At 39.3% G+C, this 144,179-nt stretch overlaps 1 protein-coding gene across 2 annotated transcripts; it reads left to right on the top strand.

Moving 5' to 3' along the window:
- Positions 1 to 56,914: 56,914 nt before the first annotated feature.
- On the top strand, positions 56,915 to 127,054 carry LOC149779151 (uncharacterized). 2 transcript variants are annotated; one of them, XR_016415579.1, is made up of 7 exons: positions 56,915 to 57,116; positions 58,146 to 58,213; positions 96,375 to 96,501; positions 97,461 to 97,516; positions 98,613 to 98,655; positions 121,513 to 123,930; positions 125,842 to 127,054. XR_016415579.1 is itself a non-coding variant. In XM_089939711.1 (6 exons), the coding sequence occupies exons 1-6, from the start codon at positions 57,092 to 57,094 to the stop codon at positions 121,641 to 121,643; spliced, it is 450 nt and encodes a 149-aa protein (XP_089795837.1). In that variant the 5' UTR covers positions 56,915 to 57,091; the 3' UTR covers positions 121,644 to 125,239. The 2 variants fall into 2 exon arrangements, 1 of the variants encoding a protein (XP_089795837.1); XM_089939711.1 differs by lacking the exon at positions 125,842 to 127,054 and having other exon boundaries at positions 121,513 to 125,239.
- Positions 127,055 to 144,179: the final 17,125 nt, after the last annotated feature.

Below are 144,179 nucleotides of genomic sequence, written 5' to 3'. Positions count from 1 at the left end.
ATCTTTAATGGAATTTAATGCATGAATTAATTTCACATGTGCAATATGTATATTGTGCAAATTATTGGTTTTATACGCAACACAATGAATATGACACGCTTTATCAATTTTATTTATCGGATATTCTCCAGGTTCGGTTGATCTTGGTTATCAAGTCCGATATCAAGTCGGGTACCATAACCACAATAATTATATCCAGGATGGTGTTTTTATCCTGGCTATTTCATGGAAAGTTTGACATTAATTTAGCAATATCACCAATATCCTTACGTTAAATTTTAGGTAAAAACGGAGAAAACAAAATATGTTGCATATTGCACATTTTCCACCATATACTTTTTTTCATTTTTTTAAAAATGTGGCTAAATCAGTAGTTGGAGTTTTAACTTTACAACGTAAGCAATATATATTTATGTATATTTATAATATAGATCTAATTGATTTCTCAGCGACACGAAAGCATAAGCCAGTAAAACATCATCCAGAGCTATCGAATTATATCAAAATGATTATAATAGGCCCGTCTGGAAGTGGAAAGACACAATTATTATTTAATTTGATAATTAGATGTCTAAAGTGGGAAAAGTATATCACCATCAGTTTATGATCAGAAATGCTACGATGTACTTAAAGAATTTAATGAGAACCAAGATTGTTGAATGAAAATGGTGACGACCTTTTTAATTTTATAACCGATTTTGGTGAAGCACCGTTCGTAGATAAATTAGATGCATATATTAATAATCTCGTAGTATACAACGACGTAATAATGGACAAACAAACAAATCCAGCAAGAATATTTTATCGAAGTAGGCATAAAATACTGATGTGATGTATGTTACTCAATGATATACACAAATACCTGAAATGATCAGAGATAACTAGAATATTTTAGTTGTGTTTAATGGAGTTGATACACATGCTTTGCGAAATATTAACCAGACTTGGTGTAGTGGGGATATGGACATGATTAAGTTCAAAATCTACTTTTCAAAAACACAATCTGCTCCGCACGGATTATAACAATAAATTTACACGATCCCAGAACAAGATATCGTGTTGATCATGATACAATATTTGGTTGATCAAATTATAGCAGTAGAGGAGGCGCGACCATAATGAGACGTCCGGTGGGTGAGCAAAAAACGCATACAAATTTCGACAAAATTAAAGTAACGCAATTAATGAAACTCTCGGTAAAGTTAGAGGCTTTGGTTTAGAGTCCGTGACCTTATATTGTTCATTTTTTTCGTACGAGTTTTAGTTTCAAAATTACGTTTCAGCAAAAGGTATGTTCGCCTCCTCTGCTGCTAAAAGAGATTCAAAAAAGAATAATCCGTAAATGTCTCAGTCATGGCCAACATTATTTTCAATTTCTGGTTCCGTTTCCCAATTAATGTGCTGAAGAACATAGCCTTCTAGATGATCACTGGTTACATATGCTTCATAACCTACAGAATTACGCATTATGGTCACCGGGTTTGGCTTTTCAATCCTTCACTTTTTTGTTAAACTTCCCTTGTTCAGACTTTTGTTTCGCACATCCAATACAGAAAAAAAGAAAGGGCGAAGAGACTCTAATTGGTTCACTCTCCGTTTCGCAATATAAGCCTTCCTGGAAATCGCAAAAATATCGCGATAGTCTCAGTACCTGGTATGAGACAACCCTGTTAACGAACTTCATAAACTCTTACTGACTTACCTAGCCTATCGCTGATAAGTTTTCCTGATCGCGAAAAATCGCAGCGATTGCGTCGGTGCCAAGTTTAAGGCAGCGCCCTCTCTGCTGCTATTAATTAAATCATTATTGTATCAATAACGGCAAACATCGGAGAACCATATTCCTCTAGATTAGCACGAGAGCGACTAGATGCAATCAAAATATTTATTCCTGTGCGTGATTCTATAAGACAAAAACTTCAAGAACGTCAAGAAGCACAAGTTGAATTTTTAGCGGATACAGAACAATTATTTTTATACCCATTACAAAGGTTACTGAAAAAGCTATATGGGGAGATATTAAAGATGAGTTGGTGAGGAAGAAGGGTGTTATTCCGTTATTAAAACAAACCGCTGCGCAGACTGAAAAAAATAGCAGAAAGAATTAAAACGAACAAAAATGATTTTACGAGAACTTCCAACTGATATAGCTGCAGCTCAACCTCCGCCCGTCGGTGAAGAAATACTTGAAGGTATTGGCAAAATTCGTGCTGCAGTCGCCGACGTAACAAAGGAACTTGAATCTAAACCAGTAAGAGAAAATATTGAACTGATTGCATGATTTAAGGAAGGTATTGTCGAAGTTATTAGAAATATTAAAAGAGAAAAATTACCTGAAAAAAATATTAATTAGTATGTTTAATAAATCCAGTATTTTAAAACCCGTTTCTGAAAAAGTAAATGATGATAATCTTATTAAATGGATATATCGCATATATAGAAACAAAAAACAAGCCAGAGATGATGATTTAGAATACAGAAGTCTTATTGAAGAAATATAGAGACTTTATAAAGAGAGTATGAAACAAATAGAACAACAGCAGAAACAGACAGACTAATAAGAATCTTCTCCACCGCAGCAAAAGTTGATGTCAGAACTTTAAAAAATCAAAGGAAGAAAGATCACCCGTAAGAATATTTAAGAAAAGCGCGGAAACAGAAGAAGGAGCAGCCGGAAGTGGTTTGGGGAGTGGTCTTGTTTGTTCTAACAATATCCTCGATGACGTGCAACGGTTAAAAGTTTTCATTGGAGGAAAACGAGCTGGAAATATCTCACCAGAAATAATTAATGAAGCAGCTGACATATGTCGACGATTATTTCAAGGCAGTTTCATGGATACCGTTATTTGCCGAGAACTTATTGATGGGCTCATTGATGATCATCATAGTGACTAATGAATAAATAATTAAATAAAATTATTGTACACAATTCTCATCGTAGACCAATCATGGTCAGGGTGGTAAATTCACGAATACCAGTATATAGGATGACTTACGGAAATGGACTGGGTGATGTTGTTCAGTGTTTATTCACAAGAATAGCCCCCAAAGCAATGCAAATTGCAAAACAATCATCGATAAAAGATATTGATGTTATTCGTGATAAAGCTCCTGGTGCCATTGGTAACGTTGCCAGTAAAGCGTTCTTGGCAATCAAGGACAGACTAGCACGATTAATACGCAGACCAAAAGCGGTCCAACCACCACCTGTAAAATTACTCATTACTGAAGTGATGCCCGCAAATGTCAGTAAAATCAAATCAAAAACTAGCAACCTTGTTGAATCAAGGGACTGAACAAATAAACACACGTCTGATATCAGAAAGTGGTCTTTTCGTTTTAGACGATAACAAATTTTAATAGAATGTTTAAACGTTAATCCGACACAGCGTTTGACATAGACGAACCGGTTCTTAAAAAATGAATCAGTGAGTGATTTTCAGTATTATTCTTATGACGCACTAAATCCAAACCAGCAAGGACGAATTGAAGTACAGGTTCAAGATACAAGCAGATAGTTCTTACCCGCTGAAGCATTTATTGAAGTAGAAGGTGAAATAATAAATACAGATGATACAGAATACGGAGGTGATTTTTAAGTCGGTTTTGTTAATAATGTAATTATGGCCCTGTTTGAAAGTGCTACGTATATAATTGACGGAAACAAATTGAATCAGTTGAAAACAATGTTGATGTAGCTACAACAATAATAGGTTTGGCAAGATATTCTGATGATTATACAAGATCAGGTGGTCTATCAATGATGTTTGCTAAGGACACTTATAATTTTCCTAACAATAATCAGTACTATATAAGACGACCAAGAAACAATGCCAACAACGCTGACGCTGATGTATGGCCGCTGGTTCATGGCGCTAATACAGAATTTAATTTAAGATTTACAACGCGTAAATTAATGATGAGTGGTGATCGTAGAAGATTTTCATGTGCAATTCCGTTGTCACATATATTTAGACTTTGTAGAGATTTTAGAAATGTAATGTTTGGAGCAAGACATACCGTTGTGCTTTTTAGAAAAGCTACTGATGATGATAGTATGACAAAATGTCTAGGACGTGATCTAAATATAAATGCTGGCTTACAAATACCACAATTAGATTTTACAACATATTATTCAATCTATTACTTTTCACTGGAACATCTTGATTTAGTTAGACAATATGTCTTTCGAGCTAATGTAACATCCCCTCCTATTGATGCAGCTGGTCCACCGGTTGTTAATAGAGATTACAGAGCAATCACAATTATCCTCAGCCATAAAGCAATGTTACTTGAAGGTGTTGGTGGGCGAATGAGAGTTATTGATGCCCCAGTGGAAAATATGTAAACAATTAGACAAACCGCGTTAATTATAAAAATGTCATATAGTCATGTTAATGTCACTCTGACTTCCGGTCAGGTAAACAAATTGCAATCAAAAAACGCGAGCGCATGCAGAACAAAAATAACATTGAAGCAAGATCAAATTGCTAGTAGTGGTCCAAACAAGTTATCATTGACTAAAACTCAACTAAAACATTTCAATAAGGCGCAAAAAGCAAAAACCGGAGTTCAACTTGATTTCGCTCCAAGTGCCATCAAAGACATGATCAAAACCGGTGACAAAATATTTTTGCTCCATTTATAGGTATAATTATTTGTCTAAATTATAACATATCTTCAAATCTTGCTGTATAGTCTTCAGGAGTTCTTATAACCTTATCAACGACCTTGACAAAGTCAAAGGTGCTATTTTTTGGTCATAATAACGTTTTAACTCTATATATCGTTTACCATCATCACGCACTCACAGCTGTGTTTTTCTTCTAACTCCGACACCACATCGCAGAATTGGTATTGGTCCTAGACTCCCATTACGAAGGCTTTGCAAATGTTGTCCGCCGAATTCCTTCACGTAGAATTTATTACAAGTGGTCAATGAACCTATCATAAGCCATTTGTATTGATTTCGAATTTGAGCCATCGTATATATAATATTTTTTATTTAAATACTTGTCTGAAATATGGCATGGATGAGTTTGATAAACTATCCACAATATAGCCTTTAAAAGCTCCAAGATTTGATTGACTAACCCCTGACTTGCGGAGGCGAGCTCTGACTGATCTGAATAATATTATCAGGAATGCTGAACAAAGAATTTCGTGATGATGAAGCATCTCACGTATGGTCGACATTAAAAATTATATGCAATGACGTAATTGATGCTACAATGAACGATACGCGGGCGAAAACGATTATCGATTATCTCAACGATCAAAAATATTTTTTCAGAATAAAGTTTATTGTGCTAGCAGATGATGAGTGGATTATCCGTGACAAACGTGACCCTGTCCTTGCTAATGACACAACTGTTGTGGTAAGTTAAAATTCCAAGACAGGAACGCTGAGTGGTATTGACAGACCATATTACTCGCGAGCGTATCCTGTGACTGCGGTTGTTTATGGAATTTATCACCTGAATGATAAACGCAACATTAATTATCTTGCACCAATTAGATTTTCAAGACTGAATTGTGTAGCCGAACGAGTAATGGAACATTTTACAAATGCGATACGTGGAAACGGTCTGACGGATCTACGACGTAAAAAAATAAATAAATGGGCTGGTTGAGTCAATGATACCGGAGCTACAATAAATTATGTTTCCGAGTTAGAAAAAATATTAAAATTCACAATAACCGTAAAAACAATAACAGGGGAAGTATTGTACGAATCGAAATGTAAATCGAAAGGAGCTCCGATAAATATCGTTGATCATAATCCGCATGCCTGGACCAACGCAGTAACAATATTTCCCCGGAATCGTACTGTAAGATTTTACCCCTCAGAAAATATGTTTAATTTTATTTACGCGTTAAGTAAATACGATCCTCTGTCAGTGTGGTTATTTAAAAGATCTGATGAAGAATAGGATCAATTTGTAAGACCTAACGGTGATTTATATCGTCGAGAATCTCTTCATGAAACAATGAGAAAACTGGCGGCAAATTTTCATCAGAAAACGTTAATCTCTTTCTGAGTAATTGTTTTACAGTTCCGTCAGTAGCGGCTCATTTTGCCAGGGAGTAAAATTAGTGGAAACCAATACAAACGCGATTTCTCGAGGATGTTCAAGATAGTGTGTCGAATATGGACATGGCGGTTTGTGGAATACTAGGTATGATCGTGACGGTATAATATCCGTTGACATGATCGCGTGTTATCCGGGGAGTTTTCTTGGTTACGGAGAATGCCATAAATATTTTGCGCGGTTTGGACATCCCATGAACGAGATAACAAGAGTTGCCATAAACGGATCGTTACCCGATTTTGATATAACTGGATTTGCTCATGTGTAGTCTTTCGAATTTGCTAGGGATCTTCATTCGGTTTGTTATATTTGGTTTGGCAGACATTTTTCAGAAGAAAAAAAACAAGCCATCCAATTGTATTATTACGATGAATGCTTGACAGTAAACTGATATCTTTGATGGTCAACGAGGCAATTATATGTTATCGGAAGCAGACCGAAGTTTGGTTAACTACACCTGAACTACTCCTGCTGACGCTGCAAAGTCTGATGCGCGATTAGACATTTTTGCGAAAAATACCACCGAAGAAAGCATTTCAAAAGATCTTGGTAGAAAAATAATCAGTAAATTTACTCAGGGTGGTGCATATGATTATCAGCGGCATTGTGCAAGATTGATTATGGATCCCGCCGAATATGAATTCGTGGTCACTGATGCAGCAGCGAAAAATATATTTTGTATTTTGGGAAGACGTTTACTTATCTGACGGGAGAAATTTGGGTACTGTTGTTAGTTTTATCAGTGGAGAATCTCCTCAGTATACTCATTTAAAATCTTCAATGCTGGCTTATACGTCTATAAACCTGTTATCGATGATAAACAAATTTCCTCACACCGCAGTCAGAGCTGCCATGGACTCATTTTATATGGATAAAAAATATTTATAATTACTGGCTCGGTTTACGAGTACTGATGCATTATGGGGTTCTTGGAGAATAAAAGAAGAAACGTTGCTTAATTATTGTGAATCCACGGATATTGCGGTTAAAGATAGTTATCGTAGCGATAAAATATCAGAATTGTCGTCTGCGGTATCCGTGTATGATCCAGTATCCAGACACAAAACCGTTTATTTAAGCGGATCGGAGGGTTCTGGTAAGACAACTTGGGTGATCGAATTATTTCAACAGAATTGCAATGACATGAATGTACTAACATCAGCACATATACTCGCCATGGAGATGAAACAGCTAGGAATTAATTCATGTACTTTTCATCGCTTCCTTTGATACAAGGGTGATACATGGACTCCTGACCAAATGGGCGAGAAATATACTCCTGATATCATCATTTGGGATGAGATATGCACAGTGTCTCTAGATACATTAAACATGTTTCTCGATTGGCTGTTATTGAAAAATGTAGCTGCGATAATGTGCGGCGATCACGGTCAACCACCACCGTTTGTCGGACCATCTACACATCATTGGCTAAAGGATTTTGTAGATTACTATGAAGAAATAACCCATGATCATAGATCTCTTGATGCAGAATTAAGAGAATTAAAAAAATTAATCAGACTACAACGGAACAAAATTCAGTGTGAAATAGCGCGTAAAATAATTTCAAAACTTTTATGAACGACTTTTGAGAAACGTGGAGACCAAATGATTTGATAGTGGCAAGTAGAAAAATAGTCAGAGACCACTTCAACGGAAGTTGTTTAAGTTACACGTGGAGAAATTCTCAGCGTTACCAGTACCATTGTGTTATAGACTAACTGATACACGGCGACAGTATATCGACGTTGACATAACGGGACAAACTGAGAAACAAAATCTCGTATTAAATGATTTTGTCGCAGTTGATGTCAATGTTGTTATAGATGCGCTACACGCTGAATAAATCTCCGTGGACGCTTGAATATGCAATGACGATACATTCACCTCAAGGATTAACTATTACTGATACAGTTGTCTGGATTGTTGATGATCGTATCGAATTGTCAAAATTAGTTTATTTGGCAGTATCTAGAGTTAGAAAAATGTATCAGTTGCGGAGAATTGTCACGGACGAGTCAGTGATCAATGATGATATTGACATCCATAAAAAAAAGCTAGTTATAAACAAAGTGACAAAAAAGTAAACGCGATTTTGATCTTGACGTTGAATTTATCAACGTGCTGAAACAACAGCAGAATAATCATTGTACAAGTTGTAATTGTATAATGTTGTGGCAGTACTCGAGTAATACTCCAAGACAATTTACCGTGGATAGAAAAGATAGTAGTCGCGGTCATACACGAGAAAATGTGATGATGACCTGTCTTGAATGTAATCGACGTCGAGGTGCTAGTTAAGTGGTCGCGGTGTTAATTGTTTGTCGTCGGGAATTACTTGTAATTGTTCACGTGTAAATCCACGTTGAGGAGCAGTTGAATCTAATCGGTACATTGCGGGTCTATCCGAGGATCTTACTGTGTTAGATATCTTGTACGTTGTAAAACTCCAAATAGGATCAGTTGCTCTTTTTTTTTACCACCTTCAAGTTCCCCGGGTTCATATAAATATCTTACAGTTACATTGATCAGCACCGGTTGTTTTGAAAAATCGCGTCTTTGTATTGTTATACGCGCGCTTTTGATTGCATTAACGGGTTTCAAAGCAATTGTTCGAGTTATTTCATTATTTAACGTGGTTATCACACTTGGTAATCTTGCAACCCATTCGCGAGATCTCTTGTCTTGAATGAATTCCTTCGCGTATTAATATCCAAATAACCGCTCCGCAAGTGTTCGATTAAATCGTTCAACAATTGCCTGATCACGAAGAATAGCAGTATGTCCTCTTCTAATGACGACGTTATATTTTTTCATTAAATATGATACTGCACTCTGATATTCTTTGCCAGAATCAGCTTGTAACAGCTTTGGCCATCGTAGACCACCTCGATGATAAATTCGTTTAAACGCAGAAGCAACTTCAGCAGCTGTCTTTGTTGACATCGGCTCTGCCTCCTTGTATGTACTTGCAACATCAACGAGAGTTAACGCGTATTTCTACATTTTACGACGCATAGTATCATGTGGTAAAAATAATATATCAGCTTGACGAACTTCATTTGGAACGCCAACATCAAAATGTGCATTGTGAATTAATTTAGGCGGTGGTTGATAATTTGCCATATTGCTTGTCGTGCTAACCAATTTTCAGCAGTGGCACATGTAACATTTGCTGCTTCGGCGAGTTTACTAATCGCTGCTCTACCTTTCCAATATCCTCTTGGGGAATAATAAATCGATTCCATTTATAATTAATTACCAGTACCTAGCGCTAATTTACCTTTCACTGCGGATCTTACTAACCAATTAGCAAATGATTCCTTGAAAGACTTTTTTGTGCGGAATTTAGCGCGTGAATTAATTTCACATCTGCTATGTGTCTGTCTTGCAGATCTTTACTTTTATCACCTACATCATGAGCATGACACGCTTTATCAATAGCGTTTATTGGATATTCACCTGGTTTGGTTGGTCTTGGTTGTCAAGTCTGATATCCAGTCGGGTTCCAGGGCCACAGTAATTATATCCTGGAAGATGTTTTTCTCCTGGGTAATTAGCCCACGGAGTCCCTGGTAACTTTTTTAAGTTTGCGGCAATATCACCTCCTCGTTTTTTTTTTTAAAAATATTATTTGACTTTGGCTTTGGCTTCTGACCTGACTTGTCACTGGAAATAAATTTAAATTGTTTTGTACCACATCGTTCACACTTATCTGTAACCGCTGATCCATTACTTTTTTGTTGTAATAGTTGTTAGATCACTTGTTGGGGTAAGCGCCCTGCACTTCACACAATATAGATCCATATTATTTATTATATTTATATAACATGAATGTAATTGATTTCTCAGCGACAAAAAAACGAGAACCGGTTAAACATCATGCTGCGATACCAAATTCTATTCGAATGATTAGCATAGGTCCGTCTGCATCTGGTAAGACACAACTGTTACTTAATTTGATAATGAGGTGGTTATAATGGGATAAGTTGTATTTGATTGTGCCATCTGGCGATGATCAGCGGTGCTATGATGGACTTTAAGATTTTAATGAAAGTGTAAAATCGTTAAATGGCGATGGTGTTAACGAGTGTATTACTGATATTAGTGAAGCACCATATGTAAATGATACTGATGGATCCATTAACAATTTAGTTGTGTACGATGATGTGATGTCGGACAAACAGGCAAAATCCTGCTTGGATATTTTCTCGAGGAAGACATAAAAACACAGATGTAATTTATGTAACCCAGCGGTATACACAAATACCAAAAGTTATCAGGGATAACTGTAATATTCTTGCTGTGTTTAACGGAGTTGATACTCACACGTTGCAAAATATTCATCGGCCCTGGTGCAGCGGAGATATGGGTATAACAAAATTTTGAAATTTATTTAGTCAGGCTCAGTTAAACCCACATGGATTTATAACAATAAACTTAAATGATCCTCGAACATGTTATCGAATTGGTCTTGATACAATGTTTAATTAATAGCAGCAGAGAGGGCGCTGCCTTAAACTTGGCACGACGCGATCGCTGCGATTTTTCGCGATCAGAGAAACTTATCAGCGATAGGCTAGGTAAGTCAATTATAGTTTATTAAGTTCGTTGACAGGGTTGTCTCATACCAGGTACTGAGACTATCGCGATTTTTTTGGCGATTTCCAGGAAGGCTTATTTTGCGAAACGGAGAGTGAACCAATTAGAGTCTGTTCGCCCTCTCTGCTGCTAATACACATACCCCGTCATTAATAATAGTTTTATTACACTAAGGCCTAGGTAAACCGCGTCCTTCATTTATCCATTTGTTGAGTACTTTTAGGTAATTTCTGACTTTATGGGTCACGTCTTCTGCGACCCGTTTATTTCATTTATCGTGCTACATTCGACACGGATTATTGAAGTTTGTACAACCTGAACTTTGCTAATATCGGTTGGTGCTATATATTTCTTTGGTTGTCAGTACAGAGTGCGTATGCTCTTTCGATGATAAGATCACCGTCAACACTGAGTGTGTCACCAATACAAGTTTACACAATATTTTCACAAAATCCCAGGTCTTTCATTACCCTTTACCGTATACCAAAAACTAGCATGATGTTCCTTCCCTGTATAATACAACGACATTCTGCCCTCTTTTTCGATTTTCACGCACTGAATCTGTCTTATCTTGTATTACCCACTGACGATTGCCATTAGGTCTCACTGGACAGTTTATCTGGTGAATTTTCATCCGACGATGACCAATTACAGAAAAGTGAGAATAATTTTACACTGAAGATACAAATAAAAACAAACTAATGATTTTTGTAGAAAGCATACATGTGAGATTTTGACTGCAGTAATCAGGTTAATTCCTGATGCAACTGGTGGTTTTTATACTGAACCAACACTGCCACCAACCCCTAAATTTTACATTCATTTTTGACAAGAAATAGCTATTTTGAATATTTTTCTGTGACAAGGCAGCTAAAAGAATCAGCATGTTCCTTATGCATGAATAAAGTTCACTAGTACTATAACAAATTAGCATACTTTTCATCACCCCTCAACCATCTAGATTTTTAGATATTTACCTCTGTATCAGACACACATAAATACGTAAGCCAAGTCGACAGCTCATTTGCAGCCCAAGTTACGCATTTGATCTCCAATGCAAATCTAACTGTGACAGGCAGTCACCAACGAGCCAACCTATTTCCAAGCCTAACTCAAAGTAAATCTGAACCACATTATAGATTTAGCTTATGTGTGAATTTGTAAATGCTAGGCTTGTGATAATTAGGTTCATGCCTTCTACCTTAAAAATTGGGGGTGGGGGTGTCAAAATACGAAACTATCCAGTGAGACCTTAATCGTACGTGAAAAATTTGATCCTAAGCGGATAAGTTGTTCCAATAACTACGAGATAATCTCGCGCACGCGTGGTGTTCATGTAATAATGCTATGTCTATGTGTCTTAAGATAGAGAGTAATATCTTTGATCAGATCGTTTTTGTTTATCTAGTTGTTCAACTTGCCACGAAGGAGAAATATTAACGTCGTTGTCGATGATAAATTAAACTCGAACATCTCTTAAACCTTCAAGTCAATAACGTGAAATATATAGTGGAAGAGCTACTCCATGTAGACCTACTCAGTTTAGATTAAACAGTATTGTAACTTCTGTCTCAGCAATTCCTCAAATTTCTTTCCTTTACATGATCCGAAATGTCGAAAAGAAGTTCATTTATCATAAGGGATATATATATATATATATATATATATATATATATATATATATATATATATATAGATAGATAGATAGATACATAGGAGTGATATATCTCTGCTGTCTTCATTGTAAACATCAATATTGTTGATAACATGCAGATAGTATTCATCGAGTCGGTCGATTTTTCCCCGAGTTGAGTTCAGATTGTGGAACATGCGTAAAACCTAAATATGCCTTATGTGAAAAATGTAGTGGCAATAATCTACAACGGAAAAGATGGAATGACGCTAATAAAATGTTAGCAATGAACGTGGAATAAAAAATTATTTGAAATATATTTAACATAAAATAATTTGACCTTACCATTCCGACTTGGTGTCAAGGCCTCGTGATGCAAATTTTATTTTAAAAAACTATTAACAGGAAAAATAATTTCGCGTTACAAAAATGATCAGCTCGCACTAGGTGTTGCTTATGAACGTAAAACACTGTTGGTATATGCAAGACCACTGCGTGCTAAAATCTCGTTTAATGTGAACACTCCAATGAACTTGATCTTCATCTAAAGATTGAATTCGGACCTACTCCAGTATTTAATTAAATTTATCCTAATAAATATATCATATCGATGCATTATTTGTATGCCATCTACATAATTGTGTAACCATTATTATTATTATTATTATTATTATCATGCAGTCTTTGATAACTAAAATGATATGCGACTGAGACTTTCCTTCTCTGTTGAATGTGAAAACAGCATAATGGTATATATACCCTCTGTAAAAGAACTGTTAGCATCATATTCTAACTGCTCTGTCTCTCTGTCTCTCTCCCTCTCCGTAGGATATATATCACGCACGTTCAGAGTATACAACATAACACAATCTCTGCTTGATTTAATAATAATAATAATAATAATAATAATAATAAATATTATAATAATAGACATACATCTATTGCAACTTATAATGGCTAACGCCATTTGCAGTTGTTCACCACAGCCCATAACTTCTCAAACTCTCTCAATGATGTTAATTCAAAGACTTTTATGAAGATGTGAATCCTTTCCCTACCATATTTGGTAATGGAATCACTATCTTAGATGTATAAGATTGAGCGGCGTTGCACGCGCATCTTCGCACTAAAATACATGCACTACGAATGAGCATAGTCATGTAATCTGAGTGATTTCTTTAAAACTAGTAAGGATAATCATCGCTGCTTTTATCAACTTCATCGTTACGTATTTTTTAACACCTATTCAATACGGTTTCAATACAATTCCATAAAATTGACTATTTTCGTGTTTAAGAACATATTCACACGCCAGGGCTCCTCGCTAAGATATAATACATTAAACACTTAAGAAAATGTCTCATTAACAAATTCTATCCGGTAAGACCGTTTCCTGCTGGCGGTTTGTTTTGAGCGTATATTGAATATTGAATCAAATTCATGTATAGCAAAGTCCACATATACCCTTACTAAATGGCTGGCAGTTCTCCAACATTATCAGGGTTTTTCCATGACACAGTATGACGTGTTATGACTAACCTGGATGAATACGTGTTGTCGTTTGGATTCTCGTTTTTCATAATACATTGTGTTTCTACGTTTTGGTATAATTTCTTTGGAAAAATGTAAGTGTTTCCTTTTTGTCATATATCCATAAGAGATTAGTTTGAGACACAAATATGATTTATAACTTTTGTTACTGCCTTTCAATGAAAAATGTGCAAAACTTATTCTTTAATCGTTCTTCGTTTTGCGTAATGGCGGATGTAATTTGATTTTCACAATGGAGAAATATTTCCATATTAGGTGGACAGTTCATTTTGAGGTTTTTTATAACAATTAGTAGAGATTCCAAGCTTAAATTTTAAATCAAAGGCAAAATCCCAACATTGAATGTTGTATCTTTGATCAGAAAATGAACTATATCGTTTAAAGTCTAATACTTTTAAACTGGCTTTACCGGAAGAGCTGGAACCGCCGATAACTCTGTGGATAATTGCATGCTACCAGTGCCCAGAATATTCGAACATCTACAGACAGAGCTAAAATCGTCTTGTAAACAAATCGTCTTTTATAACAAGAAACCATAGTAAACAGTAACTGCAATAACAGCAAAACGACAACCAAATTAACCGATTTTAACCTATTATTCTTGTATAGTTCCCCAATAGACCATTCTTAATGAGAGCTTCATGAATAGTAATGTATCGCGAAAACGAGGCTACGCTAGGTAGATCGAGTTGTCCAAGTAAAGATTGATGGGATAGCATCAGGTTATAAGCAATGCCTGTTGGGTGTCCATCTATAGTCCTCTTGCCTAAAGTGTCTAGAACAGACAACTGTATCTGTGAAAATCTAACAAAAGAAAAAATAAACCATGAGTTATTAATTGCAATAATTAGCTGTAAAAAAAAACAATTATTTCAGCACAGGCCATTGAAATTATATAACTATCAATACAAATGACAGAATATGCAAGAAAACAGGAATATATATATATATCTGTGTGTGTGTGTGCTTCCTTTTTGCGGGGATCCTCTGACATTAACTTACTACACTTAGAATTTCAATGGCCTATGATTTAAGTGATAATTTTCTCTTACGTTTACACACATCAGTATGTTTTATCAACAATTTAATTAATTCGTATGCAGTCACTCACGTTCTCTCTCTCTCTCTCACTTTCTTTCTTTCTTTCTTTTTCTTTCTTTCTTTCTTTCTTTCTTTCGCTCTCTCTCTCTCTCTCTCTCTCTCGTAATTTCATTCAACTTGTTCTCTCATCATTTCATTGTACTTTTGCTATCTCCTCTCTATCGTGGTCGTTTTCATTCTACTGTTTCTATTTATGTTTTTAATAAATAAAGTTCACTTTTTCTGTAATAAATATTCGTACATCAATTCATGATATCTGTTTTAAATGCGCTGCATGGAGATACGCCCAGTTTGCGATACCCCCGTACTGTGGACTAGGACATAGGGTTAAGTTTTTTTAATAAAACAACCATTATAAAATACACATACATACACTCATTGCTTCATCGGCAGAACCTATTTTGCCTTTGGATTTCTCTTTATTCCATCATTCGGTTGCAAGAAAATACGAACACACCAAACATCATCCAGTTTCTTACCTTAAAATTTGGCTCCTCATCACCAGGGTCGTAATTAGTAGTGGGGGCAGGGGGCTTTTGCCCCACCCCAAATTTGCATGTGGTGTAAAATTACTGTAGCATATGTACGAAAATTAACAATCCCGTCAAGTTTTGCCCCCCCCCATCAAGTTTTGCCGCCCCCCCACAACCAAGTTTTGCCTCCCCCCCACCGATAAGTTGAAATGACGTCCCTGCAGTCATCACGACGCATTGCAACACTCTATTTTGTACGAAGCTCCATCTTCTTCACTGATGGAATATGGTGGAAGCTTAAATCTATGTGAATTCTAGCATTACCATTGCCCAACGGAACAGAACAATATTTATACATTTTTTTTGCAATTTTTTTTTTTTTTTTTGGGGGGGGGGCATAAGACAGATGCCCGCACCCACCTAGCCAAAGAGTAAAAGTGCTTTCATGTGTTAATGAATCCCCCCCGATATATTGCTGGGTATATTTTATATAAAAACAATTTTGTTCAAAAACTTTTATGAATTTTTGACGGGGAAGTGTATTCTGTAGGTTTGTTCTTCCGAGTAGGTTTAAATCACCTATCTCGAAATCCCTCTCCTATTAATTTTGTGACCTTGGCTAGAAGTCCCTATATCCCGTGTACGCTATAGGTGATTATGCTATATGTTTGTTCGTGCTATAAATTGTTTTCATGTAGGGATAGCCTTCTACATCACATCAAACACCGTTGTCTTTCGATCCTTATAACTTGATCTTATAAATTCATTTTAAAATAAAATTTAATGGATTTTATATCATTTTGGAATTTTGGCGAAGTGACGGTGTGTTACTTTTATAAGAACAAAATACCATTAGTGTTTTGATGTTTGCTATTTATGTGTGTCGCACTTCGCAAATCTAATTTAATAAGGTCATCCATATTCGAGGGAGCTCAGTAGTGAAGGGGGATACTATACGTACAATGGGAATTAGCATTACAGACCCCCCTTGGGAACATATACGTACAAGGGAAATTTAACATGGCGAAAAATCGTGGGTCAATATACGTACAAGGGAATTTAACATGGGAATAAATCGTGGGTTAATATACGTACAAGGGGAATTTAACATGGGAATAAATCGTGGGTCACTTTACGTACAAGGGAAATTTAACATGGGGAATAGATCGTGGGACTGTCTAGGGACAATGGGAAATTTAACATTACGGAAACCCCTGGGGGATATAGCCTCAAGGGAATTTAACATATGGAAATTGAACATGGTGGATCTGTATAGCGTCAAGGGGAATTGAACATGGTGGGACTATCTAGGGACAATGATGGTAGAGGGTCAAACACAACAGAGACAGAAACATACATACACTAGTACAAGCGTGGGATTTATATATAAAGCATTACCAAGACCTGAAATCTTGCTGGGGTGTTCAAAAATTGGCATAATTGTAATGATGCTATAAATAGCTATAATCAAGGAAATGCTCAACGACAAAATGGATGTGACTAAAAGTAACGTTAAAATGACGAAATTGTCCCAGAATTTAAAGGAAAATAAACATATCCCCGAAAATTAAGTTACAATGGTTTAGACTAAAATGGATAAAATTAGTAACTACTTACAATATCAACTTCTGTGACGATCGTGGATAAATACCTATGTATCTATAATCAGCTGAAATTCCTATGAAATCCCACTATCTATTTATAGCTCCAACTTGTGGGTTTTTCCTTTGGAAAATCCCACTATCTTTTTATAATCTCAGCTTGAGTGACGTTCATGTTTATGAATTCTAGTATATATGTATAGCTACAAAATGTGGAAATCCCCAAGTCGATATTTATAGTCTCAAAATTTCCAGCGTCAGTGACGTCACTGTACTGAACACTAGGGGATAAATGGCAACAGTGTTGCAAGTGGCTGACCTGAATACGCGCTACTGTAGGTAGGTAGGTAGAGTGTATCTGATAGGGATAAAGTGAGTTTTATAGCGACAAACAGAGACCAATACACACACACACACACACACACACACACACAATATACGCGCGCAGACACACTCACACACACACACACACATACTCACACACACACACACAGAGGGAAGAGGAAAAAAACAAACCCCAAATATACTATCCACACTCGGGAGGAAGAAAAAAAACAACCAGATATACGATCTACACAACGTACGAGAACACACACACACACACACACACACACTATAAAATGGATAAAATCAGTAACTACTTACAATATCAACTTCTGTGACGATCGTGGATAAATACCTATGTATCTATAATCAGCTGAAATTCCTATGAAATCCCACTATCTATTTATAGCTCCAACTTGTGGGTTTTTCCTTTGGAAAATCCCACTATCTTTTTATAATCTCAGCTTGAGTGGCGTTCCTGTTTATGAATTCAGGTATATATGTATAGCTACAAAATGTGGAAATCCCCAAGTCGATATTTATAGTCTCAAAATTTCCAGCGTCAGTGACGTCACACTACTGAACACTAGGGGATAAATGGCAACAGTGTTGCAAGTGGCTGACCTGAATACGCGCTACTGTAGGTAGGTAGGTAGAGTGTATCTGATAGGGATAAAGTGAGTTTTATAGGGACAAACAGAGACCAATACACACACATACACACACACACACACACACAACATACGCGCGCAGACACACTCACACACACACACACACTCACACACACACACACAGAGGGAAGAGGAAAAAAACAAACCCCAAATATACTATCCACACTCGGGAGGAAGAAAAAAAAACAACCAAATATACGATCTACACAACGTACGAGAACACACACACACACACACACACACACACACACACACACACACACACACACACAGAGGAAAGAGGAAAAAACAAACCCCAAATATACTATCAACACAGAAGGGAGATAATGCAAACCCCAAATAAGCTATCCACACAAACGTACGCGAACGCATACAAACCCCAAATATACTATCAACACAGAGTGAAGAAGAAAAAGTATTTTGAAAGCACCTTAGCCCTCACCTGCAATGACCAACTCTGCCAAACACCTACACCCCACCCCTCCCCACCCCCACTCCCAACACTACAAAACCCATTTAACCCGTTATTTTATGGCATCAGTGTGATTTAGGAAACATCAAGACACAAAATGATGGATGAATAGACTGACTATTGTTTACCGACTTGCATGCCTAAAGAGCGTGCGTGAAGGAAAACATCCTTCCATTTCAATTCTAACTAAAACATGATCCAGAGGGATAGAGAGAGGTGAAAGAGCACAATTTCATAAAGTGTGAGTAAAAAACAAAACACGCCATCCTTATTATACAATGTCAAGACCAAGAGACACTTACGTTTTCTTTCTGGTCTATTCTCTTTTAGAAGGTAGTAAGAAATTTCACATCAGGGCCAACGCATCGGCTCACATTGTCAATTTTTCCATCTCCATGTCTTTACTGGCACAAGTTCTTCATCATCTTCAATTTCTTCTTCTTCTGAATCCCTCTTCTCTGTTTCGTCTTGTTTTTGTTTCTTCTCTTTTCTCGTAGGGCACTCTGAATTCCAGTGTCCTTTCTCCTGACAACGATATTAGGTATCTTGACTTTTGTCTCTCTTTCATAGACGAAGCAGGTATTCTGGAGACAAATAACCATTTACCTTTGCAGATATAGCAAACTTCATTAGCACTTACACACTTTCGTTTGACTCTCATCAAATCAACGACCAAAAGAGTAAGTTTTGTTGCCACTTTCGCCTGTGAATTATGCTTTCGTATGACTTTTAGCAAATATTTGTCCAGCAGGTCGATCTGTGCTGACTCTTCCATCTTCTTGATCGTTTGAGAGCGGAATGAATACTCTGACGCTAAGACACTCTCCTTATATACAGAGACCTGCCGCGTATGTAACCTAGTCAAATGTAATTTTGCAATAAGATGAAACGATTTCATTGAGGAAGTAAAAGGCAATGATGTACCGTATCGCCTCACACAAAACCTGAAGTGTTAGTTCAAATCCGTGTCAGCGATTTCGAAGACGACATAACTGGGCTTTAATCAATGCTCTCCAATTATGCCACAAAACCACGAGTCCTGATTCACGACAAAAGAAATTTCGTTCGGTCCATAAAAAATAGTATCACATCTGAGAAACGCAAAAATGAACTTCCAGAAAACTGAGAACGACGGCTTACACCTACAACGTAAATGTATGAGTTCAAGTAGTGCGTAAAACTTAGTCAAATTAAATTTTTATAGTCAAGACGAAACGATCTCTTTTCGAAGAAGAAAGCAGACACCAAACGACAATGGCGATCCGTGTCACACAACACTTTTCAAAATGTGTATTATCAGAGGTTTGTTCTAGCGATCTGCACGGTTAAATTAAATGTTGATGTATTTTGCAATAAGACGGACACAATTTCCATGGGATCGCCCATGGTGCGATTGTTCGTGCATTAGTTTAATTTTTAAAAATATTTTTTATATAAATCGCCTATAGGATAGACCCAGTAAAGCATGGCCATTCTCGTCACTGTCTGAATAGCTATCAAGTCAATTCGAAGCGAACGCGGTAAGAAAATAAGTATAGCCAATGAAATGGCTTACAACGGGTGATGCATTGTTTTGTTCTAGGACTGTGTGACATAATAATCCCTATGTTCTTGCGTTATTACCATTACAGTGCAGACACTGAAATGTGAACTTACAAGCCCTCTTTGTGTGTGTGTGTTGTACCATTTCCTCTTACCACATCAAAATACTGAGCGTCACAGTATTGGTTCGCGTTTTCAAGCTGGCCATTTTTTTATATCTCACTTAAACATTTCGACATAAACACTCACACTCACATCGGTAGAGTCAGAACAGACGTGTTACAGTATTGAGGGGCATGTTATCTTTTTTTTTCAAACTAATAAATTTGGGGTTTGTGTGAAGTAAAGAACCGAAAGTACAGTGAAACTCAAGGATGATGACCCAATCTGTCTGTCTATTGATGCGTGTGTTTACTTAAGAAGAAATATGACCTCTAAAACACAAAGAGATACGGCAAGCATGATTAGATTAAACACAACGATGTTTTTTCCTTCACGCCCGTGTAATTTAGAGTTTCAATCGTCTTTGAAGACAAACTTGGTCTCCTTTTGTAGGGCTTGAAATAATAAAAAAAGCTGAAAAATCTTAAGCACTTTGCTATAGATAATTTCATCAACAGACTAAACAACATAAATACCGTTACAACAATAGAAAGCCTTAAATCTTCTATCAAAAAGAAATGCATGAAAAAAATTAAAGATTAACGATAACTAACCAATGAAACCGAATTTAACAAAGGCAATGACATGTGAAGAAATGCCTCTCACTTTGGAAAGGTAGGCGAATGTACTCTGCCATGCACCATCAACTTGAAAAAAATTATAAACAGAGAGAAACCTGAATTCAAAATTCAGTTGGTTTTTTTTCTTCAAAATTATTTCGTTTCTTTTTTTCTTTTTTTTTTGGAACAAATCTAAGCACTGATATAGAGTGGAAAAGGGAAAATGCACATACAAGCTTTGATATTTCTGAAAAAATGAGGGGATATTCCTAACGTTCATAACCACCTATATATGCTTGGACTTGTCTGTGACTTATCCACAAAACAAGATGTACATATTTCTGGTCAAGCTGCAAGTGTGTGCGTGTTTTTGAAAATGGTAAAACTTGGATATACAATTTTCTCGTGACACTTATAAAGTGAAGAGTCTGTGCAAGTGTCAAAAGTCAAAGTCATATAAGTTTTGTATTTTGTACGGCTTGTAAAGATTTCCACTTTAGGAAATGTGAAGTATCACAAGTTATTATCACAAACAGAAGTGGAACATATGGGCTTGCAAGAAAGAAAATAACCCAGACAGTTGGTGTCATCAAGAGTGCTAGAGACGGTACCCGAACTTGCTTGCTTGCTTACTTGAATTAAAGTGATTTTCGCTCTAATGGAGCATGTATCACTGGTTTAATAACGCACGGCGTGATTTTTAATTACTCCTGGGGAAGGAAAGAGAGCCTCATCCCCCAGGCTTTTATGTACTCACAGACTATTTTTAAATTTAGCCACTCAGGTGTAGGACTAACTAGTCCTTAACAACCTGACTGAAAGGCTTTAAACATGAGTGGGAATTGTCTCACCACACACTCATTTTTCTATCCGAGCGTGGTAAAGGAGGAAAAAAGGTGCTCAGCAAGACAACCATGGATGTTAAGTACTCACCAAAACGCTAGCCCGTACTTATTTCAAATCAAGTCATGTCACCAAAAAAAGACGACGTGTACGACATCAAAGGCATTGTCAAACGCAGAATGCCTCAATGCTAACTGGCTAGGTCTGCATTTCTTGCTCCCGCTGCTGTTGCGTATATTTCTTCCCTCCACACCGAGTTCTGGGCCTAATTCTTTTAATTTCGTTGTACCCGAACTTACATTATCCATATTATCACCAAGAAAAAAAAACAAAAACGCACAGACCTAAAAGAAACACTCACTCCCTTTTTGTTACAGAACATTACTATTTGTAAAATTATGATAAACGACGGAAACGAACAACTTAGAGTCACACTTTCTAACCAAGATAAAGAAATCATGTGCTGATAGACTCACTTCTGTATTTTTTCTTCTAACTGACTAACATATCATAGGCAATGGAATGTTATTTCTTTTCGAGAGTATGGGGTAGCCCTGAAATTATTTTTTGGGAACTTGACGCTATGGCGATCGCTTAGGTTATAAGATGGCGGCCTCCTCTGATGACAGGCTTTCTCACAGGATAAGGTCTGCTTCTTCCGAAAAGAGAAGAAGAACTCTTTGGTGTCGATACGACAATCGGCAAAGCCTCTGTCAGGTTCATGCTGCTGCTGTTGCTGCTCTCTCTGCCGTTTATGAAGTCTGTACTTCTCCATCCATTCTTCTTTCTCCTTCTTGAATTCCTCCTTGAAGAGATCTTCTTTCAGGTCTTCAGTGACTTTCAACATTATGATATTGTCTATCTCTTCAGGTCTCGGTATCAGACTTGTCATGACCCTATGCAAATTCACATAGGCTTCGTTCAACTTGGCTAATCTTGAGCACATCTTCGTAGGAAGATAAGTTAACAATGGATGGGCAGACTGGAGACTGACCCGTTTTTATGGTCAAAGCGCGGACGTGAATGAAAACATTACTACACGGTTTTCGAGCCGGAACGTTCAGATAGTGTTATGGGAGGGATAGAGAGAAGTCAAAGAGCATGAATCAAGATTCATATAGCCAAACAAACCACAAAGGCATTTTTTTCTCTTCAAAACACAACATTTTTTTTTTCATACTAACAAACAACTCTAACATTTTTTTAACAATAATCCAACACTATAACATCAAACATTTTTTTCAAATACCAAACATTTTTTTCAATTCACACTCTACTTTAAACAGGGCTGACAACGTTGTGAATGAAATTGTGATTTCCACTGTTGGAAGTCATTAGGCCATTGATGGACACTACGTTTCCTAGTTAGAGACAAAAGATAAGCATACTGGTCACAAAACCATCGATCTACTTTCACATCGTTTCTAGAAAAAGAACGAGGATCAAAATGAGTCACTAAATGTTCTAAGGAATAGCCCAGGCTGCGATGATGCAGAAAATACACACAGTACTGTTCACACACCAAGGAATCTGTGCCTTGTAATTTCACATTATTGAATCGGGTGGTCTAAGCATTTCTTCTCATAAAGTCGATGATATCGTCTTCCAAAGGGGGCAATCCGTACGAATTGAAATATTTCACACATCCTTCTTGAGGAAAGTAAACGGCTACCCAGTGGGTTCCTGTCGTCCGTGTTAATGACATAAGCTTGATGGTTTTGAGGTTTGCGATGAGGGAGTTCATCTTTAGCACAGACGACAGGATTCCAAGAAGCAGTGTACGAACTGTGGTTCAAAAGGTAATAAAGTTCTCAGGTATCCATTTTTTGTTTCTTTTTCTTAAGTCATCAATTCGATCCTGACGTTCTGCTTGAAAATGTCTGACAAGTAACCGTTTTCTTCGCCTTGTCTCCCAACTCTAATCCAACAGAGCTTCGATGCGATGGAACTTCTGAATTTGTTAATGGAGGACAATAATGTTCACGCAAGCTTTTATACCACTGTTGTAACACGTCTTCTTCCGAGATGAGACTCCAAGCTTCGTCCAGATATTCGTCCAATTTTTCTTCTTGACTCAGCATTAGGCATTTATCGTGTTGAATTTGACTGGGATGATCATTATGACATCCATAGCAATCTTTCTTGATCAATTCCTTAATTTTTTTCTGTCAAGACTATAGCATAACAGGAAACTATATGTGATTCTTGTTCTGGCCATCTAGACTTCATCATGATGACTTCTTCGTCTTTGTCTTGGGGATCTCCTTCCTCAGGATCTTCACATTCCATGTCCAAAGAATCCCTACTATATAAACATTGATAAAAGTCTTCCATGACTTCTAATAGTGTAGAATGACTTCTCTCAAACTGTTGGTTTATATCGTATTGTCCAATTCAGCATACAGGAGGACGTTCACCGTATTATCTGCGCGTAGATTTTCTGCAAACTGAAATTCCACACGCATCTGGCCGGATTTTATAGGGTGAAAATGTCACTCGTAGCTGTCTTGACTTACAATTCGTTAGAGAACCGTTTTCGAAAATGGAGTTTCACTGTAACTTTCCCTTTGGAGAATGGAATATTTTGTCCCAGATCTCCTTTTATAGCAATGTTGACAGTGTCTAAATACGACTTACTGACGGGTAAATAGTGAGGATGTACAAATTAACGGTGTACATGATAGGTGTTTGCACCTTCCTGGTCATTGTTTGTGGTACTATCCACTTTGAAAGGAATGACACGCAGTAACGGCACAGAGGTGTGTCCAACCACGTTGTACTCCACCACATCGGAATACACAAAGATCAAATTCAGTCCTTGGTTCAGTTCTACCGGGTTTCCAAAAGCTCTGTAAAAATCCATATTACTTTTGATCTTGGGGCTCATATTGTTTGCGACCATTTCTGCATGTCCACCCAAAATTTCAAACAAACTACCATTGAACCTGAGGGACAATGTGTCCGTATCTTGAAATTTGATCACGAGACGATGAGCCACTTTATGGTACTCAATCTTCACACTTTTTTTGGCTCTGTTCAGTGCTTTGCCAAAGGCTAAGTTGAACCTGTCCGCAATAGTGTCCACCAAATGTTCACCACTAAAATAATAACCTGAAGGAATTTTCAAGGTGTAGATAATGAAGGCTGGATTGCTGGCTGGTCTTGTGTCCCCTAAAAACCCGATTTTATTGATTTCTTCCTCCAATTGGGCATTCAGGATTTCCACCTCGAAAGTGTTTTGCTTTTCGGTGATGTTTTTGATTTGTTTTGGGTGAATGATTTCCACTAAAGCTACTTCCCAATGGGCTAAGTGATCTAACTGGATGGTCTGAGGTAATTTGACCGTGTAACAGCACAACGTGTTGTTGGGAAACACCTCCATGGAATTGTCACTGGGTAAGGTTAAGTAAAATTGGTTGTTATTGCTCATAATTCCAGAGTTTTGTGGCTCTCCGAGGCGATACTGGAAGTCAGAGGAGTGTCTCCGCCCAAAATGGATTTGTTGTTGGAGTGGTGGCTGGCACTGACACTGGACACAAGGTTCCCGTGGTTCTCGTTCGAGGAGAATTTCAGGGAGGGATTAGGAAGCAGGTAACCGATGTAACTGCTCAATACAATGGTCCACAATTGTTTGTCTCCTTGTTGCAAACTCAAATTGGCAATGGATGCCCCGATGACACAATACACCACGAAGATTTGGCAGAAAAAGACGATTTGCGTTTTAGGCACACGTTCTCTATACCTCACCCACAAGGGTTGTTTTTGTAAATCTTGCAGAGAAGAATTGGGTGAAGGAATGATCACAGTATCTGAATCTGTGTGAAAGGGAATGATGGTCACTTCTTTTTATAGTCGATGACGTGCGAAACGTCGATCCAAGAATGATAACTGGTCGGATATCCTTTCCAACGTACTTTGACTTCTTTGACACGTCGTTTGCCCACTTTACGGTTTCTGCCAGTTAGCACTCCACCCACCTCGAGAAGAACAAATAACATCTAGTCAACAGCCGACTATACCTAACAAACAACCCGTGGTGGCAAAACAAAGGGCCAATTATGTTAGACAAACGGTATGGCAAACTCAGATGTAATTATCGGAGGCACTACGTTCTTTTCTCACTCCGATACTACAGGCAATCTCAGCTGAAAGAACAACCACAACAACAATAACAGCGACAGACACCATAGCAGCGGATTTGAAACTATCTACCTCAACTGAAGAATTAGTATCAGAACCAGAAAAGGAAATTGAGGCGGTTGAGGAGGAGGAGGGGGACGCTGACCCTCGTTGAAAAGTACACCGAAATGGGGCTAGATCAAGCATTTTTGACGTCAACAAAGCAGGGCAGTTTATTACAGCCATACAATACGTTGCCTACAAATCTCTAGACACCTTTAAACCAAGACCTTCTCAATGGGGATTAGGGGTCAGAGTTCTTCCCCAATTCTACAGACAAACCTACACTGGATACCCCCTCAGTCAACTGGTAGAAGCCGCTGCTTACATTACCGCCCATCATGGCTACGCATTTCCTGATATCAAGAATCATGAGACTAGGAGTGCGGGAAAGAACGTGAAAGCAAAAGAGAGGCGTGTTACCTTCTAACAGAAAAAACAGACATTTTTTAGGGCTCCAAAAGATTGCTTTTTATTAAATAGGGAACCATATTTGGCTTGGTATCCCTCCTTGACTAAACTATTCTCGAAACAAACTTGACCCATTGGAACACCGCAACAAAATTAACTTTTTAAACCTAACAGTGACCAAACTGGTATATGTCGCTTAGACATAATAATTTAAAAAAGATCAGTATGGCTATTTTTATGTACACTAAGTACTAATATTAGACAGATATGTTAGGAAATTTAAAAGACTCGTTAGATTTGAACTAATTGTACAGGTGGTTAACACATTATTGGTACTTATTATTGTCGATTAGCAAAAAACGGGACTTGATTTGAAATAAGTACGGGCTAGCGTTTTGGTGAGTACTTAACATCCATGGCTGTCTTGCTGAGCACCTTTTTTCCTCCTTTACCACGCTCGGATAGAAAAATGAGTGTGTGGTGAGACAATTCCCACTCATGTTTAAAGCCTTTCAGTCAGGTTGTTAAGGACTAGTTAGTCCTACACCTGAGTGGCTAAATTTAAAAATAGTCTGTGAGTACATAAAAGCCTGGGGGATGAGGCTCTCTTTCCTTCCCCAGGAGTAATTAAAAATCACGCCGTGCGTTATTAAACCAGTGATACATGCTCCATTAGAGCGAAAATCACTTTAATTCAAGTAAGCAAGCAAGCAAGTTCGGGTACCGTCTCTAGCACTCTTGATGACACCAACTGTCTGGGTTATTTTCTTTCTTGCAAGCCCATATGTTCCACTTCTGTTTGTGATAATAATTTGTGATACTTCACATTTCCTAAAGTGGAAATCTTTACAAGCCGTACAAAATACAAAACTTATATGACTTTGACTTTTGACACTTGCACAGACTCTTTCACTTTATAAGTGTCACGAGAAAATTGTATATCCAAGTTTTACCATTTTCAAAAACACGCACACACTTGCAGCTTGACCAGAAATATGTACATCTTGTTTTGTGGATAAGTCACAGACAAGTCCAAGCATATATAGGTGGTTATGAACGTTAGGAATATCCCCTCATTTTTTCAGAAATATCAAAGCTTGTATGTGCATTTTCCCTTTTCCACTCTATATCAATGCTTAGATTTGTTCCAAAAAAAGAAAGAAAAAAAGAAACGAAATAATTTTGAAGAAAAAAAACCAACTGAATTTTGAATTCAGGTTTCTCTCTGTTTATAATTTTTTTCAAATTGATGGTGCATGGCAGAGTACATTCGCCTACCTTTCCAAAGTGAGAGGCATTTCTTCACATGTCATTGCCTTTGTTAAATTCGGTTTCATTGGTTAGTTATCGTTAATCTTTAATTTTTTTCATGCATTTCTTTTTGATAGAAGATTTAAGGCTTTCTATTGTTGTAACGGTATTTATGTTGTTTAGTCTGTTGATGAAATTATCTATAGCAAAGTGCTTAAGATTTTTCAGCTTTTTTTATTATTTCAAGCCCTACAAAAGGAGACCAAGTTTGTCTTCAAAGACGATTGAAACTCTAAATTACACGGGCGTGAAGGAAAAACATCGTTGTGTTTAATCTAATCATGCTTGCCGTATCTCTTTGTGTTTTAGAGGTCATATTTCTTCTTAAGTAAATACACGCATCAATAGACAGACAGATTGGGTCATCATCCTTGAGTTTCACTGTACTTTCGGTTCTTTACTTCACACAAACCCCAAATTTATTAGTTTGAAAAAAAAAGATAACATGCCCCTCAATACTGTAACACGTCTGTTCTGACTCTACCGATGTGAGTGTGAGTGTTTATGTCGAAATGTTTAAGTGAGATATAAAAAAATGGCCAGCTTGAAAACGCGAACCAATACTGTGACGCTCAGTATTTTGATGTGGTAAGAGGAAATGGTACAACACACACACACAAAGAGGGCTTGTAAGTTCACATTTCAGTGTCTGCACTGTAATGGTAATAACGCAAGAACATAGGGATTATTATGTCACACAGTCCTAGAACAAAACAATGCATCACCCGTTGTAAGCCATTTCATTGGCTATACTTATTTTCTTACCGCGTTCGCTTCGAATTGACTTGATAGCTATTCAGACAGTGACGAGAATGGCCATGCTTTACTGGGTCTATCCTATAGGCGATTTATATAAAAAATACTTTTAAAAATTAAACTAATGCACGAACAATCGTACCATGGGCGATCCCATGGAAATTGTGTCCGTCTTATTGCAAAATACATCAACATTTAATTTAACCGTGCAGATCGCTAGAACAAACCTCTGATAATACACATTTTGAAAAGTGTTGTGTGACACGGATCGCCATTGTCGTTTGGTGTCTGCTTTCTTCTTCGAAAAGAGATCGTTTCGTCTTGACTATAAAAATTTAATTTGACTAAGTTTTGCGCACTACTTGAACTCATACATTTACGTTGTAGGTGTAAGCCGTCGTTCTCAGTTTTCTGGAAGTTCGTTTTTGCGTTTCTCAGATGTGATACTATTTTTTATGGACCGAACGAAATTTCTTTTGTCGTGAATCAGGACTCGTGGTTTTGTGGCATAATTGGAGAGCATTGATTAAAGCCCAGTTATGTCGTCTTCGAAATCGCTGACACGGATTTGAACTAACACTTCAGGTTTTGTGTGAGGCGATACGGTACATCATTGCCTTTTACTTCCTCAATGAAATCGTTGCATCCTATTGCAAAATTACATTTGACTAGGTTACATACGCGGCAGGTCTCTGTATATAAGGAGAGTGTCTTAGCGTCAGAGTATTCATTCCGCTCTCAAACGATCAAGAAGATGGAAGAGTCAGCACAGATCGACCTGCTGGTCAAATATTTGCTAAAAGTCATACGAAAGCATAATTCACAGGCGAAAGTGGCAACAAAACTTACTCTTTTGGTCGTTGATTTGATGAGAGTCAAACGAAAGTGTGTAAGTGCTAATGAAGTTTGCTATATCTGCAAAGGTAAATGGTTATTTGTCTCCAGAATACCTGCTTCGTCTAAGAAAGAGAGACAAAAGTCAAGATACCTAATATCGTTGTCAGGAGAAAGGACACTGGAATTCAGAGTGCCCTACGAGAAAAGAGAAGAAACAAAAACAAGACGAAACAGAGAAGAGGGATTCAGAAGAAGAAGAAATTGAAGATGATGAAGAACTTGTGCCAGTAAAGACATGGAAATGGAAAAATTGACAATGTGAGCCGATGCGTTGGCCCTGATGTGAAATTTCATACTACCTTCTAAAAGAGAATAGACCAGAAAGAAAACGTAAGTGTCTCTTGGTCTTGACATTGTATAATAAGGATGGCGTGTTTTGTTTTTTACTCACACTTTATGAAATTGTGCTCTTTCACCTCTCTCTATCCCTCTGGATCATGTTTTAGTTAGAATTGAAATGGAAGGATGTTTTCCTTCACGCACGCTCTTTAGGCATGCAAGTCGGTAAACAATAGTCAGTCTATTCATCCATCATTTTGTGTCTTGATGTTTCCTAAATCACACTGATGCCATAAAATAACGGGTTAAATGGGTTTTGTAGTGTTGGCAGTGGGGGTGGGGAGGGGTGGGGTGTAGGTGTTTGGCAGAGTTGGTCATTGCAGGTGAGGGCTTAGGTGCTTTCAAAAAACTTTTTCTTCTTCACTCTGTGTTGATAGTATATTTGGGGTTTGTATGCGTTCGCGTACGTTTGTGTGGATAGTTTATTTGGGGTTTGCATTATCTCCCTTCTGTGTTGATAGTATATTTGGGGTTTGTTTTTTCCTCTTTCCTCTGTGTGTGTGTGTGTGTGTGTGTGTGTGTTCTCGTACGTTGTGTAGATCGTATATTTGGTTGTTTTTTTTCTTCCTCCCGAGTGTGGATAGTATATTTGGGGTTTGTTTTTTTTCCTCTTCCCTCTGTGTGTGTGTGTGTGAGTGTGTGTGTGTGTGTGTGAGTGTGTCTGCGCGCGTATGTTGTGTGTGCGTGTGTGTGTGTGTGTGTATTGGTCTCTGTTTGTCCCTATAAAACTCACTTTATCCCTATCAGATACACTCTACCTACCTACCTACAGTAGCGCGTATTCAGGTCAGCCACTTGCAACACTGTTGCCATTTATCCCCTAGTGTTCAGTACAGTGACGTCACTGACGCTGGAAATTTTGAGACTATAAATATCGACTTGGGGATTTCCACATTTTGTAGCTATACATATATACTAGAATTCATAAACAGGAACGTCACTCAAGCTGAGACTATAAAAAGATAGTGGGATTTTCCAAAGGAAAAACCCACAAGTTGGAGCTATAAATAGATAGTGGGATTTCATAGGAATTTCAGCTGATTATATATACATAGGTATTTATCCACGATCGTCACAGAAGTTGATATTGTAAGTAGTTACTAATTTTATCCATTTTAGTCTAAACCATTGTAACTTAATTTTCGGGGATATGTTTATTTTCCTTTAAATTCTAGGAGAATTTCGTCATTTTAACGTTACTTTTAGTCACATCCCTTTTGTCGTTGAGCATTTCCTTGATTATAGCTATTTATAGCATCATTACAATTATGCCAATTTTTGAACACCCCAGCAAGATTTCAGGTCTTGGTAATGCTTTATATATAAATCCCACGCTTGTACTAGTGTATGTATGTTTCTGTCTCTGTTGTGTTTGACCCTCTACCATCATTGTCCCTAGATAGTCCCACCATGTTCAATTCCCCTTGACGCTATACAGATCCACCATGTTCAATTTCCATATGTTAAATTCCCTTGAGGCTATATCCCCCAGGGGTTTCCGTAATGTTAAATTTCCCATTGTCCCTAGACAGTCCCACGATCTATTCCCCATGTTAAATTTCCCTTGTACGTAAAGTGACCCACGATTTATTCCCATGTTAAATTCCCCTTGTACGTATATTGACCCACGATTTATTCCCATGTTAAATTCCCCTTGTACGTATATTAACCCACGATTTATTCCCATGTTAAATTCCCTTGTACGTATATTGACCCACGATTTTTCGCCATGTTAAATTTCCCTTGTACGTATATGTTCCCAAGGGGGGGTCTGTAATGCTAATTCCCATTGTACGTATAGTATCCCCCTTCACTACTGAGCTCCATATTTCCTTTATTATTATATACTTCACTCTCTCGAACTGGCTGCCTTTGATAATTTATTTTATTTCCAAAAATTTCCTGAATATTTTTCCTTAATACGGTTTAGTGTCAGTACAGTTGTTAGTATTCATGATGTATATATATGGGGGTACGGGGGCCAAGTCCTTTTAAGGTAACTATCCCTTGTGGGTAGTTCTCATTGTTAAGTCCCATGTTAAGTCCCAATAACTATCACTTGGCCGCATGCCCTTATTGTTCATACAATATAACTGCTAATTTCATATAGTGTATTTGTTGTGAAATTCCCATCTAAATATATTACATTTTGGTTTTTATAGGGATGCGTTTTCCTAATTTCATGTGTGACTTTTAAATAGTCATTATGTGTTTTTGCACATTGCGTCATACATGAAATTTTGAAAATGGTCCTGTTTTGCACAGTCCACATCTCGGCGGTACTCCGACCCTAAGGCGTCTCACTGCAGCCTCTCCTGTCAACCACGCATTATGCATGCATTTGAAGCAGAGGCTTTGAATTTTCAAAGATCCTAGTTTTGTCCAATTTCTCCATGCCCTATCCCAATCAACGTATATATTTTCGTTTTCTACTGTGCTCTTGATATTTTTTGTTACCTCCTCTCTTATCCAATTGTATGTTAAATTTTCCTTCTTTTCGCTCTGTTTTATCCCTATATTTTAAAACTAATTCTTTAACATTTCTAATCTTTCTTGGAATTTCCAGTTGTTTGACTAATTTATTATTTTTGCATATGTCAATATTCGTTGCGATTTTTTCGTTTGCCAGTATCAATTGTAGAGGCCATGGTGGCGAGGTAAAATAAAGCAGGTGCCTAGCTTAGCCTCGTTTTGGATTCGACGACCTAGGGTCATATGAATACATGAATACATTTTGAGAATGGTCTATAGTGGTATCAGTAGTGAATAGGGGCACTATAGCCTCAATGGGAATTAGCATTACAGACCCCCCCCCCCGGTCACTATAGCCTCAATGGAAATTTAACATGGAGAAAAATCGTGGGTCACTATAGCCTCAAGGGGAATTGAACATGGGAAATAGTCTTGGGTCACTTTAGCCTCAAGGGGAATTGAACATGGAGAAAAAGTCTTGGGTCACTCTAGCCTCAGGGGAAATTGAACATGGGGAATAACGTGTGGGTCTATTTAGGGACAAAGGGAATTGAACATGGGATTTATTTATTTATTTTTTTTAAATATTTTTTTAAAAAACGGGGTAGGCAATGGAAAGTCATTCTCTTTTCGAGAAATATGGGTGGCCCTGAAAAGGGCCTTTGGGTTTTTTTCTTCTTCTTCTTCTAACTCCTTAACGTCTTCCACCATCCTCTTATTTTTTCCATCATTCCTTTCTTCTTCTTCTTTTCTGTTTCCGGCATCCAGTCCGGGTGACCCATGGCTCGGAACTTCTCTTGGATTTTCATCCAATTGTTGTTAAGCCGCTCAAACTCTTCCTTTTTCTTTTTGTTTTCCACATCTTTTCTTTCTTCCCTCCATTTCTCTTTAATCTTCTCTACTTCTTCCTCCATTACTTTTCTCATCAGATCTTCCCCTTTCTTCACCTTGTCCAACCCCCATTTTACATTCCTCCACTCTGTCCAGTACAATATTTTTGCTAGGAAGCACCGGACTTTGATGACATGATCCAGTGCTTCCTTCAAACTTCCCACTCTGAAGTAAGGTGGGTTAATGAAGCCTCTTGACTTATTGACTTCTTCTTCAATCATCCCTGCTATGATATCTCTTGCAGCCTTATGGCCTTGAACTTCACTGGTTACAAAGTCTTTCATATCTCCATGCCTCCATTCCTCTTCTGTTCTTCCTACAACATATTCTACATCCATTATCCAAAAATAGATGTCTCTCAATAGATTAAATAGAACTGATACTTGAGTCATTTTGTCTCAGTTATTCCTTAGAATGGTTCCAACATCAAACTTTGTGGGTTCTTATAGTGAAAGCGCAGACGTGATGGAAAACATCCCCCTAAAAACATAAAATTGATCTTACCTAGATCATGACCAAACAACGCGCGGACGTGAAAGAAAACATCCCCTACTTTTCTCATTTCATGTAATATACTATCCACATAAGTGAAGCAACATTTAACAAACCCCAAATCTACTATTTACACACGCAAATCATTAAAACTAAATCCCTAATCTACTATCCACACAATCGTACGTGAGCCGTTACAAAACCCAAACTATACTCTCCACATACGCTAAGAAACAATAAAGAAACCCATAATCTACTATTCACACCAACGTACGTGAGCAGTTACAAACACAAACACAAACACACAAACACATACACTCGCACTATGAAAAAAGAGTTAGTGTTTATATTCACACTACTCTACCTACACACAAGGTCAAATTTATGGTTATTTCTTTTCTAGAGTATTGGGTAGCCCTGAAAAGGGCTGTTGGGTTTTTTTTTAACTCCAGATGCACCTATCTAATGATGGCACCTTCCTGGCCTGGCGCCACACACGCATCTTCTTCCCCAGTCTCCTTTCACTTTTCTTCTTGGGAGTGCAGAGGCGGGATGATTGGTTTCAGCACCCCGATCCTCTGTCTCTGGTATCTTGTAAGTCATCCTCTCTCCTATTTTCTTTCCCTCCTCTTCCCTCTCTCTTCTCTCCTCCTCTTCCTTCTTTATTCTTGCCTCTTCTACTATGGCTTCCGCGGATAGTTCATTTACTATGCGCCTGGCATATTCCAGGTGCATCTGGAGTTCTAGCAGTTTCACAATTCTGGTGTTCATTCTTCTGGTGGTGTTGATCAATCAACAAGGGTAGCTAGACTGCCGAGCGAGTTTCAATTTATACTGAAAGCGCGGACGTGATGGAAAACATCCCCCTAAAAAACATAAAATTGATCTTACCTAGATCATGACCAAAAAACAACGCGCGGACCTAAAAGAAACACTCACTCACTTTTTTATGCTACCCATCACTATTGTAAAAAAATTTTTTCATTAACCACTTCAATAGACTATCCACATACGAAAAGCAATCCAATCTAGCCCCAAATCTACACCTCAAACACCAAGAAAAGACATCATTTTAATCTACTATCCACACCAACTTACGTGAGCACTTACAAACACACAATCTTATACACAAACACATACCCTCACACTATTTAAAAGAAGAGTTAGTGTTTATATTCACACTACTCTGCCTACACACATTGGCAAATTGATCGTTATTTCTTTTCTAGAGTATTGGGGTAGCCCTGAAAAGGGCTGGTTTTTTTGGTTCTTTTTGTTTGCTATGGCAATCTTTTTTTTAGTTTCTAAGAATGCGATGTCCTCTGAGGATAGACTTTCTGGCGATAGGTCTGCTTCTTCGGAAAGAGAAGAAGAACTCTTTGGTGTCGATACGACAATCGACAAAGCCTCTGTCAGGTTCAGATTGTTGCTGCTGTTGTTGTTGTTGTTGTTGTTGCTGTTGCTGCTGCTGTCTTTGAAGTCTGTACTTCTCTGTCCATTCTTCTTTCTCCCTGTTCACTTCTTCTCTGAAGAGCTCTTCTATCAGCTCTTCAGTGACTTTTAACATTCTCACATTCTCTATTTCTTCTGGCTTCGGTATCAGACTGTGTCTGACCCTATGCAAATTCACGTAGGCTTCGTTTAGCTTAGCTAGTTTGGAGCACATCTTCGTAGGAGGATGAGTCGACAATGGATGGTTAGACTGGAAACAACCCCGGTTCTTAAAGTCAAAGCGCGGCGTGAAGGAAAACATCCCCCACACGGATTTCGAGTCGCAACGTTCAATGAGTGTCATGAGAGGGATAGTAAGAAGTCAAAGAGCATCAATCAAACATTCTTATAGCTAAACAAAAGACAAAGGCATTTTTTTCAAAACATAACATTTTTTATTCAAAAATCACTTAACACTAACCAACAACTTCAACATATTTTAAACAATAATCCAACATTATAACATCAAACATTTTTTTCTTCAAAAAAGAAAATGACAAACATTTTTTCTCAATTCACACTCTACTTTAAACAGGGCTGACAACGTTGTGAATGAAATTGTGATTTCCACTGTTGGAAATCATTAGGCCATTGATGGACACTACGTTTCCTAGCTTGAGACAAAAGATAAGCATAATGGTCACAAAACCATCGATCTACTTTCACATCGTTTCTTGAAGAAGAACGAGGATCAAAATGAGTCACTAAATGTTCTAAGGAATAGCCCAGGCTGCGATGATGCAGAAAATACACACAGTACTGTCCACACACCAAGGAATCTGTGCCTTGTAATTTCACATTATTGAATCGGGTGGTTTGAGCATTTCTTCTCATAAAGTCGATGATATCGTCTTCCAAAGGGGGCAATCCGTACAAATCGAAATATTCCACACATCCTTCTTGAGGAAAGTAGACGGCTACCCAGTGGGTTCCTGGGAGATGACTGTCGTCCGTGTTGATCACCTAAGCTAGATGGTCTTTAGGTTTGCGATGAGGGAGTTCATCTTTAGCACAGACGACAGGATTCCAAGAATCCGTATACGAAATGTGGTTCAAGAGGTAATAAAGTTCCCAGGTATCCATTTGTGTGTTGTTTTTTTTCTTCTTCACAGGTAATAATACGTTGTCAATTCGATCCTGACCTTTTGCTTGAAAATGTCTGACGAATAACCGTTTCTTCGTTTCGTCTCCTCACTCTGATTCAGGAGAGCATCGATACGATGGATCTCTTGAGTGGTTAATGGTGGACAAGAATGTTCACGCAAGTCTTTATACCACTGGTGCCACACGTCTTGGTCCGAGATGAGACTCCAAGCTTCGTCCAGATATTCGTCCAATTTTTCTTCTTGACTTAACATCAGGCATTTATCGTGTTGAATTTGACTGGGATGATCGTTTTGACATCCATAGCAATTTTTCTTGATCAATTCCGTCATTTTTTCGGCCAAGTGTTTGGCAAAACAGCAGACTAAATGGGCTTCTTGTTCTGGCCATCTTGACTTCATCATGATCACTTCTTCTTCTTTCACAGTCTCCTCACATTTCATGTCCAAAGTTTCTGCACTAGGTAAAGAGGGATAACAGTCTTCCATGACTTCTAGTAATTTAGAATGACTTCTCTCAAACTGTTGATTTCTATGTTATTATCGAATTCTGCATACAGGATGACGTTCACCGTTACATCAGGGTCTCGTTTTGCAAACTGAATTTCCACACGAATCTGGCCAGATTTTATAGGGTGGAAATGTTCCTCGTCGCTGCCTTGGTTTGGAGTGAAATCAAAAGCCCACAAAGCATAACCTCCTGCGTAATCCTCGTACGTAATGCCATGACTGGTGTTGGTTCCTAACTGTCCGGTAGCTTCGTACAGAGACAAGTACGATCTCAAGTAATTCTTCTTCTCAAAGTTCGGGTTCGAAAGGTCGGGTACACAAGGTCTTGCCATCGCGACTGACTTCGATCTTGGACACGCCAAAGGGTTGAAAGTAGAACGGATTTTTAGCGATAGCTCCGTTGAAGGCTTCATTCTCCACCATATCAAGGATTAAACGTTTGGATAGCTGTCCTTGGAACAGATGATCTTCGATCATGGATCGCTGTCCCCTAGGAATGGTGAAGGTTTTCACTTCCACGCGTCGTATGGGATACTTGGCGGTCGTTCTACTCAACGTCTGGCTGATGTCGTTACCTACTTTAGGTAACACTTCCACACGGCGTACGTAGAGTCTGGCTTCTTGGATTTTGGTTTTGTAATTATCGTCAGTATCAGCCAATAAATGGAAAGCGGTACTGCTCCGATTCAGTCTCAGGCGAACATCCACCCCGCTCAGCAAATACTTTTCTTGCAACCACATGTCCAAATGCAAACGATCCATCAGTTCTAAACTCTTTCCATCTTTGATTCTGTCTCTTCGTTCTACAAATCCATCATTGTTGTCTTTGGTTGTATTTGTTTCGAATGTTTCAAATTTGCCTGCTTCGTCAGCTTCCCATACCACACAGGCATTGAGATGAGTGTTCTTGGCGTCTATTCCGTACGTCAAGAGATTTTCCAGGTAGGCACGATAAGGGTAAGTATCCATGCTGCTACTAACTAGTTTGTTGTTCATGTACAAGTCCACTCCGCTAAACAAGGAATGAATGAAATTGTTGACCGGAGCTACTGGCTCAGTGTCTATAGTATTTCCATCCTTATCTTGAACTTTGACTTTCAGGTACAAGTAACTGCTATTCAGATCGATGTAATCTTCGGGTTGTCCTTTGATTTCAAACTCGATGGGAGCGGAATCCGTCAAAGAGGAGACGGGGTGAAATTCCACCCATTGGGATTCTTGCATGGTCATCATGGTGGGTGGCATGGCAAACAGATCCAGTTCCGTCTTGGAACAGGCGCAAGACTCTCGGTGCATCATTTTTTTTTCTCTTTCTCAATAATCGAAAACGTCTAAGTCTCGGACGTTTCTTCTTTTCTTGGCCTTTCTAGCTTGAAGTCTGGTGAAAGGGTGTTTTCTTCGTAGTCTCTTTCTGCCTTGTCCTTGTCCTTGTCCTTGCTGAATGCCTGACTCGGTAGCGTGCAGGGCATTTATAGGTGTGTCTCGTCGGCCCAAAATGTCTTTGCCCGTTTGCAGCAAGACATTTTTACCTGCCCTCATGAAGGCTTCTTTAGGGTTTTGTTTGTCGATGATGACATTTTGGAGAAATTCTTTGCTGCGTCAGTGCCGCATCTTTCAAGGCGTGCAATCCGCGTGTCACCATCGGTTTCAAGACCGGGGCCACCGAACGAAAGGCCGATTTCAGCATATCTCCTAAACCGTGTCCTCGCTGTCGAGCAACCCCTCGGTACACTGGATACATGACTTACGAGTCGTAAGAGAACCGTTTTCGAAAATGGAGTTTCACCGTGACTTTTCCTTTGGTGAGTGGAATATTTTGTCCCAGATCTCCTTTTTTAGCAATGTTGACCGTGTCCAAATAAGACTTGCTGACAGGTAAATAGTGAGGATGGACAAATTCGCGGTGGACGTGGTAAGTGTTTCCACCTTCCTCGTCAGCGTTCGTGGCAGAATCCACTTTGAAAGGAATGACACGCAGTAACGGTACGGAGGTGTGTCCCACCACGTTGTACTCCACCACATCGGAATACACGAACATCAAATTCAGTCCTTGATTCAGTTCTACTGGGGCACGAAATAACTTGCTAAAAGACTCGTTGCCGTAAACGATGGGTAATTCGTTTTTCTTCATCATGGCCATCCTCATGTCCATGTCTCCACCCAACATGTTAAAAAATTCAGGACAAAATAAAATGGACACGATTTTACTCCCGTCAAATTTTATCAAGAAGCGACGAGCTGCTTTGTGGTATTCCATGGTGACACTTTTTTTGGCATCCTCCAAAGCTTTCAGAAACACGACATTAAACCTGGAGGCTATGGTGCTCACCAAATGTTGACCACTAAAATAATAGCCTGGGGGAATGAACAAGTGATAGGTGGTGTACTTTTAATTTTGTAAACGGGTTTTCTTGTCATATTTGCCATAGGTATCCAAGTACTGTTGCACTCGCTCGTCATAAACTTCCACATCAAATTTATTTTGATTGGGTAGGACATTGAGGACTTGAGTCGGGTGAATGATTTCCACTAAAGCCACTTCCCAATGGGCTTCGTGATCTAAGGAGATAGCATGAGGTAATTTGGCCGTGTAACAGCACAACGTGTTGTGGGTAAACACCTCCATGGAACTGTCACTGGGTAAGGTTAAGTAAAATTGGTTTTCGTGACTCATAATTCCAGAGTTCTGTGGCTGTCCGAAGAGTTACTGGACATCAGAGGCGTGTCTCCGCCAAAAATGGGGTTCTGGTTCTGGTTGTGGTTGGAGTGGTGACTGGCACTGGACACAAGGTTCCCGTGGTTCCCGTTGGAAGAGAATTTCAGGGAGGGATTGGGAAGCAGGTAACCGATGCAACTGCTCAATAAAATGGTCCACAATTGTTTGTCGCCTTGTTGCAAACTCAAATTGGCAATGGCTGCCCCGATGACACAATACACCACGAAGATTTGGCAGAAAAAGACGATTTGCGTTTTAGGCACACGTTCTCCGCACCACACCCACAAGGGTTGTTTTTGTAAATCTTGCACAGAAGAACTGGGTGAAGGAGGAGTGGTTGACGTCTGAAAGGGCATGATGGTCACTTCTTTTTATAGTCGTTGACTTGCGAAGCGTCGATCCAAGAATCAAAACTGGGTGGATATCCTTTCCAACGTACTTTGACTTCTTTGACACGTCGTTTGCCCACTTTACGGGTTCTGCGTTCGAGAATGCTTTCGATGTCGTACACGTCGTCTTCTTTTTTGGTGACACGTTGTAACTCAGGCAAATAAAACGTTCCTTTGAGCACTTCTCCGTTCATGTCTTCCAATTTATAGACGGTAGGATGACGGCCATGCACTCGTCCAGTGACACGAAACAGTTTGGTCGTCCATTTAGGTAAGTAACCTTTGTAAAAAGTGCGTTTGGTTTTGCCAATGCGCACCCAATCTCCTACGGCCAACTCTCCACTTTTCTTGGGGACAGCCCTCGTCGGGAACGTACCAAACAGGCGCTCAGACACCAACACTTCGTTGTCGGGAGTCACGTCTTGCGGGGCATGTCCGATGCTTCGATGGTAAGATTGGTTGTAAGCTTGCACCAGGTGCGGTAAGATGTCGATGTACTTCAGAGTGTGGTGATGCGTAAAATATTCCCACATGCGTTCTTTCAAAGTACGTTGAAAACGTTCCACGATGCTGGCTTTGGTTTCGGGATTCTCGGTGGTAAAAAAATGAATGTCACCTTTCTTTAATTCTTTTTGGAAAGCTTGGTTCAGAAATTCGGTGCCTTTGTCCGTTTGCCATCGAAGAGGGTGACGACCGCTTTGTTTCAACACCCGTTGCAGGGCTCGCTCTAACTCGCTGCTCGATTTGGAAGTCAAGGGCACGACCCAGGCAAATTTGGAAAAGACGTCGATGACACAAAACAAATATTTGTAGCCACGATTGTAGCTTTCCAAATGAGAGACATCGGCTAAATCGGCTTGCCATTGATGATCGATGCCTTCCACTCGGGTGCGACTTCTGGCAAACTTGCGTCGAATGGGTTTGTGTAAAGTGTAGGTAGCTTGTTCTTGTAACCATCGTTGCACTTGAGGTAAACGGAGACTTTTCAGTCGACTTTTGGCAGCACGATACAATTTTTGAACTCCTGCGTAACCTGCAGGATGCGAGGGATCGTAGTAAATGCTGGCTAAGACTTTTTCCATTTTTTTTGTTCGTATGTTAATAAGACACCCACTCTTGGAGGATGCTACTCTTTTTCTCTTGGGGTATTTTCTTGGATTGCAATGCTTTGCGTGTGCGACCGGCAATAGGTGTTGAAGAGGAGGATGTCTGAGCGGGGCATATCGGTTCTTGTTTCACTTCTGTCTTCACTTTCTTTTTCTCTTGTGATGAAGAAGGGGTGGCCATCATCTTTTTAATCCATCCAATTCTGGAGGTAGGTGGTGTTGTTAACTTGCGTACTTTTTCTGGTGGAGTTTGAAACCCTTCTTCTTCTTCTTCTCCTTTTTCTGTCTTGGTCACTGGTAGTGATGGTACTGGTACTGGTACTGGTGATGGTGCTGGACTTTTCATCAAGGTCTTAAAATCTTTCAGAGGGGATACATTTGTTTCGTCTAAAGCTTTCTGGTGAAAGAGTTGCAGTAGTTGCAAGAGTTGACCGTACTTTTGCGATTTTTCTGTTTCGGACAAATCTTGGAGATCCATCAAGGACTGCAGTTCGTGTTGTAACTGGGACATCTCGCTCAAATTGGGATTGGGAGGTAAATGCGGGGTGCGTTGTTCTTGCCACCGATGGTATTCCATCCATCGTTTGTAAGGCACTAAAGCCAGTTTTCGTCCTTCCATGGGGTTGTCAGGGGTCGATTCTGAGATCTTGGGACTTCCGAGGGCCTTTTTATCTTGCTCCCACCAGTCCTCCCAACATGGTTCCCAAGACTCCTTTCAGTATGGGGCCTAACAAGAGTGGTAAAATGCCTCCACGTTGGACCAACATCTTCTTTTTTTGACGAATGGGAATTTTCTTTTGAACCATTTGGCGAAGAACGTGACGATGTTTGCTTAAGCATTGTTTCTGGTGTTTGGACAAAGGGATCGTGCCTTTAAAAACGTTCAAACAACATTCGCACACGGTATCGATGACCTCTTTGGAGGCCGACTGAATGAGTTTTTTTCGTAGAGGTGGAGAAGCTTTGGACAGGACAGATAACATGTCCCCATGTTTGACTAAACGTGGTGGTAGTCCTTTCCTTTTCTTTCCTTGGGGTTTTCTGGAGGGTGATATCTTTGAGTCTTCAGGAGCACCAAAAAACACTGATACCCCCGACTTGGTCACAGGCCTTTTTTATACTGGAACGCGTCGCCACTGATTGTCTTTACGTCGTATTAGTTTGAATACAGGCCTGACACGTCGTGCAGGGGTACGTAACGGACTAAATCGAGCCAGTTCTTGTTTGGACAAATCCAGTAAACTTTGTAACATGCCCGATCTTTCTTGGACTTTGATTTTTGGAGAAGGTACTTTGTGAGCAGCAGCCACTGCCGCTAAATTGGAGGGTCCTGCCACTGGGGAGGTTCTTTTTGGGGTCATTAACGGAGAAGTTCTTGGTGTGATCAACGTCTCCAAGTACTCTTCAGTTCTTGGTGTCATCAACAGAGAAGTGGATGAACGTGAGGCTGCCGGAGACGCAGTCACCGCCGTGTCAGGTCGTGGTTTGCGAGTGTAAGGTTGCGTCCTGGCCGAAGAAGAAGTGCCTCTCTTGCGACTAGTTTTCTTCTGTGGACTTTTCTTTTTCTGGGGACTTTTTCTCTGTTTCTTTTTCTGGGGGCTTCTTTTCTTTTTCCGGGGTGGTGTCTGGTAAGAGGAGGGTCCCGCCACTGGAGAAGTTCTTCTTCTTGGGGACCCGGTCTTTTTCTTCTTCTTGGAGCTTGGTTGGACTTTTTTCTTGGGTATAACTTTGGGGGCATTAGGATCCCATCTTAAGAGAGAGCGAATGATGACCCTTCCTAGAGTACCGCTCCCTCCAGGTTTCAAAATGATTTGTTTTTTGGTTTGAGTGTCGATGCGGGGATCGGCCAGTTGGACCAAAGCGACTTTGTTTCGATCGAAAAAGCGTTTGGTTTGATGAGGAATCTGAATGATTCCTTGGAGTATTTGACGTGCCGTCACCGTGAACCATCGTAAGACTTCTTTGAGACTAGCTTCTAAGACACGAGCTCGTATTTGTGGATTTTTTTCTTGACTGATGCCATACAAGGCACGAATCAATTTGACGGGAAGATTCGACTGAAGGGACGTCATGTTGACGTTGTGTGAGACAGACGAAAAAGGGTCTGAGGTTTTTATAGATTTTTTTATGTGGAGTGAAATTAAGTCGAGAACGGAGACGTGTACAGGACAGGCCCTCCGTCTTGGCACCAGTGGTGAAACAAGTGGGTACGAAATCGCAAATCATCGGGGGTCGTAGGTTTCAAATCGACGAGTAAATAGGCGTGTAGCGTTTGAGTGGCATCGTCGTACGCCTGAGTTAATCCAAGGCGTTCCTAACTGTTTGGCTAAGACTTGCACTTGCGATTTATCTCGAGGACTTTTAAACAAGACCACGTAATGCGCATTGAGACTGATGGTGCGATGGGCTTTACTTTGTTGAAACAAATTTTGGGTGATGTAAACGACACTGGCATTACGGTGATGCCCTTTGCGCGTGAACCACAGTTTAATTTCTTCTTCGTCTTCTCCTAACATATCGTCGAAAATGACCAAATGGGTTTGACGGGAGTCAGAGACGATGCCGTCGTCTTCTTTAGGAATGCCTTCCACAAACACGATGGAATCGCCTTGACTTTCTCGCAAGAGGCTGTACGCCGATTGCCACTCTTTGTAACACCACACGATCCGCTGAGGTGGTCGATCGATCAAATGATGTTTATGTTCGATCAAACGTTTGACGAATTCGGTTTTGCCTGAACCGCTAGGTCCAGCAATGAGCATGTTAAAGGGATGGCGAAGATACAAAGCCTCCCAACTGGCACGATCTAAGTGTTCGTCGATGACTTTGACAGTAGAGGAAGAGGGAGCAGAGACAGCAGAGGTAGCCATAGTGTGAGAAATGTCACTTGTGACACGAAAACAAACAAGACAAGAGTTTATATACTTTTTCAGAACACGTTTATTGAATGTTTCAAACATGAATACAAAAGACAAAAATATATAAAAGCCAAAGGCTTAAGTACAAGGATAAAAGGCACATGATAACCATTAACGTTGAATAAACACAAGTGTCTGTACAACATGTTTTGGGTAATGTTCTAACCAGTTCTATAGTAGGGGGTAAGGTCACAAAAGTGTCCTCCCGAAAGGGTCTTTCAGGCCTGTCCACGACAGTCCCGTCCTGGGTGACGGGTTCTTCTGGCACCGTCACTAACACGGGTTGAAAAGTAACTTTTTTCTTTGAACAACTCTCGTGCATAGTGGGCCACTTCTTGGGTCCACGGAATCTGTTCAATAATATGTGACATAATCCGTTGCATGGCAACTTGATTTTATAGTGTCTTTGTTCCGGAAGCAATAAAGGTAATTTCTAACTAAACATGTTCGTTCTCCAGTAGGGAATTTAAATGTTACATACTGTAACTGAAACGTCAGAGTTTGTCTAGATGTTTCGTCTTTTTCTAAGCAGATTCCATGTAACAAATGTTGGTAATCCTTTAACTCGTCTTCCTCAATACGTTGCAGTAAGTGAATCTCGAAGTAACCAAAATTACGAACGTCTAGTTCATCATCATTCACAAACTGAAAATGTTCAACAAGGTCTGACCACTAAAAACATTTCTGACAAATCAGTCCTCTTATACCATTCAGGTACCAGTGGTTAAAGATCTGGTGACGTAACGGATGCAATTGTTCTTTACGTTTGACTTGTATTTTGACCAGTTCTCGGTAAATCCTTTCTCTCAACTCCTCAGGCAAGCCCAAAATGTTCTCTTGTAAAGTATCCATAAGTATATACACTGTTTTTGGAATCCTTGGGTGGTGGCCAATAGCCTCGTTTACCTTTATGCCTGATGTAATATCCACTCATAATCAGTCTTCTTATACTTTGGAACAAAGCATAATTTAAAAACGGTTGAATAACTTTGCGTTTGCTTTTCACTTGTATTTTGATCAGTTCTCGGTAAATGCGTTCTCTCAACTCCACAGGCAAAGCACGAATGTTCAATAGCAAAGTATCCATGAATAGGTCATACTAAATCCTCTTTGGTCTGACACAAGAAATGTACTCTTTGCACAAACATGGTTTTACTTCAGTGTCGAATTTAAATCGTTTAGTCACTAATCTACACATTACAATTCGTTCAGAAGTTTCCTCTTTCACTAAGTTGACATTTTGTTCAATATGTTGGTAATTCGTTAACTCTTCCTCTGGAATTCGATGCAGTACGTTTACAATGATGTAGTAGATAGAATCGTCCATAACAAACCAATCCTTTTTAAAACTAGGGGATCGTTGATCAATGTCTGTCCAATGGAACACTTTCAATTGAATCAGTCCTTGTATAGCATTCAGGTACCAGTGGTTCAAACACCGGTGACGTAACGGATGCAATTGTTCTTTACGTTTCACTTGTATTTTGACCAGCTGTCGGTAAATGCGTTCTCTCAACTCCACAGGCAAAGCACGAATGTTCTCGTGTAAAGTATCCATGAACAGATTATGGTAAGTTACTTCAATGTCTCGGTCCCACTAAGGGTAAGTAATGACAATTCGGTGACCATCGAGCATGTTCTACGTAAGCTGAATCTTGCGGTTCCCAGTAATGAAGTGACACACCGCAACTGAAGCACTTGACTTTATCTCCTTCGCCCAAGTAGAAAAATCCGGCTTTGGCTAATTCTTCGGGGGTCGGGCCTCCCAGATACTTAGGCCATTTTCCTTTGAACGATTGAAGACGATTTTCAAAGTCGCAGTATTCCGACAAACGCACAGGAAACGAATATTCGTCTTTCACAGGTTCGTTTCGATGAGGGTTGAGTGACATGGGCAGGAGTTTGCTCAGGGCTGGATGACATCCGTAGGGGGGTAGACGTGAAGGCGAACATTCCCCTTTAAAACGAAACCCAGTAAAATGTCCAAGAGGACGAGCGGCATCACTTTCGCATCCCTCAGGTTTGACACGCACAGCATCCCTTTCAATGATAGGGGTAGTGACACTAAAGTTCCCATGATGCTTTACGGCATCGCTAAGGTCACAACGTACAGCATCGTACCCATCGCAAGGCTTACAATCGCATTCCACTTCCGAAGCCTCACACTTGAATTGTGCCTTTCTAAACAACTTGTTCTGTGTTTCTCTGAAAGTATTCATCTTGTTCGCTCGGTCTTGGTAGTCACAATGAACTATCGATCTTGACCATAGCAACCTTTTTATACTAGTCGCAATGCAGTCTCCAGCTTGTACATCCTTCCCTTTTTATGTTTTTTATGTCTTGTTCTGGAAGGTACCGTCTCTAAGGTACCGTCAACATTGTACCGTAGTGTGATGGGTGGAAAGGCCATAGAAAGGTAAGGGCAGTGCGGAGACCATCGAGTATGTTCCAGAATAGCTGAATCTTTATAGATACATAGATCCATTCGTAACTTCAGTCCGCAAGCGAAACACTGTACCTCGTATCCCAATCCTGACTCAGGTCGCAAGTAGACAAATCCTGTTCTAGCTAAAACATGCGAAGAAGGTAATCCTTCCCTATCCGTAGGCCATTTCTGAAACGTGTCCAATCGACGGGCACAATCACAATAGTTAGGTAAAAAGACTGGAAAATGGTAGGGTTTGAACTTGGAGTTCTCATCGGGTTTCTCACTCGATTCTTGCTGTGGCGAAGTCATCCTTCTAGCAGGTGACTATCCTCTTACAACCAATGTTTTATACCAACGTGTCCATACGGTAAGGTGAAATGATTGGGAAGTCGCACTCGCTTCTGGTACACGATTTGATAGACTTTTTCCAAGGGCCGACTGACGATGTGATGAGTGGGTAAACGTACAATCTTCTTCGTTTGATAGGTGGTCACTTTAAAGTTTCCATTCTCTCCGGATTGCAAGGCTTCTTTCAATACCCCAAAGTTGACCACACGACTGGTACGGTAATTCAGAGTCAGTCCTTTCACTTTGCACGTCGTGTGCACTTCTCCTTGTTTGTCCCGGTATTCGTAGCCGTAATTTTTGGGACCGCCACTGACGAAACTTAGAATCTTGTCGTCGGGATGCTCGTCTGTCCAGGCTCCTAAACGGTCTCTTTCGATGTTAGGGTGCTGTTGACTCGGGTGATGGATGTAAATGCAACTGTCCGTGTCAAAGTACAGGACGCGTTCCCCTAACAGTTCTAAAGCTTCGTACAATTTTAAGCGAGCATGGGCTGTCACGTAAGCCGCAATGATGACATTTCCAAAAGGGTCGTCTTGTACAAAGTCCAGATCTTCTTCGTAATTGACCAAGATCAAATCCTCACGAACGACGTCCACGTGTTTCATGTATTTGGTTTTGTCGTGAATCATCTGGAAGTAGCGGGAAGGTTCTCTCAAATATTCCGTCTTGGGTAAACACGGTCGTTGTGCCATTTTACCCCACAAGCAATTTAACATCACTTTGGCAAACGATCGCCTGCCTTCGTTTTTCTCGATGTGGTCTAAAGAGATGCCTTCTTGTTCATAGTATTTCTCTTTGAATTGTATTTGGTCTTCGGGAGTGTGACACCAGGAAGGATAGCCGCTGGCTTCTTGTTTCAGTTTCAAAAAGGCATCCACGTAGTCAGCGAAAATGCCTTTCTGACTGGGATCACCCATGTGGTATTGTTGTGTCTTGGGAAAGTGGCAAATTTCGTACACTTCTAACAGTTGGTATCCCATGTCCAGAGCTTTGAACAATTCTACGCTGACCCAGGTTCCCGTCAAGGCCCGTTCTTCCTGGGTGTGCTGACAAGGTTGGTCTTGGTTGCACGTTTCGGCACAAGTACGGCACAATGGAAACATCATTTTGCCTTGACAATGGTGAGGTAACACGGGATCGTATAGGTTCGTGGGAGGCAAAACTTTGCACTTGATCAAGCCTTCGTATTGTCGAATGTTTTTCAGGTCGATGTGTTCCGTGAACAATTGCGGGTGCCCTACAGGAAAGCGACAATATTTGCACACGTAGGGATACAGCGAACACACGTCCAAGTATTTGATTTCTTCTCCTTTCTCTTCGTCGACTTGGTACAGAAAACAGGTGGCATTGGTCCTTCCTCCGTACAAACTATCCATCGGGTTCAGGGGGTCCATGAACTGGTAACTTTCCACGAGGCGTTTAAACTCGGGATCGGTTTTCATACGGTGATCGTACTCGTGTTCCCACATTTCCACCACTTGGTATCCTTGCTGTTCCAACTTTAGGCGTCGCTGACAAGTGTCCTGGTACAAGTCTTCCATGGTTCGTTGCAAAAACTGATTTTTAGTGCTACGATCAGGGTAACAGACGGGACATTCGTGAAATAAGCAACCGTTAAACTCGTACACGATCTTGGGGTTTTCTAAGTCCCAGCCATCGACCGAATACGTTCCGATGGTCTTCTCGCCCCCTCCGTTGCGGGCATGCTGAATCCATTTGTCTTCCTTGTCGCACAAGTACTGTAACCAACGTAGGGCTTTGACCGAGTATTGACGTTTGACAAAGTTGGTCGTTTGAGGGCTGATGACAGCCACGGTGTTTTCAGGCATGAATCGTTGGCGGTACACTAAGGAACACGCTTTGGCAATGGTGCTAGCTTCTTTCAAAGGATCGACCCCTCCGTGTTCCATGAACAGTTCTCGAAATTTTCCACAGCAACGCCGTAAAATGTCCACGTCGGAACAACAATACTTTAGCATTTCTTCCTGAAAGTCGAAAGGGTCGGAGGCGTGAGCCTGGTACCAAGCGTAGAAAGCTTCTCGTTGTTCGGTACGCATGTTGTCGGGGTCGTAATAGTGAGCCTCAGGTAAATGGGGTAGAACGGCGTGTTGATTGGCTTCCGTATTGAAAAAGTGTGGAAAGTACCCTTTAGCCATTTCTGTCATTCCAAACGTTTTAGGCATTCGACTCAAAGGCATGGCCAAATAGCTCATCGAATCTTTAAACTGTACTTGTCCCACTTGCATGAAAATGATTTTGGCTCCGTTCAAAGTCACTTTAGGACGTTCGGTGCCTTGTTCCTTATAGTATCTCAAAAGAAACTGTCCATCGTATCCGGAGAAATTGTGAGCCATCACCGTGACATGACGATGACAATCTCCGTAACGTTCGATGTCCTCTTGGCTCCACGTCTTGTCGATGGGGTCTAAGACCCATCGAGCGAAATCGGCTAGCTTGTTCGGTCCCCGAAAGATTTTTTCACGTCCTCCAGGAATCTTGCTGCAGAGAGGGCAATGACTGAAGATAGGTTCTTGAATGCACTTCTCGCACGCTCGATGAGCCACGCAGAAATTAGGAATGTGAATGCCAGTCTCTTGCATGCATTCGAAATCGAAAAAGATGAAATTGCCTTTCTTCTTGTGACCGTCCTCTTTCTCTGGTGGAGGTTGGTATTTTTGCACGTAGCATTGGTGTTCCAAGTCCACGATGTGGTGACAAATGTGACATTTTTTCTTTCCTCGACATACGTGTGCCTTGGCAGTATTGGTACATATGCCTTGTCCACACGTAGGGCACAACCTCAGCAGTTGACAAACACATTTCTGCTGTGAACCTTGCGTCTTCAAATTTTGTTGGTAACAGGTAGGACTGACAAACAAGGCACTGGTCCTTCGCTCAGACAGGGTGGAGAGGCCAAACATCCTGGGCATTTCATTCCACAATGTTTGTGTTGCTCTCGATTATTATAACCACGGTCACATTTCTCACAATAATAAACATATCCCAGGAATCCAGTGATAGTGGTAATGGTATCGAAATGATCATCGTGATAATAAACATGAATGTATTTTCCGTCCTTAAAATCTTGGCCTCGAAACAACAGAGGTCCGCGCACTTCTTGAGGGTGCACTTTCAAGGTGTAGCGTGGAGCTAGGGCATCTTGCAATTTTTGCATTTCAGGAATACCACAGGGTGTGTCTTTGGACAGGCCAGCTTGTTGTAACAGGAGTTCTGCTTCGTTTCGTTGTTTGACTCGGTCCGATTGTCGAATAGTTTTCCAGGCTCTTTTCCATTCTGCCGTGTCGTTCTTGTTGGCATAGGTTCGTCCCACCACGATGGCTCGAGCTAAACACATCTGGTCTTGAGGATTGTGAATTTGGACAAGGCTACGCTTGATGCTGCGAAGCTCGTTCACCAATAACATCTTTTTGCGTCCGGTCCCTTGAGGAGGAGAGACGTGGGTCATGTCCAATGTGGCTTTTCCATCGGTGATGTCAAACTGGTCATTAGATTGTTGCACGTGTTGAATCTTGTCCATGACTTTGGAAGCGGTCAATTCTGCAGGGGTGCTAAACTCGATCCAAACAGGGGATTTCAAACCGTCATGTTGTATGGAAAGTCTCAAGCGATCGTCTTCTTTGGGTTGACATTGTCGCTTGAGTGCGGTGAGCAAAGAATCCCACACCCCAGTGATGAACACTTCTGCTTTCTCTAACGGTACTTCAGCCTTGAAATCTTTAAACTTTACTGTGTATTTGTAAGCCGTGGTTCTAAATTTTCTAGAGGAGCGCTTTTCGGTCTCTCGAATGGAACAGTATTTTTCAGGGTTGACTAAGGGTGGTGAACTTGGTTTAGAGGGTTCGGATTCTGGTTCACTCATGTCCTCTTCAAAATCACTGGCATGAATTTGTGCCAAGATTTCAGCCCTGGTACGAGGCGATAGATCACGTTTCTGCCTCTTACTTTCTTCTTCTTCTTTCTTCTCGAATGAATAGGATCGTTTCATCTTGAGTGCAAAACGTCAAATGACTCAAGTTTAAACACCATAGACTAATTTATAGTCATGGCAGACCAGCGTATATAAAAGGGTGAGTGTCTTGTCCTTTCACTATTCATTTCACTCTCAAGCCGAGCACAACGATGGAAGAGACTAGCCCAATCGAACGTTTCGTCAGAGCTTTGCGAGGAGTCATTAGAAAATTCTCTTCAGACCAGCCCACGGACTACTCTCCTTCCTTTCGAGATAAAAGTCAAGATACTTGCTATATCTGTCAGAAGAAAGGGCATTAGTCTTCAGAGTGTCCAGACCGTCAAAAAAGAAAAAAAGGGGCTAAAAAAGACAAAAGTCAAGATACCTGTTATTATTGTCAAGAAAAAGGACATTGGTCTCCAGATTGCCCAAAAAAGAAACAAGAGGAGTCAAAGGAAAAAAGGGATTCTTCAGAAGAAGAGAGGGATTCTTCGGAAGAAGAGAGGGATTTTTTAGAGGAAGAAAGCAGACAGGTGAAGAAAAAGAAACAGGAGAAGAAAAGAAGAAGGGAAGAAAGTGAGGAGGAAGAAGAAGAAAAGAGTGTGACGGTGAAGAAATTTAAAAAACAGAGAGACTAAACAAGGAGACAGAAGAAGTCAATGAACTTTTTATTAAAGTGTTGTGTTGTGAATTGTGGATTGGATTGTAACAATGGATGAAAGAATAAATTAATGATATAAGGTAAGTGTCTTTGAGTTTTGATTTTAAAATAAGAAGCTACACTCACGCACTCATACAAAGACACGTACTATAGGGGTAAAATGGGCTGGGTTTTTTTTATTTTTTTTTTGAGTTATTGGCAAATTGAAATTGTATTTCTTTTCGAGAAATGTGGGTGGCCCTGAAAAGGGCCTTTTTTGGTGTAGGGGTGAGTTCAAGCAATCAACTTTAACTGCCTTATGCCTTTACCACGGCCAAGGCCTACTTCTGGACTGCGTAATGTTGATGATGATTGGGTTGAAATCACTAAGGGTGGTACGGTAGGCTTAGTCACAGGGTTGACGTGTTTAGCTCGGGAAGGTCGTATTCTCTTCGGTCGTAATAAAGAAGTCTGATACATTTGTTTCAGACTTCTTAACTCCGCTAAAATGTCCAACAGTACCGTGACCGTTTGATTTTCACCCTCTTGTTTCTTTGCTGCTACTTCTTCTTGCTGTTGTTGCTGTTGTTTTTTTCTTACCTCTTCTTCTTGCTGCTGCTGTAGGAGAAAAGCTTGTTCCGCTTCCTTTTGTCGTTGTATAAATTTCTCCAATTCTTCTTTCTGTCTCTGTCTAAAATTCTCCACTTGCGGTAATGAAGAAGGTAACGAAAGTTCCGGAACAAATTCTTGCGAGGTAAGAAAATCCACAAAATCCCAATTCACCTCTTCTGAAAGTAAGTCCGGGCTCCCTTGGGCGGTCTCCCCTGCTGGTGCACCCCAATGGATCGTTTTCTGAGTTTCCGTCATGTTGAATCACTGTCGCATAGATTGACTGCACACAAGCGCTAGCGAATCTATATAGACCAACTGACGTCACAGACTGCTCTCTTCGGATTGGATGCGAGGTGACTGAATTTTGTAACGCGTGTTCGGATTGGTGAATGAACTCAATCCGTTTCAATCCTTCCTCTACCTATAAATAAGCGCAGTTCACTGCATTGATTCACCTGTTCTCGTCGCTTCACGATGTGGACCACAGTTGAATCATCCACCCTTGTGTCTTCCATGATGTTTAGGACGGACATGCTCATGTATGTCCGGTCCAAGTGGACCGTTGTCGACAAGTCAGACACCAGTCTGTGGATACGAAGAGTATACGTAGAAAGACAAGGTTGCCTCAAGAGGACACTGATTTATGGCCCTCGAGTAAGACGCAGCTTGAGGACAAGAAGATGCCGCAGATGCCCTTTATGTTAATGGATACATTAACATAAACCCAAAGGGCCTTTTCAGGGCCACCCATATTTCTCGAAAAGAGAATGACTTTCCATTGCCTACCCCTTTTTTAAAAAAAATTTAAAAAAAAAAAAAAAATAAATCCCATGTTCAATTCCCCTTGAGGCTAGAGTGACCCAAGACTTTTTCTCCGTGTTCAATTCCCCTTGAGGCTAAAGTGACCCAAGACTATTTCCCATGTTCAATTCCCCTTGAGGCTATAGTGACCCACGATTTTTCTCCATGTTAAATTTCCATTGAGGCTATAGTGACCCGGGGTGGGTGGGTCTGTAATGCTAATTCCCATTGAGGCTATATTTCCCCTATTCACTACTGGTATCTGATGTCTATAGTATTTGAACCCAGAGCTTTGGGTACACATATACTGTCATAAATCATTGTAAAAAAATAATCAATGCATTTCTTGTTTTTGTTTGCATTGAAGGATATAAAAGGCGCCTTAACAAAAGCGCGCCGACAAATGCGCGCAATGATCAACAACCCGACAAATACGCGCAAGACAAAAGCGCTCATGTATAAAAAGATAAGGTTGAGAAGAAAATAAAAAGGTTAACTGAGAAGACAATACAAAAATGTTAATTGAAAAGACAATACGTACAAGTAAATTGTACGGTTTTATTTACAATTTAATTGTGTGGATCAGCTAACATTTTCTCATAGTACATTAATTAGAAGATTACTTGTGAGGAATAGCTCACAACATTAACATCTAACATTTCTACTTATGATTTATACATAAATCAGGCAAGTTTTGCACAATATTCTCCTTTTTCAATATTTTAATAAGTCAGTAATAGGTTTGTTAACATTGCACAATAAGTGTGTATTGGGCGCCAACCGTGTATAGAGTAAAAAACATTCTAAGTAAGTAAATCAACATTTTATTTTTTGAATGCATTATTTTATAAGAACATTTGTTCACACGTTCATAGGCGCGCTTATGTGTGTGCGCTTATTTCCTGCGCGCATTTGTCGCTGCGGGCTTTTGGCTGCGAGCTGATGTCGGCGCGCATTTGTCTTGCGCGCTTTTGTCGGGTCACCATATATGTATATATATATTTATTTTTTTATATATGCAGTATTTACCGTTTGTAGGTAGATTGTTTGTCATTCTATATTTACAACCACAAAAGAGTTTGGGAAAATTAAACTCGTACAAATTCATTAATTATACACACGCAAATTTCAGATAAGGGGCCAGTCACGAACATTTAGCAGCATAATTTTTCGCCATATATGTTAGCATGCACTAACGCTGAATATGTTACAAAAAGTTCAGAAACACGTCAGCTATCCATCCGTATGTCACGGAATTGTGTAGGAGTTATATCAATATGTATATGTCGTCAAAAATGTACTCGGGTTTCGTTGCCGCGTACAGCGTCACCCGAGGGTGGTATATTTTTTTCCGCTCTAGTTATTTCGAAATCCTGAGCGAAACTCAGACCCCTGCACGTGCGAATTGCCTGCAGCGGGGAAACCTAAGAACCTAGCTGCGCATATCTGTCACAGCTAGTGTACATATAGAGCAAATTCTCTATAACCAAATCACATTACGCCAAGTCTTGTCAGGACGCTTACCCCTTTACGGAAGCAAATCTCCAGCTGTAGAGGTAATGAAATTTACTTTATTACTATTCGTTTTATGACAGAATTGTTTTCATACTTTAGATGTTTTAGAACCTTGCTTAATGTTTCAAAAAGACTTATATCTGCAAACATATTCACTGATTGCAGTAGCTAACGAGCAGGAAACATATTTATTCTAAATTCTACAGAGAGTCAATATATAGGTTATGCAACGCCATATTAGAAATACTTTAGTCTGGTTCGAGTTGGCTATTTGTTGTAACTGAACAGACATATTGATATTTAATTATACGCTGTATGCATTGAACAATTAATGTAATGGGTAACGAATTCATGTGCGCGCATGCGCAACATATATCAATGCGGAAGTACTTATCGTGTCATATGTACTACACGGTTTAGTTCTTATAATTTTAGCTACCCTATGCCATGCCTTGTATGTGGTTTGATGTGGACTCACCAGCTGTAGAGCTGCCTTATACATGCCTGCCATGCCTTATACATCGTTTGTGGAGTGACAGAACTCTGTGGGGTTTCGTGTGACGTATACGCTGTGTTATGGTGACGCTGGATCGGAACAGTGGACTGGTTTTCTCGATGCGAGGGACCAGGGCTTCGCGACCATCGGGTCTGTGATGTGAGGGCTCTCGAGGGATCCTTCAACAGACTGAGAGGAGCGGACCATGCGTGGGTGCTTCTCTGGCCATCGACTAGAGCGCGTGGAACCGGAGTTACATCTTGGACGTCAAATGGGCGCCACGATAGTTATTTATAGTGTTCCATGTTATTTCCACTATTGCATTTCGTAATTTCATTCATTTATATTGCTATATCGTTATGTGAACGATCGATATGTTCATAATTTCATTCATTCCTATTGCTATATCGTTATGTCAACGATCGATAGGTTCGTAATTTCATTCATTCCTATTGCTATATCGTTATGTGAACGATCGATAGGTTCGTAATTTCATTCATTCCTATTGCTATATCGTTATATGAACGATCGATAGGTTCGTAATTTACACTGCTTTTCAATATCGTTTTATGAACGATACATTCAAATTTGCATTCTTTTCTAAATCGTTATTTGAACGATACATTCACATTCATATGCATTTCAATATCGTTGTATGAACGATACATTTAAGCCTTTCTTTATATTGGGTGTAGATCACCTTTATTTTGTTGATCGGTGATAGGAATTCACGTTTGTGTTGAAATTCCATTTGTTAAATTCATGTTTTGACTTTTTTCTCGTATGTTAATTGTTGTTGATAGTTCCATGTTAGGAACTTTACAATTTCCTTATCTTGTTTATAATGGTGTCAGATTTGTTAATATTTAAATTGCGTTTATAAATAAACATCTTGTAAACACAGTTGCTTTTGGTGTCTTCCCTAATCCAGTCCCAACCCGGCTTCATCGTGTGACACCGTATATGTACCACGATTATTTCATGTTCCCAATAGAGTTCGCATTGTATCCTATCTTTATTTCGTAGGCCCAGCTGTTGAATCAATTTACTTTATTGCTAATTATAGTATATTTTGTATTTCTTTCACATATGCTGCTTGGTATACATTATCAATCATTCACTGTTTCAACTAACAATGTTAATTTACAAATATATACGGTATAGTCCGTAACTACAGGAAAAGTGTACATTCACTTATTGACACGGGATAATCTTTGGTGGGAATAGATAAAACTAACATAGGATTGGTTTCTCTGCCGAAAAAAATCAAATATATAATTTAATGTGGAACAAGATAACTGCGTTTCTGAAGTCCGTAGTTGTGTACGCCCCCACACACGCCCGCTTCTATAGCTTAGATATTACAGCCACAATATTTTTGTCTTGTTTTACTACATCATGATCTCGTACATGACTTTATGTGGACCCCTGTCATCTTGATATAGCAAGGTTTTAGTGTACATGCGTACTTCCAAACAAGAACAGTTCTAGCATACAGCAAGCAATCCGAATCCACCCAAATAAAGGAAACAATTTAAACTTTTGGTTTTGAGTTCGTAGGGTTTTATTAATATTGCCACATTCCAATGAAGACACTGAAAGGACATTTTCTGTTCTGGGCAAAATTCGAGAAACCTTTTCAATGATCAATAAAAGTATAAGAAAATTCCAAAATGAAGAAAATCAAACCAGGTCAAGAACTTCTATAAGTATAAATATTCTTACCAAGTAGCTTCTGTGACAACGTGCTTACAATATGATTGTGAAAAAACGTTTGAATCCAACAAACTTTAAAAAAGTGTATAACGCTGAGAAATTACTATAGTGCCCTTAGTCTACTGTCTTGTTACCGTGATAAAGTCTGCAAATGTTAAGGCTGTTTATTAACTTTTGTCATCGTGCTAAAACGGGTTCGTGATGGACGGCCGGATGTTCAATGGTAAAAAGGGACAGCAATTAAATAAGTCAAATTCTACCATCATAGCGAGATAAAACTCCTCATACAAACTAGAGAACTGTGATAATCTAGTCTAAATGCTTTTTGAGATAATCCGGTTCCTTTGTCAAAGCAAACACTCATGAAAGGTATGTGTGAAACATCGTCCTCAGTCTGATATTCTTGTTGTTATGTGTAAAAACCTTTCGCAGTATCTAGTATTTTCATATATATATATATATATATTCTTTGTTAATTGATATCACATTTCTTCCTCTGGTGAGAGTTTGCTTTAACAAATGGATTGTGATATATATATATATATATATAATGAGAGAGAGAGAGAGAAAAGGTCAACCGCTTTCTCGAGGATACCTCCTCCAAAAAGAGCAATGACCGCATCGGAATTTATATTCATGCAATTCCTAATTGCTACTTACTAAACCACTTTGCCTTGATTCCAGGAATAGGTCCTCGTATGCAATAATTGGATTATCCCAAAACAAAATAAGAAAACAAATAATTGAACATTTCCTTTGTAGGGCAACATTTTCAAGACCGTGCCATGGCATCCACTGAAGTTCCCAAAGAGTTTAGTATCCACGGAGAAAGATGTCACCTTACTCTTTTATCGGCCAATAAGGGTATGGAGTGCAGCTGACTTTGACGTTGACACTCCGTCGCCAGCCTCGAAACGTTTTCTGACTTTCCTTCCCGGGAGAAACAAGGTACATCATATGGATCTGGAAGAGCAAGACAGAGGTAAATCCGTCCGATTTGATGACCGGGAGGTTTTAAAATTTGCGTGTATTATTTCCATTAATTGATTAAAATGTCTTAATATAAAATACAATGAAAATCTTATATCATGAGAGAATTAACATTTATACACAATCCTTTCACCTGTCTGTCTATCTATCTATATATATATATATCTATCTATATGTATGTTTGTCAAATATTTAACTTCCTACCAAAGTACCTACATACCTCCCTTGACGGAATGAAGCGTTGTTTTACCCAAACGTGCCACTAGAAAGTTAAAAAAAAAATTCTTCCGATTTCTTTCACGAACTGAAAGCATCTAAAATATCCGCAGAAATTCAAGAACTGGCATGTCGTCATTTGTGTAGTTTGACTCGGATATGCCATTCAATATAAACTCGTCTAAGTTTGTTGTTCTGCACCAGTTTTGTTCTGTCAGTGCCTTCTGATGATCTTTCAATCTAATCCGCCTTTTGTTAAACTGAGCTCTTAGAAAACCTAATCAACAGTTGTTTCTCCAATTATAAAGAAGATAGGTGAAAGAAATGTATAATCTTCAGTCAAATCAAGTCTCTTTTCTGACATCCCTTCCCAGCAATGCCTATCTTATTTCCATCACCTCGTAAATCATGTCTTAAGTATGTAGGCAGCTATACATTGTGTAAACTCGAAAACTGTTTCTATTTAAGTATTGCACTTTGCTCTACATACGAGGTACTATTATTCAAACAAACAGTCTGGCTACCACCATCTTCCATCTTCCGAGTTATACGTGATCCATCAAAGTTTCTATCAAAAGCTTAGTTGTATGTTAAAAAAAGACAAATCCAGGGACGAAAGCGATAGGTGCTAGACTTAAATATTGCACTTCAGCATTGCTTGCTTTCACGTTGTAATCTTAAAAGTTGGTGGCCTGTGCTTTGTAGAAGTAAAGACTTGCAATATTATACTCACAAGCAAACTGCTGGGATATTCACTGGGTTTTAGATTAAAATAAAGGAACACCACATATATTTTTACTTGCAGTTGAACCCATCATAGATGTTGCCCATAGAACAAATTCAGACGAACATGAGCTAGATGCACATAACCGGGTAATATAACTTTAGCATTTATTCATATTCTACCTAAAACTTAAAACAAACTTAAATAATTTGCATATTTCGATGAACCAAAACCTTCTTATATTCCATTTATTGATAAAAATGATAGGAGAACAAAATGAATTACTAGAATTACTTTTCTAAGAACTGTTCCATATATTAAATGACGATTTAGCGAGAAAGTCGTTCGCTACTTCATAACCTAGCAGCAAATTGTGATAGATGGGGGAGGCGGGATGATATAGGTGAGTGAAAATCGGCGAATATTAATTACTAAGGATTAAAGGACTGGGACTGGGATCGCTTTTGACTAATCGGCGTTATGTCAGATTTTAATGAGATTTCTCCAAATGTATCTATATCATGGATACTTCATACAACAGTTTGTTAATAACATGGGTATTGATCTTTATTGTACTTAATTACTAAATGACGATAACGTCACCTACAGCCGAAAACGTTAAATGACGTGCATCAGCGTTCCAGATATACGCGCGGCGTACTTTGCTTGTTTCCATTTGTTTGTAAGGTAAGAAGATAATGCTCTTTTATTCGTTTTGTATTCATCAAAACTGATATGCTTCTTATTAGCGATAATATATCAAAAGTTTATTTAATATGGCGAACATTTTCTTCTCCATCTGCTCATAATAAAACCTTTTTCACTATTTGTCAACTATTCTCAAGTGCATTGTTGGGAGTTGTTTTCTTGGCGAAATTAATCAATTGATATCAGCAATGTATTTTTGTAATATAGTGTATATATTTTTGCTATTATTAGATTAGGTGAATAGATCGTAGTTAACTATGAAAATCTGTTCCAGTCCTGTAGTTATTTTTTTGTTGTTGTCATTATTACATTTAAACGGATTCTAAATGTAGACTCGTTAATTACTTACATGCGAAATGATAAATATTACTAACTGCAATTAATTCGTCATCGGGTTTTCGCCGTCCTCAGCCCCAATAAGATCGGTGATGACATAACAGCATGTGTATTCATGTAATTTCTTACTCGCACACGTTGATAAGTTTTTTTGCGATAATATTAAGAATACCAGCATAGCCGATATGGTACCTATTAATGTCGTTGCTGCAGCAAATACTACGTACACGCATACACAGAGTTGTCGATGGCGATGATGCGTCTGCTATATTGTTTTGTTATGTTATATGCTCGTCGATGATGTATTCTCAGAGATGAATGCCATGCACATGCCTGATTAAATCTGAAGGATTATGTTGGATCGGGATGATCTGCAGTCATTATATACACTAAGTAATCAACTGAGGTGTTCGGGCGTGAAATTCAAAACGCCACCAGTACATCGCCTAATTTAATTTTTTGTCTTCGGAATTCAATATGAATATTTCCACGGTATTTTGATTTAGAATAAAACACGTATGGGACTTGTTCAAGAACACGTGTTTCCACAGACAACCTCTGGGCGTTTAAACTCACGGAAACGTATGGATATTAAAAATCCGCGTAGATAATATACGGGACCTTCAAATTCCGTTGACCGCGGTTAATTTCAAAACTTCTTGCCAGATTCTGGAAATATTGTACACTGTGGCTTCTCGCTGACTTCCCTGCAGTGAAATTCATGATTGTCGAGTAACTGTTTCATGGTGAATACATGCAAGTAGTGAATGGGGCCACTTTAGCGACAATGGGAGTTAGCATTAAAAACACCCCTGGGCCACTTTGGCGACAATGGGAAATTTAACATTACGAAAACCCCTGGGTCACTTTAGCGACAATGGGAAATTAACATTAAAAACCACCCTGGGTCACTTTGGCGACAATGGGAAATTTAACATTACGAAAACCCCTGGGTCACTTTAGCGACAATGGGAAATTAACGTGGGAATATATTTTAGGTCTGTTGAGCGACAAGGGAAATTGAACATGGGAATAAATTGTGGGCCTGTTTAGCGACAAGGGGAAATTGAACATGGGAATAAATTGTGGGCCTGTTTAGCGACAAGGGGAAATTGAACATGGGGAATAGATCGTGGGACTGTCTAGGGACAATGGGAAATTTAACATTACGGAAACCCCTGGGGGGATATAGCCTCAAGGGAATTTAACACGGGAAAAAGTCTTGGGCAACTCTAGCCTCAAGGGGAATTTAACATATGGAAATTGAACATGGTGGGTCTGTATAGCGTCAAGGGGACTTGAACATGGTGGGACTGTCTAGGGACAATGATGGTAGAGGGTCAAACACAACAGAGACAGAGACATACATACACTAGTACAAGCGTGAGATTTATATATAAAGCATTACCAAGACCTGAAATCTTGCTGGGGTGTTCAAAAATTGGCATAATTGTAATGATGCTATAAATAGCTATAATCAAGGAAATGCTCAACGACAAAATGGATGTGACTAAAAGTAACGCTAAAATGACGAAATTGTCCCAGAATTTAAAGGAAAATAAACATATCCCCGAAAATTAAGTTACAATGGTTTAGACTAAAATGGATAAAATTAGTAACCACTTACAATATCAACTTCTGTGACGATCGTGGATAAACACCCATGTATCTATTTATAGCTATAATCAGCTAAAATTCCTATGAAATCCCACTATCTATTTATACTACAATTTTTGGGTTATTCCTTTGGAAAACCCCACTATCTTTTTATAGCCTCAGCTTGAGTGACGTTCCTGTTTATGAACTCTAGTACATATGTATAGCTACAACCTGTGCAAATTCCCAAGTCCATATTTATAGTCTCGAAATTTCCAGCGTCAGTGACGTCACTTTACTGAACACTAACGGATAAATGTCAATAGTGTTGCAAGTGGCTGACCTGAATATACGCTACTACAGGTAGGTAGGTAGAGTGTATCTGATAGGGATAAAATGAGTTTTATAGGGACAAACAGAAACCAATACACACACACACACACACAACGTACGCGCGCAGACACACGCACACACACACATACATACACACACACACACACACACACACACACACACACACACACACACACAGAGGGAAGAGGAAAAAGCAAACCCCAAATATACTATCAACACAAAAGGGAGATAAAACAAACCCCATATAAACTATCCACACAAATGTACGGAACGCATACAAACCCCAGATATACTATACACACAAACGTACGCGAACGCATACAAACCCCAAATATACTATAAACACAAACGTACGCAAACGCATACAAACTCCAAAATATGCTATCCATACAAACGTACGCAAACGCATACAAACTCCAAAATATGCTATCCATACAAACGTACGCAAACGCATACAAACCCCAAAATATGCTATCCATACAAACGTACCCGAACGCATACAAACCCCAAATATACTATCCACACAAAAAACGTACGCAAACGCATACACACCCCAAATATACTATCCACATAAACGTACGCAAACGCATACAAATCCCAAATATACTATCCACAGAAACGTACGCAAACGCTTGCAAACCCCAAATATACTATCCACACAACGTCGCTAACACGTACAAACCCGAAATATACTATCCACACAAACGTACGCGAACGCATAAGAACCCCAAATCTACTATCCACACAACTTCGCTAACGCATACAAACCCCAAATATACTATCCACACAACGTCGCTAACTCATAAAATCCCAAATATACTATCCACACAACGTCGCTAACGCATACAAACCCCAAATATACTATCTACACTCGGGAGGAAGAAGAAAAAAAACAACCAAATATACGATCTACACAACGTACGCGAACACACAACACACACACACACACACACACACACACACACACACCACAGAGGGAAGAAGAAGAAAACCATTATACACTATCCACACGGAGTGAAGAAATAACCCTTTATATATACTATCAACAGAGAGTGAAGAAAATGACCCATTATATTCCATCAACACAGAGTGAAGAAGAAAAAGCCCTCACCTGCAATGACCAACTCTGCCAAACATCTACACCCCACCCCACCCCCCACTCCCAACACTACAAAACCCATTTAACCCGTTATTTTATGGCATCAGTGTGTAATTTAGGAAACATCAAGACACAAAATGATGGATGAATAGACTGACTATTGTTTACGACTTGCATGCCTAAAGAGCGTGCGTGAAGGAAAACATCTTTCCATTTCAATTCTAACTAAAACATGATCCAGAGGGATAGAGAGAGGTGAAAGAGCACAATTTCATAAAGTGTGAGTAAAAACAAAACACGCCATCCTTATTATACAATGTCAAGACCAAGAGACACTTACGTTTTCTTTCTGGTCTATTCTCTTTTAGAAGGTAGTATGAAATTTCATATCAGGGCCAACGCATCGGCTCACATTGTCAATTTTTCCATTTCCATGTCTTTACTGGCACAAGTTCTTCCTCATCTTCAATTTCTTCTTCTTCTGAATCCCTCTTCTCTTTTTCGTCTTGTTTCTGTTTCTTCTCTTTTCTCGTAGGGCACTCTGAATTTCAGTGTCCTTTCTCCTGACAACGATATTAGGTATCTTGACTTTTGTCTCTCTTTCTTAGACGAACAGGTATTCTGGAGACAAATACCCATTTACCTTTGCAGATATAGCAAACTTCATCAGCACTTACACACTTTCGTATGACTCTCATCAAATCAACGACCAAAAGAGTAAGTTTTGTTGCCACTTTCGCCTGTGAATTATGCTTTCGTATGACTTTTAGCAAATATTTGACCAGCAGGTCGATCTGTATTGACTCTTCCATTTTCTTGATCGTTTGAGAGTGGAATGGAATGAATACTCTGACGCTAAGACACTCTCTTTTATATACAGGGACCTGTTACGTATGAAACCTAGTCAAATGTAATTTTGCAATAAGATGAAACGATTTCATTGAGAAAGTAAAAGGCAATGATGCACCGTATCGCCTCACACAAAACCTGAAGTGTTATTTCAAATCCGTGTCAGCGATTTCGAAGACGACATAACTGAGCTTTAATCAATGCTCTCCATTATGCCACAAAACCACGAGTCCTGATTCACGCCAAAAGAAATTTCGTTCGGTCCATAAAAAATAGTATCACATCTGAGAAACGCATAAACGAACTTCCAGAAAACTGAGAACGACGGCTTACACCTACATCGTAAATGTATGAGTTCATGTAGTGCGTAAAACTTAGTCAAATTAAATTTTTATAGTCAAGACAAAACGATCTCTTTTCGAACAAGAAATCAGACACCAAGCGACAATGGCGATCCGTGTCACACGACACTTTTCAAAATGTATATTATCAGAGGTTTGTTCTAGCGATCTGCACGGTTAAATTAAATATTGATGTATTTTGCAATAAGACGGACACAATTTCCATGGGATCGCCCATGGTACGATTGTTCGTGCATTAGTTTAATTTTTAAAAATATTTTTTTATATAAATCGCCTATAGGACAGACCCAGTAAAGCATGGTCATTCTCGTCACTGTCTGAGTAGCTACTCAAGTCAATTCGAAGCGAACGCGGTAAGAAAATAAGTATAGCCAATGAAATGGCTTACAACGGGTGATGCATTGGTTTGTTCTAGGACTGTGTGGCATAATAATCCCTATGTTCTTGCGTTGTTACTATTACAATGCAGACAGACTGAAATGTGAACTTACAGGACCCCTTTGTGTGTGTTGTACCATTTCTTCTTACCACATCAAAATACTGAGCGTCACAGTATTGGTTCGCGTTTTCAAGCTGACCATTTTTTATATCTCACTTAAACGTTTTAACATAAACACTCACACTCACATCGGTAGAGTCAGAACAGACGTGTTACAGTATTGAGGGGCATGGTTTTTTTTTTTTCTTCAAACTAATAAATTTGGGGTTTGTATGAAGTAAAGAACCGAAAGTACAGTGAAACTCAAGGATGATGACCCAATCTGTCTGTCTATTGATGCGTGTATTTACTTAAGAAGAAATATGACCTCTAAAACACAAAGAGATACGGCAAGCATGATTAGATTAAACACAACGATGTTTTCCTTCACGCCCGTGTAATTTAGAGTTTCAATCGTCTTTGAAGACAAACTTGGTCTCCTTTTGTAGGGCTTGAAATAATAAAAAAACTGAAAAATCTTAAGCACTTTGCTATAGATAATTTCATCAACAGACTAAACAACATAAATACCGTTACAACAATAGAAAGCCTTAAATCTTCTATCAAAAAGAAATGCATCAAAAAAATTAAAGATTAACGATAACTAACCAATGAAACCGAATTTAACAAAGGCAATGACATGTGAAGAAATGCCTCTCACTTTGGAAAGGTAGGCGAATGTACTCTGTCATGCACCATCAACTTGAAACAATTATAAACAGAGAGAAACCTGAATTCAAAATTCAGTTGTTTTTTTCTTCAAAATTGTTTCGTTTCTTTTTTCTTTTTTTTTGAACAAATCTAAGCACTAATATAGAGTGGAAAAGGGAAAATGCACATACAAGCTTTGATATTTCTGAAAAAATGAGGGGATATTCCTAACGTTCACAACCACCTATATATGCTTGGACTTGTCTGTGACTTATCCACAAAACAAGATGTACATATTTCTGGTCAAGCTGCAAGTGTGTGCGTGTTTTTGAAAATGGTAAAAATTGGATATACAATTTTCTCGTGACACTTATAAAGTGAAGAGTCTGTGCAAGTGTCAAAAGCCAAAGTCATATAAGTTTTGTATTTTGTACGGCTTGTAAAGATTTCCACTTTAGAAAATGTGAAGTATCACAAGTTATTATCACAAACAGAAGTGGAACATAGAGGCTTGCAAGAAAGAAAATAACCCAGACAGTTGGTGTCATCAAGAGTGCTAGAGACGGTACCCGAACTTGTTTGCTTGCTTACTTGAATTAAAGTGATTTTCGCTCTAATGGAGCATGTATTACTGGCTTAATAACGCACCGCGTGATTTTTAATTACTCCTGGGGAAGGAAAGAAAGCCTCATCCCCCAGGTTTTTTTGTACTCACAGACTATTTTTAAATTTAGCCACTCAGGTGTAGGACTAACTAGTCCTTAACAACCTGACTGAAAGGCTTTAAACATGAGTGGGAATTGTCTCACCACACACTCATTTTTCTGTCCGAGCGTGGTAAAGGAGGAAAAAGGTGCTCAGCAAGACAGCCATGGATGTTAAGTACTCACCAAAACGCTAGCCCGTACTTATTTCAAATCAAGTAGTGTCACCAAAAAAGACGACGTGTACGACATCAAAGGCATTGTCAAACGCAGAAAAACCTAAAGTGGGCAAACGACGTGTCAAAGAAGTCAAAGTACGTCGGAAAGGATATCCGCACAGTTTTCATTCTTGGATCGACGCTTCGCACGTCATCGACTATAAAAAGAAGTGACCATCATTCGATTTCGCACAGATTCAGCTACTGCGATCACTCCTTCACCCAATTCTTCTCTGCAAGATTTACAAAAACAACACTTGTGGGTGTGGTGTGGAGAACATGTGCCTAAAACGCAAATCGTCTTTTTCTGCCAAATCTTCGTGGTGTATTGTGTCATCGGGGCATCCATTGCCAATTTGAGTTTGCAACAAGGAGACAAATAACTGTGGACCATTTTATTGAGCAGTTGCATCGGTTACCTGCTTCCCAATCCCTCCCTGAAATTCTCCTCGAACGGGAACAACGGGAACCTTGTGTCCAGTGTCAGTGCCAGCCACCACTCCAATAACAACAACAACTCCATTTTGGGCGGAGACACTCCTCTGACTTCCAGTAACACCTCGGAGAGCCACAAAACTCTGGAATTATGAGCAATAACAACCAATTTTACTTAACCTTACCCAGTGACATTTCTTGGAGGTGTTTCCCAAGAACACGTTGTGCTGTTACACGGTCAAATTACCTCAGACCATCCAGTTAGATCACGAAGCCCATTGGGAAGTGGCTTTAGTGGAAATCATTCACCCAACACAAATCATAAACATCACCGAAAAGCAAAACACTTTCGAGGTGGAAATCCTGAATGCCGAATTGGAGGAAGAAATCAATAAAATCGGGTTTTAGGGGACACAAGACCAGCCAGCAATCCAGCCTTCATTATCTACACCTTGAAAATTCCTTCAGGTTATTATTTTAGTGGTGAACATTTGGTGGACACTATTGCGGACAGGTTCAACTTAGCCTTTGGCAAAGCACTGAACAGAGCCAAAAACATTGTGAAGATTGAGTACCATAAAGTGGCTCATCGTCTCATGATCAAATTTCAAGATACGGACATATTGTCCCTCAGGTTCAATGGTAGTTTGTTTGAAATTTTGGGTGTACATGCAGAAATGGTCGCAAACAATTTGAGCCCCAAGATCAACAGTAATATGGATTTTTACAGAGCTTTTGGAAACCCGGTAGAACTGAACCAAGGACTTAACTTGATCTTTGTGTATTCCGATGTGGTGGAGTACAACGTGGTGGGACACACCTCTGTGCCGTTACTGCATGTCATTCCTTTCAAAGTGGATAGTACCACAAACAATGACCAGGAAGGTGCAAACACCTCTCACGTACACCGTGAATTTGTACATCCTCACTATTTGCCCGTCAGTAAGTCGTATTTAGACACTGTCAACATTGCTATAAAAGGAGATCTGGGACAAAATATTCCATTCTCTAAAGGGAAAGTTACAGTGAAACTCCATTTTCGAAAACGGTTCTCTAACGAATTGTAAGTCAAGACAGCGACGAGTGACATTTTCACCCTATAAAATCCGGCCAGATGCGTGTGGAATTTCAGTTTGCAGAAAATCTACGCGCAGATAATACGGTGAACGTCATCCTGTATGCTGAATTTGACAATACGATATAAACCAACAGTTTGAGAGAAGTCATTCTACACTATTAGAAGTCATGGAAGACTTTTATCCCTCTTTACCTAGTGGAGAAACTTTGGAGATGGAATGTGAGGAGACCGTTGAAAAAGAAGAAGTTATCATGATGAAGTCAAGATGGCCAGAACAAGAAGCCCATTTAGTCTCCTGTTTTGCCAAACACTTGGTCGAAAAAATGACGGAAATAATCAAGAACGATTGCTATGGATGTCAAAACGATCATCTCAGTCAAATTCAACACGATAAATGCCTAATGCTGAGTCAAGAAGAAAAATTGGACAAGTATCTGGACGATGCTTGGAGTCTCATCTCGGACGAAGACGTGTTGCACCAGTGGTATAAAGACTTGCGTGAACATTCTTGGCCACCATTAACCACTCAAGAGATCGATCGTATCGAAGCTCTCCTGAATCAAAATGAGGAGACGAAACGAAGAAACGGTTATTTGTTTATATAGCAGGGATTCTTTGGACATGGACTGTGAAGATCCTGAGGAAGGAGAACCCCAAGACAAAGACGAAGAAGTCATCACGATGAAGTCTAGATGGCCAGAACAAGAATTACATTTAGTTTCCTGTTATGCTATAGTCTTGACAGAAAAAAATTAAGGAATTGATCAAGAAAGATTGCTATGGATGTCATAACGATCATCCCAGTCAAATTCAACACGATAAATGCCTGATGGTGAGTCAAGAAGAAAAATTGGACGAATATCTGGACGAAGCTTGGAGTCTCATCTCGGAAGAAGACGTGTTACAACAGTGGTACAAAGGCTTGCGTGAACATTATTGTCCTGCATTAACAACTCAAGAGATCCATCGCATCGAAGCTCTCTTAGATCAGAGTTGGGAGACAGGGCGAAGAAACGGTTACTTGTCAGACATTTTCAAGCAAAAAGTCAGGATCGAATTGATCACTTATCATTACCTGTGAAGAAAAAACCCACACAAAGCAGGGATACGTGGGAACTTTATTACCTTTTGAACCACAGTTTGTACACTGATTCTTGGAATCCTGTCGTCTGTGCTAATGATGAAGTCCCTCAGTGCACACCTCAAAACCATCAAGCTTATGTGATCAACACGGACGACAGTCATCTCTCAGGAACCCACTGGGTAGCCTTCTACCTTTACTAAGAAGGATGTGTGGAATATTTCGATTCGTATGGATTGCCACCTTTGGAAGACGATATCATCGACTTTATGAGAAGAAATGCTCAGACCACACGATTCAATAATGTGAAATAACAAGGCACATATTCCTTGGTGTGTGGACAATATTGTGTGTATTTTCTGCATCATCGTAGTCTGGGCTATTCTTTAGAATATTTAGTGACTTATTTTGATCGTCATTCTTCTAGAACCGATGAGAAAGTACATCGATGGTTTTATGACCAGAATGCTTATCTTTTGTCTCTAACTAGGAAACGTAGTGTCCATCAATGGCCTAATGACATACAACAGTGGAAATCACAATTTCATTCACAACGTTGTCAGCCCTGTCCAAAATAATGTGTGAGTTGGAAAAAAATGTTTGTGATTAGAAAAAAATGTTTGATGTTATATTGTTGGATTATTGTTAAAAAATGTTAGAGTTGTTTGTTAGTGTTAAGTAATTGTGAATAAAAATGTTGTGTCTTGAAGAGAAAAATGCCTTTGTGGTTTGTTTAACTATAGGTATCCTGATTCATGCTCTTTGACTTCTCTCTATCCCTCCCATAACACTATTTGAACGGTTCGGCTCGAAAACCGTGGAGAGATGTTTTCCTTCACGTCCGCGCTTTTACTTTAAAGCCGGGGTAGCCTCCAGTCTAACCATCCATTGTCGACTCATCCTCCTACGAAGATGTGCTCCAAACTAGCTAAGCTAAACGAAGCCTACGTGAATTTGCACAGGGTCAGACACAGTCTGATACCGAAGCCAGAAGAGATAGAGAATGTGAGAATGCTAAAAGTCACTGAAGACCTGATAGAAGAGCTCGTCAAGGAGGAATTCAAGAAGGAGAAAGAAGAATGGACGGAGAAGTACAGACTTCATAAACAGTAGAGAGAGCAGCAACAGCAGCAGCAGCATGAACCTGACAGAGGCTTTGTATTCAGTGGTATCGACACCAAAGAGTTCTTCTTCTCTTTCCGAAGAAGCAGACCTTATCCTGTGAGAACGACTGTCGTCAGAGGAGGCCGCCATCTTATAACCTAAGCGATCGCCATAGCTTCAAGTTCCCAAAAAAAAAAAAAAAAAATCAGGGCTACCCCATACTCTCGAAAAGAAATAACATTCCATTGCCTATGATATGTTAGTCAGTTAGAAGAAAAAATACAGAAGTGAGTCTATCAGCACATGATTTCTTTATCTTGGTTAGAAAGTGTGACTCTAAGTTGTTCGTTTCCGTCGCTTATCAAAATTTTAAAAATAGTAATGTTCTGTAAAAAGTGAGTGAGTGTTTCTTTTAGGTCTGTGCGTTTTTTTTGTTGGTGATAATATAGATAATGTAAGTTCGGGTACAATGAAATTAAAAGAATTAGGCCCAGAACTCGGTGTGGAGGGAAGAAATATACGCAACAGCAGCGGGAGCAAGAAATGCAGACCTAGCCAGTTAGTACTCCACCCACCTCGAGAACACAAATAACATCTAGTCAACAGCCGACTATACCTAACAAACAACCCGTCCCGGAAAGAGTGGTGGCAAAACAAAGGGCCAATTATGTTAGACAAACGGTATGGCAAACTCAGATGTAATTATCGGAGGCACTACGTTCTTTTCTCACTCCGATACTACAGGCAATCTCAGCTGAAAGAACAACCACAACAACAATAACAGCGACAGACACCATAGCAGCGGATTTGAAACTATCTACCTCAACTGAAGAATTAGTATCAGAACCAGAAGAGGAAATTGAGGCGGTTGAGGAGGAGGAGGGGGACGCTGACCCTCGTTGAGAAGTACACAGAAATGGGGCTAGATCAAGCATTGTATGACGTCAACAAAGCAGGGCAGTTTATTACAGCCATACAATACGTTGCCTACAAATCTCTAGACACCTTTAAACCAAGACCTCTCAATGGGGATTAGGGGTCAGAGTTCTTCCCCAATTATACAGACAAGCCTACACTGGATACCCCCTCAGTCAACTGGTAGAAGCCGCTGCTTACATTACCACCCATCATGGCTACGCATTTTCTGATATCAAGAATCATGAGACTAGGAGTGCGGGAAAGAACGTGAAAGCAAAAGATAAACGTATTAAATTCTAACAGAAAAAACAAACTTTTTTAGGGCTCCAGATGATTGCCTTTTATTAAATAGGGAACCATATTTGGCTTGGTACCCCTCCTTGACTAAACTATTCTCGAAACAAACTTGACCCATTGGAACACCGCAACAAAATTAACTTTTTAAACCTAACAGTGACCAAACTGGTATATGTCGCTTAGACATAATAATTTAAATAAGATCAGTATGGCTATTTTTATGTACACTAAGTACTAATATTAGACAGATATGTTAGGAAGTAGGAAATTTAACAGACTCGTTAGATTTGAACTAATTGCACAGGTGGTTAGCACATTATTGGTACTTTTTATTGTTCATTAGCAAAAACGGGACTTGATTTGAAATAAGTACGGGCTAGCGTTTTGGTGAGTACTTAACATCCATGGCTGTCTTGCTGAGCACCTTTTTCCTCCTTTACCACGCTCGGACAGAAAAATGAGTGTGTGGTGAGACAATTCCCACTCATGTTTAAAGCCTTTCAGTCAGGTTGTTAAGGACTAGTTAGTCCTACACCTGAGTGGCTAAATTTAAAAATAGTCTGTGAGTACAAAAAAACCTGGGGGATGAGGCTTTCTTTCCTTCCCCAGGAGTAATTAAAAATCACGCGGTGCGTTATTAAGCCAGTAATACATGCTCCATTAGAGCGAAAATCACTTTAATTCAAGTAAGCAAGCAAACAAGTTCGGGTACCGTCTCTAGCACTCTTGATGACACCAACTGTCTGGGTTATTTTCTTTCTTGCAAGCCTCTATGTTCCACTTCTGTTTGTGATAATAACTTGTGATACTTCACATTTTCTAAAGTGGAAATCTTTACAAGCCGTACAAAATACAAAACTTATATGACTTTGGCTTTTGACACTTGCACAGACTCTTCACTTTATAAGTGTCACGAGAAAATTGTATATCCAATTTTTACCATTTTCAAAAACACGCACACACTTGCAGCTTGACCAGAAATATGTACATCTTGTTTTGTGGATAAGTCACAGACAAGTCCAAGCATATATAGGTGGTTGTGAACGTTAGGAATATCCCCTCATTTTTTCAGAAATATCAAAGCTTGTATGTGCATTTTCCCTTTTCCACTCTATATTAGTGCTTAGATTTGTTCAAAAAAAAAAAAGAAAAAAGAAACGAAACAATTTTGAAGAAAAAAACAACTGAATTTTGAATTCAGGTTTCTCTCTGTTTATAATTGTTTCAAGTTGATGGTGCATGACAGAGTATATTCGCCTACCTTTCCAAAGCGAGAGGCATTTCTTCACATGTCATTGCCTTTGTTAAATTCGGTTTCATTGGTTAGTTATCGTTAATCTTTAATTTTTTTGATGCATTTCTTTTTGATAGAAGATTTAAGGCTTTCTATTGTTGTAACGGTATTTATGTTGTTTAGTCTGTTGATGAAATTATCTATAGCAAAGTGCTTAAGATTTTTCAGTTTTTTTATTATTTCAAGCCCTACAAAAGGAGACCAAGTTTGTCTTCAAAGACGATTGAAACTCTAAATTACACAGGCGTGAAGGAAAACATCGTTGTGTTTAATCTAATCATGCTTGCCGTATCTCTTTGTGTTTTAGAGGTCATATTTCTTCTTAAGTAAATACACGCATCAATAGACAGACAGATTGGGTCATCATCCTTGAGTTTCACTGTACTTTCGGTTCTTTACTTCATACAAACCCCAAATTTATTAGTTTGAAGAAAAAAAAAAAAACCATGCCCCTCAATACTGTAACACGTCTGTTCTGACTCTACCGATGTGAGTGTGAGTGTTTATGTTAAAACGTTTAAGTGAGATATAAAAAATGGTCAGCTTGAAAACGCGAACCAATACTGTGACGCTCAGTATTTTGATGTGGTAAGAAGAAATGGTACAACACACACAAAGGGGTCCTATAAGTTCACATTTCAGTCTGTCTGCATTGTAATGGTAACAACGCAAGAACATAGGGATTATTATGCCACACAGTCCTAGAACAAACCAATGCATCACCCGTTGTAAGCCATTTCATTGGCTATACTTATTTTCTTACCGCGTTCGCTTCGAATTGACTTGAGTAGCTACTCAGACAGTGACGAGAATGACCATGCTTTACTGGGTCTGTCCTATAGGCGATTTATATAAAAAAATATTTTTAAAAATTAAACTAATGCACGAACAATCGTACCATGGGCGATCCCATGGAAATTGTGTCCGTCTTATTGCAAAATACATCAACATTTAATTTAACCGTGCAGATCGCTAGAACAAACCTCTGATAATATACATTTTGAAAAGTGTCGTGTGACACGGATCGCCATTGTCGCTTGGTGTCTGATTTCTTGTTCGAAAAGAGATCGTTTCGTCTTGACTATAAAAATTTAATTTGACTAAATTTTGCGCACTACTTGAACTCATACATTTACGATGTAGGTGTAAGCCGTCGTTCTCAGTTTTCTGGAAGTTCGTTTATGCGTTTCTCAGATGTGATACTATTTTTTATGGACCGAACGAAATTTCTTTTGGCGTGAATCAGGACTCGTGGTTTTGTGGCATAATTGGAGAGCATTGATTAAAGCTCAGTTATGTCGTCTTCGAAATCGCTGACACGGATTTGAACTAACACTTCAGGTTTTGTGTGAGACGATACGGTGCATCATTGCCTTTTACTTTCTCAATGAAATCGTTTCATCTTATTGCAAAATTACATTTGACTAGGTTTCATACGCAACAGGTCCCTGTATATAAGGAGAGTGTCTTAGCGTCAGAGTATTCATTCCACTCTCAAACGATCAAGAAAATGGAAGAGTCAACACAGATCGATCTGCTGGTCAAATATTTGCTAAAAGTCATACGAAAGCATAATTCACAGGCGAAAGTGGCAACAAAACTTACTCTTTTGGTCGTTGATTTGATGAGAGTCATACGAAAGTGTGTAAGTGCTGATGAAGTTTGCTATATCTGCAAAGGTAAATGGGTATTTGTCTCCAGAATACCTGTTCGTCTAAGAAAGAGAGACAAAAGTCAAGATACCTAATATCGTTGTCAGGAGAAAGGACACTGAAATTCAGAGTGCCCTACGAGAAAAGAGAAGAAACAGAAACAAGACGAAAAAGAGAAGAGGGATTCAGAAGAAGAAGAAATTGAAGATGAGGAAGAACTTGTGCCAGTAAAGACATGGAAATGGAAAAATTGACAATGTGAGCCGATGCGTTGGATCTGATATGAAATTTCATACTACCTTCTAAAAGAGAATAGATCAGAAAGAAAACGTAAGTGTCTCTTGGTCTTGACATTGTATAATAAGGATGGCGTGTTTTGTTTTTACTCACACTTTATGAAATTGTGCTCTTTCACCTCTCTCTATCCCTCTGGATCATGTTTTAGTTAGAATTGAAATGGAAAGATGTTTTCCTTCACGCACGCTCTTTAGGCATGCAAGTCGTAAACAATAGTCAGTCTATTCATCCATCATTTTGTGTCTTGATGTTTCCTAAATTACACACTGATGCCATAAAATAACGGGTTAAATGGGTTTTGTAGTGTTGGGAGTGGGGGGTGGGGTGGGGTGTAGATGTTTGGCAGAGTTGGTCATTGCAAGTGAGGGCTTAGGTGCTTTCAAAAACATTTTCTTCTTCACTCTGTGTTGATGGAATATAATGGGTCATTTTCTTCACTCTCTGTTGATAGCATATATAAAGGGTTATTTCTTCACTCCGTGTGGATAGTGTATAATGGTTTTCTTCTTCTTCCCTCTGTGGTGTGTGTGTGTGTGTGTGTGTGTGTGTGTGTGTGTGTGTGTGTGTTGTGTGTTCGCGTACGTTGTGCAGATCGTATATTTGGTTGTTTTTTTTCTTCTTCCTCCTGAGTGTGGATAGTATATTTAGGGATTGTATGCGTTAGCGACGTTGTGTGGATAGTATATTTGGGGTTTGTATGCGTTAGCGACGTTGTGTGGATAGTATATTTGGGGTTTGTATGCGTTAGCGACGTTGTGTGGATAGTATATTTGGGGTTTTTATGCGTTCGCGTACGTTTGTGTGAATAGTATATGTCGAGTTTGTACGTGTTAGCGACGTTGTGTGGATAGTATATTTGGGGTTTGTATGCGTTAGCGACGTTGTGTGGATAGCATATTTTGGAATTGCGTGCGTTCGGGTACGTTTGTATGGAAAGTATATTTGGGTTTGCGTGCGTTCGCGTACGTTTGTATGGATAGTATATTTGGGGTGTGTATGCGTTCGCGTACGTTTGTATGGATAGTATATTTGTGGTTTGTATGCGTTTGCGTACCTTTGTGTGGATAGTATATTTCGGGTTTGTACGTATTAGCGGCGTTTTGTGGATAGTATATTTGGGGTTTGTATGCGTTTGCGTACGTTTGTGTGGATAGTATATTTGGGGTTTGTATGCGTTCGGGTACGTTTGTGTGGATAGTATATTTGGGGTTTGTATGCGTTCCGGTACGTTTGTATGGATAGTATATTTTGGGGTTTGTATGCGTTTGCGTACGTTTGTGTTTATAGTATATTTGGGGTTTGTATGCGTTCGTGTACGTTTGTATGGATAGTATATTTTGGGGTTTGTATGCGTTTGCGTACGTTTGTGTGGATAGTATATATGGGGTTTGTATGCGTTCCGTATGTTTGTGTGGATAGTTTATTTGGGGTTTGTTTTATCTCCCTTTTGTGTTAATAGTATATTTGGGGTTTGCTTTTTCCTCTTCCCTCTGTGTGTGTGTGTGTGTGTGTGTGTGTGTGTGCGTGTGTCTGCGCGCGTACGTTGTGTGTGTGTATGTGTGTGTGTATTGGTTTCTGTTTGTCCCTCTAAATCTCATTTTATCCCTATCAGATACACTCTACCTACCTACCTGTAGTAGCGTGTATTCAGGTCAGCCACTTGCAACACTGTTGACATTTATCCCCTAGTGTTCAGTAAAGGGACGTCACTGACGCTGGAAATTTCGAGACTATAAATATGGACTTGGGAATTTGCACAGGTTGTAGCTATACATATGTACTAGAGTTCATAAACAGGAACGTCACTCAAGCTGAGGCTATAAGAAGATAGTGGGGTTTTCCAAAGGAATAACCCAAAAGTTGTAGTATAAATAGATAGTGGGATTTCATAGGAATTTTAGCTGATTATAGCTATAAATAGATACATGGGTGTTTATCCACGATCGTCACAGAAGTTGATATTGTAAGTGGTTACTAATTTTATCCATTTTAGTCTAAACCATTGTAACTTAATTTTCGGGGATATGTTTATTTTCCTTTAAATTCTGGGACAATTTCGTCATTTTAGCGTTACTTTTAGTCACATCCATTTTGTCGTTGAGCATTTCCTTGATTATAGCTATTTATAGCATCATTACAATTATGCCAATTTTTGAACACCCCAGCAAGATTTCAGGTATTGGTAATGCTTTATATATAAATCTCACGCTTGTACTAGTGTATGTATGTCTCTGTCTCTGTTGTGTTTGACCCTCTACCATCATTGTCCCTAGACAGTCCCACCATGTTCAAGTCCCCTTGACGCTATACAGACCCACCATGTTCAATTTCCATATGTTAAATTCCCCTTGAGGCTAGAGTTGCCCAAGACTTTTTCCCATGTTAAATTCCCTTGAGGCTATATCCCCCCAGGGGTTTCCGTAATGTTAAATTTCCCATTGTCCCTAGACAGTCCCACGATCTATTCCCCATGTTCAATTTCCCCTTGTCGCTAAACAGGCCCACGATTTATTCCCATGTTCAATTTCCCCTTGTCGCTAAACAGGCCCACAATTTATTCCCATGTTCAATTTCCCTTGTCGCTCAACAGACCCAAAATATATTCCCACGTTAATTTCCCATTGTCGCTAAAGTGACCCAGGGGTTTTCGTAATGTTAAATTTCCCATTGTCGCCAAAGTGACCCAGGGTGGTTTTTAATGTTAATTTCGCATTGTCGCTAAAGTGACCCAGGGGTTTTCGTAATGTTAAATTTCCCATTGTCGCCAAAGTGGCCCAGGGGTGTTTTTAATGCTAACTCCCATTGTCGCTAAAGTGGCCCCATTCACTACTCATGCATTCAATGTGGACACATAAAATTTCATGTCCTTCCTATGCTGGAAAAACATTCTGGGGAAGTCTTTTATCTAGCCAAATGGTCTCGCGCTCGCCTAATCCATTCAACAACAACATATCAATCTTAACCCATCTACAGGAATCTTTCTTGGGTGTCTTGTGGGAGGGTTAGTTAAATCGGTATGAGGCAATTGTTCCAGACATAGAAGTGAACTGTAAAGAGTACATTCTTTACCTGCTCGCGTGTAAACATCAACTTCTCGAGCAAAAGATTTGTCGATGTCATCATTGATGGCATTGGTGCCTTTGCTGTTCAGTCTCACAGAGACATCACCGGTAAAATACCCGGGTGAAGTTTTAACCCCGTCGTTGGAACATCTGGTCTGGGATGCGCGCGGTATAGTTAAGTACGCCATAAGAACAAAGTTCACATTAAAATCGGACGCAAGTGGTGTTTCGCCTCTTACTGCAACGTTGAAACGATTACCGGAGAAGCTTCACATCGTCATTGCTTGATTTGTATATATTTTGGATGATTGCCCTATAATCCACTAAAATGCCAACAAACATTCCTTACTTAAACTTGGTGACTTGCACTCGTTGACGATTATACTCGATAGCCTCAGTGGCAATACTAGCTGCTATGCGACTTAGGTTTTCTTCATCGGCGACAGTATTTATGCAGTTTGCTACTTATGACTCATAAAGCAAGTTTAATACGTAACTGTGTTGCCGTTGCATGAAGCTGCCTCACAGTTGGACGCTGATTGCCAGGGTAATTTTTTATATCGCAAGTATATTTGCCTGCCTTGCACCTCTCAGTAACCTAATTATATAGTCTCATTCAAATTCCTTGAGCTAACTCACACTAAGCATACTCGTCTAGTGAAAGAGATCATTTAATTGCTTTTTCGACAGTACATTTTTGTAATATTAGTTTCGTTTTGCCAGGACTTGAAACCACAATCGCGTCAATCTTGGATAGTATTTCTATTATTTCTTCCCCTTTTCGGCGGAATCGATGGCTTTTACCTCGACACCATCGGCAGTGATTTCCACATTTGCTTTGGCAAGTCTTCTCAGGCGCGCGATAATACTCGCGTAAAGATCCGCATGCTCGACATAGTTGATATCATGACTTGAATCAGATGCGGCATCTCACTGCAGGAACAAAACGGTGTGAACAGATTGAACACTGTAAAGATAAGCTTTTAATCAGCTTACATTATGTTGTAATATGGTATAAATAATATCTGGGTTCGATGACTAAAACTAGGCATATTTCTAGATGCGATATTTGGACATAAAAATGTTTTCAAAGCACTGTAGGACATGCTACACTGATTATCCGGTTCAAACTTGTCCCACGAGGCCACTGTTGAGGATATCCGCTTGTCGATACTATTTCTTTTAGATTTATGGGCTTGATCTTAAGCTGTTACACATATGCTTCTTTTAGTCAACAGTGTTGATTTCGGCCGTTGAATTTGCAACTGTGAATGAGCCCCTAGGGTACCAAATGAAAACTCAGAGGTTGTTTACTCTTTAATACGTCTCATAGTTTTAATCACCACTAATGGTTTATTATCAGATTTAAACTTTCATATTGCAACTCAATCCAAGCTCGACGGTTTCCTTAATTAATAGTCAGAAATGAAATTTTCGCGAGCAGAATTCGGACCTGAAGTATTTCTATCAAGTGTGCAACATTTTGATCTAGTTCTTCTAAATGAAAGAGAGGACGTCATTTACAAACCTAACAGCTTTGGCGGAACAAATGCTTGATGCACATCTCCTATTTTGCAAATTTGAAAAAAAATCCATTTTAAAATTGCCACCCGTCCGTTTATAGTGCAATAACTAATTCTAGCTGTTTCTGACAATTATAATGTGCATGTCACGTCTTACTAAAAATAAGATCTCATACCTGATACACAAACGTTTATCATTCATACTTGGTGCTGGTATCTTGCATGGCATTTTATTTGTCTCAAATTATTAAACTTGGTCGTCCACCAACAATAATTTGAGTCGTTAACACACTAGCGAGCTTCAAATTACATGTAGGGGCAAATTGTCAAATATGTCTATCCCCCTATGAGAATTATATACAAACAGGATCATTTCCTTTTTCTTCTTCCGATTAATCCGTCCGACACAATATGTGTCAAGCTTGTGTGATGATGTTCTGGAAAATCCAGAGCTGATCAATACCATTAGATTCTCGCGAAGCAGTGTCTATGAAGCTCTCGGAGCTGACGGTCGCGCGGACAGATCCCGTCTTGGTATGCGAGTGGCAAGCAAGTCATGGAGTAGCAAATTCAGTTACCCCACATTAATAAAACGCGGTCTTAAACGAATACAATAGAGCTAATAATCTGTTTCTGATATAGTGAGTTCCAAACAAAGACTTCTTAAAAATTAATCTGTTAGCCATATCATGTTTTCCCGTTCCAAAACGAACTAATGGGCGTAGAATTAGTCGCTCCCTATTTCATCTATTCGAGTGTTTGTTGTCTGATAGACGTTTTATTTGGTCTCTCGTGTATCTGAATGAACAATATGCAATTATTGGAGATTCCGCACGTTTGTCTGTTCTATTATTTAGTGGACAACTTCATCATCTGTCCAAAATTCCCTTTACTTGTCTATGCATTTTGCTGTCCACTGTCGCTCTCAATCTGTCCATGTGTTTGTTCATGAATGGGCCCGTCTGTTCATATGTTCAACCATATGTATACATGTTTTGCTATAGTTTTATTCGACTATAAGTTTGTTTGCGGATCATGTAAAGTGCAGAAAAGGAGATACAACTATAAAAAGAAAGAGAATTTTCGTGGTGTATCAAGTAATACACCACAAAAATTTGCACATTAAATGAAGAATGTTAAACGTTTCAGATGAAGGAAATAAAAAGAAGCTATAGTGAAATAGAGAGTTATCATTTGCAGTATGTTCATAACTGCTTACCTACATACGTACACTGTGCATGTATACAACAAATGCATATTTGAAAATAACAATTGTAAATGAATGTCATTTGAGAAATAATGTTTACAACACACTTGCTTAATGTTGTCTTCGTTGTTTCCCATTTGGTCTAACATCCAGTCACAGCACAAATAGGTAGTACCAGCTAGTCCTAGACGCGATTTATGAAATTCAGCGAAGGTGAGAAGAAGCTAAACGATATATTAGTATGTTAACATTATGTGTATGAAATAGAAAATGTGCATATGTGTGCATGTGTTGAAGTGTTCCACAAAGGGCAAGTGTGTTTAAATGTATGAGAGCGAGCGTGCTTGTGGGATTATTAAGGTGTTTTATCGCTCCGACGACAAGTGATATTACATTGATGTGTAACGTGATTAGTTTTCCTTCTACTTTACTGCAATGATACAAATACATTATACCCTACACAACAATTGTTAAGACTATTTCAGATATTTATGTGAGACAAAAATATACCCATATGTAAGTCGGCGTAGGGGACAGATAAACTCCGAAAGAAAAAAATATATTTCGCAACTTCTCCGTTCATCCTTATTTAGTAAATAACAGATGTTGTCCAAATCGCAGCCAATGGCAGTTAATGGTATACACTTGAGGTATAATGACTTATTCACAACTTCTCGGTCAATCCTACAGATTGTTTGTAGTCTAACTTCAAGCCGGCATGTTAATTATATATATATATATATATATATATATATATATATATATATATATATATATATATATATATATATATATATATATATATATATATATATATATATATATATATATATATATATATATATAATGTATATCAGATTTACTTTAATTGTTTGTTTATTAATTTTAATTTTTGTATTTCCATTACTTATTATATTAATGTAACTTTCTTTACAGGAATTTGTCATTTTCCAGAAATTAGTTTGACCAAATTCATTTTTCGTAAATACCTAAAAATAGAAGTTTTATCTTTATGATGACCTAGTTCCTGACATTGACTTGAATCAGTATGGGTTCATGTAAACATTTTTTAAAACTTCTTTCCCAGAGTAGAAAAGTCATTGCTTTTATTCAAGGCCATATTGGCAGTATGTGGCAAATAACATGTACCAATTAGGGTTTCCAGTGGACTGACCCACATCCGGGCATCTGTTTTGCGGAGTAGTCAGGTTTCGTACAGATGTATTAAGACATAATTTTAGTTGGGCTTTTAACTACTTATAATGAAAGTGTTTTTCTTTCTTCTGTGTCCAGTTGCATTTATATTTTAATTTTTCTTCAAATTATTTGGATTCTAAGAGATTAATTATTTACCCTGGAGAATATTTGAATAAAGAACTTGCACCTAAACCTAAAGTAAGAAAAGAAAGTATTGATCTGATTAAAAAAATTTAGGAAAGGTTTTGTCGAAGATATTAAAAATACTATAAAAAAAACAAAATTACCTGAAAAATATTAATTTCTATGTTTAATAAATCTAGTATTTGAAAACCCGGTTATGAAAATGTATCTGATGATAAACAAGAAACAAGCCAGAGATGATGCTTTAGAATACAGAAGTCTTATTGAAGAAGAACAAAGACTTTATAGAGAGACTCTGAAACAAATTTCTCAGCAAAAACCTCCTTGACCGCAATCCCTCCCCCCCAGCAAGAGCCTTCATATCAACTTTCTCCACCGCAGCAACAAATAAAACGACAACAATCTTCTCCACGGCAGAAAGAGATGATGTTGAAACTTGAAAAGTCTAGAGAAGAAAGGAAACAGAGGAAAGAAGAAATGAAACAAAGAGAAAAAGAAAGGAAACAGAGAAGAAGAAATGAAGCAACGAGAAACTAGATGGCGGAAGAAATTGCTTCTTCACTAAGTAAGGAGAGACATTTTGGTGATGACTCTTTTGGCACTACTGGAAGTGGTTTTTCTTCACTAACCAGAAAGGGAAGTGGTTTTATTACTTGTCCTACGAATGCTATTTCCGACGTAGATAGATCAGAAATTCTAATTGGAGAAAAACGTGTTGGAAATACTTATCCAGAAATCGTAAAATGAAATATCTTTTATCTGTCGACGATTATTTACAGGCTGTATCATGGATATCAATGTGTATCGGTCTCTCATTGATGAAATCGTTGATGATTATCACAGTGATTAAATAAATAAATAATAAATAAAATGATCGTACATAATGATCACCTTTAACCGATCATGGTCAGAGTAATAAATTCGCGATTATCTTCTTATAATGCAACTTACGTAGATAGATTCGGCGATGTTTTACAAAGTTTATTCAGAAGGATAGCCCTAAAAGCAATACCGATTGCAAAACAACTAGGAATGAAATCTATTGATTTTCATCTTGGAAAAATTCCTAACGCAGTTGGTAATGTTGCTAGTAAAGCATTCTCGACAATGAAGGACAGACTAGCACGATTAATTTGACGAAAACCTCAACCAGTAAAATTACACAGCACTGACGTCATGTCTGCAAAATTCAGTAAAAAAAATAAATTAATCTGCAAATCAAAATCTAGCAGAGTTGGCTAATTTACCCGAGTCAGAAAAAGAAAAAATATAACGACAAGTTTAATAGCAGGAAGTGATCTTCGTCTTAGACGATAACAATTATAATAAAATGTTTAAGCGTGTATCTGATCCAGCATTTGACATTTATGCGCCAGTTCTCAAAGATGAATCCTAACGCGATTATCAGTTTTATTCTTATGATGCAAGACAACCAAATCAGAGTGGAAGAATCGAACTGCAAGTTCAAGATACAAGTAGATATTTGTTACCTGCTGAAGTGTTTATTCAAGTAGAAGGTAGAATTATGCAAGATGATGGTACAGGAGTTGCAATTGGTGGCATAATTGGTTGTGTTAACAATGGTATTAAGGCGTTGTTTGACAGCGCTACGTACATGATTGACGGAAGAAATATTGAAACAATTTAAAAAGATGTCGATGTTGCTATAAAAATACTTGGTCTTGCAAGATATTTTAATGATTATACAAGATCAGCCGGCCCATCAACGATGTTTGTTAAAGATACATCTAATCATCATGAACACATCAGGGAAGTTGCGGTTAATGTAAGAGCCGCTGGAGGAGCAGCTGATGGGCCAGCAATTGTATCAATCAATGCAAATTGCAACTTAGACTTTGCTACACGTAGAACAATGTTAAATGATGAAGAAGTTTTTTTCATGCGCAATTCCATTATCTCATATCTTTAGATTTTGTAGACATGTTAGAAACATTATTCTTGGAGCGAAACATACAATTGTACTTACAATTGTACTTGTAAGAAAAGCCACTGACAACGATGCCATTTGGAGTCCTGCTGCTACTTACAGTTGTATAGTGAGATTACAAAACTTTCACTGTGGATGCCAGTAAATACTCCATCAATTGCTGAAGAACAAAATTTTCTTTTTTGTATGGATTCAGGTGGTAAATCATTGTTATCATGGTTGAATGGTTGACAATGACCAAAGATGGTGTTCAAAGTAATATTGCTGGGTTATTTACATGGCAAATAGCATCACGGTAACAAGGGGTTTCTGCGCCGAGGCATATATTTATTGCTTTACAAAATGCTGATCCATTAAAGTCACAAGAACGTAGCCATATTATATCTAACACACTTGCAGTTAGTGAAGTTTCTTTACGAATAAATGGGCATCAATAACCATGCCCTGCATATAGACATGAGGTGACCAGCATTAATGACAAAACGGAATGGTGTTTTTAGTTGACAGTGACCGATTATAACACCAAGACATGCTTCGTAATTTTCGATAATTGGATGTGTCACAATCTCACTTTGCTCCATTTAATATATATATATATATATATATATATATATATATATATATATATATATATATATATATATATATATATATATATATATATATATATATATATATATATATATAATATGATTTGTTTAAATGATTATTTGTCTACATTATTTTTTTTAAAAACTATCCATATAGTCTTTTGCATTTCTTATGATATGTCATTATTATCGTTGTTATTTTTTATCGCAATATCTTTTGAGCTCGCTGTATTTTTACCACCACTTTGTAAACACAAGTGTGTGTTTCTTCTGACTCCAACACCGCATTTCAAACACGGTTTAGGTCCTAAACTTCCTCTCCGTACTCTTTGTAATGGCATCCGCAGAATTCGTTTACACAAGCTTCGTCACAGAGACTTATAGAACCTATCATGTATGTATGTATATATGTATGTATGTGTGTGTGTGTGTGTATGTATGCATGCATGCATGCATGCATGCATGCATGGATGTATGTATGTGTGTGTGTATGTATGTATGTATGTATGTATGTATGTATGCATGCATGTATGTATGTATGTATGTATGTATGTATGTATGTATGTATGTATGTATGTATGTATGCATGTATGCATGCATGCATGCATGCATGCATTATATATATATATATATATATATATATATATATATATATATATATATATATATATATATATATATATATATATATATATATATATATATATATATATATATATATATATATATATCTTAATTATAATACGATCGAATTGACGAGATTAAAATTAGGCCTACTAAAAATAAATTTAATCTTGACAGACTATCCACTGACTTACCGGTGCGAGCTCTGGTTGATCTAAAGTATACAAGTTTGATTAATAGTATTCATGATGTCAATAAAGAATTTAGGCAAGGATGGTGCATCTCATGTGTGGTCGACGTTGAAAATCATACGCAACGTCGATGGTGTCGACAAAGTCGTCGATGCTACATAGAGCGACTAACGAGCAGCAACGATTATTAATTATCTCGAAGATCAGAGATATTTTATCAGAGTAAAGTTTATTGTATTAGCAGAAATAAACACTAATAGGATTGTCAGTGACATACGTGACCCTGTCCTTCTTAGTGAAAAAATCGCCGTGTTAAGTAAAATTCAAAACAATGAATGTTTACTGGTGTTGACAAACCGTAGTATGAAAGAGCGTATCCTGTAACCGCTGTTATTTATGGAATTTATCCGATAAATTATAAAACCAGCGTTAATAATCTGAAACAGATGAAATTTTAAAAAATAAATTGTGTAGCCGAAAGAGTAACGGAACATTTTACAAACGCGATACATGGAAATTGTTTAACGGATAAAATACGTAAAATAATGAACTAGTGGGGAGAAGTAGGTAAATATACCGGAGCATCTGTCAATGACAAAGCTGAATTAGGAAAGAAATTAAGAATTCCAATAGTAGTAAGAACGAGAACCAGATATATCTTATATGAATCAAAGTATAAATCGAAAGGAGCTTCGATTGAAAATATTGATCGTAATGCACATGCGTGAACTAATGTAGTAACAATATTTCCACGAAATCGAACTGTTAAATTTCACCGCGGAGATATATTTGATTTTCTTAACGAGATAAGTAAGAACGATCGTGTGCCAATATGGTTATTTCAGAGCATCGATGATGGAAATTATGATCAGTTTGTACGACCTAGCAGAGACATTTATCACAGAGAATATCTCCATGAAGAAATGAAGAATCTTGCGTTGAAATATCACAATGTCAGGGCTGAACAATTACTGAGTAATTGTTTTATCGCTCCTTCAGTTGCTGTTCATTTTGCTGGAGAAAAAAATTCGTGGAAACCAACACGATTGGATTTTATTGAAGATGTACAGCTAAGCTGTTGAGTATATGGACACGATGGGTTATGGAATACTAAATACAATTATAGAGACGTTATTTCATATGATATGGTTGCATGTTATCTCGGAAGTTTTCTTGTAATGGGAGAGTGTTCTACGTATTTTGAACGATTTGGACATCCCACACACGAGAAGACCAGAGTATCGATACATGGACCACTACCGGATTTTGACTTGACTGAATTCGCTTGTATCGAGTCATTTAAGTTTGCCGAAGATCTCAGTATGATTTGTTATGTCTGGTTTGGTAAACATTTTTCAGAAAAAGATGTGGGCACCAATAGTATTATTACGATACATGATCGATGTAAAAATACTATTAATGTTAACATTAAGTGAAGTAATTATATCGTATCGTCCGTAGAAAGACGTTTGGTTACCACAACAAAAGAAATATTCTGATGATGAAAATCCTGACATAACTGATTTTGAAAATAAAATTACAAAAGATCTTGGAAGAAAAATAACCGATAAATTTACCCATGGAGGATCATATGATCATAAACGACATCATTGTACAAGATTAATTATAGACGATGCTGAGTTGGATTTTATAATTGCTGATACAACGAAAAGAAATACGTTTATAAGTCGAAGTAATGTTAATTTATCAGACAGAACTAAATTAGGTACAAATGTGAATTATATTGATGGTGAGTCACCGCAGTTGACTCATTTAGATCTTCAATGCTCGCGTACGTTTCGATAAACCTATTATCGATGATAAATAGAGTTTCTGAGTTTGCTTTCAGAGTCGATACGGATTCGTTTTATATCAGCAAGAATACAGGATTACTAGAACAACTACATATCGGCACTTATGTATCATGGGGTGAAGGGAGAATTAAACAAGAAAATATACTTAATTATTCTGAATCCGCTGACGCTTAAATTAAGGGTGTTTATTAGCAAAAAAAATCAAATGTCAAAATTATCGTCTGCTCCATCTGCATATGATCCAGTAGCTAGACATAAAACAGTTTACCTTAATGGGTCTGGTGGTTGTAGTAAAACAACTCGTGTGATTGAATTATTCTTGAGCATTGTTCAGAAATAGATATTTTAACACCTACACACAGACTCGCAAGAAAAATGAGAGAAAGAAATATTAAATCATGCAGGTATCATAAATTATTTCAATGAAAGGGAGTTAAATGGACCCCTGAACGAATGGGCGAGAAATATATTCCAGTGATTATTGTTTGGGATGAAATATGTACAGTATCGCTTGAAACGCTACAAATATTTCTTCATTGGCTATTAATGAAGAATACTGCTGTAATAATGTGCGGAGATCATGGTCAACCACCGCCTGTCGTTGGATTACCTCCACATGAATGGCTGAAGATTTTTCTAGATTATTATGAAGAAATAACTAACGTTCATAGAGCACTTGATCCAGAATTAAGAGACTTAAAAAATTAATCAGACTACAACTGAATAAAATTCATTGTGAAATAATGCGTAAGACCATTCCAGAAACTTCTATGAACGATTTTCTGCAGTGGTCAGACCAAATGATTTGATAGTTGCAAGTGGAAAGATAGTTCGTGATACAATTCAACAGCGGTTATTTCAGTTACATAAAGAAAATGTTCAAATCTACATGTACCATTGTGTTATCTACCGGTTGATACGCGACGGCAGAATATCGACGTTGATATACCAGGATCGTCAGAAAAACAAAATATTTTATTTCATGATATTGCCTTAGTTCCTTTCAATGTTGTTGAGAGCGCATTAACTCTAGACAAAACTTCGTTCACTCTAGCATACGCAATGACGATTCATTCATCACAAGGATTAACCATCTTTAATACAAGTGTTTAGATCATCGATGATCGTATCGAATGCTCAAACTTAGTTTATCTCGCAGTGTCTCGAATCAGAAGAATATATTAGCTGCGGATGGTTATCGTAGACTTTACATAAAATAATAATCAAACTACTGGTAATGGCGATGATATAGTAAGAAAAAATTACTTGGTTATAAACAGTGTGAGAAAATAAAATAAACGCGACTTTGATCTCGATGCTTAATTTATAATGATATTAAAACAACAACAAAATAATCATTGTGCGATCTGTAACACAGTAATATTGTGGCAATATTCAAATAATAATCCAAGACAATTTACCGCAGATAGAATTAATAGTAGTCTTGGTCATACACGCGAAAATGTGATGCTGACCTGTCTTGAATGCAGTCGTCGTCGACGAGCTAGTTTACAAAAGTGAACGCGGTGGTAATTGTGTGTCTTCGAGAATTACTTGTAATTGCTCATGCACAAATCCACGTTGAGGAGCAGTTGAATCTAATCTGTAGACTGCAGGTCTACCCGTAGATCTTAACAGGCTAGAAATATTATGTGTCGTAATACTCCAAATAGGATCATTCGCTCTTTTTTTAACCGCCTTCAAGTTCACCAGGCTCATATAAATATCTTACATCTAATTACCTAATGCTGGTTGTTTTGAAAAGTAATCTCGTTTTATTGGGTTTTTTTTCTGTAATCGCATTAATGGGTTTCATGGCAGTTGTTCGAGTAATTTCATTATTTAATGCAGTTATCACACTTGGCAATCTTGCAACCCATTCGCTAGATCTTGTATCCTTTTGAAATATTTCCTTTGCATATTATTTTATTTTATTTTTTATATAATGTTTTTTTTAATTTCATGTTGTTTGTTTTTGTAATAATATTATGTTTCTTATCTTATAGGTGTTGTCTAAAGTTGTAAAGCGCTTAGAGCTTCTAAAGATTAGGCGCTATACAAAGTCCTCATTATTATTATTATTATTATTATTATTATTATTATTATTATTATTATTACATTGATATACAAATAACCGTTCAGCAAGTGTTCGATTAAATCGTTCAACAATTGCCTGGTCACGATGAATTGCGGTATGTCCTCGTCTGATTTTGACTTTATGTTTTTTTAATCAACTACGACACTGCACCAAGACATTCTTTGCCAGAATCCACCTGTAATAGTTGTGGCCATAGTAAGGGTCTTCGTTGACTAATTCGTTCAAGCGCAGATGAAACTTCCGTTGCTGTTTTAATTGATAATGGTTCCGCTTCCTTATATCTACTTGGAACGACAGCGACAGTTAACGCGTATTTGTATGCTAATGGACGTCTACAAATTTTAAGAGTGTCATGTGGTAAAAATAAAATATCTGCTTGATGAACTTCATTAGGAGTGCTGACATCAAAACGTACATGCTGAATTTGTGTAGGTGGTGGTGGATAATTTGCCATATTGCCTGTTGTGCTAACCACGCTGCAACAGCAGAACGTGTAGCATTTGCCACATCAGCGAGTTTACTAATCGCTGTTCTACCATTCCAGTATCCTCTTGGGCTATAATAAATCGATTCGATTATTTTAATAATCGGTTGATTAATTACCTGCTCCGAATAATAATTTACCTTTCATCGCAGATCTTACCAACGAATTAGCTAATGATTCTATGTAAGATTTATTTTTTCATGGAATTTAACGAGTGAATCAACTTTACATCTGCAATATGTCGTTGTTCTAAATCTTTACTTTTATAAGTTACATCATGAACGTGACATGCTTTATCAATCGCGTTTCTCGGATATTCACCAGGTCTTGGTTGATCTTGGTTATCAAGTCGGATATCAAGTCGGGTTCCAGGACCATAATAGTTATATCCAGGAAGGTGCTTTTCTCCTGGGTATTTAGCCCATGGAGTTCCTGGTAATTTTATTAATGAAGCAGCGATATCAGCACCACCAGAAATTTTATCGCTGGCGGAAATAAATATATATTTTTGTACCACATTGTACACATTTACCTGTAAGTGCATGCTATTTATTTTTTGTTATCATAATTGTTAATCCACTTGTACACGTGGATGCTCTACATGTTACACAATATAGATCCATAGTTTTTATTATATCTGTATAACATGGATGTCATTGATTTCTCAGCGACACGAAAGCAAGAACCAGTTAAGCATCATCCAGCATTACCAAATTCTATCAGAGCAACTATCATAGGTCCATCTGGGTCTGGTAAAACGAAATTATTACTTAATTTTATAATAAGATGGTTAAAGTGGGATAAACAGTATTTAATAGCACCGTCAGTTGATGAACGTGGATGTTAAGATGTACTTAATGAAAATGCAAAATTGTTAAATGAAGATGGCGATGACATTATTAATTTTATAACTGACATTGATGAAGCACCGTCCCTAGATTTATTAATAATTTAGTGGCTTATGACGATGTAATGCTGGACAAACAATCAAATCCATCTAGAATATTTTCCAGAGGCAGACAAAAAAAATACAGATATAATTTATGTTGCTCAGCGATATACACAAATACCTAAAGTGATCAGAGATAACTTAATATTTTAGTTGTGTTTAATAAAGTTGATACACATATTCTGAGAAATATTCATCAGACTTGGTGTTCAGAGGATATTGGTATAATTAAGTTCAAAAATTTCTTTTCAAAAGCACAATCTACTCCACACGGAATTATAAAAATAAATTTACTTGATCCCAAAACGACATATCGTCTAGGACTTGATAAAATGTTTGGTTGAGAGACTGATCTAATTAAAGCAGCAGAGAGGGTGAACGGACCTCATTGAGACGTCACGCGGGTAAACGAAAACACACGTACAAATTTAGAAAAACACTAATGACAAAAATAAAGTACATGATTTAGGTGTGGGGTTATTAGGTTCACATACCTCGCCGAGCGAAGCAAATCGTTACCACAAGAGAAACTCGTATCTTACCAAGGTATATATATGCCAAGACTAAAACTAAATGCATCATTGCATTCCTTTCTATTTCCGAATCTATTTATAAATCTGCGGCTAGGACTATGTGTTCTGGTACCGGATCGCGCGGTGAGAAAAATATACAGTAGTAGAAAAAATGGTAAATCAGTCTAGGGAAATGATTGATCTATTTTCCATCGGAAAAATCCCTTACTCAAACATTTTCACTAGTACCTCTCCAATTTCCTCTTCTATTTATTTTACAAGCAGCACTTCTACAAATACCTCCCATATTCAATAATGGAAATTATTTGGTTTATCATTGATGATTTAGCACTCATTATATAATTATACTTTATTCATCTAATATTTTTATATGACATATCAGCCGCCGAAAAAGCGAATCATTCTGAGTGACATTTGTCTGTTGAGGATAATCTATGTCATCTTTTATTGGACCACATTTTGTTGCCCCGACCTCGCCACCATTTCTTTTCTCATGGTATTGTTTCAGAACTCTATGTTTTCTGTCAGCACATGGAACGCAAAGCTCAGAATAATCTTTAATACTTATAAGGCATTATATGCAAGGTTTTGGCCCTAAACTTCCCTTTCAGGCACTTGTAAAATGATATTCGTTAAAATAAATATCACACAATTGTCCACATGGGTATGTAGATCCAATCATCAGCCGGTGGCAACTGTTTTTACCCGTGACATCGTTAAACATTCCCCTTAATTATATAAGGAAACTAAGGGCTAAACATTTTCAGGTAGCTTTAATTAAGATTCCGTTTCCTCGATCAAAAGCCGCCAAGGAGAATTTGCGAAATTATATTAAGGTTTTAGAGGCATAGAGGCTATGCTTAAGCTCCAGAAGGCTACACGGTTTTATTTTGATAGCGTAAAGCGCCGAAACGGCAGTGAGCGACCAAAGTTCGCCAAGATTGCCTTACCATATGATTTACAATTACACGAATATATCCGCGCAGCTAAGGAGGAGTTTATACAAGATGGAGCAATGCACGTTTAATCAACATTCAAGATTGATAATCCGGGGATTGATAACCGAGACAATATTTTCTTTGATGAGTCGTTGAATGAGCAGAGGGCACGGATGACTACTAATTATCTAGTGGACGAAGAGTTACCTTTTATGATCAAGTTTATTATCGCAAGCGAACTTGTCGCTGGCGATGGTATTAATGGCGGCCATCGTTTTCGCCCAGTGTGGATTATCCAGAATAAATTCGATCTTGCTCGGGAATCACGGTTTGGTCAGCACTTCGCAGTTTTAGATAAAAATTCTAACCCGGGAATGCTGATCGGTATTGATAGGTCATATGAAAGAGCTTATCTTGTAACGGCCGTAGTTTACGCGCTAAATGCGTTTAAAGAACCTAATAGTGATGCTCTTCTACCGATGCGAATTGGTATCTTACACTGCTTAGATCAAAGGGTCGCAAAAAATTGTATGAACGCTCGAAGAGAAAATCGAATGACAGAGCTACGGCGCAAAAAATTAAAATAATGGACCGAAAGTGTTGGAAAGAATGGAGCCAAAATAGAAGACCCCGCCTCATTGGAGAAAAATAAAGCTTTCCGATAGAAATAAAAACAATAACCGACGGGGTATGGAACAAAAGGCTACCCGATAGTAATAGTCGACCACAACGCTCATGCATGGACTGCAAGAATTACAAAACCTTTACCTAAAAATAACTACCAAATTTTGTAACGGCAATATTCATGAGTGTATTTCTATTAGCATAAACAATCCATTATTAGACTGGCTGTTTCAAACTCACCCCGAATCCGTAGGCGGGTTTGATCAACTCATGCTACTATGTGGCAAACTTTATCGCCCATAATCTCTCCGTGAGCAGATGACACAAGTAACATAAAAACATTGCTGAATAATTGTTTGCAATCTCATCTTGGTGGTTCTGGAAAAACAAAACATTTGCTTTAAAGTTATTTATTGGGATTCTCGATATGATAGTTTTAACGCTCACACACTTGCTGGGCCATGAATGGGGGAGGGTTAATACTTATCACAGCTTCTTTTGATGGCGCGGTGATTAGTTGACTCCACAAATATGAGTGAGAAATACATTCCTAAAAATCATCATTGGAGATGAAATATACACGGTGTCCATTAACAGAGTTTCTATATTGGCTATCGTCAAAATCAACGGCGATTTTCATGTGCAGCGATCAAGGACAGTCTCCTCCATTTACAAGAAAATCACTACACAGCTGGCTAATAAAATATGTGGATTATTACTAGCAAATGTTAGAAGACCATGACCATGGACGAATCATTAAAAGCGCTAAAAGTAATGATGGGACTAAACCTGACTGGATGGAATGTGAGATATTGCGCAGTAGAAGTCCAGAAACGCACATTGATGATTTCTGGAATTTACGGCCCGCTAATAATCGAATCGTTGCATCCAAGAAAATAGTTCGCGATTCACTCCAATCTGAATTATATAAGCGCCATAAGGAGAAATTTCCTAAACCTCCAGTTCCTCTATTTTTTCACTTAGCGGATACTCGTCTTCATAATAATCTCTTTAATATCCCAGGTTTGATGACCCAGCAAAAATTTGTTCTTAATGTCACTAATATTTCTATTGTCGATGATCGTGTTGAATTTAGTGTATTGGCAGTGTCGAGAGCTGCAAGAATGTCTCAGCTACACAGGATGCTTAATAATCTACCCAGTGCGTCAATTCACGACTTTAGTTCCTGGCACGGTAAGGAAACTAGCTGGCTATTAGCGATATGAGAACAATTAACGCTTGTTTGATCTTGATCCTGGATATATCATGGAATTGAAACAACAAAATAATCATTGTGCGCTTTGTAATACAATAATGTTGTGGCAATATGTTCCAAATGACCTACGAAAATTTACCAGGGACAGAATCGATATACGTTTGAGCTATACAGGCGCCAATGTTATGCTGACATGTCTTCAACGAAACCGACATCGAGGAGCTAGCTCCCCGCCGTCGCTAAATTAACGCCGGATCCATTCCAGTGGTAATAGTGTATTTTCAGGAATTAACTGTAATGGCTTACGTAAAAATATACGTTGAGGAGTCTGTAGATTGCAGGCCTACTGGAAATTGTATGTGTGGTTACACTCCAGATAGTATTAGTTGCTCTTTTTAACCACCTTCAAGTTCACCAGATTCATTTAAATACCTGACTGTCACGTTGATACGCAGCAATGGACTCGCTGGCGAGTCGCGTAGCTTAGTCGGTATGTGTTTCTTCGCGATTGCATCCATTGGTTGGTTTTAGATATTCCAATCCTGACTTTGTTTGTATGACGCATTTATTACACCCGGTAATCCTGCAACTCATTCACGAGATCGAGTGCCCTTAATCAGAAATTCCTAAGCATAATGATTCAGAAATGTTGCACAGCAAGTGTTCTATTAAATAGCTCAACGATTGCTTGATCACGATTTATTGCTGTGTAACAACGTCTGATTTTAATATTATGTTTCTGCATCGACAATGCACTTCATCACGAACTTCTTTGTCAAGATCAACTTGTATCAGCTGTGGCCATCGTAGTCCGCCACGTTGATAAAACTCGGCTGTAACTTCACTTGCTGTGTTAGTTGATAACGGTTATGCTTCTTTGTATCTGCTTGCAACGTGGATGACCGTCAGTGCGTATTTGTATGTATGTGTGCGTGCTTGGTCATGTAGACAAATATAGAATCTATGTTGGGGTTTGGACCGAGACAATGAAATCTCAGACAAGAGGTTATATTATTTGTCTCTCCACGAGGATTGCATGTAATGTAACCCCGCGACTGGGATTTCCTTGTCTCGGTCCAAACCCCTGAGTAGATTATTTTTCTCACCCAATATATTCCTTTAAAGTAAATAGAAATCTTCACTGGTGTACACGTCAAATGTTTACATGCAGCGCATGAATATAAATATGTTAATGAGGGCTGTGGTGTGACCGTTGCGTCCGAAGTACACAGTTTATACGCGTGAGCAAAGAAAGATAGCAACATAAAACGTAGCATAATAATTAGATATTATCACACTTAATATATGGATGTTATATGAAACTGACAATAAATAATTAATATGTATTACAAGAAACTGTTTTATTTTCATCAGTTCCAATTCTGAAAAGTTCATTGTAAATAATAAAACGATACTGGCTACTCAGCTCTACTGTAGTTATACTTAGTACAAGCTGTAACGAAGAGCAATATCTTGATTTAGATTATTCATGGGTAATTAGAGATCTGTGTAACTATCGTATATAACTTTTCTTTTCTTTGGAGAACAGCTGTTTTGTGACATACTTGTGTTGTTTTTAATATTGGTTATACAATTACCCCCGTGTATAATAGATCCTCCACCAACGGACTACAGCGGATAAGCATGTGCTAAACTTTCAAGTTCACGGATTCTTTGAACATTTTTTTTCTGTCCTGGAAATATGGCAAGTGCTACAGTGAAATTTACTTATAGATTAATGTGTTGATTCCTTCTGGCTTGTAAGTGCATTATTTGTCATTAAATAGTGTAGGTACATGTTTGATTCAAGCGGGGAACAATGGAGATGCTTAACAAAATTAGAATAAAGTATGTTTTATATAACACTTTTCTGACTGTTACTAAGTTTACTAAGTTTTCCGTAGTTGTTAAGAGAGTTGGGAGGCTACGAAGTGTATAGGTCTATAGTCTATGTGCATGTATCAGTATTTTCTGTTATAGTTCATTTCACACAGCATTGAGAATTTTATCTTCTCTGTAGCACAGGTTTTTTGTCCGGTCAGCGTCATTAACTGTAGCAAACAATATATAATTTGTTTCACACGAAGTATTTAAAACTAGTTAGGTAGCTTTAGCTACATTTAATGACGCTGATCTGGAAATGTACTGAGCTAGGCCTGCATATAGGATAAAATTGACCATGCTATATGGAACGGACCATCATAATACAAAAAAAAAGCTCGACATCGTTTGTGTCTTGGTCTCTCTAGAAATGTTTTTTATGGTGTGTTCTCAAAGATGGATTTACCTTAAATTACTATGTTTTTGTTATATATTTGTTGCTGTTGTTGTTGTTTGATTTTAGTACAACTACGTCAGGCACAGCAGAAGACAACAATGGTTTCTTTCTTTTAAAGTAGTTCTGAGCGCGTGGACACCTTGACTGAGACGACTGGTCTGAGATGACTAGACTGAGATAAGAAAAGTAAGGTTAACAAAACAGCTTGATTTCTCTGTCGCATGGGTGAGAAAATAAGATATCTGCCTGATGAACGTCTTTGGGAGTGCTAACATCAAACAGTCCATATTGAATCGTTTAAGGTGGTGGCAGATAAATTTGCCATATTGACTGTCGAGACAACCAGTTTTGCAACACTAAACTTGACACGAGCTGAATCAGTGTTTTTTTCTGATCGTTGTTGCGTCTTTCCAGAGTCTTTCCAGAGTCTTGGACTATAATAAATGGATTCCATTATTATATTTATTGGACAATTACTTGCCTGCCGCCACCGCTAGTATACCATTCATTGCTGATCTTATCAACCGGTTAGCCAGTGACTCTTATATCTTTTATGGGCTTCAGCGTGTGAATCAACTTGACAATCTTCGATGCTGCAGATCTTAATTTTTATAAGCGACGTCCTAAGCATGTCCCGCTTGATCAATCGCATTCGTTGGAAATCCACCAGCATGTGGTCGGTTTTCTACGTCAGGTCTGATAACAATTCGAGTTCCAGGCCACAGTAATAATATATTATATAATATATTATATAATACCTCGAGTGTCGCGGCCATATCGTCCCCGCCCGTTAATGAAAGGGAGACACGAACTTATATGTTTGTACTGCATTTTATGCATGTGCCTGTAAGTGGCCCTTGAGGATTCCTTGCCATTGTTGCACTTATTCCCAATAGTATCAGTGACCATCTTGCATCGAACACAATACACACTCATGATTATACATAACAGTATATCCCTACAACATGAACGAGATTGACTTTTCAGCGACACAAGAGCTAGGACCAGTCGTGCATCATCCAGCATTACCAAATTATGTTCGTGCTATCATCATTGGTCCATCTGGGTCTGGTAAAACGCAATCGCTGATACCCTGATTCTAAGTCAGACAGAGAGAGAGAGAAAAAATGAGAGAGACAGAGAGAGAGATAGAGATAGAGATAGAGAGAGAATTATCTTTAATTTTAATGATTACAAAAATATCTAATTTTAACGATTCAAAAAATATATCCATGCTGTTTTGAAACTAATGTAATTGGTTTTGAATGCAATGCATTATATTAAATCTGTTACTATCCTAGAAACTTGGAGAAAGTCGTTCATCGTATCAAACTACAATAAAATGCAACAACACAAAATGAAGTTGGCTTTGTTTTCAGCCCCAGAATTCAAGCAGGAGGGACTACTGGTTTCGAGATCAGGTCCATACTTATAGCACGAGCAAGAATGGGTCTTGTTTAAAGTGCCAGACTTCTTTCAGAAGGAATATTGGAACACAAACGAACGGTGAATATTTAACAATGTTGCTTAAATTAATTATTTGCCTCCAGCAATTGAATTGATTGAAAAAAATTATAAGGCATTCTAAAGCATTTATTTATAACTCATTGAGATACTATCAAAGATGATCGCTAGCACATGTACTTTCTTGTTCTACTCGTAAACATTTGCTAATTCTATTCTTCTTTCACTTACTTCCTATGCATTAGCGTTTTTAAATATTCCTGTATAGATTTGATATATCTAAAAAAAATTGTCCCGTTTAGTAAACTTACAACATGCAGATATATTGGCATTTTAACTTTGCATGAAGTGATTTAATCATAACAAAACCACGTATACCCTATAAATCAGCTTCATGAGGGTAAATAGTTTCTGTGTTGTCGTTGTCCAAGACAGCAAGCAATATCACATTTAAGCAATATGCGTAATTTCTTCTGTGTAATTACAATTTGAATTGGGAATTAAAATTGTTTACTTTGCGTTATTATAGCCCAGTTCTTTGGAAACTTTGCAAAGACTTCTTGCAAGTAAAAACTAAGACACTTTACATCCAAAATAAGATTTTGAAGTGCAAAATGGTAGAAACGTGTATTGCCATCACTCGTGGCTTATGTTATACATTTAATACACAAGACGCACAGTTACGAAATATAAGCCACATACGAAAACATGTATGAACTTCAGTGCTTCCTGTAAATAGCTAATATTACTTTTAGTTCGTAACTTACTGACATGCCTGTTTCTAAAAATCGTCTTAAAAGAGCCAAACCTGTTTTATCTTTCTTTTCTCCTCTTCATTAAAATTTTTTGTGTGACAAAGTTGTAGTTTACTATATTTCTTTAGGTTTTCGAAAGATCAATATGTCAAATATAAAACAAAATTTGAACATTTAGTATCATGCAAAAACAATGATTCCATACTTCCACTGTGAATGATCTATTCGTTTTACTCCTTGTTTCAGATGATGCGAGAACAAGTGGCGACTTTGATGGACTTTCAACGAAAAGTGACGAACAGGTAATTGCAATATATTCTTTTCATGAATGTAATGCAAACAAAGTCAAAACTGTGTGAATGTAATGAGGAAAGGATGTCTTCATTGAAATTGTATTTCCTTCACCTTTACTTATTACGCATATGCAATTATATTGTATTTCAAACAACGTTGCAATTATATCGAGGACGTACCATTTAAAATCATGATTCAACAGTAGCGTGATTGTTAGCGCAAAGAGATGCGCAAATTATGACGGTGTTCTAATTCAAAATAGATAGATAAACAGACAGACAGACAGACAGACAGATAGATAGATAGATAGATAGATATATAGATATATAGATAGAGAGAGAGATAGATAGATAGATGGATAGATATATGGAGAGAAAGATAGATAGACTGATAAATAGATATATGGGTGAATGGATTGTTAGCTGTTTAGTTGTCTGTTTGATTGGTTTAGCAGTACGTTTTATAACTGATTGGCTATGTTTTACCAAAAATGGGGGCTAAGTACTTCTGCCAAGAACGCACAAAGCTACACAACTAGGACATAACAGTGAGGGTACTAAACCAGTTGCCCTTTAAACTGGGAGGTCCTACGCTCTGCCAACTGATATACTGTGGCTCCCGAGACACTTTGATAAACAGGAAGACAATGTACGGATTACATGATATTCAAACACTAAACATAAAAGGACAATTATATCATTAACTACTTGTAACACATATTAGTATATCGACGGAGCTACCTTTCCTTTTCAAATTGCTCCATATTATATCCGAGATGAGTTTGTCGAAATATTAATACATTACAAGGATCTGTTTCTACGTTTGACCACGCATTGATATTTCTAGAAAAAAAGAGGAATACCAGACTCACATGGAACTCTGTGTGTGTGCATGTGTGTGTATGTCCCATGTTGATATTTGGTACTTTTGGTTACACATTTTAATTTGTATTTCGACACTTTGTAGCATAGATACTGAGGTCGAAATAAGGGAAAATGTATTGCGCCAGATCTTCTTTGAGAGCAGTGTATATACCGTTAAGCCACACCGACATATTATTGCACTCAAAAGATATACAACTATCGATGGAGTTATATTTTTCAGGCCAAGAATAAGTGTACAATAGATGCTGTGACACAGACAGAAGGTATGCATGTTTTATCTTCTTTGTCGAATTCTCTGTCTATTCTTCTTCTTAAGATATAATTTTCGGTTCTGAATGGAAATTTAGAAATGCATCAAAGTTTATCTTTCTTGTTTGGAAATTTAATACCACTGACAAATTCATATTAGGTAAAATCATTTGGAAATTGATAACTTCAGAGTTATGGCAAGTATAATTCCAGATTTTGGATCCTTTCAGATTTTGAGAAACAATGAGATAATGACTATTATAAACTATTTCCAAGGATAACACTTGTTAAATATCAATAATTGAAGAAATATCAGCTATATTTCCATCATATCACTTATACCACTGGTTTGACAAGACGTCGGTATTTTTATTGTGCCTAAGTTTTAAATTTTTTGTACCAAATCTTTAATTGGAACGGCTTTCACTTGTAAAGATTTTGGAAGTTCTAAAAACCCTCTTCTTCTTATATCATCCGCATTAATAAACATATCAGTCTTTTTCTAAGTATATTGAAATAAGTAGATTATACCCTAATAATAAACAAAAGTATTCATTTACCAAACTTAATTTAGAAAATATAGATTTGTTACTTTATTGATAAAATCGTGAGTAACAGGTTGAAGATACTGTATACAGTTTCATGAACAAGATCTTTATTTATAATGTAACTGGAAGATGAAAGAACCTGACACCATACTCGTGCTCTTAAAGTCCAAGAATGGATTTAACATAATGATTCGCACAGAGTTCAGCAACTGATATGATAAATTGATATAATTCCTAAATGAAACTAATAAGGGCAGGTAACTTAAGCGAGTAATCAAAAGAGAATCAAAGTAAATACTCATAACCAAATATGATTGATACATAGAACTATCACTGGGGATGCTCGATATTATATGCAGACCCGTCGGTCCCTAAGTTTTGGTCCCTCAAAGTGAGTGAATCAATGAACAAACATCATCATCGACAGCAACATCCGCGCTCAACAAATTAACAAAGTTGTATACGACACATCTTGAAACAGATCAAACTGCAGTAACGCAGCCGCGTAATATATGAAACACAGTTGATTTCAAAGAAAATGATATACGTTACACATGCGCCACATTAATTCACGTTGTTCGTACATGGATTTGTGTTTGTCAAAAATAATTACAATGAATCATACAAACTCAAATAGCAAACGCAAATGACATATAATTTAATTAAACGTGTGAAATAGCTAACTTGAAACAGACTGTAGTCTATCTGAGATCACGACGTTATATAAACGTATTCCTGAATTCCTAGAAAATCTAGAATAAATTTCAAAACATTCAATATCAATAAGAGTTTTTTTTCACATAAAACGGATAGCAATTAAAGTACAATTTTATATCTCACATACCTCCTTATAACTGAAGATGTGTTACATAAAGAGGACACCTTCCTGATAAGAATCATCTGTATTGGCAACGAGACTTTACCCCAGACCAACCCTCGTTATGGTCAAATCAGAGGCAATGAAATCTGAGGCATCTGAGTTTCCAACTGTAGGCGGTTTGCGCGTGCAGCAGTAGACGATCCCAACTCAGTAATTTGAAATAACAAAAACTAAAAATAAACCATATATATGCTTGAATTGTTTCGATACACAAGAGAAATTACCAGAAAGTAAACGACTATGTCACAGCGAGAGATATTCAGTCAAGATCTTGAAAAAATATATCAGATTGTCTACCAGATTCAACTGCAATTTTTTGAACATGACTCGTATCTGTATTGTAACCGGTCTCCGGTATAAACATGGAGAGAGTTCCAAGACATAAAGATCAAATCGGATAGAACCTATGACTAGGAATGAACTCCACGGAGAAACAATATGATGGACCCACAAATTCCAAGTTCAATCTAGTCCAAAGCCGATTCTGTACCATGCGACCAGAGTGGTGTTGCAGCATTAGCAATGCAGCACAATGTTGCCGCTCTTTTATTGAAACACCCATATATGGATCTTATATGTACACTCAGAACCCTCTCTGGATACCGTTAGTTCACCCTGAATCGCAAATTAAAGAAACAGAAAGTATTCCACGGCTTTGCCTGGCTATTGTGACCTTAAAAGTCAATTCGAGACGTTCGAAGAAAAATGGCTTAATTGCCTGGAGGACCCAATCCATAATCTTAAGCCAGAGAATGAATTCTCGACGATGGTGGTGGGAGTCAAGAAGATGAAGTACAGTGTTTCAGTTATGGTATGAATCGTCACAAACAAGACTATAAAGATACAATTCACCTTGAGCGTTCCATATCGTCTCCGAGATGTGACTACCTTCCATTGGTGTGTCCATATTACTATCCTGATGCACACGTTACAAGATACAATTCGTACTTTACTTCCTGTGATGCAAGGTCGCATTTACAGAGTTTCAAAGATTCGACCAAAACGCAAAGGGGTACTTTATTACAGAGATTAACAATAATTTATACAGAATCAAGAGAAATGCATGTAACAAATGTGCCCGAATCGCACAGAATTTTTAATCTTTTTGATGCGAATGCTGTAAGGGCTAAATATTGAAACTGTTCAACTGGTCACACAGTGATAAGTTGCAAAAATGTTGTAAGATTCTCCATGACACAACTTTATCGGTTTTGCATCCAGTACCATAGAAGGAAGTTAATGATATTATTGAGAACTTAGTAGATTACCATGTACATACGAATGAACTGATTCAACAAGATAATATGATTCCTTTGAACTTTGGAATTATGTCTTGAGTGTTTGTGACTGAATTTCTTGGTCTTTGTTTGCTAGAATGTTCTCTGTTGCATATTTATCATCAGCATATGCAATGACATGACAGCAAAACTTGCATCTTTGTGAGAGAAAAGAAACTAAAAAAACATACTGTGTTAAAAGTACTATGATAAGTTTACAAATATAGCCATGCGTGAAAACAACAGTCGTCTTACTATATCTGCTATTCATGCTTAGTCGGGCATATGTGTGGCTAGTTGGATACACCAACAGATTTAAAACGGGAACGATGGACGGGATGGAAAGGACTTTAATTCGACATTGGAAAAAGAGACCGCAGACTACGGCAAAAATATTGTGTGCTACTCACAAAGGAAAGAAAACAAGAAATTTTTATATATGAATATTGCTTGTTGTACCATAATACAATAAAAAATATTTTTAATGTCTTGTGTTATTGCTGATTGTTGCATAATTATGAAACGTACTCGAGAGTTATGGCCGCGTCCATCGTTCTTAAAGTGAATGACGTAAGCTCGAACCGTCAAAGTTTGATGGCGGCTTATTTTCGCCATTCATATTACATTACCCAAAAGGTATTTCAGCAAAGTAAAGCTCATCGCATCATGCGTATCCATGCTTATTGTGTAGTATTGTTTAAAAGTCCAAGAGATAAATATTAAACGCAAGTGTTTGTAACAGTTTTGAACGTCTTGGTTGAATTATGTTAAAATTGATGCCATTCAACTGCAACATGTGTATTTAATGCTCGATTTAAAAATTACTCCTCATTATTGTTTTGGTTTCTACGGATTTATTTTTCAAGAATGGCGTGAAAATGAAGTTCTGATGATTCACACATACTTCCTTGATTTTGGCATCAATATGTTCCACCAACGTTTGGAAGAATGGCATTATTTCCAAGAGGTTGAAATGAAGAGCCTTCTCTCGAAGGATCCATAGCCACTGACCATCGCAGGTCTAGTAGTAAAATAGTAGTGAACTGGGTCTGTTTGGCGACAATGGGAAAATACATTACAGAACCCCTTGGGGCTGTTCGTTGACAATGGGAATTTAACATGGGGAATATTGAGCATGTCTAGCGACAAGGGAAAGTGGAGTTTGTATAGCGTCTGACGTCACAGTATGGGAGATTGGTAACAATGTTGCAACAATGGGGGTGACGTCATAGTACTGAGCAAAGAGCGGGTGTACAGATATAACACGGACAATAGACAAACACATATACAACATTTTTTAAAAACATTTGAGGCAAGAAAGCGAGTCTTTTCGAAGCATATGAATGACCCTTACATTCACTTCACATATTATATACTATCCACACACGCGAAGAAGCAAATAACGTAACTAAAATTTGCTGTCCACACACGGGAAGGAGCAAAAACTAACCACAAATATACTATCCACACATGCGAAGAAGCAAAAACAAACACAAAATATACTATCCACACACACGAAGAAGTAAAAACTAACCACTAATACCCATTCCACACAAGCGAAGAAGCAAATAACATAACCAAAATTTTCTATTCACACACGCAAAGAAGCCACATGAAAAACTAATCTACTATCCACACACGCAAAGGTGCCATAACAAACCACAAATATACTATCCACACACGGGAAGGAGCAAAACAAAACACAAAATCTACTATCCACACACGGGAAGGAGCAAAAAACAAACACAAATCTACTATCCACACACACACACACACACACACACACGAGAAGGAAAAAAAACAAAGCCTTACTATACTATCCACAAAACCCAAACTGCTATTCACAACGAGGTGATGAGCAAAACGAGAGTGTGAGTGCGTGAGTGTAGGTTCTTATTCTAAAAATGAAAACCAAGAGACACTTATGTTTTATGCCTAGTCTATTCTGGTACAAATCTTACAATCCAATTCACAGCACAACATAACACTTTAAAATGTTTATAGGCTTCTTCTGTGTCTGTGTTCATTCTCCCTGTTATTTTTAAATTTCTTCACTTTCACAGGTTTCTTCTCCACTTCTTCCTTGCTTTCTCCTCGTCTTCTTCTCTTCTCTTGTTTCTCTTTCTGAACGTGTCTGGGTTCTTCCTTTGGGGAGGCTACCTCTTCTTCTTCCTGTTCGGAACCCCTCTCTTCTTGCTCCTGTTGATTCTTAGGGCAATCTGAAGACCAATGTCCTTTTTCTTGACAATGATAACAGGTATCTTAACTTTTGTTTCTTCCAGCACCTGTTTTGCGTTTTTGACGGTCTGAACACTCCGAAGACCAATGCCCTTTCTTCTTACAGATACAGCAAATATCTTGACTTTTATCTCGAAAGGAGGATGAGTAGTCCGTCGGCTTGTCTAAAGAAAAGTTTCTTAGGACATCTCGAAAAGCTCTGATCAAACGTTCGATCTGTGTAGGCTCTTCCATCGTTCTACATGAAATGAATAGTGGAAGGGAAGTCACACACCCTTAATATATAAGCTGGTCTGCCATGGATATAAAGTAACCCATGGCGTTTAAAATATAGTCATTTGATTTTTGCAGTCAAGAGGAAACGACAGTAAGAGGCAGAAACGTGATTTATCGCCTCGTACAATAGCTGAAGTCTTGGCACAAATTCATGTCAGTGATTTTTGAAGATGAAATGAGTGAGCCCGAATCCAGACCCAGCGATTCTACATATAACCAAAGTTCACCAGTAAACCCTGATAGACGGAAAAGTGCTCCTCTAGAAAATTTAGAACGACGGCTTACACCTACAGGGTGAAGTTTAAAGATTTCAAGTCCAACGTACCACTGGAGAAATCAGAAAGCTTCATAACCGAGGCGTGGGATTCTTTGATAACCACTCTGAAACGCCAATGTCAAGCCAAAGAAGACGATCGCTTGAGACTTATCATTTATCACGACAGTTTAAAGTTCCCCATTTGGATCGAGTTTAGCAACCCAGCAGAACTGACACCTTCCAAAGTCATCGACAAGATTCAACACGTACAGCAATCCAACGACAAGTTTCACATCACCGATGGAAAGAAAAGCGACACTGTTCATGACCAACAGGTCTCTTCCTCAAGGAACATGACGCAGATAGGTGTTATTGGTGGACGACCTTCGCAGCACCAAAAAGAGTCTCGTCCAAATTAACAACCCTCAAGACCAGATGTGTTTAGCCCGTGCCATCGTGGTGGGAGGAAAGTATGCCAACAAGAACGATACGGTAGAATGGAAAAGTGCATCGGAAACTATTTAACAATTGGACCAAGCCAAACAACGAAATGAAGCATAACTCCTGTTACAGCAAGATAGCCTGTCCAAAGACACACCCTGTGGCATTCCTGAAATGCAAAAGTTGCAAGACGTCTTGTCTCCACGCTACACCTTGAAAGTGCATCCTCAAGAAGTGCGCGGCCTTTGTTGTTTCGAGGCAAAAATTTTAAGGATGGAAAATGCATTCACGTCTATCATCACGATTAACATTTCGATGCCATTACCTGTATTGACCAATTCCTTGGTTACAGTGATTACTGTGAGAAATGTGACTATGGTTATAACAATCGAGAGCAACAGAAACATTGTGGATCGAAATGCTCAGGATGTTTGGCTTCTCAATCCTGTCTGGATGAAAGACAAGAACGAGTGCATTGCCCTGCTTGTCAGCGCACTTTTGTCAGCCCTACCTGTTACCAACAACATTAGAAAACACAAAGTTCACAGCAGAAAAGTGCTTTACAACTCCTGAGATTGTGTCCTACCTGTTGAAAAAGCGTATGCACCAATAATGCCAAGTCACTCGTATGTTCAGGAAAGAAACGATGACACATTTGTCACCAAATCGTGGACTTGGAACATCAATGCTACTTTCAAAAATACCATTCCAAACACCAAGAGGAGGAAGATGATCAGAAGAAAGGTAATTTCATCTTTTCGATTTCGAATGCATGCTAGAGACTGGCATTCATATTTCTAATTTCTGTGCGGCTCATGCAGCGTGCGAAAAGTATATCCAAGAACATATCTTTAGTAATTGCCCTCACTGCAGCAAGATTCCTGGAGGACGTGAAAAAATCTTTCGGAGACCAAACACGCTGGCGGAATTCGCCCAATGGATCTTAGATCTCATCGACGAGACGTGGAGGCAAGAGGACATCGAACGTTACGGAGATTGTCATCGTCATGCCACAGTGATGGCTCACAATTTCTCGGGATACGATGGTCAGTTTCTTTTGAGATACTATACGGAACAAAGCACCAGAAGTCCGAAAATGGCTTTGAACGGAGCCAAAATCATTTCCATGCAAGTGGGACAAGTATAGTAAAGATTCGATGGGATAATTGGCCATGCCTTTGAGTCGAATGCCTAAAACGTTAGGAATGACAGAGATTGGCAAGGGCTACTTTCCGCACTTTTTCAATACCGAAGCCAATCAACATCACGTTCTACCCCATTTTCCTGAGGCTCACGATTACGACCCCGACAACATGCATACCTAACAAAGAGAAGCTTTCTACGCTTGGTACCAGACTCACGCTTCGGACCCCTTCGACTTTCAAGAAGAAATGCTAGAGTATTTCGTTCCGACGTGGACATTTTACGGCGTTGCTGTGGAAAATTTCGAGAACTGTTCACGACACACGGAGGGGTCGATCCTTTGAAAGAAGCTTGCCCCATTGCCAAAGCATGTTCTTTAGTGTACCGTCAACGATTCATGCCCGAAAACACCCTGGCTATCATCAGTCTTCAAACAACAAACTTTGTCAAACGTCAATACTCGGTCAAAGCCCTACGCAGGTTACATTACTTGTGCCACAAGGAAGATAAATTGATCCAACATGCTCGCAACGGAGGAGGCGAAAAGACTATCGTAACGTATTCGGTGAACGGTTGGGACTTAGAAAACCCCAAGATCGTGTACGAGTTTAACGGCTGCTTATTTCACGGATGTCCCGTCTGTTACCCTCAACGTGGCACTAAAAATCAGTTTTTACAATGAACTATGGAAGACTTGTACCAGGCTACTTGTCAGCGACGCTTGAAGTTATAACAGCAAGGATACCAAGTAGTGGAAATGTGGGGACACGAATACGATTACCGTTTGAAATCCTATCCCGTGTTTAAACGCATCGTAGAAAGTTACAAGCTGATGGACCCAATGAACTCTAGGGATAGTTTGTACGGAGGACGGACAAATGTCACCTGTTTGCTGTACCACGCTGGTGAAGAGAAAGGAGAAAAAATCAAATACTTGGACGTGTATTCACTGCATCCTCACGTGTGCAAATATTGTCACTTTCCTGCAGGGAACACGCACATGCTGACGGAACACATCGACTTGGACAACATTCGACAATATGAAGGCTTGATCAAGTGCAAATTCTTGCCTCCCACCGACTTGTACGATCCCGTGTTACCTCACTATTGCCAATTAAAACTTATATTTCTCTTTTGCCTTATTTGTGCCGAGACGTGAAACCAAGATCAGCCTTGTCAGCACACCCAGGATTAACGCGCTTTGACGGGAACGTGGGTCAGTGTGGAATTGTTCAAAGCTCTGGACATGGGATACCAACTGTTAGAAGTGTACGAAATTTACCACTTTCCCAAAACAGAATAGTACCACGAGGGCGACGAGACTCAGAAAGGCATTTTCGCAGACTACGTGGATGCCATTTTGAAACTGAAACAAAAGGCCAGCGGCTATACTTCCTGGTGTCACACTCCCGAAGATCAAAAGACATTCAAAGAGAAATACTGGTACAAGAAGGTATCACTTTAGACCACATCGAGAAAAACGAAGGCAGGCGTATTTTCGCCAAAGTGATGTTAAATTGCTTGTGGGGCAAAATGGCACAACGACCTTGTTTACCCAAGACAGAGTATTTGACAGAACCTTCCCGGTACTTCCAGATGATTCACGACAAAACCAAATACATGAAAAGCGTGGACGTCGATCGCGAGGATTTGATCTTAGTCAATTACGAAGAAGATCAGGACTTTGTACAAGCCGACGAATTTGGAAATGTCATCATTGTAGCTTACGTGACAGCCCATGCTCGCTTAAAATTGTACTAAGCTTTAGAACTGTTATGTGATCGCGTCCTGTACTTTGACACGGACAGTTGCATCTACATCGATCGCCCAGGTCAACGTCACCCTGACATCGAAGGAGACCGTTAGGAACCTGGACAGGTGAGCAACCCGACGAGAAGATTGTAAGTTTCGCTAGTGGCGGACCTAAACATTACGGTTACGAATAACGGGACCCCCAAGGAGAAGTGTACACGGAGTGTAAAGTGAAAGGATTGACTCTCAATTATTGCACCAGACAAGTGGTGAACTTTGGGGTATTGAAAGAGGCCTTGCAGTCTTGAGAGGATGGAAACTTTAAAGTGACTTCCTACCAACCGTGCAAGATTGTACGTTTACACACTCTCCAAATCGTTAGTCGCCCTTGTAAAAACTGCATCAGATCGTGTTCCAGAAGCGAGTGAGGCTTCCTAACCAATTCACTTTGCCGTACGGTCACGTCGATATTGGTCAGTATATAAAAAATGACAATATGCAAGATAGATAGTTCATTTTGACTACCAATACCAAGCGAACAAGATGAATACTTTCAGAGAAACACAAAACAAGTTCAGACAGGCAAAATTCACGTTCGGTGATTCTCAAGTGGAGTGCGATACTGTGCCTTGCAATGAGAGCAAAGCAGTAAAGCATCATATGAACTTTGTTATCACTGCCACTACCACTACACCTGCATAGAAAGTGATGATGTGCGTGTCAAACCGGATGGATACGAAAGCGATGCCATTCGTGATCGTGGATTCTTTATTGGTTTTCATTGTCAATGTCCACCTTCACGTGAGACCATGCATCTACCACCCCATGGATGTCATCCAACACTGAGCAAACTCCTGTCGATGTCACCCAACACTGAGGAAGCTCCTGTCGATGTCACCCTGTCCTCATCAAAAAGAACCTGTGTAGGACGAATATACGTTCCCTGTGCATTTGCCTGCATACTGCGACTTCGAAAATCGTTTTCAATCGTTCCAATGACAATGGCCTAAACATCTGGGAGGACCGACCCCCGAATAATTAGCCAGAGCCAAATTTTTCTAGTTGAGTGTGGGGATAAAGTCAAGTGCTTCAGTAGTGGTGTGTCACTACATCACTTGGAAGAACAAGATTCAGCTTACCTGGAACATGATCGATGGTATCCGAATTGTCACAAGCTACCTTAGTGGGACCGAGGCAATGAAGTGACATACCATGTCGTTTAAGAAACCAGATTGGCTAGGAATCAACAAGATATGTATGACGATATGTGTGTACCTTGTGACTTACACCCTCATTGGACAAATTAGAGTTTTGAGGCTTGCACTCAAAAGGTGACCCATTATGCACAAAATGTGTGATCATCCATTCAAGCATCCAAGGAAATAAGTCACTTTTAAACCTGTGTTAGTGACAGTACCAGAAGAACCCGTCACCGAGGACAGGACTGTCATAGGCATCCCCGAAAGACCATTCGGGGAGCAGACTTGTGTGACATTACCCATGTAGAGCCTGTAAGGTCATTTTACGCTGTCCCTAGGACATCTTGTTTACTAAAAACAAGTTGTACAGAGAATTGTTTCTATTCCACTTTGATGGTTTTGATGTATATTTTATCGTTGTACTTAGCCCTTCTACTTTTATGTAGTTTTGTCTTTCGTCTTTATTTTTAAAAAAATCAATAAATGTGTTTTGAAAAAAGTATAAAAGCTTTTGTCTTGTCTGTCTTCGTGTCACAAGTGACATTCCTTGCACTATGGCTACCTCTGCTGTCTCTGCTCCCTCTTCCTTCACTTTCAAAGTCATCGATTAACACTTAAACACTTATATCGTGCCAGTTGGGATGCGTTGTATCTTCGACATCCCTTTACCATGTTAATTGCTGGACCTAGTGGTTCAGGCAAAACCGAATTTGTCAAACGTTTGATCGAATATAAACATCATTTGATCGATCATCCACCTCAAAGAATCGTGTAGTGTTAAAAAGAGTGGCAATGGGCTTACAGTCTCTTGCGAGTAAGTCAATGCGATTATATCGTGTTTGTGGAAGGCGTTCCTAACGAGGACGACGGAATCGTGTCTGATTCTAGTCAAACTCATCTGGTAATTTTCGACGACAAGTTAGGAGAAGTCGAAGAAGAAATTAAACTGTGATTTACGCGCAAAAACATCATTGTAATGCAGTGTCGTTTACATCACTCAAAACTTGTTTCAGCAAAGTAAAGCCCATCGCACCATCAATCCCAATGCTCATTACGTGGTCTTGTTTAAAAGCCCTAGAGATAAATCACAAGCGCAAGTTTTAGCCAAACAGTCAGGAACGCCTTGGCTGACTCATGCTTACAACGATGCCACTCAAACCCCACACGCCTATCTACTCGTGGGTTTGAAACCCACCACCCCGATTATTTGCAATTTTGTACCCATTTGTTCCACCACTGGTGTCATTACGGAAGGCCTGTCCTGTACATGCCTCTATCGTCGACTTAATCAAAGAAAATCTATAAAAACATCGACGTCAGTGTATTTTTGGTGTGTGTCCCGGAACCAACAAGAAAAGATGTCACCCCCTAGAAAACATTCCTCTTCTAAACCCAAATTAAAGAAAAGGAAAGTACCACCTCCTCGTTTAGTCAAACATGGAGACATGTTGTCCGTTTTGTCCAAAGCTTCTAAACCCATGAGAAAAAAAACTCATTCGAACTGCCTCCAAGATGTCGTCGATACCGTGTACAAATGTTGTTTGAACGTGTTGAAAGGCACGATACCTTTGTCTCAACACCAGAAACAATGCTTAGGCAAACATCGTCACGTTCTTCGCCAAATGGTTCAAAAGAAACCCATTCGTCAAAGAAGAAGATATTGGTCCAACACGGAGGAATTTTGCCTCTGTTGTTAGGACCTTTGCTGAAAGGAGTGTTAGGAATCATGTTGGAAGGACTCGTGGGAACAAGATAAAAGGGACCTCTGAAGTCCAAACATCTCAGACGTGACCCTTGACATCGAATGGATGGACAAAAACTAGCATTAGTGCCTAACAAACGATGGATGGAATACCATCGTTGGCAAGAACAACGGACCCCGCATTTGCCTCCCAATCTAAATTTGACTGAGATGTCCCAGTTACAACACGAATTGCAGAAAAATCACAAAAAGTAGGGTCACCTCTTGCAAAGACTGCATCTCTTTCACCAGAAAGTTTTAGACGAAACAGCTCCACCCACTCTGAAAGATTTTAAGGCCTTGATGCAATGTCCATCACACACACCACCACCACCACCACCACAACCACCACAATCACCAACCCCAGTCGTCATGAGAGACGCAACCCCACGAAAGCCTGAGGAAGAAGAGGTACGAGAAGTCTTTCAAACACCGTCAGCAGCTCCCATTCCTAGTAAGACTGCAGCGTCCTTGTTGACCCCTTCCCCCACACCTCAACGAGAAGAAATGAAAGCTTGGGTTAAAAAGATGATGTCTACTCCTCCATCGACAGAAGGAAAAAAGAAAGAAGGGAAAGCAGACGTGAAAAAGGAAAAGAATACCAAAGCCATTCCATTACCACCTCCACTACCTTCGACTTCTATGCCCATCGGACACGTAAATTCGTTTGCAAACCACTCTTTCGCCCCGTCCAAAGTAGCATCAGCGAAGAGTTGGTGACTTATTAAAAACTGGCGAAGGTGTTAGCCAACATTTACTACGATCCATCCCATCCTGCAGGTTACGGAGGAGTTCAGAAATTGTATGCTAAAATTCGATTGAAAAGTCTCCGTTTACCCCAAGTACAACGATGGTTAAAAGAACACGCTACCTACACTTTACACAAACCCATTCGGAGCACGTTTTTCCAGAAGTCGCACTCAAGAGGAAGGCATCGATATCAATGGTAAGTCGGTTTAGCCGATGTCTCTCATTTAACCACCTACAATCGTGGTTACACATATTTGTTTTGTGTCGTAGAGGTCCTTTCCAAATTTGCCTGGGTCGTGCCATTGTCTTCCAAATCGAGCAGTGAGTTAGTGCGAGCCCTGCAATGGGTGTTGAAACAAAGCGGTCGTCACCCTCTTCGATGGCAAGCTGACAAAGGCACCGAATTGCTGAACCAAGCTTTCCAAAAAAGAATTAAAAAAAACGTGACATTCATTTTTTCACCACCAAGAATCCCGAAACCAAAGCCAGCATTTTGGAACGTTTTCAAAGCACTTTGAAAGAATGCATGTGAAAATATTTTACACATCGCCACACTTTCAAGTACATCGACATCTCTTACGGCACCTGGTTCTAGCGTACAACCAATCTTACCATCGATGCATTGGACGTGCCCCTCCCACCAAGAAGTGACTCCCGACAACGAAGTGCTCGTTTCTGATCTCCTGTTTGGCACGTCCCCGACGGTGGCTGTCCCCAAGAAAGGTGAAGTGTTGACCCTATGAGATTGGGTGCGCATTGGCAAAACCAAACGCACTTTCGACAAAGGCTACTTACCAATTGGACCACCGAATTGTTTCGTGTCATTAGACGGGTCCATGGCCGTCATCCTACCGTCTATAAATTGGAAGACATGAACTGCGAAGTGTTAAAAGGAACGTTTTACTTACCCGAGTTACAACGTGTCACCAAAAAAGAAGACGAAGTGTACAACATCGAAAGCATTCTCGAACGAAGAACCTGTAAAGTGGGAAAACGACGTGTCAAAGAAGTCAAAATGCGTTGGAAAGGATATCCTCCCAGTCTTGATTCTTGGATCGACGCTTCGCTAGTCATCGACTATAAAATGAAGTGACCATCATGCCCTTTCACACAGTCTGAGCTACCGCTATCACTTCAGTGACAACTCCTTCACCCAGTTCTTCTCTGCAAGATCTACAAAAACAACCCTTGTGGGTATGGTGTGGAGACAGTGTGCCTAAAACGCAAATCGTCTTTTTCTGCCAAATCTTTGTGGTGTATTATGTCACCGGTGCAGCCATCGCCAGTCTGAGTTTTCAACAAGGAGACAAACAAATATGGAATATTCTATTGAGCAGTTGCATCGGTTATCTTCTTCCCAATCCATCCCTGAAATTCTCCTCGAACGGGAACAGCAGGAATCTTGCGTCCATTGTCAGTCACCACTCCAACAACAACAACAACAACCTCTTTTGGGGCGGAGACACGCCTCTGACTTCCAGTTACCCCTCGGACAGCCACCGAACTCTGGAATTATGAACAACAATAACCAATTTTACTTAACCTTACCCAGTGACAGTTCCATGGAGGTGTTTTTCCATAACACGTTGTGTTGTTACACGGCTAAATTACCTCAGGCCATCCAGTTCGATCACGATGCCCATTGGGAAGTAACTTTGGCAGAAATGATTTACCCTAAACAAATCAAAAACATCTCTAAAAAGCAAAACACATTCCAGCTCGAAATCCTGACTGCCCAATTGCAAGATGAAATAAATAAAATCGGGTTTTCAGGGAACACTAAGCCAGCAAGCAATCCACCCTTCAGCATCTACACGTTGAATATGTAATTTTACAGGTATTTTGGAAACGCTGTATAACTGAACGAAGAACTCAATTTGATCTTTGTGTATTCCGATGTGGTGGAGTATAAAGTGGTGGGACACACCTCCGTGCCGTTACTGACTGTCATTCCTTTCAAAGTGGATAGTACCAAGACCAATGAACAGGAAGGTGCAAACACCTATCATGTTGATGGTGAATTTGTACATCCTCACTATTTGCCCGTCAATAAGTCGTATTTTGACACTGTCAACATTACTATAAAAGGAGATCCGGGACAAAATATTCCATTCTCAAAAGGTAACGTCACGGTGAAACTCCATTTTCGAAAACGATTCTCTAACGAATTGTAAGTCATGTATCCAGAGTACCGAGGCGTCGCTCGACAGCGAGGACACGATTTAGGAGATATTTTGAAGTCAGCCTTTCGTTCGGTGGCCCCAGTGTCGAAGCAATGTGACACGAGGATTGCATGCCTTGAAAGATGCCGCATTGACGCAAGGCAAAGAATTTCTCCAAAATGTCATCATCGACAAACAAAGCCCTAAAGAATCATTCTTGAGGGCAGGCAAAAATGTCTTTGTTTCAAACAGGCAGAGACATTTTGGGTCGACGAGAAACTCCTATAAATGCACTGAACGCTGCCGAGTCAGGCATTCATGCTTCCCTGACGCCACAGCAAGGACAAGGCAGAAAGAGACGACGAAGAAAACACCCCTTCACAAGACTTCTAATACTAAAGCTAGAAAGACTAAGAAAAGAAGAACTGCTCGAGAGTTCGACGTTTTTAATTATTAAATCATAGAAACAAGAAATTATGCACCGAGAGTCTTGGGCCAGTTCCAAGTCGGAACTGGATCTGTTTGCCATGCCACCTACCATGATGACGATGCAAGAATCACAATGGGTCGAATTTCATCCTATCTCCTCTTTGACAGCCATAGCTCCCATCGAGTTTGAAATCAAAGGACAGCCCGAAGATTACATCGATCTGAACAGTAGTTACCTGTATTTGAAAGTTAAAGTGAATGATTCGGATGGTAGCGATCTATATGCTCCTGTTAACAATTTCATGCATTCCTTGTTCAGCGAAGTGGACTTGTACTTGAATAACAAACTGGTCAGCAGCAGCATGGATACTTACCCTTATCGAGCGTACCTGGAAAATATCTTGACGTACGGAAAAGAAGTCTAAAACACTCATCTGGATGCTTGGGTGGTATGAAACCTGACACAGCGGACAATTTCAATGAGGTAGCAGATACAGATTGCACCAATAAGGGATTTGACGCACGTCAAAAGAAAATTGCTGGAAGCCGAAGTGTATAACTGATGGATCGCTTGCATTTGGACATGTGGTTACAAGAGAAGTATTTGCTGAACGGCGTAGATATTTGCCTGGGACTGAAAACAGCAGTACCACTTTCCATTTGATGGCTGGTGCAGCCGATTACAGAACTTACATCGAGGAAGCCAGACTCTACGTGCGACGTGTGGAAGTGTTATCTAAAGTGGGAAACGACATCAGTCACATTTTGAGCAGAACGACCGCCAAGTATCCGATACTACGAGTGGAAGTGAAAACTTTCACCATTGCCACTGGACTCCTATCCAAGATCGAAGTCCATCTGTTTAAAGGACAGTTACCCAAGCGATTAATCGTTGATATCGTGAACAATGCAGCCTTCAACGGAGTCCACAATCAAAATTCTTTCCAGTTTCAGCACTACGACGTGTCCACGATCGAAGTCAGTCGAGAGGGCAAGACCTTATTTACCAGACCCTTCGAACCTGACTTTAGTATCAAGAAGAATTACTTGAGGTCGTACTTATCCCTGTACGAAGCCACGGGACAGTTAGGGACCAACACCAGTCATGGCATTACGTACGAGGATTATGCAGGAGGCTACGCTTTGTGTGCTTTTGATTTCACTCCAGGCCAGATGAGCGACTAGGAACATTTTCAACCTAGAAAATTAGGCCAGATTCGAGTGGAACTTCAGTTTGCTAGACCCCTACCTGAGACGGTGAACGTCCTCTTGTATGCCGACTTCGACGATACCATAGAAATCAGCAGTTTAAGAGAAGTCATTCTAGACTATTAGAAACCATGGAAGACTGTTATCGCTCTTTACATAGTGGAGAATCTTTGGACAAGGAATGAATGTGAGGAGACCATGGAAGTATAACCCCAAGACAAAGACGAAAAGGACATAGTGATAAAGTCCAGATGGCCAGAACAAGAAAAACAGTTCGTCTCCTGCTTTGCCAAACAATTGGCAGAAAAAATTACGGAATTAATCAAAAAGATTGTTATTGATGTCAAAATGATCATCCCAGTCAAATTCAACACGATAAATGTCTGATGCTGAGACAAGAAGAAAAATTGAACGAGTGTCTGGAAGAAGTTTGGAGTCTCATCTCGGAAAAAGCCGTGTTGCATCAGTGGTATAAAGACTTGCGTGAACATTCTTGTCCTCCAATAACGACTCTAGCGATATATCGCATCGAAGCTGTCTTGGCTCAGAGTGAAGAGACACAATGAAGAAACGGTTACTTGTCAGACAAATTCAAAGGGAAAGTCAGGACCGAATTGATCACTTTTGTCATTACGTGTAAAGAAACAAGAAAAACACAAAAAATGGATACCTGGGAACTTTACGACCTTTTGAACCACAGTTCGTACACTGCTTCTTGGAATCCTGTCGTGTGTGATAAAGATTAACTACCTTATCGCAAAACTCAAGACCATCAAGCTTATTTCATCAACACGATGACAGTCATCTCCCAGGAACCCACTGGGTATCCGTTTACTTTCCCCGTGATGGTTGTGTATAGTATTTTGATTCATCATTGACTTTATGAGAAGAAATGCTCAGGCAATACGATTCAATAATGCGAAATTACAAGGCACAGATGCATTGGTGTGTGGACAATATTGTGTATATTTTCTTCATCGACGCAGTCTTGGCTATTCTTCAGAAAATTTAGTGACTTATTTTGATCGTCACTCCTTTAGAAACGATGAGAAAGTAGACAAATGGTTTTGTGACCATTATGGTTATCTTTTGTCTTTAGCAAGGAAACGTAGTGTACATCAATGGCCCAATGACTTCCAACAGTGGAAGTCTAACTTCAGTTCACAACGTTGTCAACCTTGTCCAAAATAGAAGGTTAATTGAAGAAACAAATGTTTATTGTTAAATTGAATTGTTAATTTTTAAATAAATTATTTGTTGGTTGTGAGTTATTTGAATAAAAATGTTCTGTTTTGAAAAAAAATGAGTCTGTCGTTTGTTTGCCATTTGTATTATGAACCATGCTATTCGACTTCTCTCTATCCCTCAAATGAAACTATTTGAGCGTTCCGACACTAAACCGTGTAGGGATGTTTTCGATCGCATCCGCGCTTGAACCATATAAAGCGGGGTAGTCTCCAGTCTGACCATCCATTGTTGACTCATCATCCTATGAAGATGTGCTCAAGACTGGCCACGTTGAACGAAACTTACGTGAATTTACATCGTGTCAGGCAAAGCCTGGTACCGAAGTCTGCAGAATGTAAGCGTTCGCGTAAGTTTGTGTGGATAGTAGATCTTTGTTTTGTAGATAGTATAGTAAGGGTTTACTTTTGCTCCTTCTTGTGTGTGAATAGTAGATGTGTGGTTGGATTTGGCTCCTTCCCATGTGTGGATAGTAGATTTGGTTTTTTTGGATTGTACAATCGTGTTTTGTTTTGGCCTCTTCGCGTATGTGGATGGTAGAGTAGTGATTAGTTTTCTCCCTCTCGTGTGTGGATAGTATGTACTGTGGTTAGTTTTGGCTTCTTCGCGAGTGTGAATAGTTGATTTTGTGGTTAGTGTTTTGGCTTCTTCGCATGTGTGGATATTATATAATGTTGTTAGTTTCGGCTTCTTCGCGTGTGTGGATAGTATATTTTGTGTTTGTTTTTGGCTTCTTTGCGTGGGTGGATAGTAGATTAATGGTTAGTTTTTGCTTCTTCGCGTATATGGATAGCAGATTTTGTGTTTGTCTTTTGCTTCTTTGCTGTGTGGATAGTATATTTGTGGCTAGTTTTTGCTTCTTCACGTGTGTGGATAGTAGATTTTGGGTCTGATTTTGCTTCTTCGCGTGTGTGGATAGTATATTTGTGGTTTGCTATGGTAACTTTCCGTGTATGGATAATATATAATGTGGTTAGGTTTTGCTTCTTCGAGTATGTGTATAGTAGATTTGTGGTTAGATTTTGCTTCTTCGCGTGTGTGGATTGTAGATTTGGGGTTTAATTTTGCTTCTTCGCGTGTGTGGATAGTAAATTTTGGTTATGTTTTTGTTTCTTCGCGTATGTGGATAGTATATTTTGGCTATGTTTTTTGCTTCTTCGAGTATGTGGATAGTAGATTTGTGTTTGTTTTTGCTTCTTAGCGTGTGTGGATAGTAGATTTGTGGTTAGTTTTTGCTCCTTCCCGTGTGTGGATATTACATTTTGGTTATGCTATTGTTTCTTCGCGTGTGTGGAGAGTATATAATATGTGAATTAATGTAAGGATCATTCATATGCCTCGAAAAGAGTAGCTTTCTTGCCTCAAAATATTTTTTTAAATGTTGTATATGTGTTTGTCTACTGTCTGTGTTATATCTGTACACCTGCTTTTTGCTCAGTACTGTGAGATCAACTCCCATGGTTGCAACATTGTTACCAATCTCCCATACCGGGACGTCAGACGCTATACAAACTCCACTTTCCTTTGTCGCTAGACAGGCCCAATATTCCCCATGTTAAATTCCCATTGTCGCCAAACAGCCCCAGAGGGTTCTGTAATGCATTTTCCCATTGTCGCTATAAATCTAGTCGCCAAACAGCCCCAGGGGGGTTTGTAATGTATTTTCCATTTGTCGTCAAACAGCACCACTTCACTACTCATATCCCATGGTGCAGACTAAGGAACTTTAAGAAGTTTTCTAACCTAAAAAATGATTTGTTCGATGCTTCTGTGACGCATGAACTATATTTTCTATGTGTTCGGGAAAAATGGATAAAATGCTGAGAAGAAAATAAAGTCAGAATTGCTGACATTGATTATCCACCAGGTTCCTGCGAATGATGAAAATGAGGATCTCTATGTCCTGAACCAAACAGCATACTTACCGACTGGTTCTATAACGTGTATTCCAGGATCGACGCCTTCTCATTGGTGGACGTCCAGACATGCGATATCGCTGTGTCTAATGTCTTACTTGTCCGTATTGGTTGATGCTTTATCCGATGCATGAATGATTATTTCGATGCGTTTGGGAGAGAAATTCAGGGTTGATATGTGCTAAGGGTTTCATACCTAAATGGATCAAACTACTGAGAAGGGACAAAGTCAGATTTCTCCTCATCGATCATCAACACGCAAGGAGGAAAGTATGATTGTTCATGTCGTGAGCCAAAACCCAAATATACTAAACGTGCTTTGATGAGTCGTGCAGGAACATCGCCATCCTGAACTCTTAGAGAATGTGCGAAGATTGTGGCATTGCTTTTAGTAGGGGTAAAACATGTCCAAGACTGATCATATACTCTGCACCATAATCGCATGCAGGAATTGTTGTTAGTATTCTAACCAGATATGATCTGGATCGATTCGGAGTTCCTTCACAAAGGTAGGACGATGAAAATGGAGGTGTTTAGATGAAGAAATCCAGAGATCATATGACGCTCATCTTTTTGCGAGAATGCTTAGTTCATATCTGACTAGCGATGAATAGTCTGGCGCCTACATGGCGCCACTCATGAATCCCGCAGGGCATGTGAAAGAAGAAACCGTTTTCCTCTGTCTCCACTCCATGCCTGCTTTGGAAACGAGGGACATTATGACCGCCTATAATTCGCATGGACAGGACTAGGAAAGAACAATATTCCGTGTTTGAGAACCTCTGCTATGAATTTTCTGGCGACAATTCTCCCTCCGCTTATTTGTCCCCTGACATGTTCGCACAGAGATAGAAGACTGCGATGAGTTTTGAAGGGGAACTCGAGTGCTTCTTTCTATCTCACCTCCAAAAGCTGGCGCCCAAACAGTAGTGTAAAACTGAAAGTGAGTGAGCGAATAGAGAAACAGCAATGTTTCTCTTAGACGAAATAAAGCATCAGATGTGCAAAGTCAGGTGGGGAAGAAATTCACACAACGTTCCTAACTTTAACGTGGCGTTAAAGACTTGACTATGCATTAGCGTCTAGACAAGGGATGTATTGAACGTTACGTTTTACATTCGACTGACTCACCACAATTGATGCTCTCGCGTTTACATGACCTTTAATGATTCAATTGGTGGCGTGTAATTACAGTAATGTTTAGCAATTGTAGCAAGATTCTAAATGACGAGTTGTTGACATCATTGTCTAAATCTATCATGTATTGAACTTGTGGATATAATTGATTGAAGGTAGAGGATGTCCTTTGGACTGAGACAAATCCTTATAGAATTCCTCAATCTATGCCGTAAACTGAATTCCGTCTGTTCCATGGACGGATTGGGGCGTTCCGGCATTTCCGTTTCATCAGCTTCATCAAAGGGAATGTCTCATCATTTTAGCTATTATATACACCGTCAGTAGTGATCCCATTTTGAAATGCCGGTCCGACACGGCCGGTTTGGCTCGGTAAAGAAATCTTCATAAGTGAAACGGGTTCGTTACGAATTTCATAGGAATGGTCAGTCCATTCGATTGGTCAGCAAGATCGCTATTTGCAGACAAGAGAGAGAGAGACGATCACTGTAAATATACAAAGTTTGTTCATACTACTGGACCGGTTGGCCAGTGATCGGAACGATGTACTCAACACGGTATTTTTCTTTCGGTCCAGCCGACTAGTTTGGTATGGTAGATAGGTTTGGCCGGCTATGCGGTCTCTATGGGTGGCCGGCTCAACAGTCGCAGATTACAAATTCCCTACCACTGTAATTATACATAGCTCGTTAGTGCGGTTCGGCCGTTTGGTCGGCAGTCGGAACGGCGTACTAAAGTTTTTGTCGTCCGTCCGGCTGGTGCGGTATTGGCACATACTGTCAAATTGCAAATCCTCACTTCTGGCTTGTTTTTGAATAGTCTCAAGCCCTCAAGCCTCATGGGCATGGTCACATATAACGGTCATTTCTGCTTGAGTCATGTTGAGCATATGAGATTCCAAGGCTTTCTACTGTAGACACGGATACAGAAAGGTCTTTCTGCGTCAGCATGGGGGTTTGTAGGTTAAGTAAGGCATCGCGACATTAGTCATGAGACAAATTAACGATTCTACTGTCTTCATATATAAAGTTTTTTATGGCGCTATGTTTGCGTCTTAATGAGGATGGAGAGGGCAGATCGACATTTCCCAATATAATAATGAACCATTATATAGTATTCATGGAATACATTTATATTCTGGTGCTGCCTCTTCCGCAGCATCACTGGTGGATAATGCATTTAGACATCACCAATGAGATTAACAGTTCTGGCAATTTTGTTTATTTAAACATTATAACTATCGAAACACAAAGCAATTTTGCATAATCCCTGAACTTAATAACGCAACTGATGACTACACGAATTAAGGATACTTATACAACTTTAATTTTAATATTCAATGCCAGTTATACTGTCAATAAAACTGTTTTTCTAAAAACAGAAACTCTTGCTGAAACATCATTTTCAATCTAATCTAATAATATGATATTCCAGTTGTTCATAATATATACATTTTCTATCCAACTGTATTGACTGAAAGAGTGGTTGTGAGGTACACACAATTAGAGAATGGGAAACGAAATGCTGCTAAAAGAAAAACATATGCCCATTGCAGTTTATTATTATTATTATTATTATTATTATTATTATTATTAATTTTGTTAAACACTGGTTTTATGGGTAATTTCCAAATTATATTGAAAGCTTATCCATTACTCCGTCATTAATTTATGTAAAACCTATCACTCTTTCTACGTCTCCTTCATCAAACTAATCCCATCTCTTCAGACAGCTTTTCAACAAAACATATTTTCTCTTCTGGGATGTGGGTCTTAATATTTACATTGAATCATCGGCTTCTGTGGTAAGAACCACATATTGTTTATTGCATATGTAATGATATCCCAAATAATCATGTTTGCATTTGTCCTTTGCTTAACGGGGTGGAAAGCACGTTGTAATTTAATATATATATATATATATATATATATATATATATATATATATATATATATATATATATATATATATATATATATATCTATATATATATCTATATATATATCTATATCTCTCTCTCTCCCTATATATATATCTATCTATCTATCTATCTATCTATATATATATATATATATATATATATATATATATATATATATATATATATATATATATATATATATATATATCTATATATATCTATCTATCTCTCTCTCTCTCTCTATATATATATATATATATATATATATATATATATATATATATATAAAACTGACAGTAGATGATACTAAGTGTAATAAATACATTTGTTTACCTTTTATGTACCTTCCAGAAACCCGTTATCCAGAGGATGATGGCAGAGGTGTAGTCAACAATTACATCACCAATAACAATGTCCAGTACAAATTTAATAACGTTAATGGAGATGTTAACCTCGGAGATAACTATGTAACTCGACTTTGAAATAAAGTCATCGCTTTCAAATGCATCAAGCAGGATTTCCGGAATGAAACGCAATGACGATCTGTCACAACTTAATTTTTTAAACTTTTTTATACAATGCTTAGTACCTGATTGATATGACTATAACACTCCCCTGAAAACAATATGGTTCGTCTAATATGTTATTGTTCTGGTGAGGCTGATTGTTTATGAACCTCCCAAGGGTAACCGCTGAGATTAAATTGATAGACAAGTTCACCATTTGGTTAGCATACTGATAACAAAAGTTGCATTATCAATGAACTTAGACAGAATTTAAATACCAACAACAGAAAGATGCGTGTTGAAAATTGATAGCCACTTTTTTGAAAACTGTAAAATGTGAAGTTCTAAACAAGCATGGATATTTTACAATTTCTCAACATCCTGTTTTTCTTCCTGTATTCTCGTAGGATAGGCTGCGGATATGTAATGATTTGAGTTTTGAGAGCTAGAGTGTACACTGTTCCTTAATATTGTTTTATAAAAATATTCTCTGTAATAAGTGTGATGTTTGGTTTCCAGTAATTTGTCTATGCCCAATTTTTTAGCGTGATGTCTCTTGTTGTTCCTTGATGTTTTCCAAAATTATTTTAAAGTTTATAAACAAATTTCACTTGATTATCCTTATTTGAATAGTAAGGTACCGTCCAATTAACTTTCATTCTTTGGGTTGGGAATAGCAGCCTTAGGTATTTTAGAAAGCCAGATTCTTTCATTTCATGTAAATAAATACATATCAATAATTAAAAATGTCCTGGTTTAAACGAAGAAATACAAAGACAAAAACTTTTTGTACATATCCCCACCCCATTCTCAGGTAAATTGGAAGGTACTTACGATCAGGTAAGATATTTACAATGTGTCTACAACACATTCGTGCGTTTATAAATGAGAAATATATAATGAAGAATTTAATTCTGTTTTTTTTCTGCATTTTCCATTGTATAGACTGTCGCATCTTCATTCTTATTCAGACAGTCCATACATCACTAAACGGCAAAGAAAACAACATTAAATACTCAACTCTCGTATTTGCAATTTGCATTAATTTAATGCATGCGTGTATGTTTGTACTGGCCTTATTTACATAGTTATAGTATAGGAGAAGTCAATAATATAGCAGTTGCGTCAAATTAGAAAAGAATCTTCAACAATTAGACCAATATATGATCTTAGCTTTATAAAATCCCCACGCATGTTACTAATATTTTATCTTAATGCGCTCATGTATTGTAAGTGGAAAGTCCATCTGGAAAGCAAAGGATGTGTTGATCTGCTAGACATAACAGAAAGATTTCATGTTTTCATGGACAAGGTCAACGCGAATTGGCTGATTCATCAATGTTTAGACTCTCGAGTAACCAATTTTCACATATTTAAGCCTAGTTCAATCCTCATAAAAGAGGTTGATCTAACCAAATTAAGACTATCGGTAAATAGTTATAATAATGGAAACGATTGTTAGAAGATAGCACAGCTTGTCATTATATATTAAATAAAGGCTATCGTTAGACAGTTAATGAGGGTCCACTAGTCGTAGACCCTATCATGGTCAACGTTTTACACTGCTCAACCACTAGATGTCAAAGTATTCTATTGTTAGCCTTTAACTATCCGAACTCTCCCTGTTATCTCCGATCCCTGCCAATATATAATTTCATTTGTAACAAGAGCCCGTGAAACTATTGTAGACCGTAGAAATATGGAGTATTGCTGCTCTTAAATGATTGAGATATCTTCCTCCTTCAGCGCTTTAAATCGTGTTTGGTTTTTATTCAGCCTGTTGATCCATTCAAAATGTCTGCTAACTCAGTTTGTGACAGTCCACTTGAAATCACGCGTCAGATATTGATGGGTAAATACTTTTAAAATCTCCATGTATGAAATATATCTGACGTGACAAATGTAGCTTACTGACACCTAATTCCGTCGTTTCTGACACAGTAGTTGGTGGCAGAATACAAGCAACCACTTACCTCTATATAGGGCACTTGCAAAATGTGTATATAGCATGAGATCAAATGTAATCAAACAAAGATTAAGCTTTTAACTGATTTATAAAAATGCATTTGTTATTTAATTTTCTGTCAGTCATTTTGTTTTCATTTTTATAAATATTTCTCATTTTTATTTCATATTGAGGTGAACATTTGTGTCTGCCTCCGCTTGCAGAGTTTGCATTTTATTACTGATCATATGGTTACTGTCTCACCAACGGACACCTATTGGCATGAAAGTGGCATTACAAACTTGCCCGGCCGTACAAGTATATACTCCTTCTTTCACATTTCAGAAACTCATTTTGGCACATAACTTTACATATGTGAAATGCATAGCTTATATTCCACTTAAACTGGAGGTGTTTTGGTGGGAGAAACATTATTGTTGTATATATGGCCGTTATATAAATTGTTTTAATTGAATTAATTTCCATAGCAACGAATTTCCACCATGATGTATCTTTAAGTGGAAATACGCTCGTTTTTGAATGGTCAGTATTATGTGTTTTTTATATTTGATTTAATTTATATCAGATTTGTTTTAATTGTTTGTTCGTTAGTTATAACATTTTTTTAAAATTCCATCACATGCTATTGTAATATAATTTTATTTGCTGGATTTGATGTTGTCCAGAAATGCAGTTCACTTCTCCGAAAACTAACATTAGAACTGTGTACCTAAATCTGTCCTAGTTTCTGACCTTATTTCATGATTTTAAGTAAACAACGTTTTTAAACAAATTATTCTTTCTAAGTTTGGGATTCATAGAGTGACCAGTTGGAGTTTAATTTTAATTTTTCTTCAAATTATTTGGATTCTAAGAGATTATTTTTGCCTGGAAATACTTCTTCTTGGAATTCACTCTTGGACAAAGATGGTTTTTGAAATTTACAGAATTCAAATACCGTAATATTATTTTATGTGGTTCAACAAAGAACTGCTGACACTACAGTACTTTACTTACTACAGTATACGTCATAGCCTTTCATTTTGAATTACGTCTGGATTCGAAATTAGATTCATTATAACATTTTATTACTAGAACTTCTAAATTCTAATTCTTGGATTATTCTTGGATTATTTTTGGATTTGATTCTTAAAACCGTAAGTTCTTTTTGTTCCCCTTTTTACCTTGTTTTCGAGGGAAATAAATTATTTGTTAAATTTTACAAAGCTTGTTGTCTTAGCCTTCTTCTTGTTACTGTTTATGAGAGCCTAAAGACCTAACACGTGAGACGTGAATCATGTGACAAACAATCTCGTTGGCTAAATTTCCTCATTCTATTGAATATTAAATTTTCAAAATAATGTATTTTATGATATGACGTAGACAATAACTTTGAGATTAAAAACATGCTTAAGAATGTTGCATCGATGAATATGAGGCTTAATGTTCAAACGTATTTATGGATGTGAATTGAAGATTTTTGCATATACTGTAACCATGCAAATGTTAAGTGTTAATATCCATGATATGTAAACATTATGTAAATTTACTCGTAGATCTGCTTTGGTTCTGTATTGTGAAAAGTTTTAATTATTTTCAACCTTCAATAAAATTTGGTCTTGAGTAATCATTTTTCACTTCTGAATTTACTAAGATTATTACAATCGTCCAATGGTTTTTAAGCTAAGAGCTGCCCTAGAAACCATTTTCACACAGAAACGCAAGTCCAATGTTGACACATCTAGAGACCAGTAATATCAAGTGGGAGAAATATGGAAAACTGACAACGATCGACGTTTCAAAACATCTTCAGAATTTCGATACATTGTCCAGAAATACAATGTGGTGGACAGCGAAACCTTAAATCCACATTATTAGGAGGTCAGGCCAATTTCGCACGCTTGTTGAACGTAGGGGACAAATCTCAAAAACAAATCTTTTGCATTGATGTGTGTTCGTTGTATCATCTGCTATGTAATTAGGCTCGTTTTCCTATCGGTCACCCTGAAATGTTCATGTAACACAAAGACGTGCAATACATTTCCCAGTAGGAAGGTTTGATAAAATGTAAAATTCCTTTACCAATGAAGTTTTACCATCTCGCTTTTTCTCATCATCGTCACGGACAAGTAATGTTGTATAGGTATCAAAACATGTAATCAAGACCAGCTTGTTACCACATTGACCAGCTGTTAAACGTATACTAATTTTGGCTTTTTCCTTCCCCAGGACAATGCCAACAGGATGACGACTCGAGTCCTGTGATTATTTTTGACTTTCTTTTTATATTGCGTCAAAGATTTTCTGTAATTTAAACAACAAACCAGCGGCATTCCTATCAGGTATTACCCTCGAGGAATAGATCAATCCAATCAACGATACCGATCCCAAAAAGGCATCATTGAGTAACACGATGAACAGAACGAGGTGAGTCTATGGTTTGCTGAGATCATACTGAGTAGTTTGTGGCTCAACCGATATTACCAAAAGAACTTCTTTAGTAGATCCCAGTTCAGCTCATTTACCATAAAAGTAAACTTGTTAAACACGCATACTCATATGTGATGATTAAATTTTTGTGAATTGCGAGGAGGACACGGACGTTGCCCTTCCACCAAATCTCCGACGAGTTTGTCGATGTCATTATTGATTCCTACGTGACTGCTACGATGCTTGCTCGCTTATCAATGCATTCCGCCTTGTAACCTCCGGAGACCGAATGGTTTACTTTGAAACCGATAGTGGCATGCGCATCGATCACCCTGGTAACTGTCAACCACACATCGAAGAGAAGCGTTTGGAAGGTTGATCCAATGAATAGCCGAAAGACACTGCTCTGCTGTCGGTAGACCTGAAATTTACGGTTAAACGTACAGAGACAAACAAGAGAAACTAAAGACCAAATGTAAACGCAAATGACTGACATTGAGCTATCGTTCCAGTAAAGTGATCTATTTTGATGTGTAGAAAGAAGTCTTAAAGTCATGTAAAAATCAGGACATTAGTGTCAACAAATAGTAGATTGTGCCACGATTGTCAGAACTTGAAATATAGTGTCGTCCGTTGGATAAAGTGCATCCGATCTTTTACCAGATATAACTGCCTCTTCCCGATCACGGAATGTTACCATAGCGGCACCTTACTTTAATATCAAAAGCAGACAATTCAAGTACAAAATGATCATTCTCAGTACACACGCTCACCGAAAATGACGAATTCCACACAGAGAAAATGTGAAAGCAGAAGAAAAACTGACGAAAACAACGATCTGAATAACTCTTACTTTTACCTGAAAGTCACAGGTTTTAAAAGGATAATAGCAAACCATGTTTTTATGACAGTTTAGCTCACATCCACACTTTCAAAAGCGAAGATCATATTTTAGTCATAAGTAAACTGCTTGAATATGTGTTTATTAGCATCGTCAGCAATGTTCCATCAATAAAACTAACGATCAAAACCCTTTCCGGCTTCGAAGTTTCTTCATGTCCACGATAGAGGTCATTTGACACGGCCAGCCTATTTGTTCTATACCTTATGAACCTAAAACTTATTTTTTACTTGACATCGTGCTTAATTCTATCTGAATATACATGGCAATTAAGGACCAACAGTGCCCATGACATTTAGTACGATGATTATGCATTAGGATACAATTTGTGCTATGTAGTTTCTTTCCAGACAAATGCAGTAAGATGGCATAGAGCCAAAGCTTTTTCTTGTTCAAAACAATGGGAACAAAAAAGCATAATAGATTTCAAAAGCCATCACTTGGTTTATCGGTAGATAAAGACTAATTCATTGTTACACATGTTTGTACACAGACCCGATGACGACAAGACAAACATGTTTTGAGGGATTGATTAGAAATAAGTTATTGGTACATAAAAACTAACACAGTGAGACTGTTTACATGTCACGGGACAGGTCCCGAAGACGACAAACATTTAAGGCCGCTTTTAAAGTGTCTTGGTGTGTTGCATTAGTAAAGATTACTCTTATTTTATTATCCCATGTATGAAACATTATACACATTAGATAGTAAGGCTGCAACGTTTACCGAAATTTATGAATATGTACATTCCTTGCAATAAAACACAAATGATGGCCTGCAAACCACAAAACTCTGCCTTTTCGACTATGAAATACTGGGGTTACCAAAGGTTACCAGTTATTGCATTGTGTATGTCTTACCGCGCCTAACCTATAACTATTTCATTTTTTTGTTGTTACTTTTCAGTTTTAGATTTTTCTGAGTCTCTCAAGTTTCACATGAAGCCGTCATCCTAGGAAGATAGTTTGGAATAATTGTAGCAGCCTCGTAGCCATTGACGCATATCCAGTGTACATTAGTAGCGAATAGGGCCACATTAGCGACAATGGGAATTAGCATTACAGACCCCCCCGGGCCACTTTAGCGACAATGGAAATTTAACATGGCGAAAAATCGTGGGCCACTTTAGCGACAAGGGGAATTAACATGGGAAGAAATCGTGGGTCACTCTAGCGACAAGGGGAATTTAACATGGGGAATAGAGTTTGGGCTTGTTTAGGGACAAGGGGATTTTTTTTTTTTTTTTAAATTTTTTTAAAAAAAGGGGTAGGCAATTGAAAAGTCATTCTCTTTTCGAGAAATATGGCTGGCCCTGAAAAGGGCCTTTGGGTTTATGTTAATGTTTCCATTAACATAAAGGGCACCGCATTGGTCTTCTTCTTGTCCTTAGGCTGCGTCTCACTGTTGGTCCGTAAATCAGCACTCTTTTCAGGCATCCTTGTCTTTCGACGTAGATCCTACGTATCCACAGACTGGTGTTTGTCCTGTGGACAACGGTCCACTTGGATCGGACATACATGAGCATGTCCGTCCTGAACATCATGGAAGACACAAGCGTAGAAGATTGCACATCGGTCCACATCTTGAAGCGACGAGAACAGGTGAATCAATGCAGTGAACTGCGCTTATTTATAGGTAGAGGTAGGATTGAAACGGATTGAGTTCATTCACCAATCCAAACACGCGTTACAAAATTCAGTCAGCCCGTATCCAATCCGAAGAGAGCAGTCTGTGACGTCACGTAGTCTATATAGATTTGCTAGCGCTTGTGTGCAGTCAATCTATACGACAGTTATTCAACATGACGGAAACTCAGAAAACGATCCATTGGGGTGCACCAACAGGGGAGACTGCCCAAGGGAACCCGGACTTACTTTCAGAAGAGGTGAATTGGGATTTTGTGGATTTTCTTACCTCGCAAGAATTTGTTCCGGAACCTTCGTTACCTTCTTCATTACCGCAAGTGGAGAATTTTAGACAGAGACAGAAAGAAGAATTGGAGAAATTTATACAACGACAAAAGGAAGCGGAACAAGCTTTTCTCCTACAGCAACAGCAGCAAGAAGAAGAGGTAAGAAAAAAACAACAGCAGCAACAGCAAGAAGAAGTAGAAGCAAAGAAACAAGAGGGTGAAAATCAAACGGTCACGGTACTGTTAGACATTTTAGCGGAGTTAAGAAGTCTGAAACAAATGTATCAGACTTCTTTATTACGACCGAAGAGAATACGACCTTCCCGAGCTAAACACGTTAACCCTGTGACTAAGCCTACCGTACCACCCTTAGTGATTTCAACCCAATCATCATCATCATTACGCAGTCCAGAAGTAGGCCTTGGCCGTGGCAAAGGCTTAAGGCAGTTAAAGTTGATTACTTAAACTCACCCCTACACCAAAAATAAAAAAGGCCCTTTTCAGGGCCACCCACATTTCTCGAAAAGAGATAGCCTTTCAATTTTGCCAATAACTCAAAAAAAAAAAAAAAAAAATAACCCACCCATTTTACCCTTATAGTACGTGTCTGTGTATGAGTGCGTGAGTGTAGCTTCTTATTTTAAAATCAAAACTCAAAGACACTTACCTTGTATCATTAATTTATTCTTTTCTCCATTTTTTTACAATTCAATTCACAATTCACAACAGAACACTTTAATTAAAAATTCATTGACTTCTTCTGTCTCCTTGTTTAGTCTCTCTGTTTTTTGAATTTTTTCACCGTCACACTCTTTTCCTGTTCTTCTTCCTCCTCGCTTTCTTCCCTTCTTCTTTCTTCTCCTGTTTCTTTTTCTTCACCTGTCTTCTTTCTTCCTCAGAAGAATCCCTCTCTTCCTCTGAAGAATTCCTCTCTTCCTCTGAAGAATCTCTCTCTTCTTCTGAAGAATTCCTCTTTTCTTCTGATTCCTCTTGTTTCTTTTTTGGGCAATCTGGAGACCAATGTCCTTTTTCTTTACAATAATAACAGGTATCTTGACTTTTGTCTTTTTTAGCCCCTGTTTTTTTTTCTTTTTTGACGGTCTGGACACTCTGAAGACCAATGCCCTTTCTTCTGACAGATATAGCAAGTATCTTGACTTTTATCTCGAAAGGAAGGAGAGTAGTCCGTGAACTGGTCTGAAGAGAATTTTCTAATGACCCTTCGCAAAGCTCTGACGAAACGTTCGATTTGGTTAGTCTCTTCCATCGTTGTGCTCGGCTTGAGAGTGAAATGAATAGTGAAAGGACAAGACACACACCCTTTTATATAAGCTGGTCTGCCATGACTATAAATTAGTCTATGGTGTTTAAACTTGAGTCATTTGACGTTTTGCACTCAAGATGAAACGATCCTATTCATTCGAGAAGAAAGAAGAAGAAAGTAAGAGGCAGAAACGTGATCTATCGCCTCGTACCAGGGCTGAAATCTTGGCACAAATTCATGCCAGTGATTTTGAAGAGGACATGAGTGAACCAGAATTTGAAACCTCTAAACCAAGTTCACCACCCTTAGTCAACCCTGAAAAATACTATTCCATTCCAGAGACGGAAAAGCGCTCCTCTAGAAAATTTAGAACCACGGCTTACAAATACACGGTGAAGTTTAAAGATTTCAAGGCTGAAGTGCCGTTAGAGAAAGCAGAAGTGTTTATCACTGGGATGTGGGATTCTTTGCTCACTGCACTCAAGCGACAATGTCAACCCAAAGAAGACGATCGCTTGAGACTTTCCATACAACACGACGGTTTGAAATCCCCTGTTTGGATCGAGTTTAGCACCCCTGCAGAATTGACCGCTTCCAAAGTCATGGACAAGATTCACCACGTACAACAATCTAATGATCAGTTTGACATCACCGATGGTAAAGCTACACTGGACATGACCCACGTCTCTCCTCCTCAAGGGACTCGACGCAAAAAGATGTTATTGGTGGACGACCTTCGCAACACCAAAAAGAGTCTCGTCCGAATTAACAACACTCATGACCAGATGTGTTTAGCCCGTGCCATCGTGGTGGGACGAACCTATGCCAATAAGAACGACACTGTAGAATGGAAAAGAACCTGGAAAACTATTCAACGTTCCGATCGAGCCAAACAACGAAATGAAGCAGAACTCCTGTTGCAACAAGCTGGCCTGTCCAAAGACACACCCTGTGGCATTCCTGAGATGCAAAAATTGCAAGATGTCCTAGCTCCACGATACACCTTGAAAGTGCACCCTCAAGAAATGCGCGGGCCTCTGTTGTTTCGAGGCCAAGATCTTAAGGACGGAAAATACATTCATGTTTATTATCACGATGACCATTTCGATACCATTACCACCATCACCGGATTCCTGGGATACAGATATTACTGTGAGAAATGTGATTATGGTTATAACAATCGAGAGCAACACAAGCATTGTGGAATGAAATGCCCAGGATGTTTGGCCTCTCCACCCTGTCTGAGCGAAGAACCAGTGCCTTGTTCAACTTGTCTGCGCACGTTTGTCAGCCCTGCCTGTTACCAACAACATTTGAAGACACAAGGTTCACAGAAGAAATGTGCTTGTCAACTGCTGAGATTGTGCCCTACCTGTGGACAAGGCATATGTACCAATACTGCCAAGGCACACGTATGTCGAGGAAAGAAAAAATGTCACATTTGTCACCACATCGTGGACTTGGAACACCAATGCTACGTGCAAAAATACCAACCCCCACCAGAGAAAGAGGACGGTCACAAAAATAAAAAAGGCAATTTCATCTTTTTCGATTTCGAATGCATGCAAGAGACTGGCATTGACATTCCTAATTTCTGCGTGGCTCATCGAGCGTGCGAGAAGTGCATTCAAGAACCTATCTTCAGTCATTGCCCTCACTGCAGCAAGATTCCTGGAGGACGTGAAAAAATCTTTCGGGGACCGAACACGTTAGCCGATTTTGCCCAATGGGTCTTAGACCCCATCGACAAGACGTGGAGCCAAGAGGACATCGAACGTTACGGAGATTGTTATCGTCATGCCACGGTGATGGCTCACAATTTCTCCGGATACGATGGACAGTTTCTTCTCAGATACTATACGGAACAAGGCACCGAGCGTCCTAAAGTGACTTTGAACGGAGCCAAAATCATTTTCATGCAAGTGGGACAAGTACAGTTTAAAGATTCGATGAGTTATTTGGCCATGCCTTTGAGTCGAATGCCTAAAACGTTTGGAATGACAGAAATGGCTAAAGGGTACTTTCCACACTTTTTCAATACGGAAGCCAATCAACACGCCGTTCTACCCCATTTGCCTGAGGCTCACTATTACGACCCCGACAACATGCGTACCGAACAACGAGAAGCTTTCTACGCTTGGTACCAGGCTCACGCCTCCGACCTTTTCGACTTTCAGGAAGAAATGTTAAAGTATTGTCGTTCCGACGTGGACATTTTACGGCGTTGATGTGGAAAATTTCGAGAACTGTTCATGGAACACGGAGGGGTCGATCCTTTGAAAGAAGCTTGCCCCATTGCTAAAGCGTGTTCCTTAGTGTATCGACAACGATTCATGCCTGAAAACACCGTGGCTGTCATCAGTCCTCAAACGACCCACTTTGTCAAACGTGAATACTCGGTCAAAGCCCTACGTTGGTTACATTACTTGTGCGACAAGGAAGACAAGTGGATTCAGCATGCCCGCAACGGAGGGGGCGAAAAGACCATCGGAACGTATTCGGTCGATGGCTGGGACTTAGAAAACCCCAAGATCGTGTACGAGTTTAACGGTTGCTTATTTCACGGATGTCCCGTCTGTTACCCTGATCGTAGCACTAAAAATCAGTTTTTGCAACGAACCATGGAAGACTTGTACCAGGCCACTTGTCAGCGACGCCTAAAGTTAGAACAGCAAGGATACTAAGTGGTGGAAATGTGTGAACATGAGTACGATCACCGAATGAAAACCGATCCCGAGTTTAAACGCCTCGTGGAAAGTTACCAGTTCATGGACCCGTTGAACCCAAGGGATAGTTTGTACGGAGGAAGGACCAATGCCACCTGTTTGCTGTACCAAGCCGACGAAGAGAAAGCAGAAGAAATCAAATACTTGGACGTGTGTTCGCTGTATCCCTACGTGTGCAAATATTGTCGCTTTCCTGTAGGGTACCCGCAATTGTTAACGGAACACATCGACTTGAAAAACATTCAACAATACGAAGGCTTGATCAAGTGTAAAGTTTTGCCTCCCACGAACCTATACCATCCCGTCTTACCTCACCATTGTCAAGGCAAACTGATGTTTCCCTTGTGCCGTACTTGTGCCGAAACGTGCAACCAACACCAGCCTTGCCATCACAGCCAGGAAGAACGTGCCTTGACGGGAACCTGGGTCAGCGTAGAATTGTTCAAAGCTCTGGACATGGGATACCAACTGTTAGAAGTGTACGAAATTTGCCACTTTCCTAAGACACAACAATACCACAAAGGTGATCCCAGTCAGAAAGGCGTTTTCGTCGACTACGTGGATGCCTTTTTGAAACTGAAACAAGAAGCCAGCGGCTATCCTTCCTGGTGTCACACTCCCGAAGATCAAATACAATTCAAAGAGAAATACTATGAACAAGAAGGCATCTCCTTAGACCACATCGAGAAAAACGAAGGCAGGCGATCGTTTGCCAAAGTGATGTTAAATTGCTTGTGGGGTAAAATGGCACAACGACCGTGTTTACCCAAGACGGAATATTTGACAGAACCTTCCCGCTACTTCCAGATGATTCACGACAAAACCAAATACATGAAACACGTGGACGTCGTTCGAGAGGATTTGATCTTGGTCAATTACGAAGAAGATCTGGACTTTGTACAAGACGACCCTTTTGGAAATGTCATCATTGCGGCTTACGTGACAGCCCATGCTCGCTTAAAATTGTACGAAGCTTTAGAACTGTTAGGGGAACGCGTCCTGTACTTTGACACGGACAGTTACATTTACATCCATCACCCGATTCAACATCACCCTAACATCAAAGGAGACTGTTTAGGAGCCTGGACAGACGAGCATCCCGACGACAAGATTCTAAGTTTCGTCAGTGGCGGTCCCAAAAATTACGGCTACGAATACCGTGACAAACAAGGAGAAGTGCACACGACGTGCAAAGTCAAAGGACTGACTCTGAATTATCGTACCAGTCGAGTGGTCAATTTTGGGGTATTGAAAGAAGCCTTGTAATCGGGAGAGGATGCACACTTTAAAGTGACCACCTATCAACCGAACAAGATTGTACGTTTACCCACTCACCACATCGTCAGTCGGCCCTTGGAAAAAGTCTATCAAATCGTGTACCAGAAGCGAGTGCGACTTCCCAATCATTTCACCTTACCGTATGGACACGTCGGTATTGGCCTGTATATAAAAAGGAACCCTAGGCAAGATCGATAGTTCATTGTGACTACCAAGACCAAGCGAACAAGATGAATACTTTCAGAGAAACACAAAACAAGTTGTTTAGAAAGGTACAATTCAAGTGTGAGGCTTCGGAAGTGGAATGCGATTGTGAGCCTTGCGATGGGTACGATGCTGTACGTTGTGACCTGAGCGATGCCGTAAAGCATCATGGGAACTTTAGTGTCCCTACCCCTATCATGGAAAGGGATGCTGTGCGTGTCAAACCTGAGGGATGCGAAAGCGATGCCGCTCGTCCTCTTGGACATTTTACTGAGTTTCTTTTTAAAGGGGAATGTTCACCTTCACGTCTACCCCCCTACGGATGTCATCCAGCCCTGAGCAAACTCCTGTTCATGTCACTCAACCCTCATCGAAACGAACCTGTGAAAGACGAATATTCGTTCCCTGTGCGTTTGTCGGAATACTGTGACTTTGAAAATCGTCTTCAATCGTTCAAAGGAAAATGGCCTAAGTATCTGGGAGGACCGACCCCCGAAGAATTAGCCAGAGCCGGATTTTTCTACTTGGGCGAAGGAGATAAAGTCAAGTGCTTCAGTTGCGGTGTGTCACTTCACCACTGGGAACCGCAAGATTCGGTCTCAATGGGTCACTGTAGAACTTTTGTGTCGATAAATTCATAAGAGGAAAGTGAAAAAAGTCAACCAGTGTGTTAGATTTCTTTGGGTCAAGGGTGCATTCATCCTATTATATCGCTTTAGACCGTTTACATCAAAAGAGTTCAGTGACATTCTTGGACGTTACCCTGAATGGCAGTGGTCAGAAATTACTCACTATGTGGATTACTTTTGCTCTAGGAGAAGATTGTGAATTGTACGGACTGACCTATTCATGAATACTTTACAAGAGAACATTCGTACTTTGCCTGTGGAGTTGAGAGAAAGGATTTACCGAGTGCTGGTCAAAATACAAGTCAAACGTAAAGAACAGTTGCATCCGTTACGTCACCAGATCTTTAACCACTGGTACCTGAATGGTATAAGAGGATTGATTCGTCAGAAATTTTTTCAGTGGTCAGACCTTGTTGAACACTTTCAGTGTGTGAATGATGATGAACTAGACGTTCGTAATTTTGGATACTTCGAGATTCACTTACTGCAACGTATTGAGGAAGACGAGTTAAAGGATTACCAACATTTGTTACATGGAATCTGCTTAGCGGAAGACGAAACATCTAGACAAACTCTGACGTTTCAGTTACAGTATGTAACATTTAAATTCCCTACTGGAGAACGAACATGTTTAGTTAGAAATTACCTTTATTGCTTCCGAAACAAAGACACTATAAAATCAAGTTGCCATGCCACGGATTATGTCACATATTATTGAACAGATTCCGTGGAAGGAACTCAATGACCATATTCAAACCGTGGATCATTACCACCGATTATTACAAGAACTGTATCCATTCAAGTTGGGACGACAAGTGGTGTGTGTCTTAGTGACTTGTTTTCTGGGATTTCGTTTACCAGCCGATTCCTTGTGGACTCTTTACGATCAGTACTTACCACCTCAGTGGCCTTAAATGGTCACGAAAAACTCCTTTTGCTCAAAGCCTTGCGTTTTCATCTGGATACTTCTCGACCTCAACAGGAAAAAAAGATTCGTCAACTTTTAGCTACCCAAGACGTGTATGACGATGTGTCTGTAGCTTGTGACTTACACCCCCATTGGACAGATGTTCGTGCCTGGAAAGAATGGGGTTTTGAGGCTTGGACCCAAGAAGTGGCCCAGTATGCACGAGAGTTGTTCAAGGAAAAAAGTTACTTTTCAACCCGTGTTAGTGACGGTGCCAGAAGAACCCGTCACCCAGGACAGGACTGTCGTGGACAGGCCTGAAAGACCCTTTCGGGAGGACACTTGTGTGACCTTACCCCCTACTATAGAACTGGTTAGAACATTACCCAAAACATGTTGTTGTACAGACACTTGTGTTTATTCCACGTTCATGGTTATTATGTGCCTTTTATCCTTGTACTTAAGCCTTTGGCTTTTATGTATTTTTGTCTTTCGTATTCATGTTTAAAAAAATACATTCAATAAACGTGTTCTGAAAAAGTATATAAACTCTTGTCTTGTTTGTTTTCGTGTCACAAGTGACATTTCTCACACAATGGCTGCCTCTGCTGTCTCTGCTCCCTCTTCCTCTACTGTCAAAGTCATCGACGAACACTTAGATCGTGCCACTTGGGAGGCTTTGTATCTTCGCCATCCCTTTAACATGCTCATTGCTGGACCTAGCGGTTCAGGCAAAACCGAATTCGTCAAACGTTTGATCGAACATAAACATCATTTGATCGATCGGCCACCTCAGCGGATCGTGTGGTGTTACAAAGAGTGGCAATCGGCGTATAGCCTCTTGCGAGAAAGTCAAGGCGATTCCATCGTGTTTGTGGAAGGCATTCCTAAAGAAGACGACGGCATCGTCTCTGACTCCCGTCAAACCCATTTGGTCATTTTTGACGACATGTTAGGAGAAGACGAAGAAGAAATTAAACTGTGGTTCACGCGCAAAGGGCATCACCGTAATGCCAGTGTCGTTTACATCACCCAAAATTTGTTTCAACAAAGTAAAGGCCATCGCACCATCAGTCTCAATGCGCATTACGTGGTCTTGTTTAAAAGCCCTCGAGATAAATCGTAAGTGCAAGTCTTAGTCAAACAGTTAGGAACGCCTTGGCTGACTCAGGCGTACGACGATGCCACTCAAACTCCACACGCCTATTTACTCGTCGATTTGAAACCTACGATCCCCGAGGATTTGCGATTTCGTACCCACTTGTTTCACCACTGGTGCCAAGATGGAGGACCTGTCCTGTACACGTCTCCGTCCTCGACTTCATTTCACTCCCCATAAAAAAATCTATAAAAACCTCAGACCCTTTCTCGTCTGTCTCACACAGTGTGAACATGACGTCCCTTCAGTCGCATCTTCCCGTCAAATTGATTCGTGCCTTGTATGGCATCAGTCGAGAAAAAAATCCACAAACACGAGCCCGTGTCTTAGAAGCTAGTCTCAAAGAAGTCTTACGATGGTTCACGGTGATGGCACGTCAAATACTCCAAGGAATCATTCAGATTCCTCATCAAACCAAACGCTTTTTCGATCGAAACAAAGTCGCTTTGGTCCAACTGGCCGATCCCCGCATCGACACTCAAACCAAAAAACAAATCATTTTGAAACCTGGAGGGAGCGGTACTCTAGGAGGGGTCATCATTCGCTCTCTCTTAAGATGGGATCCTAATGCCCCCAAAGTTATACCCAAGAAAAAAGTCCAACGAAGCCCCAAGAAGAAGAAAAAGACCAGGTACCCAAGGAGAACTTCTCCAGTGGCAGGACCCTCCTCTTACCAGACACCACCCCGGAAAAAGAAAAGAAGCCCCCAGAAAAAGAAACAGAAAAAAAGTCCCCAGAAAAAGAAAAGTCCACAGAATAAAACTAGTCGCAAGAGAGGCACTTCGGCCAGGACGCAACCTTGCACTCGTAAACCACGACCTGCCACAGCGGTGACTGCGTCTCCGGCAGCCTCACGTTTATTCACTTCTCCGTTAATGACACCCAGAACTGAAGAGTACTTGGAGACGTTCATCACACCAAGAACTTCTCCGTTGATGACCCCCAAAAGAACTTCCCCAGTGGCAGGACCCTCCAATTTAGTAGCAGTGGCTGCTGCTCACAAAGTACCTTCTCCCAAAATCAAAGTTCAAGAAAGATCGGGCATGTTACAAAGTTTACTGGATTTGTCCAAGCAAGAACTGGCTAGATTTAGTCCGTTACGTACCCCTGCACGACGTGTCATGCCTGTCCTCAAACTAATACGACGTAAAGACAATCAGTGGCGACGCGTTCCAGTATAAAAAAGGCCTGTAACCAAGAAGGGTATCAGTGTTTTTTTTGGTGCTCCTGAAGACTCAAAGATGTCACCCTCCAGAAAACCCCAAGGAAAGGAAAGAAAAGGACTACCACCACGTTTAGTCAAACATGGGGACATGTTATCTGTCCTGTCCAAAGCTTCTCCACCTCTACGAAAAAAACTCATTCAATCGGCCTCCAAAGAGGTCATCGATACCGTGTGCGAATGTTGTTTGAACGTTTTGAAAGGCACGATCCCTTTGTCCAAACACCAGAAACAATGCTTAAGCAAACATCGTCACGTTCTTCGCCAAATGGTTCAAAAGAAAATTCCCATTCGTCAAAAGAAGAAGATGTTGGTCCAACGTGGAGGCATTTTGCCTCTCTTGTTAGGCCCCATACTGAAAGGAGTCTTGGGAACCATGTTGGGAGGACTGGTGGGAGCAAGATAAAAAGGCCTTCGGAAGTCCCAAGATCTCAGAATCGACCCCTGACAACCCCATGGAAGGACGAAAACTGACTTTAGTGCCTTACAAACGATGGATGGAATACCATCGGTGGCAAGAACAACGCACCCCGCATTTACCTCCCAATCCCAATTTGAGCGAAATGTCCCAGTTACAACACGAATTGCAGTCCTTGATGGATCGCCAAGATTTGTCCGAAACAGAAAAATCGCAAAAGTACGGTCAACTCTTGCAACGACTGCAACTCTTTCACCAGAAAGCTTTAGACGAAACAGCTCTACCCACTCTGAAAGATTTTAAGACCTTGATGAAAAATCCAGCACCATCATCATTACCACCACCACCACCACCACCACCACCACTACTACCATCCCCAGGGGTCACCAGAGATGCTATCCCACGAAGACCTGAGGAAGAAGAGATGCGATAAGTGTTTCAAACACCGTCAGCAGCTCCCATTTCGAGTAAGATTGCAGCATCCTTGTTGACCCCGTCCCCCACACCCCAACGAGAGGAAATGAAAGCTTAGGTTAAAAAGATGATGTCCACTCCTCCTTCGACGGAAGTGAAAATGAAAGAAGGGAAACCAGAAGCGAAAAAAGAAAAGAAAACCAAAGCCATTCCATTGCCACCTCCACCACCACCACTACCTTCGACTTCTACTCCCGTAGCCCATAGGACACGTAAATCCGTTTTTAAACCACCCTTCCGTCCCACCCAAAGTAGCATCACCGAAGAGTGGGTGACTTATTAACACACAAACACAAAAAATGGAAAAAGTCTTAGCCAGCATTTACTACGATCCCTCCCATACTGTAGGTTACGCAGGAGTTCAAAAATTGTATCGTGCTGCCAAAACTCGAGTGAAAAGTCTCCGTTTACCTCAAGTGCAACGATGGTTACAAGAACAAGCTACCTACACTTTACACAAACCCATTCGACGCAAGTTTGCCAGAAGTCGCACCCGAGTGGAAGGCATCGATCATCAATGGCAAGCCGATTTAGCCGATGTCTCTCATTTGGCCAGCTACAATCGTGGCTACAAATATTTGTTTTGTGTCATCGACGTCTTTTCCAAATTTGCCTGGGTCGTGCCCTTGACTTCCAAATCGAGCAGCGAGTTAGTGCGAGCCCTGCAACGAGTGCTGAAACAAAGCGGTCGTCACCCTCTTCGACGGCAAACGGACAAAGGCACCGAATTTCTGAACCAAGCTTTCCAAAAAGAATTAAAGAAACGTGACATTCATTTTTTTACCACCGAGAATCCCGAAACCAAAGCCAGCATCGTGGAACGTTTTCAACGCACTTTGAAAGAACGCATGTGGAAATATTTTACGCATCACCACACTCTGAAGTACATCGACATCTTACCGCACCTGGTGCAAGCGTACAACCAATCTTACCACCGAAGCATCGGACGTGCCCCGCAAGACGTGACTCCCGACAACGAAGTGTTGGTGTTTGAGCGCCTGTTTGGTACGTCCCCGACGAGGGCTGTCCCCAAGAAAAGTGGAGAGTTGGCCGTAGGAGATTGGGTGCGCATTGGCAAAACCAAACGCACTTTCGACAAAGGTTACTTACCTAACTGGACGACCGAATTGTTTCGCGTCACTGGACGAGTGCATGGCCGTCATCCTACCGTCTATAAATTGGAAGACATGAACGGAGAAGTGCTCAAAGGAACGTTTTATTTGCCCGAGTTACAACGTGTCACCAAAAAAGAAGACGACGTGTACGACATCGAAAGCATTCTCGAACGCAGAACCCGTAAAGTGGGCAAACGACGTGTGAAAGAAGTCAAAGTACGTTGGAAAGGATATACACCCAGTTTTGATTTTTGGATCGACGCTTCGCAAGTCATCGACTATAAAAAGAAGTGACCATCATGCCCTTTCACACAGCAGACGCAGCTACGTCGACCACTCCTTCTTCACCTAGCTCTTCTGTGCAAGATTTACAAAAACAACCCTTGTGGGTGTGGTATGGAGAACGTGTGCCTAAAACGCAAATCGTCTTTTTCTGCCAAATCTTCGTGGTGTATTGTGTCATCGGGGCAGCCATCGCCAATTTGAGTTTGCAACAAGGAGACAAACAATTGTGGACCATTTTATTGAGCAGTTGTATCGGTTACCTGCTTCCCAATCCCTCCCTGAAATTCTCCTCGAACGGGAACCCCGGGAACCTTGTGTCCAGTGCCAGTGCCAGTCACCACTCCAACCACAATCAGAACCCCATTTTGGGCGGAGACATGCCTCTGACGTCCAGTAATAACCCCTCGGACAGCCACAGAACTCTGGAATTATGAGTCACGAAAACCAATTTTACTTAACCTTACCCAGTGACAGTTCCATGGAGGTGTTTCCCCACAACACGTTGTGCTGTTACACGGCCAAATTACCTCAGGCCATCCCCTTAGATCACGAAGCCCATTGGGAAGTGGCTTTAGTAGAAATGATTCACCCGACCCAAGTCCTCAATGTCCTTCCCAATCAAAATAAATTTGATGTGGAAGTTTATGACGAACAATTGCAACAGTGGTTGGATACCCATGGCAAATATGACAAGAAAACCCCTGGCACAAAAAATCAAAAGTACACCACCTATCACTTGTTCATTCCCCCAGGCTATTATTTTAGTGGTCAACATTTGGTCAGCACCATAGCCACCAGGTTTAATGGCGTGTTTCTGAAAGCTTTGGAGGAAGTCAAAAAAGGTGTCGTCACCCTTGAGTACCACAAAACAGCTCGTCGCTTCCTAATGAAATTTCCTGAGGGGCGTAAAATGATGTCTTTCTTATTTTGTCCTGAATTGTTTGACATGTTGGGCGGAGACATGGAGATGAGAAAGAAATTTGAGCAAAAAGGTGAGCTAGCAGTGATTTACGACAACGAGTCTTTTAGCAAGTCTTTTCGTACCCCAGTAGAACTGAATCAAGGACTGAATTTGATGTTCGTGTATTCCGATGTGGTAGAGTATAACGTGGTGGGACACACCTCCGTACCGTTACTGCGTGTCATTCCTTTCAAAGTGGATTCTGCCGCGAACGCTGACGAGGAAGGTGGAAACACTTACCACGTCCACCGCGAATTTGTCCATCCTCACTATTTGCCAGTCAGCAAGTCGTATTTGGACACGGTCAACATTACTATAAAAGGAGATTTGGGACAAAATATTCCATTCACCAAAGGAAAAGTCACGGTGAAACTCCATTTTCGAAAACGGTTTTCTCACGATTCGTAAGTCATGTATCCAGTGTACCGAGGGGTTGCTCGACAGCGAGGACACGGTTTAGGAGATATGTTAAAATCGGCCTTTCGTTCGGTGGCCCCGGTCTTGAAACCGATGGTGACACGCGGATTGCACGCCTTGAAAGATGCAGCACTGACGCAAGGCAAAGAATTTCTCCAAAATGTCATCATCGACAAACAAAACCCTAAAGAAGCCTTCATGAGGGCAGGCAAAAATGTCTTGCTGCAAACGGGCAAAGACATTTTGGGCCGACGAGACACACCTATAAATGCCCTGCACGCTACCGAGTCAGGCATTCAGCAAGGACAAGGCAGAAAGAGACGACGAAGAAGAAAACACCCTTTCACCAGACTTCAAACTAGAAAGGCCAAGAAAAGAAGAACCGTTCGAGACTTAGACGTTTTCGATTATTGAAACACAGAAAAAAATGATGCACCGAGAATCTTGCGCTTGTTCCAAGACGGAACTAGATCTGTTTGCCATGCCCCCCACCATGATGACCATGCAAGAATCCCAATGAGTGGAATTTCACCCCGTCTCCTCATTGAACGATTCTGCTCCCATCGAGTTTGAAATCAAAGGACAGCCCGAAGATTACATCGATCTGAACAGCAGTTACTTGTACCTGAAAGTCAAAGTTGTAGATAAGACTGGAGGTCCTATAGACGATGATACTGAAGCTGTAGCTCCCGTCAACAATTTCATGCATTCCTTGTTTAGTGGAGTGGACTTGTACTTGAATAACAAACTAGTCAGTAGCAGCATGGATACTTACCCTTATCGTGCCTACCTGGAAAATCTCTTGACGTACGGAATAGACGCCAAGAACACTCATCTCAATGCCTGTGTGGTATGGGAAGCTGACGAAGGTAACCAGTTTGAAAATTTAGAAACTAGTTCAAGCAAAACACCAAACAATGATGGATTTGTAGAACGAAGAAACAGAATCAAGGATGGAAAGAGTTTAGAACTGATGGATCGTTTGCATTTGGACATGTGGTTGCAAGAGAAATATTTGCTGAACGGGGTCAATGTCCGCCTGAGACTGAATCGGAGCAGTACCGCTTTCCATTTATTGGCTGGTGCTGACGATTACAAAACCAAAATCCAAGAAGCCAGACTCTAGATACGCCGTGTGGAAGTGTTACCTAAAGTGGGAAACGACATCAGTCAGACGTTGAGCAGAACGACCGCTAAGTATCCGATCCGACGCGTGGAAGTGAAAACTTTCACCATTCCCAAGGGACAACGATCCATGATCGAAGATCATCTGTTCCAAGGACAGCTACCCAAACGTTTAATCATTGGTATCGTCGAGAATGAAGCCTTCAACGGAGCTATCACTAAAAATCCTTTCTACTTTCAACACTTTGGCGTGTCCAAGATCGAAGTCAGTCGCGATGGCAAAACCTTGTGTACCCGACCCTTTGAGCCTGACTTTGAGAAGAAGAATTACTTAAGATCGTACTTGTCCCTGTACGAAGCCACCGGACAGTTAGGAACCAACACCAGTCACGGTATTACGTACGATGATTATGCAGGAGGCTATGCTTTGTGGGCTTTCGATTTCACTCCAGACCAAGGCAGCGACGAGGGACATTTCCACCCTATAAAATCCGGCCAGATTCGTGTGGAAATTCAGTTTGCAAGCCGAGAGCCTGATGTAACGGTGAACGTCATCCTGTATGCAGAATTCGATAATACCATAGAAATCAACAGCTTGAGAGAAGTCATTCTAGATTACTAGAAACCATGGAAGACTGTTATCCCTCTTTACCTAGTGGATAAACTTTGGACATGAAATGTGAGGAGATCGTGGAAAAAGAAGAAGAAGTGATCATGATGAAATCGAGATGGCCAGAACAAGAAGCCCATTTGGTGGAAAAAATGACGGAATTGATCAAGAAAAATTGTTATGGATGTCAAAACGATCATCCCAGTCAAATTCAACACGATAAATGCCTGATGTTAAGTCAAGAAGAAAAATTGGACGAATATCTGGACGAAGCTTGGAGTCTCATCTCGGACAAAGACGTGTTGCATCAGTGGTATAAAGACTTGCGTGAACATTCTTGTCCACCATTAACCACTCAAGAGATCCATCGTATCGAAGCTCTCCTGAATCAGAGTGAGGAAACAGAACGAATAACCGTTTATTCGTCAGACATTTTCAAGCAAAAAGTCAGGATCGAATTGACGACTTATTATTACCTGTGAAGAAGAAAAAAAGCACACACAAAACATGGATGCCTGGGAACTTTA

This window comes from Sinohyriopsis cumingii, chromosome 17, assembly GCF_028554795.1.
Source record: "Sinohyriopsis cumingii isolate HCF-2022 chromosome 17, ASM2855479v2, whole genome shotgun sequence".
NCBI classification, from domain to species: domain Eukaryota; kingdom Metazoa; phylum Mollusca; class Bivalvia; order Unionida; family Unionidae; genus Sinohyriopsis; species Sinohyriopsis cumingii.
This window is presented reverse-complemented; position numbering and strand designations above follow the sequence as displayed.

Bases quoted from the DNA above. Each gene is read 5' to 3' on its own strand.
- LOC149779151 (XM_089939711.1), top strand. From the start codon at position 57,092: ATGGATCTGGAAGAGCAAGACAGAG. The intron at 57,117-58,145 runs GTAAATCCGTCC...TTTTACTTGCAG, and splicing joins TCTGGAAGAGCAAGACAGAG to TTGAACCCATCATAGATGTT. The intron at 97,517-98,612 runs GTAATTGCAATA...TATATTTTTCAG, and splicing joins CAACGAAAAGTGACGAACAG to GCCAAGAATAAGTGTACAAT.